The 107,433-nt window shown below is 43.8% G+C and overlaps 5 protein-coding genes across 9 annotated transcripts; 3 read left to right on the top strand and 2 right to left on the bottom strand.

Moving 5' to 3' along the window:
* Positions 1-8,405: 8,405 nt before the first annotated feature.
* Positions 8,406-20,276, bottom strand: plekha1b (pleckstrin homology domain containing, family A (phosphoinositide binding specific) member 1b). 3 transcript variants are annotated; one of them, XM_080516758.1, is made up of 13 exons: positions 20,197-20,276; positions 19,109-19,296; positions 17,994-18,050; positions 17,874-17,919; positions 17,388-17,485; positions 16,901-17,023; positions 15,824-15,961; positions 15,660-15,728; positions 14,583-14,647; positions 14,439-14,502; positions 14,183-14,272; positions 12,898-12,965; positions 10,950-11,318 (listed from the first exon to the last, which is right to left on the bottom strand). In XM_080516758.1, the coding sequence occupies exons 2-13, from the start codon at positions 19,247-19,249 to the stop codon at positions 11,051-11,053; spliced, it is 1,227 nt and encodes a 408-aa protein (XP_080372884.1). In that variant the 5' UTR covers positions 19,250-19,296; positions 20,197-20,276; the 3' UTR covers positions 10,950-11,050. The 3 variants fall into 3 exon arrangements, with proteins under 3 accessions (XP_080372883.1, XP_080372884.1, XP_080372885.1); XM_080516759.1 differs by having other exon boundaries at positions 12,925-12,965; XM_080516757.1 differs by lacking the exon at positions 12,898-12,965 and having other exon boundaries at positions 8,406-11,318.
* A 4,450-nt stretch (positions 20,277-24,726) lies between these two features.
* On the top strand, positions 24,727-26,518 carry LOC308145232 (E3 ubiquitin-protein ligase TRIM35-like). The gene has a single exon (XM_080516599.1). It carries the CDS (start codon positions 24,859-24,861, stop codon positions 26,302-26,304), a length of 1,446 nt encoding a protein of 481 aa, XP_080372725.1. The 5' UTR covers positions 24,727-24,858; the 3' UTR covers positions 26,305-26,518.
* Positions 26,519-27,965: 1,447 nt separating this feature from the next.
* Positions 27,966-50,687, top strand: LOC308146148 (wings apart-like protein homolog). The gene is made up of 20 exons (XM_080517828.1): positions 27,966-28,188; positions 29,022-29,516; positions 34,224-34,968; positions 36,067-36,473; positions 37,591-37,721; positions 41,937-42,032; positions 42,110-42,280; positions 42,372-42,508; positions 42,645-42,756; positions 43,236-43,481; positions 43,592-43,703; positions 43,802-43,899; positions 44,592-44,668; positions 46,674-46,810; positions 46,975-47,090; positions 47,208-47,390; positions 47,636-47,864; positions 47,948-48,036; positions 48,185-48,280; positions 48,675-50,687. Exons 2-20 carry the CDS (start codon positions 29,042-29,044, stop codon positions 48,738-48,740), a joined length of 3,723 nt encoding a protein of 1,240 aa, XP_080373954.1. The 5' UTR covers positions 27,966-28,188; positions 29,022-29,041; the 3' UTR covers positions 48,741-50,687.
* A 25,742-nt stretch (positions 50,688-76,429) lies between these two features.
* On the bottom strand, positions 76,430-83,857 carry LOC308145722 (neoverrucotoxin subunit alpha-like). 3 transcript variants are annotated; one of them, XM_080517246.1, is made up of 6 exons: positions 81,460-83,857; positions 80,916-81,271; positions 80,635-80,682; positions 80,263-80,359; positions 78,017-79,483; positions 76,430-77,917 (listed from the first exon to the last, which is right to left on the bottom strand). In XM_080517246.1, exons 4-6 carry the CDS (start codon positions 80,348-80,350, stop codon positions 77,367-77,369), a joined length of 2,106 nt encoding a protein of 701 aa, XP_080373372.1. In that variant the 5' UTR covers positions 80,351-80,359; positions 80,635-80,682; positions 80,916-81,271; positions 81,460-83,857; the 3' UTR covers positions 76,430-77,366. The 3 variants fall into 3 exon arrangements, with proteins under 3 accessions (XP_080373372.1, XP_080373371.1, XP_080373373.1); XM_080517245.1 differs by lacking the exon at positions 80,635-80,682 and having other exon boundaries at positions 80,263-80,362; XM_080517247.1 differs by lacking the exon at positions 80,635-80,682.
* Positions 83,858-84,080: 223 nt separating this feature from the next.
* Positions 84,081-101,316, top strand: LOC308145551 (uncharacterized protein; the record flags this gene model as incomplete). Its single annotated transcript, XM_080517017.1, has 11 exons — positions 84,081-85,299; positions 86,453-86,552; positions 86,931-88,373; positions 88,450-88,529; positions 91,749-91,805; positions 91,925-92,024; positions 93,436-94,887; positions 95,222-95,712; positions 98,498-98,594; positions 99,629-101,092; positions 101,180-101,316. The coding sequence occupies exons 2-11, from the start codon at positions 86,462-86,464 to the stop codon at positions 101,314-101,316; spliced, it is 5,412 nt and encodes a 1,803-aa protein (XP_080373143.1). The 5' UTR covers positions 84,081-85,299; positions 86,453-86,461.
* Between the last annotated feature and the right edge of the window lie 6,117 nt (positions 101,317-107,433).

Raw genomic sequence — 107,433 nt, 5'->3', positions numbered from 1 at the left:
GCTACAAAACTAAAAAACATCTGAACGATGAGGCCGAGGCGAACCAAATACTGATTTAAAATGTTTTCCTCCAATTTTGGACACCCAAATGTTTTTTGAATTACGTAATTGTATTTCAAGGCAGCTGCGAGGCATGATGGTACCTGATGGGGTTTTATTGTATAATTTAAACACGGAAATTATTAAACTGAGAATGAATAAACATAAACGTGTGCATTTTTTGTTTGATTCTGATCTGCTCCAAATGGACAGAGTGAATCCCTCCTTCTTCATCCTGTAGAGTCCTTTGTTTCGAGGTAATAAAGTGAACTCTGAACTTGTGGCTGCTCGCTCTCATCGACCTGCTTCCAGCTAATAGCTGATGTGCAACAATAGATTTTTCCAGAAAGTAAAAGAAAGATCAATAGATTAGTGGCAGAAAGATCAGCTCGCTGTCCGCTTGCTTGAAGAGACTGGATGTTCTGTTTTGGCTAAAATTATGCTAACTAGTTGTAGGAACTCAAAAAGTCATGAACTGGTGAAACCTTTCAGTTCGACTACTGTTTTTTATCGTCTTATTTTGGTTGTTTTGCATCAATATTTGGTTGTTTTGTATCTTTATTTGTATGTTTTGCATTTTTATTTTATTGTTTTGATCCTATGTTGAGTAGTTTTGCTTCTTTATTTGATTGGCTTATATGCATATTTGATTATTTTGTATTTTTATTTGGTTGTTTTTGAATATTTGCGTTGTTGTTTAGTGTTTTCTGTAGTTTTTTTTAAAATATTCTTTATTAAGTTTTATATATATTTGGTTGTTTTGTGTCCTTGGTTATGTTTCTGGTTTTTTTTCCCATCTTTTTGTTGCAATTTGATGTCATTTCTGGTTATTTAATGGACCAGGAAGGTAATGAAATTTGCTTTAGATGTAGCATTATAATTTCTCAACATTCCCTGCTTTACAACACAGGAATAGAGTCAACATTTCTCTCCAGGCCTGAAGTCCGTGGCTTATTCAGCCACCAGGAATCAAAACACAGGATTTGAGGAGCAATTTTTGTTTGTGATGATCCCTGGATGCTCTTTATGCTGCTGCACACACTCCAAACAGGTGCAGATATATTTTTTTAACTATAATTAGTCTATTACTATCAATTTTTTTTAAAATTATAAATGATATTTATGTTATTTACTAAGGACGGGGAGCTCTTTCGTCAATAAACCAAGTCCAATCTGTCATTGGTGGGCGATTAATAATCAGGATTTGAATGTTGCCATTAGCAGCGCCAGACTAAACAACTGCTCAGTATCGTTCATGGCACACAAGCATACGTTAGCATTCTCTGTTATCCTCATTAAATTGTTTGTGCTTCAGAGCCAAGCTGATACGTCACAGCTGCAGCTCGGATTTGGATGCAATCAATTGTTCTGAACCGTCAACGTTCAGCCACGACGGTTTCTGTCACTGATGTGACGTAACGTGATTGTTATGTCATTGTTTGACTTTCATGGGTAAAGTAATGGATCCTTGATGCAGTGCAGCCGGCTGTGTTGGAGTAATTCATCTGTTTCTTTGTTGTGGAAACGCTTGTTATAGAACATAAGGGGAAAGTTACTGCAGAGGTTAACTCATATCCGAGTTCATCCTGCATCCAGATGTTCTGCTCAACAATAAACCTCCATACACAGAGAAAACTGTGCCAGTGAATCAAAACCCATGTTGGAGGTATGCCGTTGTAGAGAAACTCTTTACTGTCATGCCCATAGTTTTGGTAGAAATTCGCCAGTAACTGATCAATGTCATGATTTCAGTTAGTCAATCACAGTACCTACAGTTTCAAGTCAAGCCAAGACCACAACCTTGGTCTTGACTCGCAATAGGACCCTTAAAGTCTTGGTCTTGGGATGCTCTATGCTTTGTCTTTATTCAGTCTTGGTTTTGAATGGTCTGATATTGGTCTTGAGTTGGTCTTGGTCCTTTAAATTCTTGGTCTTGGGATGCCCTTGACCTGGTCTTGCTTTGGTCTTGATCCCCTAAAGTTTTGCTTTAGGAATAGTCTGATATTGGTCTTGGCACTTTGAAAGCTTTGGTCTTGACTTGGTCTCGCCCCCTTTACATCACGGTCTTGATTTGGCGTTGGTCCCCTGAAGTCTTAAGGCTTGTCATGGTATCTGGAATGTTCTGGTCTTGGTTTTGGCTTACCCTTGCCCCCTTCATGTCTTGGTCTTGCCTGGGTCTTGGGATGCTCTGGTTTAGGTCTTAGCTCGGTCTCGGGTTAGGTGGTCTTGACTACGGCACTATTATTGTTTTCTCAACAGCACCATTAAATGTTTCCCTCCGTATGTAGCATTAGCATTAGCTTGTATCCATAGGAGCTGTGACTAGCATTTGCTTACTGGCTTCAATTTCTCATAGTTGTCTGCATCTGTTTGCATGTTGGTAGTTTTATTTACGTATTTACACGTAGTAAACAAACAATAAGCTCTTGCTGTGACTCCTCCAGCACAGAGCCGCTGCTGTTGTGTTTGGGTCAGACTTCTCTTGAATTACTGAGGCAGGACGAAGCCAAATAAACCCACCCAGAATCTGATCCCTGAAGGGTGTGTGCGTGTTTCTGTGGAATAAAGGTGGCGACACTTAAATCCGAATGATGAAGGACGTGAGAGACCGAGGCCAAAAGCAAGGGTCATTTGTCATTCCTACAAATGTGACTAAAAGATTGAAATTAATGTTTCTGAGACTGACTTCAAAGTGTTTTCTCTCATCAATTCTGATTTCCTGTCTGTGGAGTGACCTTGTTTGGCCAAAAAAAAAAATCATCTGCATATGTATTTGTGTGATAAATTACAAATTTGGTAAGCCTGGAAACCTAAAAAAACACAATCTTATTCATACAGTGAGTAGTTGATAAATGTGGTGAGAAAAGGAGGGTATGACGTACAACTCTGTCCCTGCAATGAAGTAACAATGTAAACCTGTTTAACCTTTCAAGATAGCAATTGACAAAAATCAGTTATATATCAAAAATCTATAAAAAAGAAGGCAACTATAGGCATAAATATTGGAGATAAGTCATGACGCGTGATGTCATGAGCTCCTGCACCTCTGGAGGCCACCAGGGAGGCTTCATCCTGGTCTTCTGTTCCAGATCTCCTGATTTTAACCCTCAGGGCTGAAATCCATCGGGCCCAGACAAAAAGCTGCAGCGCTGAGGAAATCTCCATTCCTCTTCCTGTCTCTGTGTTTGTGTGTGTTGCCGTTGCCACCCTCGTCACTATAGAGACGTTCTTACACGGTTAAATGCGATAAAGATGTGTGTGTGTTTGGCCGCTCTATGGGATGCTTAGGAGGTTACATGAATTTTTGATGGGAGCCACGAGGTATCTGATGAGATTGAAGTGGTCCCTTTGGTCCTGCTAACCCCCGCGGGAGGATTACCAACAAATCATAGATGATGTCTTTCAATTCTGAACCTATGTTCCCGTCAAACCCGGATTTGGGGGATTTTTGTATGGTTCTACTGGATTTGGCCTCAGTTTCACTCATCGGAGAAATGGTTCCATTGATGCATGCATGAAAATTCCTCTCAAAGTGGTCCTTGGTGTACATTGTCGTGTCGGGTGAATTTCATGGCCATTAAAAGGCTTGGAGGTGGTTTTGAAGTCGTCGTTGACGATGTTCTTCAGTCTTGAAAGAGTGATGTTGAAATGAGGCTTTCTGGACAGTTTTGAATAGATTAGAGCAATTTGTATACATTTTTAAAAAGTTCAATGAAGTTATACTTCAGGCAGCTTCCCCGGACTCTGAAGAAGCTTCGATAAATGGAATGAAATTTTCACGATCCATGAGGAATGATCCTTGATGGCATCTCAGTGAGAGCTCAGGTTTTTTGAAGGTGAACCAATAATCAGTTTCAGAGATTTGGTTTGTATTTTATTTTGACATGTATTCCACCAAATCCTAGATCAAGAACAGACATTTATTCTGGAAAGGCAAGTTATTCAGTGTTATGGCAGGTTTTCCATGTGAAAATGACAATCAGCGGCAAGTTTAGTCCATCTCCACAACATCCCAACACCACAGTGAAGTGGGATTTCTCATGACCACATGTCACTATATTCACATTTATTTGCACCTTGGTGCTAACAGCTAACGGCTAAGAGAACAACTGAATAATGGCGATGCCGATACTGATGCCGATGCCGATGGCTATGCTAATGGCTGACTGATGAAGTTGGTTAAAGACATTAACTCATTGTTCGTCCAGAACAGGACGAGTGCTACCGTAATACCGGCTGTTATACGTTGACTATAAGTCGCAGCAGCCAAGCTATGAAATAACGTGCGACTTATAGTCCTGAGAAATCCTTCAGTAATACTTCAAAGAGTGTCTTTGAGAAAGTTCTTTCTGGGTTGACGAACCACTTGTTTACTTTCCAGTCCTTGAATTGGTCAAAATATTATTTTGGGAGCTTGAAGTTGTTTCTAGGAGGTCGATCAATCTTTGAAAGAGTCGTCTCTTAGACGTTGACAGGAGTTTTTTAGAAATCTTTGATCTTCCAGCAGTCTTTGACGATGTCCACATGTCCAACTTTCCCTAGCAGGACTGTTTTAGTGGTTCTTTAAGGGCTCGGTAGCTTTTTAAGGGGTTACAGAGAAGTGACGTCAAGTTTCACTGCTCCACATTTTCACAGTCATTGATGCTCCAAGACATTCAGAGGAGTTGAAGAAGCCCTACAAATGATTGCAAAAAGCTTCCAGCAACACTTTTAGGTGATTCATTGATTTGTAAAAGGGTCCTGGTTTCCCTGTAGGTTTGCTAAATGGTGTGCTTTTAAATCCGGGGATCAGTGACTGATTTGAACTGATCCTTCGGGGGATGAGAGGGATCACGTTCATGATTTCAGTGGTCGCTGGAGTGTTTTCGCGGCTCTGTAATGGAGTGACACGGGTCAGTGAAGTGGTTCAAAAGGTCTTAAAGGATTTTCTGTAGATTCTTGCTGAAGTCTCAGTGGTGCTACGGTGTACTCTTAATTTGTTTTGTCACTCATGGTGGAGTTACAAAAGAAATCTGCTACCTCTCAAAGGATTTTGACCTGTTTTCTTTTTCTTTTTTTTTTAGGAGATCAAGGGGTCTCTGAGTCTCATAAATCCTTAAAGAGATCCCCAGCAACATGAGGAAGAAGTTAACAGCCTCAGGCTCAGCCAAGAGTGGATGTGGAGTTTCAAAAATCCTGATTAATCTCAGTTATGTAACCGTTAATGCACTGGGGGAGCAGGCAGGGTGAGCTTGTTCTGTTCGCGCACTGATTTTTAATTAGCCGTTACATGAGGCTGCGGAGAGCGTTTGGCTCCGTGCTGCAAAACTTTTCCACTGTGTTTAATTAGATTTATGTATTTGTGATGATTCCATAGTTCTGGTTATTTGTAATAACTTTGTCTTCAGCTCGCTCAAGATTATATTGGTTCTTTTGGCCATGTTTCTGACCCCTGACATCTTGTAGATCTCACCGGGTTGTATCGGGGAGCTTTCACGAGTATGAGTACTCTGCGCAGTATCGGACCCGATTCCTGGTACTGGTATTGACATCGGTGCATCTCTAATCGTGACCTTTACATTCTTGAGATGAAACCCTGTTAAAAAGAATTGAAATATGTAAACACTGTGGAATATTGTATTAAATCCAAATAAAACTCAAATAAAATTTAATTTACCAAATAAAAAAAAAAAGATAATATTAAATGAAATAGCCAATAAATCAAACAAGCTGAATATACAAGAATAAAATAAGGAATGAAATCTGTTTCTAATCATGTTCAGTGAATGAATTCAAATGTTTCCAACTTTCATTCATCATGTATTTGAACATTAAAATCCATAAACTGATTGAAAAACAATATCTGTTTCTAATTATATTTAATGAATAAATTAGGTTTCAGCTTTTTTAATGTTTGTTTTGATGACAACCCTCTGTCCACCTTGTCCCAAAAGCTCAGGCTAAAACGTCTGAAGGGTTTACTGTGAGTCACGGACACAAAATGAGTCACAAAGAACCTGAAACAGATTTAAAAGCTGCAGCGAAAGCCGAAAAGCTCCGGTGTCGGTGAACGTGTCGTCCATTTGGACGGCTCACAGTCCTGTTTATGATGTGAAGAGCGCTGGAGGCCGTTCAAACGCTCGGCTCTTCCCAGAAACCCGGAGCGTGTGTGTGTGTGTGTGTGTGTGTGTGTGTGTGTGTGTGTGTGTGTGTGTTGGACAGCGTGGCGTTGGCCTGCGTGAGTCTGCAGCTGTCGGGCCTGGACACAGTGTGCTCATGTGGACGTCCCAGTGTGTTTGCGTAGGAGTGTGTTGTCAGTCTCTCAGATGACTCACACCGCCCCTCCCTCCCCATCCGTCCATCCCAAACGCCTCGGTGAAGCCCTGCCGTGTCCGAGCCGCGCCGCTGTTTTCGGTTTCCTCCGTGTCTGCGGTTTCTTCATCTTGGCTCTGAATGAATGAGCGCCGAGAGCTTCGGAGCCGTGAGGCTGATTTCAGCTGAGAGCTTCGCAAACAATGAGGATTCTGCCGTTTCAGATCAGGACGAGATGAAACAGATGGACCAGGAGGTGGACCACCCCGTGTTAGGGCCCCGTGCACACGACCACCTCCATACTCATCCAGTGACGTCACGCCCTGGCCAATCAGCAGCCTGCCGCCTGGCGACGTCACATTCTCGTCTGGACTCAGTTCGTTTCAGGAGATTATCGAAAAGTACCTGGCATCAGGTGCTAACACACAATGGAAAAGCCCCATTTAAGATTTGATGGAGTCTGGTTGTTAAGAGCTCTGCAAGTTAATTTCTATTCTATATTAATCAGGAAGCCGACAAAGAGAAGCTAATATTGGAGCGAGGTGATCTCTCCAGAACTCCCACTGCAGCGTTTTGAATCAATTGGAGGCTTCTTGAGCAGCAATTCTGATATTTTCTCGTTCGTTATTAAGCTTCTTTATTGTGTTGGCATACTGCTTCAAACTGCACCATGTTTACAGATCGGGGAGTAAATAACACAAATAAAGTCATTAAAAGCAAAAATCCCCAAATCAGTAAGACATCTGTAATTTTCTGGGGGTTTTTTTTCTTTTCTTTTCGTACAGAGAAAGCGAGACAAGCTGACAGGAACTGAAGCATCTCGCTCCAAACGGCTCCTGGATGCCGCTGCTCTGTGGTTTCTGGACGGATCCGAGTCGACCTGAGCTGAACTCATTAACCTTTGGCGCTTTGTCGATCCCTGTAGGGGGCGCTACTGTCAGACGACCAAGGACAGAGAAGGAGCAGTGAACCCTACAGTGGAGCAGATGGAGGCACATTTCGTGAGAATATTTCCCGAGACGTGAACAATAGCTTTACATCTGCTCAGTCCCTCTCGTCGTGTGCGAGTTTCTCTCGGGAAATAAATCAGCAAGGGTCTTCCAGGGGAGTGCCTCCACTTGATAAAGTGATTTGGAAATATTGTTGCGGCTTTTTTCTACCGGAGCTGAAGGCAACAGCTGGAGGAGAGCAGATGTTACGCAACGAGGAAGCCGGTGTTTAAATTCAGGCATCCTGTGCATCTCCACTCGCATCCAATGAATGTCTTCTGATGTTTATATTCGTCTTGTTCGGCCTTTGTATGTTTAAACCTAAATTATGCACTTTCAAAATGACCACGTTTCAGTATGAGCAGTTTTGAGTGCAGGCTCTCACAAAAAGTGAGAAGGAAAGTTTTAAATCCTCTCACAGAATGTCATTTGTTAAAACAGTTGGATTAAAATGTTATAACTGATGAAACTTTCCGAACTTGTGCAAAAGTTAAGATAATAAGTACCGTGTGCCAGAATTTGCACTAAAGATTATTTTGCTCATAAACTTGGATAATTGTAACCTTTGGTTTCATTCAGCTGGCAGAAATCCATACATTTTAAAGTTGTTTATAAAAACAGAACATAATTCAGTTAGATGTCTTATCGTTCGGCGACAGTCCACAGGTTGTTTCAGTCGGCTCAGCCGTCTTCAGGCTCTGATGAGCTGCAGCAGGGATCCAGAGAAGAGTTCACCTGGAGCGCCTCCGCCTGGTGAGACCACAGCATGAAGAATGAAGGGAACTTCTTCCAACCATCAGTAAAGGAGGGAAGTGAAAAGGGAAACAAAAGCACGCTACATATGCACAGAGAACAATGTGCTGGACAAACAAAACTGCACTGAAGGTTTCTATTTTTGAAAACAGGGTTTTCGTTACTTCTTAGTTAATAGTGTAGAAACTTTTCAACTGGCTATCATTTTCCACCGATATCCAGCCAGAAGGAAACCAGAGCTTTAAGTGTCCACAGCTTTTCTATAAATAATATCATTATATCGTTGCAGCTTCCAATGATAGGCCTGAATCCAGAAACATTATTGTTAAATTTCCTTTAATAAATAGAGCACATGGTCTTTGATATACACTATAAAGGGTCAAAACAGATCTTTTTTCTTCTTCTTAAAACTCTTTAAAAACAACAATGCAGGCACTTTACCCGGCTTGTGTTTCACAGGGATCAACAGGAATGAGAGTGTTTGTGTGTGTCTGTATGTGTGTGTGTTTCTAAAAGTCAGTAAAACAACATTTATACATGTAACTTGCTCAGCACTGTAAATAATATCAAAACTAGAAGAAGCACATGAGAGAAAACACCCACAACTAGAATCCAGGAGAGTGCAATAAAAAGAACAGCAAAAAACAAAAACATTTTACACATCAAGGGTTTGGCATCACGAGTCCCCGAAACGTACAAATAAAAAAAAAACAACAACAAAACAAACACGGTCACTTGGAGTAATTTGTCATCCCATAAAGACGCGTGTGAAGCACTGAAGCGCAGAATCTCTGCAGGCTCGCACAGTGAAGGCGTCTTTTAAAGGTACAGAATGTGTCGTCGTTTCATTATCGCAAAGAAACTGACGACGAGTTTGCTATCGTCACTTTTTCCCTGAGGTGGCCATTAGAATTAGCGTTAGCCAGCGCGGTTGTCCTGATGATCCGTATTCCACTGAATACACGCTTACGGCCTTTTAATAACAAATTCAATAAACATTTCTGAAACTATAAATGGCGTTAGCCTGTATCCACACCGGCTGTGATTAGCATTAGCATTAGCATGGTTAAATAACGGTTAGATTCTCTGTCTCGACTGTTCCGAGACCATTTAGAGGAAAGCGGGTGGAAGAAATTTTCTTAAGTAGTTAACAGTAATCAGGTATTAAATCTCAGTCATAAGCTGGAAACGCAATGTAAGTGTGTTTACTAAACCCTCAATCGACCTCGTTTACACGATGTTTAAAGTGAGAAAAAAAAGCATCATTTTTGCGTTTCCGTTTCAGAAAACATCCATGTTTCCCACAGCAAAGTTTTGAAAAACATGCCCATTTCCACGGAAGTAGTAGAAACACAGAACAATGGTGTGAGCATGCCAGGTCACGACTTGGCGCCGTTAGATTGGGAGTAATATTTCTGAAAAGTTGCGTTTTCGAAAAGTACCTCCCCCTCCCATTAATCCCGAACTCCGTTCTCCTGACGCGTAGCCTTAGCGTCAACCTTCAAAACTACTGACCGCTCCTCTCTCAATTAACTCGTTTATTTAAAATATAAAGTAACTCCACGACTTTTTAACTCAGTAACTAGTAAATATATTCAAGTATTACTTTTTTGTAACAGTCCCAACACTCACTCAAGCAAACCAAATGCTATTTTAATGCATTTCAAAGTGAGATTTTTCTCGGAAACGCTTCAAAAAAAGTGACATTTCCAACCACGAGTGACAAAACTGCATTTGAATCCCGAGTGAAGCAACTCCCAAATGATTTTAAAGTGAGTCTGAGTGAATCTGGGCTTCAGTGCTCCGCAAAAACCTTCCCCGACGGGACCGTCCTTGAAACTACGGGGATCCGTCGGTCCTCGTTCGCCACGGAACCGCCAAGTATAAACTTTGGTTTGTTTCCCCACACAGATCATGAACACCTACGTTTCTCTGACAGATCAAAATGTCTAGAAAACAAACACAAGAGGGAGACAAAAAGCGAAGGAGGGAGAAGATCCGAGGAGGGGAAATGTTCCCGGGATGGGTTCAAGAAGTCCGGATCCCTTCAGGAAGGACAGCAGAGGGGGTCCCAGGATCCAGATGTTAAAACCACTAAGACCTGGACTGATGCTGGTTAGTTTGAAACACGTTGAAAAGTCTTTCTATACAGCTTGTGACTGTTGCACAATGTAATGACTTTTATAGCTTAGAATGTATTATAAAAAAGTTTTAAAAAAAATGTGCATTTTATTAGTTTTTCTCCCATCATTTATTTATTTAATTATTTTCATTATTATTTCCCACCCAAATTATTATCCTGCTAACATTCTGCCGGACATTTTCAAAGATATTTCTGCATTTTGTGTGTGTGTGACGTGTGTGATGTGTTTTACGCGACAACGTTTCAAGTGAAAACGCACCGTTTTAGCGTTTCCTTTAAAAAAAAAAAAAAAAGGTTTCGCGTTTACACAATAAGGTTTTGAAGACGATGTGCATTCTGCACAGAAAAGGCAGAAACGTAGAAAACTATGTGGTTTTCTTGCAGCGCCAGTGGCAGCTGCGTTTTCCCAGGGACGGAACGCTTTCAAAAAGTTCCACCTTGAGAGCTGTTCTTTTTCTAAACGTTTTCAGTTACTCTGAGCACCGTTGTCATGGAAACAGACCCCCAAAACAATGACTGTTTTGCGTTTTCACTTGAAAATGTCATGTAAAAAGGGCTTGAATTACTTTTTTTATAATCTGCAGGAGAGCTGGTGCTTGAAGGTTTTACGCTTGCGTTATAATGATGGAAGTGGGAGTGGCCAGCAGTTTGCGTTGGCCAATCAGAGATCGGAGAGGGACTGCAAGGTCAGGATGTGTGTGTGTGTGTGTGTGTGTCTTCCCTCCCCTCGCTCCTCACATCAGGGTCATCTGCACATCTGGCTTATTGGTGGGACGACTCGTCTCCCCCTGCTGGTGGAGTCCCCTCCACGCCTCCTCCTCCTCCTCCTCCTCCGTCACTTTGAAGGCTGCAGCGTCTCCTGCAGCGACAGGCGGGAGCGTGCCGAGGGGAGGGGCACCATCACAGACTGCACGCCGCTCAGCCTCCACGGGAGGAGGCCCAGGAAGTCGTCCTGATGGCGGCGCGAGTCCAGCGTCAGGCTGAGCAGCCGCTGAGCCGCAGGAGGAGGAGGAGGAGCAGGAGGAGGAAGGGGCCTCCGGGTCGAGGGGGTAGTAGAAGATGGAGGAGGAAGTTGGGGAAGGGGAGGAGTTGTCACTGTGCTCCTGGAGAGACGGAGAGAAGGAGAGGGAGTGAGAGGCTGAGGGGGACTGGTGGGTGATGGATGGGCGAACGATGGATGGATGAAGATGGATAAAGAGGGAAACGCTCCCGTTTCACTCCGGCCGGGCAGAAGCAACTTGTTAAGTTTGACGTCGCTTTCATTCAAAGAAGATCAAAGAAGTTTACTTGAAAGAGCTGAAAAAAGTCTACGAGTTTGAAGAAATGTCCATAAATAAAAATAAAAAAAAACTCAGTGTGAAGAAACCGGCCTGGGATTTCTGCTGGAACTGTTCGTCACATCCTGAAGAAAACCGCAACTGAAAGTTTAAAGTTTCTGAACATGCAGTCGACACGTACCAAAAAAGCGACGCTGCACCGCTGCGGAACAGGAAGCAGCCGCAGGAAACAGGAAGCAGCAGCAGGAAACAGGAAGCACCAGCAGCAAAGGAAAGGAAGCAAGGACAAGGAAGCACCAGCGGCAAAGGAAAGGAAAGGAAGCACCAGCAGGAGAACAGGAAGAAGCAACAGGAAACAACGGGACTGGTGATTGGACGATAAGGCAGTAGTGGGAGGGGCAGGAAGGTGGGCTCATTGAAGGAAGGTCTCACTCGCTGGAACACACACACACACACACACACACACACACACACACACACACACACACACACACACACACACACACACACACACACACACACACACACACACACACACACACACACACACACACACACACACACACACACACACACAAAAGCAGGTCAGAGATGATGAACAAGAGCCGAAGGAGATGTTTGATGCAGAGAGGAGGGTCTGAGTATCAACCTGTGGCTTAAATTATGAAATGAACCAAATAATAAATAATAAAAAAAATCAAGAAAAATAGCAAAAAGTAACAAATAAACAGAAAAAGAAAACTAATAAAAAAGAGAATTAATAAATATGTGAAAAATGTATGAAGAAAGTTTTGTACACCAAAAATAATCAACACATACACAAAGAAATGAACCCCAAAAATCTGAACGTTCTAATAAATGAAGGAAAAAGGAAATTAACAATAAAGATTTTAAAGATTCATAAAGAAATGAATACAAATCAAATAATTACTTTCAAAAACTGATAGAGAAAGCAAATAAATTAAGAAAAGAAAGTTGAAAAGAAATGCAATATAGGAATTAATGCAATGAAGAATGAATAAAAAAGGCAATTGAGTAAATAAGAAAGTAAGAAAGAAATGCTTTTTGTGCATCTGTTTTTTTTTTTATAGGCCCTCTATGAATTATAATCTTCAGAGTTGTTGTGGTCGGCAGCTTTTGGAGTCGAGATTTCAACTAGCAACTCATTAAAAGCGTGAAAAATTGAACAGAGCGACGTTGAGACGGCAGGGCGGTCAGTGAAGGATGGGATGACTGATGGAGATTATGAAGGACAAGTAGGTTGAGAGGAGTCGTCTGGACTCGGACCTCCCCTCACTTCTACAAGCTCTGAATCCACAGGGCTGTTCAGGGGCTGGGTGGAGGGGGGCTACATGGAATGGGATGGGATGGGATGGGATGGGATTTGGGGGCTGTGACAACATACATGCTGCATTGACCAGGGCAGAAGTACCTCTGTATACACGGGCTGGACAACCTTCTGGCCTGACGGATCTGAAAATAAGTTTATACCTCAGTTACACACTGCAGAGGAAGAACACACACACACACACACACACACACACACACACACACACACACACACACACACACACACACACACACACACACACACACACACACACACACACACACACACACACACACACACACACACACACACACACACACACACACACACGCCCGCACACAGTTGCTGATTACATCCTCAAATTAAATGAATAAATCCTAGTTATTGAAGAAAGAAAGAAGTACATAGATGAATTGAAAAAGTAAGAAATCAATCAATAAAAAAGGAAAAATTATAAATGTGTCAGACATGAATCAAGATCCAAGTGAAACGATAAAGAAGCTGAGAAAAGAATGAAATTATACTGAAAAATCAAAGAAATGGAAATAAAATTAAATACACTGACAGAATAAAAAGTAAAAAAATTAATTAATAATCAAATTGATAAATTACGTTACAATCACATTTTCTATCTTTAATGTTCACAAACAGAAACCGAGACATTTGAACAGGTCAGACTTTTCTTTGCAGGAACCTCCACAAACTCTTCAAACTGAGAAAATAGGAACAATGTGTGTGAGAGAGTGATGAAGCAACCATCACCACCATCCTGGTAGAAAAAAGCGATGATACATAGAAGAAATAGGCAATTTCTACATTCAGACAATTAATTTATTTTACATGAGTAAATAAATGGATCATGAATAAATAATACAAACATTTTTTTTTTTTATTATTGGTAATGTTTTTTTTTTTTTTTAAACCAAACTGTTTACTATTTAGGTTATTTTTCACTGTTTTGTAGTTTTGAACCTGATCAAAGTGCACTGCAGTCTTCCTGCCACCAGGTGGCGACTCTAAACCAACAGCATCAATTCTGCTCAGCGACTGACGTGCATCAGAAGAGGGACATATTATAAAAGTCATATCTCATTCAATTATATTCATTCAGAATAACATACAGACTTAATCTCTGCAGAAATATCCACAAACAAACTAATCATAAATTCTACATTTGGTGAAGCTACTAATTAAAAAACACCTTTTGTTTCACATGTTTGAATATAAAGTCCAAAATGGTCTAAAGCGGAACCTTTTGCATGTGGTTTCTGCGCACAGTGACATTATTGAGGCAGAAATCTGAGGGGAGTCCCGCGTGATTTAATGTAACGACGTGTCTGGCAGTGGTCAGAATACCTACAGTGTTAGCGGAGCGTCCGGGGCCACGCTGGGCCACGATGGCCCCCGAGATGGCTTTAATCCAGCTGTGCATGTCCTCTGGACTGTCAGTCTGGAAGAGAGAGAGAGAGAGAGAGAGAGAGAGACAGAGTGAGAGAGAGAGAGAGAGTGTTGGATCCTTTTAAACTCAATTAAAGCTATAATGCTAAATAAAAGTAGCCAGGTTTGATCCCCGTGGAACGCCAAATATAGAAATAAGTGTATTTAAAGCGGTGTACCTGTACGTAGAAGGTTCTGGAGCTGGTCACCACCTCGAACAGGTTGTCTCTCATCATCAAGTCGCTGCAGAAAAAACACACAATCGGAGCGGTTTGTGACGCTGGAATCGCGCGCGGCTCGCGAAGCAGCTTTCTGACGCTCACCTCTGTTTGCACTCCTGAACTTTATGGATCTCCTTCAGCGGCACCACTCGCAGCGCCTCCCTGTCCTGAGGGTGAGGAGAAACACGCGTTCAGGATGATAACCCGGAGGTTCACATGATCACGAGGAACAAAGAGAAGAAAGCAAAAGTGGAGCTGCAACAACTACAACAAGGTGGTGACGTCAACTTCGGGTTAAAGCTTAGCTGGGTGGAAAGAGGGCCTATAAAATCACATTAAAATTAAGTAAACGAGCAGAAACATAAAAAAAAAAAAGAAAGAAAGAAAGAAAAAAGGCCAAAATAATCTTAAATGACCACAGAAATTCCAAAATCACCACAAAAAGATGGAAAAAGTAAAGAAGCGTCAACGGAAAGAAGTAAACTCAACGAGAAGAGATGCCTTATGACAGTAAACAGATTATATCACAAAATCATGCAAAATTACAATAACAAAGAAATACTGAAAAATGGCCGCCCGAGCTGTAAAAGCTACATAATGAGACAGTTATGTACATTTTTTTTTTAATCTACAATTACCATAAGTAGATGGAAAGAATAACAAAAAAATAAATAAAAGGTAAACTGCAACAAGATTTGCAAACTGAAACACACACATGCACGCACGCACGCACGCACGCACGCACGCACGCACGCACGCACGCACGCACGCACGCACGCACGCACGCACGCACGCACGCACGCACGCACGCACGCACGCACACACACACACACACACACACACACACACACACACACACACACACACACACACACACACACACACACACACACACACACACACACACACACACACACACACACACACACACACGAGTTCCCTCGCTAATCTCTCAGGCATTTGGGATATTCGCTGCTGCAAGTTCAGACACACACACACACCCTGCAGGGTTACTGTTCCATTGGGGTAGAGTGTGTCATTCTTTTCAGTGTTTTGCACTGTCACATACCCACATGTGTCACAGGAACCTGCTGTGACATGTGGTTTTTAAATTTTTTTTGTTGTTTTTTTTTTAAGGACCATATCTCTTAAATACCGACAGAAATCAAAGTGCCTCACCAGGTCTGATTTATAGTAGCTGACAGCGTTTTCATCCAACATGAAGTATCTCCGCTTCCAGTTCCTCATCTGAGAACAAAGTTCACACATGAGAGTGTGTGTGAGTGTGTGTGTGTGTGTGTGTGTGTGTGTGTGTGTGTGTGTGTGTGTGTGTGTTCTCTGACCACAGCTCCTTGTTTCACACAGTATCCGGCCTTGATGACCGTCTGGTCCTGAACTCCTCTGGACAGGAAGAAGGGCACCTGGTTCTGACCTCGCTTCAGCCCTCCTCGTTCTGCCCCGTTCTGCCCCTCCCCCTGCTCCTGCAACACACACACACACACACACACCATAACCTATTCATTCTCAGGGCTGGTGCCTACAATACCCACAATGCATTAGATGTCTGTGACTCTCCAGCCAGTGTTGTGTGAGCAGGAAACGTAGCCTGGAGCTTCGAGAAAATGAGTTTGAACAAGAAACAAAAGAGCTTAAGCACTATCATAATTCTCTTTTTGTGTTGCCCGGAGGTGTTTTACTCTCCCTTTTACTCTTCAGCTTGTAGCAGCTAAATGGAAACGTTTGTTTTCATCTGGTGCCAGTTTGAAAATTGTTCCTCTTCTGTTGCTTCATACCAGCTGCATACCATCGCAGACAGGACGAGACCTGCTGAGCAACATGCAGCACTGAGAGGCACCTGTGTGAGTTACCTGTGTGTGAGAGTTACCTGTGTGTGTTATTTGTGAGAAAGTTACCTGTGTGAGTTACTTGTGTGAGTTACTTGTATGAGAGTTACCTGTGTGTGTGAGTCACCTGTGTGTGTGAGTCACCTGTGTGAGTTACCTGTGTGTGAGAGTTACCCGTGTGTGTTATTTGTGAGAAAGTTACCTGTGTGTGTGAGTCACCTGTGTGAGTAACCTGTGTGAGAGTTACCTGTGTGAGTTACCTGTGTGTGAGAGTTACCTGTGTGAGTTACCTGTGTGTGAGAGTTACCTGTGTGTGTGAGTCACCTGTGTGAGTTACCTGTGTGAGTTACCTGTGTGTGAGTAACCTGTGTGTGAGAGTTACCTGTGAGAGTTACCTGTGAGAGTTACCTGTGAGAGTCACCTGTGAGAGTTACCTGTGTGTGTGAGTCACCTGTGTGAGTTACCTGTGTGAGTTACCTGTGTGTGAGTAACCTGTGTGTGAGAGTTACCTGTGAGAGTTACCTGTGAGAGTCACCTGTGAGAGTCACCTGTGTGAGTTACCTGTGTGTGAGTTACCTGTGTGGCAGTGATGATGGGAACTCCTCCAATGATCTCCGTCTTGTAGGAAACCTGCTTCATGGCTCCCAGAACTTCCTGAGGAGTTTCAGCGTGAGCCGCGCTCTCCCCGGGCTTCGGCACCTGCAAACACAAACCACAGTTAAACTGCCAGTCCAAAGACTTTATGATTGTAATGACTTACTAACGTGTTAACGACAAAAGCAGTCAGTAACGCACCATTTCACACAGTGACAATAAATGGAAAATCTGGAGGTTTTGAATAAGACAAGTGTGTAAAATCTCAGTCCCACTCTATTGTGTGGGACTTTAAAGTGTGACAGGAGTGTGGGCAGAATAAATGGAACTTCAAGGATGTGCTGCCTTCACAATGTGCTCCGGCCGAACTCTCATTTTCCATGTAACGACGCCCCCCCCCCGGGGGGGGGTGCACAGCAGAAACCGGGTCACTTATTGACCCGCGCGTCTGTCTCTCTGCGCGGCTCACTGTTATCTTGGTGGCGTTGTTGAGCACGCTGATCCACTCCACTAAATCCTGCTGGTCGTTGGCCTGCAGGTAAAACTTCCTCATGCCGGCGTTGATGACTGCAGAGGAAGCAAACACACGTCGGTTTTACAAAACCAAAAGTCACCGCAGGGAGGAGAGGAACGCTATAAATATCTGTCACACACACACACACGCACACACACACACAGGTCATTGTACAGTTTCCTCCCATTGAGTGACACAGAGCTTCTGTTGGAACAAAAGGGAGGAAACAAAGTGAGCAGAGCAGGAAGAAATGGAGGAAGAAAGAGGTGAAGAAGAGGAAGGAAGGAAGGAAACCGCACTGTTAACAACACTGTGTGTGTGTGTGTGTGTGTGTGTGTGTGTGTGTGTGTGTGTGTGTGTGTGTGTGTGTGTGTGTGTGTGTGTGTGTGTGTGTGTGTGTGTGTGTGTGTGTGTGTGTGTGTGTGTGAGCGATGAACTCACCAAAGCAGAACTCTGCCTTGGGCCTGAGTTTGGTGGCATCGCTGACCTGAGAGAGAAGATTCAGAATGAAGATGAAGACGAAGAGGAAACTGTCCCGTCTGGAGACGGCGAAGGACTCACCTTGGAGATGTAGGCCAGACTGAGGGAGCCGACGTTATCGGCTCCTTTAGGAAGGTTCTGAGCAGGAAACACACACAGACAAACACACACATATCGGACCTTTAATAAGAAGGAAAGGCGTTGGAGGAGAAGAATTACCCCGCTGTGGGATTTCCCATTGTTACTTCTGCTAATGATTTTTATTTCATTTTCTGTTCAGGTTCCAGTTTGTCTCCGTAACACCTTCTGAACGTGTCAGTAAAAAAACACACAGCCACTTTCATTTGACAACATTTTAGGAGCTATTACGGAAGCAGAATTGTGTGTGTGTGTGTGTGTGTGTGTGAGTGTGTTTGTGTGTGTGTAATCAATCAATCTAATTAGATGTTTATTTGTGTAATCAGATGTGTGTGTGTTTACATTTATCTGTGCGTGCGTGTCTAATGAAGTGTGTATTTTCATTTGTGTGCGTAATCATATTGTATTGTGAGATGTGTGTATTGTGTATTATTAGAACCCCCCCCCCCCACACACACACACACACACACGTATCAGATTAGATCAGGATGCGATCACATTTAATCCTGACCACTGCAGGAGAAAATGTTTCTTCTAAACCCGCACACCCATCTGTTTCGATCAAGTTGGACACGACAGAATTGTAAATATGAAAGAAAGCACACGCGTACAAATTTGCACATATAGATTTGTACGTGTGTGTGTGTGTGTGTGTGTGTGTGTGTGTGTGTGTGTGTGTGTGTGTGTGTGTGTGTGTGTGTTGAACCATCCCCCACAGGCCTCATGCTCCCCTGCCATGGCACAGATTTATGTGTATTTGCCCTCAGTCTACACTCGCAGGCTCGGCACTAAACAGGTCTCGTGATGTTATTTTAGCACGGCCGCGGTGAAGCTCGGTGGTGTGGAAGCGAACAAGCAGCCACATGAGAGTGAGCCTGAAAGCTTTAACGAGGGCAAAGGAACCCAAGAGTCGGCTTGAGAGCAGGGATCAACATTCTGACAAGGCGAGAGGTGGAGGTGAAGACATTTACGTACAAGATCTCGTCAGTTTTTCGCCTGTGGACAGTTGTCCTCGCTTGTGGGCCGGCTAGCCTCACCTGAGAAATTGTCCACCTCACCTGTGGGTTGTCCATGTACCACAGCAGGTTCCCCTGCTGCGTGTCCAGGATGAAGTATCTCCGCTGGAAGCGCCCGCTGCCCTCATTCTCCTCGATGTCCAGGAAGCCGCAGATGCGATTCTGTCGGTCCACGTAAGGCATCGCAACCCCGAGCAGCTCTCAGCCCGCCCAGGGGCATCACAGGGGGTCTGCCGTGGGGGGCGGGGCAAGAGGAGGGTTAAAAAAAACTAACCACAGAACACATACCTGTACACATCCTGAAACTCAGATTTATGAAATCCAGCTTCATAAATGTGGATATTTTCTAGTTCATGAGAACCTTCATGACAAAAAAATCAGGATTTGCATCCACTAAACCTGAATAACATTGTGTCATATTAGATTTTAGTGAACATTTTGACCTATTTCAATACAAACTACTGCTGAATAAAAAATAAATGCACTATAAATGGGATTAAACATTAATATCTTCATACTAAATTCAATCGGTATCCCGCAGGGCTCTGTCCTTGGTCCCATCCCCTTATTTTGTCCATCTTCTCCCGCTTGGACTTATTTTCTTCAAATATCATATTAGAATACACAATTCCACTGCTACGCGGACGTCACTCTGCTTCTCTACCATTCGATAAGTTTCTTTTGTTTGACAAAATAAACGCGAGCAAACTGAAGAAAAATAATGTAACTGTTTCGCAATAAATAAACAGGTATTTGCACGTGACAGTTGACAGTGAAGCCACATACAAACACGCGCGCGCACACAGACACACGTATATATATATATATATATATATACACGCACACACCTATGAACCTACACGCAGACATATACAGCCCCCACCCCCCGCGCGCGCACACACACACACACACACACACACATACACCCGAACTGTCCCTCGGGCCGGAGACGTCCTGACGTCGCCCCCCCCCCCCCCCCCCCCCCCTCCTCCCCCTCCTTAGTAATACGTCTCCGACCCGCGGACCCCCCTACCCCCGCGCTCAGGTGAGGTCCGCACGCGGCGCGGAGACGAAGCGACACGCGGCAAACCAGCAACTTCCAGTCTCGTTATTGATTTTTGTTTACTTACACAGTTCTTGCTCAGTCCGAATCCGGAGGGAGGCTGTCCCGGTACCGACAATCACACACACAACACACTTCCGGTCGCTGCTCCACTGAATTCGCGTGAAGCACAGCAGGTCACTTCCGGTGACCCTTCAAAGTTATTGTCAGACCTTCAATTTTACCGCAGACTGTATCGTTAATGAATTAGATGATCTCCATATATTCTTTGGATTTAGTTAAATGACATTTCAGAATGAGAGAAAAATGAAAAATATATATGGGTGAATAAATAACTAGAGTAAGTCACATTACATTTCGTACAGTAAATACATTTTTAAAAGTAAGTAAACATGTATTTTAGTAAAGACTAAATAGTCAATCAACAATTAAATAAATACTTGAATGACATCAATTTAAAATTAAAATTAAAATTAAAAAAATGATTTACTCAGTGTCTAATAACTTACTTTACTCAACTAAATTGAACAATTCATGTAATGTTTAAGTAAGGTATGCACGCATTAAAAAATGTTGATTAAATATAACTATTTGGACTAAGTTGAGGTTTAGGATTGGCAGACTATAAGTAAGTAAATAAGTAATTACTCACTTACTTACTTTAAGTTTGAATCTAAACTACATTAGTACCATGATATATTTATTTATCTGTGTTTTCATTTGACTGATGAATTAAAAAAAAAGGTTAAAGTACAGAAAAGTGTTTTAAACATAAAAGTAATTGGGGGAAGTAAATTACACATAAGACAATTCAGAAAGTTAATTAAAATTTAAGGTCAAAATAAAGAAATACATGTTTTAAATGAAGTAAGCAGCGACGTCAGAAAGGATTAAGTTGTCCATAAACAAATAAAGTATTTAGGTGTTTTGAGTTAAAAGAAAGAAAAATAAGGTAGTAAAAATAATAATATATCTGATTAAAAAATAATACCTGAATTGAATGAATTTAGACTGGAAGAAAATATGGTTGAAAAGGAAAAGTTATATCAGTAAATGGTGCGATGTTTTGTCTTTTATTTTGAAGGCAGATTGCAGAGCAACTGCAAGTGATGCACATTCGACTCTGTTGTACATTTTCAACCAATCCACTGAGCCGAACCCTGTCAGAGGATGCTGGGAGATGGAGTGTCTGAAAGCTGTGGCGGAGAAGGCGTCAGGATGTGAGAGGTCAGAGGTAACGTGAAGGCCAGCTTCTGGTTTTTATCAAAGATCACTGGGATCACACGCTCAGATGATGTGAAAAGTGGCAGGTCCTCCTCTGAATGATCTGTCTTCCTGCTGAGGAGAAGAGCTTAATGTCCTCATGATGAAAAGATTATGACGTCTCTCCATCAGTCCTCGCGGCTGAAACAGAGAGAAGGAAATGGCATCTGTTAGAGAGTTTCAGGGGACTTCCCACAGGTGTGTGTGTGTGTGTGTGTGTGTGTGTGTGTGTGTGTGTGTGTGTGTGTGTGTGTGTGTGTGTGTGTGTGTGTGTGTGTGTGTGTGTGTGTGTGTGTGTGTGTGTGTGTGTGTGTGTGTGTGTGTGAATTAAACTACTCAGAGGCATTTCCTCATGTGGACAGAAGCTCTTTGTGATGAAAACATGGAGGGAAAACAACTAAAAACACAGGACACAACACAATAAACAGAGAGAGAGAGAGAGTGTGTAATTCTTTGTGTTTTTTCATAATTTTCTATGCTCCATGTGTGCAAACACAGTGATTAAACTGGACCAAACTGGAACTGTACTTCACACCATGAGACCTGCAAATTGACTTTTTTTTAACCTCCACATTCAGATTCAACTTCAAACGTAAACAAGCGCCTCGGCCGAACCTTTGCTCACAGATGAAGGGAGACGTAAACTCTCCATTTGTGTCCCCCAAAAATAATGAATGCAGTTCAGGACGCTCACATTAAAGTAAGTAGTTGCTTTATAAACAAAAAGTAACTCGTTCTCGGGTCAATGACACGGTGACTACGAACAACAACAACAACATCAAAACCATCAACAAACGAGACAGACGCAGAAGAGCTGCAGGAAATACACCATGTTCCGAGTCTGACATCTAGTGGTGAAAGGCAAAGATACAGTTTCCCTCCAAGTTGAAAATGAAAAGAATTTCTCTCCCACTTGGAGCAGGAAGCAGTTCTTTCAGCAATCGCCTGATTTCTTGCATTTCTTCAATCTGACCGTGAAACACCGAAGCAGCTTATCGGAGTGTGTGTCTGAGTATCTGAGGAACACAAAATGTTCAACAGCACGAGTGAATCCTGGCATTTTAAACTCAAAGAGGAACAAAGTGAGCAGACGGGGCATGTTTGGTTCCAGAAAAGTGTGAGCGAGTTCCTCCGCTGGTGATTTGGAGTCGATTCAGAAAGTTTTTCTTCTCCTCTGTGTGGGAGTAGAAAAACTCTCCTGGAGCTGAAGCTCAGGTCACAATCCACCCGAGACTCTTCTGCTGGCAACACAAAGGGATTATGTTTTGGTCATTGGTTCATGAATCAGTTTCTTTCGAGGAGAGCGAACGTCCAGATTATAGGGCATCTATTATAGAGTAATATGTAATGAAATGGTTAACAGTGAATAAGTGTGTCGACTCCAGTGAACTTTTTTTTCTTCTTTTTTCTTTTTTTTAACGGTACGATTCCAAAAACAAGTGATTCGATGGACGGGTTGGAAGTCACTTGGCACCTCCTCCTCTTTGTCCCTGCCAGCGTTTACCCTGCGGCTGCTATCTGCTGCATGTCAAAGGCCTAATTGTCTCTGAAGCGGGGCCCTGCCAGCCCTGATGTCCGCACCCGGTGACGCTCCATTCTCCTCACGCTCCAGGTGCCTCCGTGAAGCTCTGCCAGCTCCTCCACAGCCGCCCCCTCCTCCCCCCCTTGCTCCTGCAGGAGCTCCTGGCACCTCCGAGCAGGGCCCCGGGACCCGCTGCTCATTGTGAAGGAGGGCCGCCCCCTCAGCGCTGGCTCTCGGGAGGGATTTCATCCAGGCTTAGTGCCCTGCAGCCGCTCTCAGACGCTGTGAATGCCAGGATGACCTGACTGTCCCCGCACACACACACACACACACACACACACACACACACACACACACACACACACACACACACACACACACACACACACACACACACACACACACACACACACACACACACACACACACACACACACACACACACACACACACACACACACACACACAGACAGTACGGTGCATGTCAACAAGCTCTGGGACAGCTCCTCGCTCCTCGCTCCTCGTGGAGGACAAGCCGAGGATCAGCTGCCCGAGACGTGAAAAGAGAGATGAAGTGAAAGTATTTGTTGTCAAATCGTCAGAGACGGACCTGTTCCACTGGAGCGCCGGTGGAACAGGTCCGACCTGGTCCGATCGAGTCGCCTGCAGGTGTCTTCACTAAATGTCCCTCAGTTTACCTCAGGGTGAGGTTCTGAGGCTTTTAAAGCGCCACCATTCATGCTAAGTTAGGAGTCAAACACATTTCAGTTGAGGAGCCACAAGTTCATCTTGAGTGGGCCGAAATGGTAACATGGTGCCATAATAACCTTTAAATGTATACTTTAAAGTTTTTATTTGTTGTGGTGCAGAGAATACATAATGAAAAAGGGCAGTTTTGGCCCACAGGCCTGATGTTTGACACCCCTGATCTGGGCAGTGTTCTTCTTTACATTAAAAGATTAAATAAATATATTCATTCGCAGGTTTGCTCACGTTTCGTATACTGTGTTAAAAGGAAAAGAAAAATGTTGCTTTCTTCTTTGGGAACTAAAACTAGGACATTTATCTGTTTTTCACATTTTCATTGTGTGAAACATTAATTTTCTTTAATTCATTCATTAGTTGTCTTTGATGGGCCTTGTTTTCAATAAAATTCTTAATAAACACATTGATTCAGATTTTTTTAATTTAATTGTATTTAATTTGTAATTTTTATTGTATTCTTTAGAATTACATGTTTTCATCACTTTCTTAAAATGTCCTTTGTGATCTGAAATCAGTTCTTTATCTTGTTTTAAAAAAATGTTTTACCTTTTAGTTTAAACTGATTTCAACCCACCTCATCTAATTTCAAATCCTAATCCACATTAGGTTATCGTCAATGAAATTGTAAATAAATTGATTTAATACCAAATGAACTAAACTCAATTACATTGTATTTTATTAATCCAATTCAACTAAATTCAATTTAACGGTAAACTTAATTCAATGTACTTTGAATTCAAACATAAATTCAGTCCAATTCCACTTGAAATGAGACTCATACTCTTAAAGGGCCGGTGTATCATCACAGACACTGAGGTGTCTCTATATTCACACACATGGGAACATCTCTCTGTTATTAAAAGATAAATTATTTCAAAAGCCGTCAGCGTTCACATGAAAGTGCTCCTGATTCTTTTAAATCATCTGGGGTTTTTTTTTCTTTCTCACAGCAGGTGAGTCAACATGTGGACAAACTCGTCTGCCGGAGCTCCGCCCGTCCTGCCGCTCACCTGAGACTTCAGCCGGAACAAAGCTGACGACCGTCGGAGGAAAACAGCGTGAAGCGAGATCCTCCGGGGATTATTGGTGGGACCATTTCCAAGCCAGAGAGACTTCTTCTGACCTCCGTGACAGGAAGTGTGGAAACCTTGCGAGAGGGATCGGATCAGGGCTCTCGCCATGGCTTCGTGTTCGGAGGAGGACTTGCTCTGCCCGGCCTGTCAGGACGTCTTCAAAGACCCGCTGCTGCTCTCCTGCTGCCACAGCTTCTGCCGGAGCTGCCTGCAGAGCTGGTGGAGCCTGAAGCGGGTGCAGGAGTGCCCGCTGTGCCGTGCCGTGTGCGTGTGGAGCGACCCGCCTTCCAACCTCGCCCTGAAGAACCTCTGCGAGACCCTCCGAGGCCCCCGGGCCTCCGTCAGGTCCGCAGTCATCTGCCGGCTGCACCACGAAAAGCTCAAGCTCTTCTGCCTGGACCACCAGCAGCCGGCCTGCGTCGTCTGCAGGGACGCCAAGGCCCACGTGGACCACCGCTTCAGACCCGCCGACGAGGTGGCTCAGGAGCGCAGGGCGGAGCTGCGGACCAGCCTGAAGCCCCTGCAGGACCGGTTAAAGGCCTTCACCGAAGCTGGACGGAACTTCCAGTTGGCAGCAGAGCACCTGAAGAAGCAGAGCCGGCAGGTGGAGCGACGGGCGAAGGAGCAGTTCCAGAAGCTGCGCGAGTTCCTGCGGGAGGAGGAGGTGGCGCGGCTGCAGGCCCTGAGGGAGGAGGAGGGGCAGAAGATGGAGCTGCTGAGGGCGAGGACCGAGGAGCTGAGCAGAGACATGGAGGCTCTATCCCACACCGTCAGCGCCACAGAGGAGGAGCTGAGAGCCCAGGACGCCTCTTTCCTCACCAGATTCCAGGTCTCAGAGCTCCGTGTCCGGCAGTGTCCCCTGCCAGACCCCCCACAGCTACCCAAAGGAGCGCTCATCGATGTGGCCAAACATCTGGGCAACCTTGCCTTCAACGTCTGGAACAAGATGAAGGATGCGGTCACCTACACGCCGGTGGTCCTGGACCCCAACACGGCCAACGCGGAGCTGGTCCTGTCCGAGGACCTGAGTAGCGTGAGACACGGGAAGAGACAGCAGCTGCCCGACAACCCCGAGAGGTTTGGGTACTGGGACTCGGTGCTGGGGTCCGAGGGTCTCCGCGGCGGGGCCCACAGCTGGGACGTGGAGGTGGGGGACAGCAGGGAGTGGGAGCTGGGCGTGCTGGCCGAGTCGGTATGCCGGACGGACTTCTCGGGCTCCACGGTGTGGAGTCTGGAGCTCAGCGGCCAGGGCTACCGGGCGTACTCCCCCACTCACAAGTATACTGCGCTGCCGCTCACGCACAAGCCGAGGACGGTCCGGGTCCACCTGGACTGGGAGCGAGGGGAGCTCACCTTCAGCGACGCCGACAGCAACGCACACATACACTCCTTCACGCACACGTTCACGGAGACGCTGAGCCCTCACCTGTGCACCAGGGGGGCTCTTCCCTTGAGGATACTGCCTGTGAGAGTCTTAGTCCAAACTGGGGGGGACAAGTCCCTGAGGTACCACCCCCAAGGTACAAATACACTGATCACATCAGAGGTCTGATCTGAGCTGGTCGTCTCACTTCTGGGTTCAGGCAGTTTCACTAGAAATGCACTTTTAAATCAGATGCGAAATAGAAACAGATCAGTTCTGATTTTGCGATTTTGATTCAGAAAAGTCTTGTGTTTACAAGGCAACGTTTTGAAAACGATGTCCATTTACATGAAAATCGCAAAAACAGTGAAAACAAGATCGTTTTTATGTTGGGCCACGAGAGGGGGCTGTTTATTATTTTGGTAATGAAATCACACATGCGCAGGGAACAATAAACTTTAAGTGGAAATATAGCTATAAATATAATACAAAATACAAGAAAAAAATACAGTGAAACACAAATTACTTATCGTAATGTGAGGATTTGCAATTTCCTACATGGTGTACTCTTTCTGTTGTTGTGGTTGTGTCTTCATGAATAAATATTTACTGTTACTGCTTTGCTTTTTGGTTGTTTTTTTCATACCCACACTTATCACTAATGTTTGTACAAAGTATACACTTAATTAATCTAATTTCCACCCATATTTTTACCACAATAATCACAACATTATTGCAGGATGCTACAATAGTAATGCACAGTGACTTAGATATGTAACTAAAATCTGATTACTTGTTTGGATTACAGAAAAAAGTGGTCATACGAGCGTAAACCGTTACTAATTAAGAACATTGCCAGCATCACCTGTTGCTTCACACAGAAGAGAACATAACAGCTGGAACAGAACGTTAAAGTATCAAATGCACAAGTAAATATTGAATAGTTATATATGCAAGGCTTTATGGTGACTAATATAATATAAGCAATGGAATTGACAGAAATACACACAAAAATACACAATTTACAGGGGAATTTAATTGCATTAATTAGTTTGGAAGTGTGTTTATATAATTATTTAGTGGATTTTTTTATGGGCATTTGCATATGTGTTTCTGAACTGGTTGATACAATGATATATAGATGGTCATGTTACTTTTACTTATTGTTACTTTTTGTCATGGATGATTGAGTAAACATTTGTTGGTATGTAGTCTCAGTGGAATGTAAGCGTTATCAACCAAATAGATTTATTGTTTAATTTACAAGCAACAGTTATTTTTTTCTATTGATCTTTCATACATGTATTATATTTGTATATTTGACTGAATCCTTTACAATATCTATTTATTATGTCACTAATTTTAAGGCGCAATCGCGGCCTGCTGTTAATTAATATTTCCCACTTTTTTTTAAGTTCATGAACACAGCATATGCAATGACAAGATTAATGGAACCACGAAAGTGTTGGTAGAAATGTTAACATCCGGCATTTTTGAACAAAATAAGGGTGTCTACAAACCAAACGCGGTCTATGAAAGATAAAAAAAAGTATATATTGTTGTGACATTGGAGAATTTGATGGAATATTAAACATTTGGAGGTTATTACATGTTTATAAATTATTTCTTATGTGCATTTGAGGGCATATTACATGCATTTTGAGGGGATTTCGCTGTTGTGTGAATAGATTGAGTTACATTTTGAACGGCAGGGCCGGAAGAGGCCGTCCTCAGCTTGAGCTTGACGCAGCAGAGAGTGAGTCCAATGGAAGCCTTCGTCGCAGCCCGGAGTAGACAATTGAGCCGCAATTTAGTCTGAAAACGGAGCCGATTCGTTCGGATGGGGTTCTGACCCGCGTCATTCCCCGTCGCGGTCCGGATCTGAGCTTCTCCCCCCGGAGGTGTTTGCGACGCGCCGGCTCGGCCTGCTCGCGGCGGGCCTTGTTTATACTCCCGAACAGGGCAGCTCGGAGCGGGGGAAGGAGGGGAAGGAGGCCCCGGTCCTGAGCCACTCGTACCGGCCGCTTCGGCTCCGGACGGCGGTTTGTGCGAATAGGCCCTTTAGCTCACCAAGTAAGTGCGGATGGCGTTGGGGTCTCTGCGGGGAGGAAAGCTCCCCCTGAGCGGATGTTTTTTTATTCATTTCGCGGCGCGACGCGGCTCCGGGTTGCAGTTATTGTTAGCGGTTAGCGTGAGGCTAATGCTACATGCTAAGAGTGGAGAAGCTCACGTCAACAGTGAAAGATGCTGTCGAGGAGGCAACTTACATCCTCCACCACACGGTTGGATCCACGTCTCCCCACACACGATCATGTTTACATCCAGCCTCCCTTTAGCGACATCAGTTCAGTTTACTCCCATTAGCACCCGGGGATGCTAATGTTAGCTTTGTTTTGTCACACCAGCTGGTAGAGAGAGTGCTCCATCTCTTACTCTTCTCCAGCTTCATCATAAATTTACCCATATTCATGCATACTACAGACTGCTTGAGGAGACAAATGATATGTGAGCAGTAGGTTTTGAACGGATGCATAATCACTCATTGATTTTTGTTATTATGTAACAAACTGGTTATTAAAAGTCGCTGTGAATAAAAACTAGTGAATGAATTGTAGGTTTGATGAGTTAAGATGTTGAAGAGGCTATTCTTTGGGGATTACGCACATGAATTGATTGAAACCAGAATATTTCAGCTTGAGGTGCTTAACATTGCAAGGTCAAGGCCCATCTGTGTGAAATCCCAGCAGAACGGGGGAAAAAATACCTTTTGTAAGCTAGAAAGTTCAGATTTCACTCTCATAATCTAAAGAAACTTTTCCCCACTGCCCTTTGGGTTGTGTAGTAGCCGCTGGTCTGAATTTCATTGTATATGTGCTCAATAAAGCTCTTTTCTTCTCCTCCTCTAGAATATGACCCAGATGCAACAATGACATCCAGATTTGGTAAAACCTACAGCCGCAAAGGAGGGGAGGGCACGTCCAAGTTCGACGAGGTTCTGTCCACCAAGCGAGGCACCCTCAGCACCAAATGGGGCGACACCACCTACAAGGCCAAGGTGGGCTCCAAGCGGGCCGGCGCCCCCAGGAACGACTCGGTCCTGGAGGTGTACAAGAGGCCCCGCCCCAGCGGGGATGGCTTTGAGGACCCGTTCGGCTTCGACAGCGACGAGGAGTCCAAGCCCGTGTCGTCGCGCAGCGGCACCAAGTCGTCGCCCGCCAAGCCGGCGTCGGCGGAGCCGCCGCGGGCCGAGAGGCCGGGCGTCTCTCTGGGAGCGGGCAGCAGGTCCACCTTACAGGGGGGGTCCAACGCCCGGGGGGCGTCCTGGCTTCCCGTGGCCACGGACCAGGCCAGGGCGGCGGAGAACACGGAGCGGTTCTTCAACAGCAGCGGCGCCAACCTAGGTAATTCACGGCTCCGTGATGAAGGAAGCGATACGTGGCATCGTAGCTTCAACCGAGCATCTCTTTAACTTTGATAATAATGGCAGATGAAAGGGCAGTGGAGATACAGTATACCTCAAAGTTTAGATACTTTGACTTCTTAATATGCAGACCACCGAGTTACTGGGTGTTTTTTTTGTTAAAATCGGGCAAATTAAACTACTTTGGAATTTCCTAACTAGGTACTGCAAATAAAAAAATTACTTGTCACTCCGTAAAGTTCCTTGTAAACTTTGGTGTTAATTCTGGTCACATGTTTGTGTTCATATAGTGTTTCTGTGACATATTAGCTGAGCTGATTCGCTCTTCAAAATCAAGTGAAGTTACAGCAGGCGGTGGGAAGAAAACACTTGGTAATCTGGATGTTAGGTCTTCTTGGAAAAGAAGCAAACTGATTTATGAACTGCTAACTTACTCTTTGGTAGTAATTTACGTGTAACGACTTGGTCGTTATTTCCAGAACTGACAATCGGCAGCCAAGCGGCTAATGCGAGAGGTTTTCACGTATGTGAAAAGTAACAAGCTTATGGAAACCTCAGTAACTGATTCACTGTTTTCATAATAGTAATCAGTTACTCACGTAATGTGTTACTTTGCATCTGGTCATTACCGACACTTTTCCATCCTGTTTGTGTGGTTTGGACTGAAGTCATGAGGGTTCAGAGAGCCGGAAGACATCCACACCAGCCTCACTTTAACACTCAGTTCTCAGTTATAACTGGTTTTTCGGTGGCGTTTACGCGCTGATTTTACTGACATCGCCGTGTGCTGACCCCCCCACCCCCACCCCCCCGCCTCAGCTTTTTGTGGCTGCTGCTGGCCACCTGCCAGAGACGCCGGGCCACTCCAACAACAAGCTGCTCTGCTACGTCGCTACGATAAACCCAAGGCGGCGTGACCGTACGACAGAACGCTTCCGTCTGTGATTTGGACTTCAGTCGGCTGTTCATTTCACAAAACGTATCAACAGTTTGTTTATGTGGCTACACTGCTTCTCCTCATCAAATCACGTTTTCCTGTCCCGCTCCGCCACTTCTTGTTTCTTGGTGCGTTGTGATATCGTCAATGTTTTTTGCAACAGAACGACCGAGGGACTGAGACAGATCCTGTTGATTACGCGGTGTGGTTTCCCGAGAGAGGCACTTGCACGCTTCATTTTTGCCGTGTTTTCTAACGGACTATAGACTACTGTATTTAGGGGAAAATCTGTCCATAGTATTTGCTCATTGTCACATAATTTCGGTATAATTTATCAGTGGGCCAATGGCCTGCCTTGCTCTGCCTCTGCCTGACTGGCTCCTCAGCTCGTCATCCTGCACAGTAAACGAAGACATTAACCAATGAAATCAGTGAATGTGGCGAGTACCAGCCAATCAGAGGCAAAGTAGAGTCGTGGCTTCCATCATTCTTAGTGGGGGAGAGCAAACAGGCTCATAGATAACTGCTGAGTGGAACATCAGGGGGTATTTAGAAGTGGGTGTATGCATTACTGCACTGAAAACCCACGTATATCCTTAATGGCAGCGCTTCAAATCCCTCAGTTTCACCTCCTAATTTTCACATTTGGAAATAGTGTAAAGTCTTGATTTCTGTCGTGCGACAACGGACCATCTGGACAAGGCTCACCAAATATCAAGAAGTTGTTCTTTTTGTCAAAAGATTAAGCAGAAACTCCATGATGATAGCAGGAAGTCGTACTGATTTGGCGTCTTCTACCCAAAGTAGCTCCACTGTCGTGAACTACTTCTTGCAGCGTCACTCTTTTTTTTTTTCCTCTCTCTCTCATACATTAAGAATGTGACTGATCTTGAGAAGTTCTTGCAGGTTCGCATGGGAGTGAACTCCCCACTTGACTCAGACGAACCTCGAAAGAGTTTCTAAAGCCGATGCTTCTAATATCGGCCTCGCCTCGGCTCGGTACTCGGAGGCTGTTTGTAGCAGCCCAGAGTTCAGATCCTGTGTCGTTTTCTTCAGCTGGTCTCTTAAATAACACACCCGGGATGTCACCTGGCAAAGCGGTAGATAGAATTCCAGTTTAATTAAAAAAATGTTTCCTTCCAAAACCTTCTTTCCGAAAGTCATGAACATGTAGCAAAGAAATTCCCCAAAGCTAACATTTTTTTTGTGTGGGGGAAGAAAAAAAAAAAAGCCTGCTCTTGTGTAATCATGGTGTGATGCTAACGTGCTAATTCAAATGGTATTACCGGCACATTTGGAACCTCTCTGGGAAGCAGAGAGAAGCCAGAGCGACACTTGAGGTGAGATTGCTGGTCCGATGGTGCGTGTGACGTTCCCGCTGGTCCACCTGAGCCTCGTGTGGGGCGGATTTGGGGCGAGGCTCAGTTTCGAAGAAGAAAGCGTGGAAGCTCTTCGGTCAGTTTGTATCCAGCGATACGTGCAGGTTATTGTTGAGCCTGGATTCAGTTGCTTGTAATTTGTGGTGACAAGACGACAGAAATTGAGCTTGACGCCAATTGAGAAGTAAAGGCTCTTCCATACTTTCTGCATCAGTTCCATACGTACTACATTTCAGGGTTCTTGTCGGCAAGCGTTCCGTTACCGTCTGGCTATCTTAATACTTTTTAGATTGGGATTGCGGCTCCTCAAAGTAAGCGTCCTTTGTTGTTCATCTCTCTGGTGCAGGCGCGGACAGTGCCTTCTCTTGTATTCGTAAAGGTTATCCCCCCCCCAATTCTGTGTTTAGGGTCGTTACATGACCTTTGTACAGTTTTGTAGCCACCTGCTGGTATGAAATGGAACTTCTTATACGTTTTCGAACCGCTCTGCACATGCATGAGACGTAATGAACACAGATGTTTGTATAAAATGGCGGTAATGCATTCAGTAATGGTTCCACATTATACCAGCTTATGGAGCTGCCAACTTCAAATGTCGTCTCCTAAAATGCTTCCCATTGCTCTTCCAAAGATGCTGCAGTGCTGAACTCGCTATCGTGAACGGGAAGGTTTGTTGATGTGCTTCCGAGTTAATAGAGTAGAAAACATCAAGTGTCACATTGGCCGATTTTTGCTGGAATTTTGGGTTCGATGATGGCAAGCAGAAAGATTTTGTTCGCAGCTTTTCCCGAGATACAGAGAGCAGAAACGGATGAAAACAGGAAAGCTTGTAGGAGTGAGTGTGAAAAAATAACCTGATGTATAAATGGAGAACCACATGAAGTCAACACTTTGACTACTTGACTCGAGATTTAACCTTGAGTTTCAATTCTTTCTTTTATTTCGCAGACGTCACACCTGTAACACTGAATGGATTTGCTGTAAAGCTAATTTTATTTTTTGAATTTCTTTTTTTTTACCTGACACGCAGTTCTTCAAAAAAAAAAAGTGAAGGGACAAGCCTTGAGGAGGGAGCAGTTTTTCTTTTCTTTTTTTTTTTTAATCCTTTGTAAGCTTGTATTTTTCATTTGTAAAATGAGGTGCGAGTCAGAAAACGTAGCGCCGAAGCGGCCTACTTCTCATTTCTTGCTCCGACAGCTGGGCCGTTTCAAACAGAAACCACAGCACCCGTTCAGAGCAGAAACAGATATTCTTTGATGTTAAACTCCCAAGCAATTTCCTGTCTTTGCTCCGAGTCGTCCGACGCTGTCACCCATTACTTTATCTGTCGGAGGCAGACGTGGCTAGCGGCTGCTAATAACCACTTAGCGAGTGTGTGTGTGCGTGCGTGTGTTGTAGTGGAAAAAGTCCATCCAGACCCTTTGATTTTCCTCCCAAGAATTACCTCTGAAACTGCCTTTCTTTCAGCTGCACTCGTGACTGCGTGTGACCTGTTTTTCGGGGTGACGCGGCGCAGTCGTCAGGTACCCGCTCGCTCTGCTCGGCTTCCTTTGAAGCCGCGGCGTTGAGTCATTCGCGTACCGGAGAAATAACAGAAACCAGAGGGCGTCATGCCGGCTGCAAAGTGCTTCTATTTGCTTTCTGCATATTTATGTGTGAATTTTTTTTTGTTTTGGGGGGGGATAAAGCTCGAGAGCAACTTGTGGCTCTTTACCTCCTGTTCAGTAGCTCCCTGTAAATTTAATAAAGCAAGGAATAAACTGTTGGAATGTCTGAAACATGGCAGGAAGTTGAACAGCTAACACAGTAAAAATGACAAAAATGACTATAGAAACTGCAACAGTGTGAACAAGTGGTTTGTACCGGTACATCTTTGAAAATCTTTGCAACTTTAGGTTCCGAGAACCCGATAATAATCATCTTCATGGTGTGGTTTTAATGCTACTTCGTTAGCATTAGCTAGATTCTTCTCCTACGATATGACGTAAAGTGCAGTTTGTTGACTCGACGGCATCATGGACCATTTGAATTATCTGAATCAAAGTTGAAGGCGCCACCAAGCGATTCTCCACCTTAACACTAGGTGGCGTTGAGATTCTGACGGAAATATCGTAGAATCCTACTGAACTCGTTGGTAGAGTTACTTTCTGGTAGGAGATGACGTGTGAGGATTGAAGCATTGGTGGCTTGTTTCCAAACAATCGGAACAAATTTTTTGGGGTTGCGTTGCGACAGCGTCGATGTGATGCGTTTCCACAAATTGGCCTTTGGTTTGAATTTACTTCCTGAACCGTTGGAATTTCGTGACACACGAGACTTGTTGGTTGTTTTTTTCCCTCAGAGCTCATTCCGCATCTGCTCTCGGTTTCAGGAAAGTCCAAGCAGAGCTCCTCCTCCAACTCCCCGCTGCCGTCGGCGGAGAACCAGCACAGCTACTCGTGGTACCGGAAGGTCTCCGAAAGTGACAAGCAGCCGCTGGCTCAGACCACCACCCTGAAGACGGGGGCCAAAGCCGAGTCCACGTACGACACCTGGGACGTTATCATGGGCCTCCGCTCGCCCTCGCCCACGCAGGAACCTCGTAACCCCGCCCCCACGCTCTCGTGGGCCTCGGCGGGAGTCACCGCCGCCGGCTTCGACCCGACGCGGAGCCGACACGAGAAACCCCCGTCCCCCCCGCGGCTCGACCACGGCGAGGAATTCTGGGGCAACGTCGACCTGACGGAGCCGTCCGATTTCTCCCAGACGTCCGCGTCCTTGTCACTCGAAAGAAACTCTAACTGTCGGACATACAGACGGCCGAACAAACAGGGCAAAACCTCGGACTCGAGCAGCCTCGCCAGCGCCGTTTTTGGCTCTGACCCTCCCAAACCCTCCTCCGACGGCAGTAACAAAAGCGCAGGCGGAGGGGGGAGCCGAGGCCGGACGAGGGACTACACGGTGCTGCAGCCCTCCTCTATGTCCATGTGTAACGTCACCTTCCAGGACCGGGCGGCGGAGGAGTTCAGTACGGACGCGGCGCCCTCTAGTGGCAGCAACAGTGCGGGTTCGGGCAGCACGACTCAGATCGGAGAGGCGGGATGGCAGCGGAAGAAGACGGAGCAACAGAGTACGAGGTACGGTCGCAAAAACAAGACATTGCTGGATTGTGCTTTTAAACAACTGAGTTCCCTTCTCAGCGGCGGGTTTTTTTAGTGGAAAAAAATGAACAGAACTGAAGGTCTCGTGTCGTATTTGTCCCGGGAGGAGACATCTCGATGTAATCGAACTTGGGTCATTTATCTTGGGAGATGTTTGGTCCATCATCCCGTAAATACAGAATCAGAGGCGATCGATCGTCTTGATGTATAATTCGGTCCCACGTCGTCTCTCGTCCCTCTGAATACCAATAAGGTTTTCTTTACTTGTGCAGTATTTGATTATTTATCATTCCATCCCGTAAGAGGAATTCCTAACAAGATGAATTTTTGGTCCACGGACATTTTATGTGCTGCATGCGTCAACATGCCCCTGTTGCCCTTGATGCCCCACAGAGCACATGTAAACGAGCGGCCGTGGCCATAAAGCAAGACGGACTGAAGGTTCCACACGAAAGGCTCCGCCAATCAGTTCATTTCCAAAATGAAGCATCGGCTTGAGATCCAATCGCGTTTCACTCCATTACTTCAACATTACATCAGACCTGGTGGCTGCAGGCGAGGAAACACAAAAGCCAAATAGAAATGACCAGAAGTAGACAAAGTCAACAAACGGCTCCTTTTTTGAAACGCTGCAGGTGGAAGCACGGCGGAGAAAATGTCAAAGAAACCTGTTGCCCAGTTACAGTTGGTGTCATTTACGGTCAAGAGAAAGAGCATTATTATTTGTGAGAACAAAGACAGCTTTACAAATACATAAGAAATGTATTCATAAAATAAATACATCAATGATCTTTACCCTTTCTGGGACTCCAGTCAAAGCAGAAAACGGACGTCTCTGCTTCCAATCCTTCATCGGGGTACAAGGAAAATAAAACCCCGTAATTAAAACTTGGAATTTAGTGGATTTTGGCAGTAGTGGTTTTCTTGAGGTTCCAGTCTCTTTAATTTTCCTGACCGTTAGAAGCCAAACGTGCCTCTTTTCATGTCTCCTCTCCATTCTCGATCAAACTGCGCGGTTGACTGGACCACAGGAGGTCTGTGCCGCCACCTGACCCGTGTCCTTCCTCTCTGCAGGGCCAGACAGACACCGACCAAGTCGTCCAAGAAGGACAGTAAGCTGGAACTGTTCGGCTTCGAGGACGCAGACCGCAACCAGGACGAGGACAGCGTTGACGGCGTCGACGGCCAGTCCAGCTACAAGATCAAATACTTCGGCTTCGACGACATGAGCGACAGCGACGGCGCCGGGGACGACGAAGAGGACTATGGCCGCCACAAAGAGCACAGGCGGCGGAGGGCCAAGATGGCCGCCGCCGTCATGGAGATCCCCGAGGAGGAGGAGGAGGCGGAGGCGGAGGAGGAGGAGGAGACGCTGACGGAAGAGCCGCCTGATCCCTTCGAGAGGTTGGAGATACTGGAACAGCCGATGATGAACGAGAACAGGAAGAACTCTGAGAGGCAGGAGAGCAAGACTAGAACAGGTACACACACACACACACACACACACACACACACACACACACACACACACACACACACACACACACACACACACACACACTCCAAAGGTGGTCCTGTCCAGATAGGAGTGTGGGATAATGCGTCCTCGGGGAGATTTCGACGCGCCCGTAGAGCGTAGCTCAACCCAGCGGAGAATTTATGCTTAAGCTGCCGGTTGTGTTGTCAATTAAATGATGAGGGCATTAACAGGAAGTATTTTAATTCCTCCCGAGACCAACATCTCCACTTTTAGTGGCACTTTTTTTATCACTGCAGGTGGACCGAATACGTCTGTGGGTCAACGAGCCCGGCGGAGTGAAGCCGTCGCTTTAATCGCCGCGATAAACTCTTCATTTAAAAAACGGGCGCGATGGACTCCTCCGCGCCGAGGCCCCTCGGGGACCATCAGCCTCAGAGCACCGCCGGTGTCTCTTAAAAACTCATCCAGCGGTGTTTTCATGAGCAAGAACAATTTTAGATGAATGACAATTTGTAAATGCTGCATACTGCTCCTTTAACATTTTAAGTCCAGGTGACGTTACATGACGTTTGTATACGGTCCCTTTTTACACTGATCTTGGTAAGAGTTTAAAAGTAATTCAGTAAACAGTAGTCAAATTATTCTTTTTTTTTAATCGAGGATACTTCTTTAAGAGTTCTCAAACTTTGTGAAGAACTTATAAAGTGCCCAGTGAATGAGCTAAACGGTGTAGAATAGTGGAGTGTCACTGGAATCATGGGGAAAAAATGAACTTTTCAGTTGTATTTTCTTAAGCGTACTATTTAGTACGGTTACTCGCAAAGTCAAAGACTCTTTCACACGCCGCTCAGCATTAAAACTGCTCGCAGGACCAGCTGTGTTACTGGTGTCCTCGGAACTGTGTGTACATGTAAACAACACGCACACACACACAGTCTTATCAGTTAAAAACTATATACAATATAATGTGCTTAAGCGGTTTCAGCACATTTCCATGTGAACCTCAGGAGCTCACAGCGCCACCTGGTGGAGACCTTTTCTCTCCAAGTGGAGCCAGAACTGCACCTGAAGCTGTGAGTCAGAGCTTTTATTCATACCGCCTTGTGCTCTTTCTGAAGCCTTGGACGTCCTGGACTTCTCGGAGGAAGGCCTCAGGGTGCTGGCGAGCGGGCCCAGGAGGCTGCCTCAGGGCAAGACCGTGGACAAGAACCCAGACACCTTGCGGAGGATCTTCAGCGCCCAGAAGAAGGTCAGACGGGAAAAGCATCTCACACACACACACACACGCACATGCACGATTGTCACATCTGTTTCTGAAATAAGTTAGTTTTCGTACACGTATTTATACATTCATACACTCATGCATACATACTTTGTTGTCATATAAGTTCAAAACAATGTACTTACTGTCATTATCTGGTAATAACCAGCTTTCTGTCAATAATGCATCATATTAATTCATATACACCTGTTTACTTGGTCATGTTTTAAAAAAAATTTATTTAATATAATACTCCACAAAGCATTCATGAATGCTTGCACAATATTGCATATTATCTAGAGAGGTCCGTTTATATGTTTAATTTGAAAAGTTAATCCTAAACAAAGTAGGATTTTTAAAATTCTTCATAGTTAAAAATGCATTTTTTTGTGCATGGCTGTGTGAGTGGAAACATTTGACGCTGCACAATAAGTTTTGATACATAAAAATCCATGTTGCTTCGAGTCATAGACGTAGAATAAAAGTAAAAAATAAAGTACCTTATATCGTTACTGAAATACAAAGTTTAAAGATTTAAGATTGGATAATTTAATGTCAGGTGTATCTGCAAACATACAAACGAGATTGCTGGCACGACTGTAAATCCGTAAGCAACCCGAGTTTTCTCTCGTGCTCTTGAAATAGTCGAAAGCTTTTCGCACAGCCAGGATTTTCTGTCAGCGGCACCGTTCCGTCTTTTTCCAGCGCCTGCGATAAACCCTTGACATCAGGTGAATTGGTAAATTGAAGAGATAATTAGATTGAGTGTGTTTTCGCCGTGGGAGGCTTCTTAATTAGACCTCGCTGCTCTCTGCGCGGTGAGCGCAGTTTGTTTGGCAGAGCGCTGGAAGGCCGCTCCTCATTACTGCCGCCGGATGATCTGCGGCGTCTGTGGCGGCGACGGTCGTCATAATCGGCCCCACAAGTTTCCTGCATCCAGATGAGACGAGATGAGATCAGGAATTGAATTTGACACTGAGGACTAGTTCCCATTGAGGCACATTTCGAAGCTTTAACTTGTCAAATTTAAGACGTTTTCAAGAAGTCTCTGGCGCAGTTGGCTTATACAGGTGATCGCAGTGTAGTTTGTTTATTATGCTAACTCCCTCTTAGAAAATGGGATTTTTTAAAGTTTTTTTTCACCTGATAATTTCCCCGAGTTCCCAGCCGCACCGCAGTAACTTTGTTGTTTGTAGTTTTCCTGTCTGCACCTGCGAGCAGATTTAATTCCTCCTGAAGTGTCCATCTCACAGAGCGGTCAGAGCGCCCCGAGGAGCAGAATAATGTACTTAATGTACTCTCTCTCTCTCCAGTTTCATGGCCTGACTCTCAAAGTAACCTTCCTCCCCATCTTGAATAATGTGCTCTCCATCACTTTGGTTTTAGTGCTCCCCTCCCGGTACACCCCCACCACCACCACCCCCCCACCACCACACCCCCCCCCCCCCCCGACTCCTCGCTTTAATACACTTTCTTTCCCAGCGCCTATTTACATAATGGAGAGCCGGAGCTGAGCTCATTACAGAAACAATAGCCCGTGGAAGTGTCCGTCCTACGGAGGAGTCGTCAAAACTCTGCCTCAATTACAGTAAACTGTGCATCTGTGGCGCACCGGGCCCCGCAGTTGTTAGCTCATCGAGCCGAGGACGCGGGGAGATATGAGATGTTAGCATAATGACAACACGCGGAGCGACTCATCCATATTTAGGAGGCGGCGGCGGCAGCGGCGGCGGCTGTGTTTTTATGGAGCGAGTAGTTATTACATCAATAACAATGACCTTCTCCGGCGGTCCAGAGGGCCTCCCCCTTCGCTGCTGCGCCATAAAGTGTGTTGTTGGTCTGACCATCAGGTCCACATGGTCAACTCAGGATAATTGTAGTTTCTTCAAAAACTCCCAAATACCTTTTGAAAGTTGACGATTCCTGCAGAGTCTGGATGATCGGAGCCTATTGCTTGCAGCAGTTTTTAGTCTACCTAACCCCAAACCCTACTAACTTCCCAGTCATCATGAGTTTAGTGAAATGATGACAAATTCATCCTAAATGAGTTTAGACTAAGTCTTATCCTGAATTAGACCTCGAATCTTTATTGCTGACACCCATATGAAACAAGAAAATACAAGAACACAGAGAAAGTGGCAAATAAATAAAAAATTATGAAAAATACAATGAACTAAGGATTAGCCTTTGCCTGTGTCCACGTTAGCTGTGATTAGCATTAGCCTGCATCCACGGTTCATACATCTGTTCCTTTCAAGCACTAACATCCAGACTATAGTTATATAACTACTATTAATAATACTACTTTACACTAATTGAGCGTCATTATGACAGGCCACGCTGAGGGATACTGTTGATATAAGCACAAATTATTTCCACACCTGCTAAGTTACAGCAGTAACTTTTAAAGTAACTTCTGTTCCTATTAAGAATATGATATTCAGTCGGCGACTTGTAAAGCGAGAAGAAGTGATTCCACTGCTTGTTGGAGGCGTCCTGTGTGCAGTGAAGTGTGCAGCAGGCCTCATGTCGCTGCGGTCTGAATGACTTTGGCGCAGGCGTCTAGCTTCCCTCTTTTCTCCGGCCCGCGCTCGCCCACCGTCCTCCCTCGCTCTCATCTCTCCCATGCTGCTCGGCGGCGGGTGGGCGGGGCGGGGGTGGGGTAGGTGTCCGTCTGTGTCATTCAGATTACTGTCGGGGGGGGGGGGGGCTTTAATTCGGTGTGTTGATGTTCCAGCACAGCCGAGCTCATCCCCGAACCCCCCCGCTTTTGTCTTTGCTTATTAACCCTGTGGAGCCACCGCACACACATACGCACTTACACACACACATACACACACACACACACACACACACACACACACACACACAAGGCCAACTCTGTACTCTCTCTTTTCTTTCTCGCTGTTCCCTTCTTTTGTTTTTCTTTATGGAGCCCCGGCAACCACCAACCACAGGTTTGGCAAAAAGTACACAAAGAAGAGGGGCGTTGAGCCAAGGATGAGAGCTGGTGTGTGTCCGTGTGTGTGTGTGTGTTTTTGTTAAGTGTGTGTGTTTGTTTCCTGCTGTTTGATCAGTGCTGGCGGACTCTCACCTCTTCCTCCTCCCTTCACCCCACTGTATCCCCTCTTCTTCCTCCTTTGTTATTTTTTTTAACTTTTTCTACTATAAAGTCGGGATGAATTCAGAAAGAAAAAAAGTTCTAATAGAGTTCTACAATGTCCAGGACTTGTTTTTTGAATATTTTTCGACATTCTATTTACCACGTGCCCGTATATGCACATATTTGTTCCCACATTCTCTGGACAGAGTCTTGACTGTGGTTGGCCTGTTCATTGTGGTAGATGTCTATCTTGACTGTTTGAGCCTTTTACTAATCCTGACAAAACCTCCTAAATATGTCCACTGAGCCCTGGTGACCTCTGCCTTCTGGTGATTTGATCTTTCCTGCGGTCGTCTTGGCTTCACTTTTGCGTCTCGTGGGTTGGAACAAGCAGATAACGATCTAAGAGATGGTATCTTGACAAGTTGACCATGACCTTTTCCTGAAAGTTAATGGGCGTGTGGATATCTTGTCTGTTGAACGCCGCTCTGATAGGATCGTAGAAATACACATCTGGAAAATTAGTTATCCGTTGACTCCTGCTCATTGAAACTGTCACGCCGATATCTTGACTTATGGGCCTTTGCATGGTCCAAATTCAAACTGAAATATAGACCTATCTTGACTTTTGCCGGTCCTTCTCAAGTCTTTAAAACTGTAACGTCGTGACAATTGTTGGCCTCTGCCTGGTCTTTATTCATACTGGCATGTACTGTAAATGTATTGGTTTTCATTGAACAACCAGACAGGAACAAATTGGAGCCTCTCATTAATCGAAGTGAAAGCCAACAAATCTTAAAATTGTTTATTTATTGTCTGAGGTCTGCTTAAAAAAAATATCAGTTTCTCTTGTTTTGAAAATGCTGTCGGGAGGGTTGAATAGTCCGAAGTTTACCATCGACCAAGACAAAACGACAAGCTCTGAAACCACATTATCAGGTGGAATCAAAGTTACAACTGAACTAATGAAGTCATTATGATCTCATAAAGCTGTGACGGCAGTATAATGTATCTTCTCAAAATGCCGCCAGGAAATGAAATCTCCATCCTGAGAGAAGAGTGTTTCAGACGTTCGCCTCTTGTGTTCGTCTTGATTTCAGTCTCCCACCAAAGCTGTGTACAACGCCAGACACTGGACGGTGGGCAGCGAGGAGGAGCCGCCTCCGCCTTTCTTCTCGCGGACTCACTTGGCACCCGTAAGTACGCCACGCGCCTCCGCCAGCCTCCGATCGCCCCCTCCGGCGCACTCACCCGCGCTCCTGCGTCCCTGCAGGCATCCGTCTCCTCCGGAGGACCCAGCAAGGAGCCCCCGGTGTCCCACAAGGACGACGGTGTCTTCAAGGCCCCGCCGCCTCCGCCGAAGGTCACGAAGTGTGTGACTGTGCCCACGGACCCCTACCAGGACACAGTGACGACGCTCAAGTGTCGCAAGGAACACAAAGAGGTAAGCGGCATCGACGCAGGGTGGCGCCGCCGTTCAGATCTGCTCAGCGTGAACACGTCTGGGTCATGACCCCGCGTCTCTCGTCTTCCAGCTGTACACGGTCGTCCAGCACGTGAAACACTTCAACGACGTGGTGGAGTTCGGAGAGAACCAGGAGTTCACGGACGACTTCGAGTACCTGGCGACTGGTCTGAAGAGCGGACAGCCTCTCAACACCCGCTGCCTCAGGTGAGGACAGGAAGAGGGACGCTGCCGTGTAAAAGCGGCACTTCTGTGAAACGGCGACGACGGCGCGTTGTCACTCGAGCGCGTCCCAAGATGAGTGGCGAGTTGTTTTCCATCACGCCGTCATGTGTTTCCGCAGCGTGATCAGCCTGGCCACGCGCTGCGCCATGCCCAGCTTCAGGATGCACCTCCGGGCCAGAGGGAAGGTGGCTCAGGTCTTCAAAACGCTCAACGACGCCCCACAACACCCGGTAAGGAATGAAGTTTGAGGCACACACACACACAGTGTACTAAGTTCATGATAATTACAAAACGAATGAATATTGTAAAAAAAAAAAAACACATTATTTTCAGAAGACAAAATGATCCAGATATTTTTTCTTTAAACTTTTGTTTCAGTTTTGCACTAGTTTTTTCTCATGTTTCTGTGTTAGACCCACAATACAAGAACAGCTACTTTTTTATTTTTTTTATTTCGCAAAAATGTTAGATAAAGTAAAGAGGGAACATTAGAATGATTAAGATAAAAGCTACAACCACTTATGTCATGATAATTGCCATAATGGATGGATAAAGGTTTTTATTCAAGCTTGAAAGTGTTTTATTTTTTTTTATTTTTGGTTTCATTGGCGCTTTAGCTGAGTCCTTTTGGACGTTGATCTGGAATTAGAGGACGTTCTGTATGTGAAAAGCCAGACGTTCAGAGAGTCGGTCTGTCTTCTCCCTGCAGAACTTGGCTCTGTGCACGGCGTCTCTCATGTACATCCTGAGCCGAGACCGTCTCAACATGGACCTGGACCGGTCCTGCCTGGACCTGATGATCCGCCTGCTGGAGCTGGACCTGGACCAGGGCGCCGGCACCGGCGTCGACGCCACGCTCCAGTTCAGCGCGCGGGAGATCGCCAAGATCAAGGAGAAGATCCGGAAGCTGTGCGACACCGTGCACAACAAGCACCTGGACCTGCAGAACATCACGGTACACCGACGGTTCCTCAGTGCGAGTCACCGGCTCAGATGACTGGCGGCGTTACGGCGATGTTTGGTCTGTGGCTTGTTGGTTGACCTGGTCCTCTTGTGTCTTTGCAGACGGGTCATTTGGCCATGGAGACGTTACTGTCTCTGACCTCCAAGCGAGCAGGAGACTGGTTCAAAGAGGAGCTGCGGCTGCTGGGAGGCCTGGACCACATCGTGGATAAAGGTCAGCTATCATAAAGACGGCACTTCATCGAATCCTTTTTTAAAAAAAAAATATATATATATATATCTAAATATGCCACATGTGGCTCCCCTCCACAGTGAAGGAATGCGTGCACAACTTGAACCGCGAGGACGATAAAGAGAAGCTGGTGTCGTCTCTCTGGGGAGCGGAGAGGTGTTTACGGGTGCTGGAGAGCGTAAGTAGAGATCAAGATCAAAACGCCGGGCTGAAATAGAAGTCTTTGATCCCAGTGGGACTCACCTGGGAGAATAAAAAAAAACAAAAAACAAAAAAACCTGAGGAAGTGCAGCGCGGATGAGACGCGTCCAAGCCACACTTTGATGTGTGTCAGGTCAACGGGACGCAAAGTTTTCCTCAAAGTTTTGATCTTCATCTAAAACTAATCGTCTTTACGCTTCAATGCATTTCTCTGGACTCATTATTATTGTTGATATTATTTTATTCAGTTACATGAGAGTCCACTGGATCTACACAACCTTGGTGTTTTGTTTAATCTAATATAAATCAAAGTTATTAGCCCTTTTTTTCTGGTCTTTTTTTTTAACAGTTTCTACAATATGTTCAATATTTTTTAGGAAACGAGCTCCAATAAAATTCCTCCAATTGTTCATTTGGCAAGCTGACTTTACTTGATAAGTCAGCTCGCTAAATATGCTTTACTGGCTGATCGTGGTACTTTTATAGTTCATTCCGTGGGTCACTGAGCCGGTGGGGATGTACAGTACGCTGAAAAGAAAAAAACTCCCAACATTCTTCCGAAATGAAATCAGAATCAATGCAGTTCTACTAAGTAAACCTTTAATATGTCGTGTTTTTAAACCTCAATCTCTGTAAATATTCGAATAAAGACACTGCGTGTTGGTACAGGTGACGGTTCATAACCCGGAGAACCAGAGCTACCTGATCGCCTACAAAGACTCGTCGCTCATCGTCTCCTCTGCAAAGTAAGTCCAGCTCCTCCTCTGTTCGAGGCCGTGTCGGTCCACTTCACCTGAACTGAGAAATCAACTGTGGAGACATTAAACCTTTGAGTCTTTGATATTTCGGGCTCTGTTGTCCAAATATCCACAGCAGGGACGGTGGAGTCCCTCTCTTACTGAATGTCACAGTTTTTTGAAGATAGAGATGGTAAAATGTGTCCCTTTTAGTCATATTATCATCAAAACTCTGCTTTCCAAGGTTTTTAAAGTAATACTCTGAAATAACACAGCGACACCCCCCCAAAAAAAAGCTTAAAACTGCTTCATCCAACTGACATTCATTTCTGTAGTACAAACACTGCTACCACCACACACACACACACAGCTGTTAGCAGTCAGTTAGTAGAGAGAGAGCAATTGATTGATCGATCAGGGTTTTGTCCTGGCTGTGACTCGCTGTCAGTCATCGATGTGACCTTTGAGCTTAAGAAACGACTCCACCTTCTAATTTCACTTTTTTTTTGTCCTTTTGTTTTCAAATCTTTGAAATCAAGTCGATAAAAATACTTGACTTTTGATGGATTTGCTGTTTAAAAAAGAATTAAAGAGGCGGAAAGCACGCAGGATTTGCTTGAGGACATCTGGTTGAGTTAGATCACCTTCCTCCTCCTCCTCCTCCTCTTCCTCTTTGTCCGTCCTCTGTTTGACCGGACCGTCGGCCTCAGTGTGATGAGGAGGAGGAGGAGGAGGACGAAGGGCCAAATGGGTCGACAAAGAGCTGCTGTCTGAGCGAGTCGCAGGCCTCAGTCTGAGCCTTCAGCTGCCCGCTCACTTTAACTTGATTAACCCCCGAACACACACACACACACAGACACACACACACACACACACACACACACACACACACACACACACACACACACACACACACACACACACACACACACACACACACACCTTTCTCCTTGCTTGCTGCCACACACGCTGCTCTGATTGTTTCAGTCGAAACGGCCTCCTCGGGTGTTTCAGCTGTCTGCAGGGCTAATCTAATAACCCCCAAACACCAAGCCCCCCCCCCCCCCACACACACACACACACACACACACACACAGAAACATACACGCACACACGTCCTTTAGCGGGCAGCAGCATCATGAAGCCTGTTCGTGTAACTAAAACTGTCCACAGAGGAGTGATTGTGGCGATAAAACATCTTCTGCCCGCTCTGACAGAACGTCTGCGAGAATGAAAGTCAATCTGCCCCCCGTCGGGGTAAATTAGCTCCGACTTTCACCCTCTCGGGTTCCAGTGATCAAACCAGGAGCGTTTCACACATAGAATTCAGGACTAAAGATGCGGATGTGAGCTCCGGATGGCGTCTACTCGACCGTCCTTGTTGCTCTGAGATTTCTTTCCTCATTTTTAATTTGAATAGCGTGAACGGAGACGGCGTTTTCAGCCGGGGGATGGTACATTCTGCGTGAACTCATTGTAAGACTCGCGTTAGCTGTGAGCTCCAGTTCCTTTGTGATTAAATCTGCACGTTTGCTCTGTCGTCCTCACTTCCTGGACATGCATCGTCCTCTGAAGCAGACATTCATCCCTCTCCGATCCTCCTCTCCTCTCCTCTCCTGATGTGGAGCCTCTGGTTTCTGCCCTGGTGTCATTAGATATAATCTCATTATTTACATCAGGCTGCTGACCTGCTTTGACCCGCCTGCTGCGGCTGCTGCTCTTGACCTTATGCGTGTGTGTCCGTTTGCTGAATGCTGCTCTGTTTTATGAGCGAGGAGGAGAGTGATTCTCAGACGTCTGGATGAGACTCCAGCTGCTGTGGCTGATGTGTGAGTGACTGTAAATCCACAGGAGCGTCAGGGGAAGTCACTGGAAGTTTATTTGCAGCGGACTATGTGTGTTTTCTGCTCAGAATATGTGGATGACGTGTGTTTGAGCTCTCTGAGACGGACTCTGAGGTATTTACTAAGCATTGATGAGTCTCCCCCCCCCCACCCCCACCCCGTCTCCTCAGGGCTCTGGGGAGGTGCGAGGCCATGATCCAGCGTTACAGCCGGGAGGTGAACACCGACAGCCCCGTGGTGGGGAAGGCGGTGGAGGACTGCATGAGGGCCATCATCGGAGTCCTGCTCAACTTGACACATGACAACGGTGAGCCAGCAGGAAACACAGAACGCAACTTCAGATGATTCTAAAGCAGTAACTTTAGTAACAGTGAATAGTTCCAGAACCAGAATCTTGTTATTGGCTCGGTGTCGGTAAAAGTTCTCGGCGTGGGGGAAAGTGCTTATGCGTATGTGTGTGTGTGTTTGCAGAGTGGGGCAGTACAAAGACGGGCGAGCAGGAGGATTTAATCGTGACGGCGCTGAACTGCGTCCTCAAAGTCCCGCAGTATCTTCCTCAGGAGCAGCGGTTTGACATCCGGGTGCTGGTGAGTGAAACGGCACCAAACCCGAACGGTCCCGCTTGGTTCCCTCTTAAAGGCCCGCGGGACCGACCCCCCCCCCCCCCCGGGAGCAGAACCTGAGCGAGCGTGTCGTCCCCTCAGGGTCTGGGCTTGCTGATTAACCTGGTGGAGTACAGCGCCAGGAACCGGTACTGCCTGATGGAGATGGAAATGGAGGGAGGTCAGGGTCCCTGCGACTCCACCGTCCTGCTCAACCCCCCAGATCTGAACCAGGACGTCACCTGCAGCACCGGACCGCTGAGCGCCATCGCCGCACTCGTACAGGTACACAGAGTAGAAAAAGAACAAGTAGGTGTCGATCAAATGGGAATCAGGAAAAAGAACGGCTATTAAAGCTAGAATAAGAAGTAGAACCAGAAGAACTAGAACTAATATCAGAAGAGGAACTTGAACCGGACAAACCAGAACTACAGCAAGAGTCAAGATCCACCAGAGCCTAGAACCAGGAACTTCAGATTCTAAACGGAACGGTCTGCTGTCACAACGCCGCTCCTCTCCGTCCTCCTCAGCTCTTCCTCCAGCGCGAGCGAGCCGCCGTGCTGGCCGAGGCGCAGACCGACGACCTCATCAAGGAGGCGCCCAAGCCAGCGCCGGACCAGAGCGGCCAGTGGCAGGAGACGAGCGGCGAGATCCAGTGGGTCGCCAACGACAACCAGGCCGACAACCAGCCGGACAAGCAGGACGAGGGCAAGAAGAAGCCGCCGGACGAGGAGGAGGAGGAGCTGGATCTGAACAAAGGTGCGCATAAACACTTACGCACGTTTGTTTATATTGTTTGTTTGTTTGTTTACTTACTCGTACCCCGTCGCCGTGTGTCTCAGCTCTGCAGCACGCAGGGAAGCACATGGAGGACAGCATCGTGGCCTCGTACACTGCACTGCTGCTGGGATGCCTCTGTCAGGGGAGCCCTGTGAGTGTGACACACACACACACACACACACACACACACACACACACACACACACACACACACACATACACACACACACACACACACACACACAGTTTCCACATGTGTGTATTTTTGATTGACTGCGTGTGTCTCTTCCCACCGCCAGTTGAATGTGACTACCGTGAGAGAGAACCTGCCCAAGGGAGATTTCTCCATCATGACGGAAATGCTGAAAAAGTTCCTAAACTTCATGAACCTCACTGTGAGTCCCTGCTTCTTTTAGAAAACACACACACACACACACACTCGCTGTGATTGGCTGCGAGAAACGCCAGTCAAATGTGAGACACTGTCCCTTCCCATGAGAACGCATGAGAAAGTGGGCGTGTCCAGGCGTTCTTGGAAGTCTCGATCCACCTCAGCTAGAACCATAAGATCCAGAACTTCTTGAGCCGAGAACTCAAAAGATTTAAAACCGGAAGTTGAAAGTCCGAAACCGACAGCAGCTCGACTTAGACAAGGATGGGCTTTAAGTTCAGAGTGGAACTAACTTGTCCAAGAGATTTTCTTGAGACTTTAATGAGTTTTTTTTTTGTTTTTGTTTTTTTAATGTAAAGGTGAATCTGTTTGAGTCTCTATTCCGTCTCTCTCTGCAGTGTGACGTCGGCACCACCGGACAGAAGTCCATCTCCCGCATCATCGACTATCTGGAGCACTGCTAGGACACACACACACACACACACACACACACACACACACACACACACACACACACACACACACACACACACACACACACACACACACACACACACACACACACACACACACACACACACACACACACACACACACACACACACACACACACACACACACACACACACATACGTTTTTCATGTCTTTATAAGTTCTGTCTTCAGAGAATTCCCTTAAAATTGAACAAGAACTCTCCCGAGTGAGAATTTTGCAGCTTTCTTTTCTTTTTCTTTTTTTTTTTTTCTTTTGCCATTGGTTTCGCCATCCCTCCTCCCAAACGCCGTTTCTTTTTTCATGACCTGCCCTCCGTCTCTCTGCTTGTTCACATCGATCCTCCTCAGATTGGACTGGAGCTGCCGTTTATTCCCCCCCCCTCCCCCGGAGTAAGAAAACTACTGACCACAATAAAGCGCTCCCGCTCCCCGCTTTGAAGGCGGCGACCCCGAGTCGTCGTCCGCCGCCTCGTTTCTCCCACGCTGCGTCCCTCTTCTCCTCCGGTCCCGCGCCGACCTCTCGATACCGCGGCCTCGTCCCCCACCCCCCCCGCTCGCTCACCTGACTCCCGACATGCCGCCGCTCTGCTGGGCCTCTCAAAACTTCTTTCTCCGAAAGTTTTCCACACGATCGATCGCTCCACATCAAAGCCGCCGAGTCGCCGCGGGGCACGAGCCCTCCCAGACCCCGGACCTGTCCTCCTCCAGCTCCTTTCAATTACGCCGCCTTCAGCCGCGGCACAAAAGACGGCGGGACGCTCGGGTCCGAGAGGTGAACACGCTTTAATGGTCGGCCGCCAGTGGAGCGGCTTTCAAAGCCCCCGAGCCACAAACTCAAAAGTCCTACGAGATTATTTCTCTCTTCATCAAGCGAGAAGAGGAAAATAATCCAAAACAGATTTTTTTTTTTTTTTGTCTTTTTGTGGTTTTAAGCTGCCTCTTTGTGTTTTAGCTTGAGCTGTAACTTCCTCCTTCATTCCAGCTGAGAACCCGGGACTACCTTTCCCATGATGCCTCAGGGTGACACGTGTTTCACTATTTCCATCTAAATTTGACCTTTTTAAAAGTGAAGCCCCCCCCCCCAAACATCTGAGCTGTCAAATCATCACATCCCGCCTCACTTTTATTAATTTAATCCTTGATATATTTCTAAGTAAAATAATAAATAAACAGGTTTGATGGTTGAGCTCTCACACACGTGTCACTTTCTGTTTAAAACGACCCATAATTCCCTCCGATCTGGGCCTTATGATTTCACACCTGTGACTTATTAATGTTTATATATTTATGCATCAGTGCAACATGAAGTTAAAGTTCATCAACCTTTTCCAAAAGAGGCAACCCTGCTGTTTATGTCCTTCTGAAAATGATCCCGCGTGTAAAATTTAGGATGAACTCCCCCCCCCCGAAAAAAAAGAAAAATTTAATTAAAATGTAATATTTGTTAAGAAAACGGTTTGATCTGAGTTCAAGTTTAATTAGGAGGAGAAAAAATATGTTCGTTTGTCGTCGGTCACTCCCAGTCTTGACGTCGTCGGGTTATTTTTTATGTTTTTCACGTTCATCAGCTGTTAACGTCGGGAGTAATGACCCCCCCCCCCCAACAGGTGGCATCAGTGAGCCAATGTTCCTCAGAGTCTCTCTTTTCCATTTCGGTTTCTGTTACTTTTAGTGGGAAAATCTTCTGTTCTTGGACTAAGTGACTCACTGCACCACCTGGTGGCACAAAGTGTTATTGCAGGGATGATCTGGCCGTGGCTGGCTTCGTGGCACACTGTTTTGTATTTGTTCTTCATGTGGACACACACACACACACACACGCACACACTCCTTTTTTTTTTTTCTTAAAAGAAAAAAGTTTACAAGAGCTTTATTCACAGACGTCTGCGAGAATGAATGGAAGAGCTTTCTGTACATATTTCCTGTAAATAGACGTTGGGGGGAGGGGGGGCAAGGTCAGGGGAGGGGAGGGGTGAGGGGGAAGGGGGGGAGGGGTTCAGGTCAGGAGCAGAAGGAGGGGGGGGGGGTTAATTGAAATCTAGAGGGTAGACTCTACTTTTGTGAATGGGACTCTATTTTTTTCCTTTTCTAAAGGCTTTCTCTCCCCATGGTGTTGTTGTGTGGACAGACGGAGCTTCTTAACGAGCCACTGCAGGAAAAACTTGATCTTTGTACCGATTTGCAGACCCCGCGTCTTTGGTTACCTGTAAATACTTTGAAAAGAATAAAAGTTGCTACTTTCAGTAACTCCAGCGTCGCCTTGTTTCATCCCCCCTCCGATCACACTTCAGTCATTTATGACTTTACAACATCGAATTATCTCATCAAATCTTAACTTCCAAGGATTTTAAGTTAATTTAGGATAATGAAAGCTTTGATTGTTGTTGTTTTTTTTTAAATGTGTATAAAAGTAAATCTGGAAAACAGTTCAGTTGTAAAGCGTAGAAATCTCAAATTAACTAATAAAATAATATAAAATATCATGTGTTTATATAACTAAGCCATAGCTATCAAAATCACCTGTGTGAAAATGTGAAAATTAACACTTAATTCAGTTTATTAGATCAGTTGAAGTAAAATTTGGATTTGTAATAAGATAAGATTGTTTCTGAGATGTAGTAAGAGTTTTATTCTACTTTTACACTAAAACATATAAACTACGTCCATGAAACTTGTTTTAATATGTTTGTTCCAAACGCTCTCCGGATTTATGACAAAACCAGTAATTGATGAAATAACTTCCACATGTTTAACATTTATTTACACATAAACTTCCATAGTTTTCTTTTTCTATTGTTTGTTTTGTCAGTTTAGCTTAAAATAGACCAAATGTACTAAAACAGTAGAAATTGTATATATATATAACAACTTTTGTTAATATTCGTATTCCTCACAAGCTAATAATGAGTTTGTTGAACTTAGTTTCACAATATTTAATAAGTAATTTTTTAAAATTAATTCACTAAAGTAATCTTTAAAGCATAAAACACGGAAATCATTCCCAAAAATATTTTTGGGACAATAAAGCTGAATAGAATGTTACATTTTCGACACGTTTTTCTCTTATTTTCTGTGAATTTGTACATTTTAACAACATGAGGCAAAGTTTATTCTCAAAGAAGCTGATTTTTTTATTTGCCATTAATTTCTGTAAATTTGAGTAAAATACATTTCAAATTTCTGAAACTTCTCCAGTAATTTTGTGATTTCATCCGACTAAGCTGTTTCGACGAAATGTGAATGTATGAACAAATTACAAGCATTTACTGTAAAAACTTCTCAGTCATTTCATGCAAAAAAGTTTCTAACCATTTGAATAATATTTATTATATCCAGAGGACATAATCAAAATTAAAATGGACAAAATTTTCTAAAAAGAGTAGAAATAATGAAACTTTCAACGGATATTCCCATTCATCACTGCCAATAATAATATTTATTCAACTTCATTCGACTTAACTTTGTTCATTTATCCTCCAACTGAACAATTAACTAAGTTTTCCGGTGAACTTCAGAACAAATCCGTTTGTATCGGAAGCATCTTTATATGACAAAATATTTAACAGTTGACATCAAAAACATACAATTTGGGTGTTTTTACAAATAATAATAAGGTCTTGGAGAGAGTTTTTTTTTTTTTTTTTTTAAAGAGAGTCACAGTCCTGCTCTTCCTCCTCTTCCTCCTCCTCCTCCTCCTCCTCACTCCTCCCCGGTGCTCCGCGGCTCCTCTCCGGTGCTCCGCTCCTCCTCCCCGGGGTCCGCGGGCCCCGCTGCGGCGCCTCCTGCAGCAGCTCGCTCAGGGTGGAGATGTAGATCTGCGCCATCTGCAGCGTCTCGGACTTGGAGAGCTTCTTGTCGCTCTCCAGGTTCGGGATGACGCTGCGCAGCCGGTCGAAGGCCACGTTGAGTCCGAGCATCCGCCTCCTCTCCCGGGCGTTGGCGGCGAGGCGCCGCCGCCGCTGCGCGCGCTCCAGGGCGCACCTGTCCGGCTGCAGGTAGCGCAGCGCGCCGCCGGGGCTCAGCCGGAGCCCCACGAGGGCGCGCGGAGGCTCCGCCGCCGGACGCCGGTCGTGCGCGAGACTCCGCTGCAGCAGAGCCTGGATGTCGGCGTGCAGAGCCGCGGGGCCCGCGGGTTCCAGCCTCGCCTCGGGGGCCACGGGCAGGAGCGGAGCGAACAGGCTTTTACGCGGCGGCATGGATCCTCTTCTTCTTCCTCTTCGTCGTCGTCGCCTGTTGCAGTAAAAACTTCTCCAAAGTTTGACGTTTCTGCACTTTTAGGGGGCATTTATGAAGAGGGGGAGGAGGTGGGGGGTGGGGGGGTGCAGCCACGGGGACGCGCGTGCGTGCTCCGGGGGCGTGGAGAAGGTCGTGTGCTGCGTAATGAACAGAGCCAAAGTCCAGCAGGAGGTCCATTAACCAAGTTCATCAAAAGAGGATTAGAAGCGTCTGAGTGGACAGAGGCAGGAGGAGGAGGAGGAGGAAGGATGGAGAGGATGAGGAGAGAGGAGGAGAATGGAGGATGAGGAAGGATGGCGAGAAGAAAAGGAGAGGGAGGAAGAAAGGGAAGGAGGAGAGATGGAAGAGGGAGGAAAGGAGGAGGAAGGATGGAGAGTCACTGAAGAAAGAAAAAGGGTTCAAAGATGACAAAGGAGGAGGAAGAATGAAGTTTGAGAGTTTCTTCTTTATCGTTCAGACTCAAAACATGAAAATCGCTCATAAAGATCTCTTTAAAAGCTTGTCTGAGGCAGTGAAGCTGAATAAATAAATCACTTTTCTATACATTTCAACATGAAGCAAAGTTTATTCTCCAAGAAGTTGAAACAAAAATGTTGATTTTCAACTAATTTTGTCAATTTGAGTAAAATACACAAAAAAAGAAACACAAAAGTCATAACTTTTTCCTTTTCACAGATCTGAAACCTGTCCAGTTAAAAGATTTCATCTCCCTTCTTTACCTGTTAAACATGAATTTCTGAACACATTTGAAAAATTTACTGTTCAGAAATAAATGTTTTCAGCTTTTGAGTGGATTCTTTTGAAAGTAAAATACCTAAAAAGTCATTTAAAGATGTTTAATGTAATTCAAGCTGCAAAAAAATGTACATACTGTATGTCAATTTTCACAATTGTTGGAACAACATATTGTAAATTGAAGTTAAAAAAAAGTAATTTTCACTCACTTTTGCTTTCTGAAATGTTTTAAAATGTAAACCAATTCAATTCTCTTTTTAGTTCTCAAAGAAATGTGTGCTCCTCCTTTTACTAAACCTTCCTATTTTAGTAACTTAATGGAGAGTTTAAATGCATAAAAACATACATTTAAGAACTTTTTTTTTTGTATTTGGGCCCAAATAAATATTTCATAAAATTGAAATAAAGCTTTAAATTAGCCCAATAGCTGGAGCGACAACCTGCACCATAAACCTACTGTTCCTCTTTTAAGTTGATTTTGACTATTAAACATTAGAAATATGTTTACTGTTGAGATAATTATATGTTTTGAGCCATTTACTTCCACAAAAATGTCAACAACCCAGACTAAAACTGTTATGTGACAGAAAAGTCTTTGATATTGTTCAATAAAACCGCAAAAACAAAGAAAAGAATGAATTGCCTCTTTTTGCAACCGGGGCTCATTTCTGCAACAAACACTATATTTTTATTTACCTTTTTCAAAATGACATTTCCAGTGAGAAAACTTTTTACTGAGCAGAAAGTGACATAGAACAAAACTATTGCACTGGACTTTGTCGCGTATATTTAAAATCTTGTTTGGTTCAACAAGTGGTTTTAAAGCGGTCGCGTTTCTTTCAAGCTGCACTTTAAAGCTGGAAAGCTTTGCCAACCAGTGACCTGGCAAAACTTACCAAAATGATGTGCATTGTAAATGTTCAGATTTCACTGAAATTACGTTCATAAAGTGAAAAAAAAAAAAAAAAAGAAGTTCATTTGAAAAGTGACAAAGTTTAAACCCTCAAAAACACCCAACAATCACAAAATGTCCTAAAATGACACAAAAGTTTTAAACACTAATTCACGATTATTACTTTCCTCCTGTTTGTTGATTACTGTCATTGGATGGGTGGAAGTGTGTGGTGGGCCGCGGCTCGGAGCGCCACAGGTTGTGGGTTTGAAGCCCTCCCCCACCCCTCCCCCCACCCCCCCCTCCCCTCAGTGATCTGCTGATGACTGACAGTCGTCCACTGAGGGGATGGAGCAGTGTGTCCGGACGCCGTGTGCCAGCTCCTTCTGGTGGAGGGGCCGGCCCCTCGAAACACCGCCCCCCCACCTTCTCCCCCCCCACCCCCCGCCCTCTGTCCGGTCCGGAGCGCGTGGGGAGGTTTGGCTCCGCGCCTCAGCTGACAGTTGTTGGCACGCTCCGCTTTATTAAACCCAATGAAACGGCTCATTGCAGCCAGCGGACAGTCGCAGGCCGCAGATCAAACAGAGGACACCCACCGCACGGCTCAAAACCCTGGGGAAGGAGGGGTGGGGGGGTGGGGGGGGGATTCACAGGCCCACCCTCTTGGGGAGGGGGACCACAGGCCCGCCCTCCGCCCTGTGCGACGAGGAAGTGGGAACATTTGTACCTACAAGTGGGAAAAGTCCATCTGGGAAGACGTTCTAGCGTTTAGTTAAATGAAAACGGCTCCCAAGGTGGAACTTTTCAAAAAAAAAATGTTCAGACTCAAGAGCACAAACCAAAAACAGAGGCCCTCTTGTCTCCGTGAATATGAGAAAGCCCAACTTTTTCGAAAACACTCCGACTCAGTCTCCATGGGTGGAAAACGCAACTTTTTTGAAACGCTGCCACTGGGTTTGCGCGCCACCATCGTAGCAAATAGCCCTTCTGAGGTCAAAGTTCAAGATGGTTATTTAACGTTGTTTTCCGTGTTGTCGCCGCTGCCTGTCAGACTCGTTAGCGGCGAAGAGCAGCCTGTATTCAGCTTGTTAACACGCCGCGCTTTGCTAAACCCAATGAAACGGCTCGTTGGAGCCAGCGCGTCGACACGGCCCGCGGATCAAACCACTGCCCCACCGAGCCAGTGGAGCCTTCAGCCCATTCAGGCCCTGCAGACCTGCTGCTATCACTCCCACCTCAAACATCTGGCTTCACACCGGAGAGGAAACTGTTCATACGGCAATAATCAAGAATGGTTTTTAGTCCGTTCTTTTCATTTAAAGGGACAGAATCAAATATTTTAGCCTCATTTCAAAGAGTCGGATCAGTTTAAAGTGTCTATGTCGTGCTTCAGTCAGCCTCCGTTATAACGTCGTGGCAACGTTTGACCAGTAGGTGTCACTACATCAACGTATGTTCGATTAAAGCGGCAAAAATCAGGTCAGTGTGTGTGGAAAGAAACACTTCCTTAAACCGCATGGACCGTTCACAGGAATGAACTTAACTTATTTCAATACGAAGAAAATAAAACTGTACAAGTCTTTAATGTGCAGCACTTTGACGAAAAGAGACTTTCACTGATGGTTTCTACAAAAAAGAAATAAGAGAGAGAAGAAGAGGTTGGTACTCAACGTCGGTTCTGTGGGAGATGAAAAGCTTCAAACTGTCTTCAGGCTTCAGTCTGAGTTGATGGTAAACGTCTGAGGGTCATTTCAATGTCTTACATCATCAACACGCGCCAATAAAAGCTTCAAAATCTGTTTTTCTCTCTCTCTGCGTGACGCAAAATAATCTGCAGGCCGGCTGTTCGAGCTCATCACGGATAAATATTCAAAATGTAATGTAACTTTTACAAAAAGACCCCCAAAGTGAAGTGAAGTGAAGAGCTACGACTTTTAATTGCAAGCAAATGTATTGATTGTTAAAAGAAGATCAATCGCGCCAGTGGAAACAATAAATTATGAAATGGCTTCACAGCTGTTCTGCACATATTAGGAGTTAGATAAACCGATCAAAGACGTGGCCATGCGGACACTTTCTCACCGCCGGGTCCCGTCTGTCTGCAGGAAGACCATCCAGCAGCCAATCAGAGAGCTGCAATTCAACTGACGTGACCTGTCAGCATGGCGGCGACTGACTACAACACTTTGATGTGGTGCAGCAGGAATGACACACACACACACACACACACACACACACACACACACACACACACACACACACACACACACACACACACACACACACTGAAAAGGCCACAGGGGCCGATAGAGGAGGCCGAACTTTAATTGGTGATGCAACTTGCCTGATTAATCCTCCCATGGCCACACACACACACACACACACACACACACACACACACACACACACACACACACACACACACACACACACACACACACACACACACACACACACACACCTGGCCTGATCGATGCTCAGTAATTGGAGCGCCGGTGAAGTGTGTGTGTCTAAGTAGAGACAAACAATGAGGGAGGAAGGAAGGATCAGTGGTGTGAAATGGGACAAATGAGTGTGTGTGTGTGGGTGGGTGTGTGTGTGTGTGTGTGTGTGTGGGGGGGGGGGGGGGGGGGGTTGTTGTCATCCTTTACCTTTCATTGCTTGGAGATTGATCGCTGGGCGCTTTCCTTGTGTGTATCTGTCTGTTCTGCTCAGTGTGTCTGTGTTTGTGTAAACCTTACTTACTTCTGTAAAAAGGACTTTCTTTATTTCTTACTCTATCAACTCTGTGCACGAGTGCATGTGTGTGTGTGTGTATGTGTGTGTGTGTGTGTGTGTGTGTGTGTGTGTGTGTGTGTGTGTGTGTGTGTGTGTGTGTGTGTGTGTGTGTGTGTGTGTGTGTGTGTGTGTGTGTTGCTGTTACACTCCAGCAGACTGACCACATGTCAGCGCCCAAGAACATAGGGATCAATAACATTATTAAACAATGTCTGCCTGCAGGTCAAGAAACTGCAGGATGTGTGTGTGTGTGTGTGTGAGAGAGAGAGAGAGAGAGAGAAAGAGTGTTTTGGTTTAAATCTCTGGTAAACAGATCTATGGAGGTTCCATCGAGACATTTTTGCTAAAAACGCAGATTTTCAGAAGCTGGCAGGCAATCAGAAGTCAATGTATTTACATCTGCTATGTGAGGAATACGTATATACAGTGTGTGTGTGTGTATATATATATATATATTTTTGTTTTTTTACAATGATTTAGAAATAGCTAAAAACAAAAAAAGAGGTGCTCACAAGAGTAAAAAAAACAAATCCAGAACTGTTAGCCAATCAGAAAAGAATAAAACGTAATTGCAAAACTTTAGGAAAAATAATAACAAAAAAATAAATGTGTCAGCCAATCAGACTTCAGTTGTTTCTGTAGCTTCTTTTTTTTTTCATATGTATTTATGTATTTCTTTTTTTTAGAACATAAAACAAAACAAAACACTGAAACATTAAATATTAAACGCGTTCTATGTGCAGGTGGCATCAGACGAGGGTTCGGTGTCTGTGGAGCTTCTTCCTCTATCATCTCATTGCATCACATCTCTCCTGCTTTCATCCAGACTTCACTCTCCCCCCCCCCCCCCCGGTACTCCCCCGCCCTCCCGCCCGCCCCTCCTGCAGCTCGGCTGTTGGCTGGTCTGACAGGCGCTGTGGGCGGCCATGTTTTTTCCTCGCTGTGATAAATTGACCCCATGGCCTCTACCTGGCCCCCCCCAATCTCACACCTCACCCACCGCCATTAATTATAGAAGCACGAGGCAGGAGGGAGACGAGACGTCAGAAACGTCAGGTCGGATTATGAAGTAGAGGGAGCGGGCAGGGGAGGGGGGGGATCATTTACAACACTCTACACACACATGCATGTGTTTCTGTGTGTGTTAATGTGCCTCTGCAGCACTCTGATTGGACGTGAGCAGTGGAGACAGGCCGAGGTCGGGGGTTTCAGACGCTCACCTGAAGCAGCTCCAGTCAGACACGCACTCCATCGCAATCGTTAACCGGCGAACACACGGCTTCGTCTCTCCGACGCTGTTCCCCCGCGTCGTATTTCCAAGTGGTCGTTGGAGTCGATCATAACCTCCCGTCGTTGATGAATCCCGATCCAAGAGTCCAGGTTGAGGAGAGATCTTAGTGAATCAGGTCTGCAGTGCTGTTTGTATGAACCACATTCTGTGTCATGGAGTTCCTCAGGGATCCGTGCTGGGGCATGTTGACAGTGTATCTGACCGTCGCTATGCCGATGATATTCTGCAATACATTTATAAACCTGCTGATGCCAACGTTCCTCTGTAACTGACTGTTAAATAGTAAATTAACTGGAGAGCATTATAGATATGAATCCATTCATCCATCACACAAGATTTAAAAACGTGTTTTTTGTTTAAGATTGAACCATGTAACAAAAAACACATAGTAGTTTGAATGGCAGGTCACCGGCGGATGGCGTTTGAAAAAATTTAATTAATTTAAAAAGTAGAATACAACCAAAACACAACAAAGGTTTTCAATTATCACTTTGGAATTTTGTCATGTGAATTTGATTTCGGAGCCAAGATGACATCCCATAATAGTCGGCCTGCATTATCCACCACGCTTTGTTTCGTCTCACATTTCTGCAGCGTTCTCCACCCTTCATGACCACTCCTCATCACTCCTGCACCTCTTTATCCAGCTCAGAGTCTCAGGGTCAGATTCCTGTTGTCAATTATATGGCAAGAAAAACAAATTGTGGTATTCTGAAAATGCAATCACATAAAATCATACACCTGTACAAATATTTTGCAGTGTAGGAGGCGGAGTTTCTTGGGTTTCAGTGAGGATTCCGGTGGACAGAAGTAGATTATAGAGTCTGATGGTACTGAAGGAACGTTTTCCTTGGAGCTGCTCTTCAAGTTGTCCAGTGTTTCATTAGGTTGTTTTTTTTGTTTTGTTTAAAGTTGATAATGTTTTTTGGTAGAAAAAGGAAACGAAATGTAACACTTTTTAATAGAATTTTTTAGGAATATAACATTTTAGAATTCGATTATAGGAATTTTTTTTTTTTTTTTACCAATGCAAAAAAAAAATCAACAAAATTTTTTTTAAGCAAATTTGCAGCAACTTTTAAAAAGGGAATAAATAAACACCAACAAAAAAGGAATATAAAGTGAATTTTTTCTGTGGCTTAATAACATAAAGAGAAAAACAAGACTCCTTTGCAGTTCCTCCTGTGTGTCTGCTGCTCTGATGTGTTTCACCTGTGTGAGTGTGTGATCGTCTTCACCTGCTGGCTGTGGTATATATTGGCCGTCTCCTGTGTGTGTTGTGGTTTGTTTGTCCGTGTTTCTGTGTGGGTGAACTCTTCAGTGCCTCAGGCAGTGTTTACGCTACATTTTCAAGTGAAAACATAAAGCTTGGGTTCTGTTTTGGACGTCTATTTACATGACAATGGTGCTCGGAAAATATCAACACTAAATCTGAGAAGAAAAATTGCTTAAAACTTGGGGAAATTCTGTCCATGCGGCAAATCAATTTGCCTTGATAAGAGATCTTGAATTAAGATTTTTGAATCTGAGTTTCAACATTATATCGTAAAATCAAGGGCTTAAAATAAGTAAACAACTTTTCAAACAAGCAAGTTCATGTCATGTGTAAAAATTATTTTTTTTTTGGCTTGAACACATTTAGGCCATGTAACAAGGAGCAGTTTCGGTTGTAAAAGAGCAATATAGTATTATAATAATAATAATTCCTTGCGTTACAATAGGGTCTCTCTTTGCTCAGGCTAAAAAAGAAAACACTCCTCGATGAAAGACTGAATCTGAGAGTCTGAAACAATAACTCCATGAAAACCTAAAGTCATCTGTTCAATTCTAAAATCAATTCTTCAGACTGAAGTAGAGGGAACTCTGTGGCATCTTTTCTGTTGTCTGGCTGCTTCACGTTGTTCAATTTGTGTCGAGTGATGGATCTCTGATGTCTTGCTGTCAGGACGCTTGGCTCTAATAAAAGCATGTATTTCTTTATAACTGCACTCTAAACCAGCTCAGATCTTTTCTCTGCATGAAGCTGTGGTGTCCTCTCAGCGTCTGTCTTAGCTTCTCTCAGTATTCATACAAGGATGTGGCCTTTGTTTGGTCTTTCTGGTCTTTTTCCTGACTGCTGAACCCTAAAAATAGCTAAAATACACTGGATGTCTTAAATGTGTCTTTACTCTCAGCAGAACTCACCTTTTATGTTTCTTCAAAGTAAAAATGAGCGGAGTAGGTTGTTTTTTTTTTTTTTTTTTTTTAAGAATGTGAAGAGCAGCAAATAAGTGTGAAAAAATAAAAGCTAAATAAAATAGTGAGAATAATCATTTAAAAAATCAATTAAGACTTTTCATTCTGAATGTCGTTGAAAGTTTTAAAATGGAAAAGGTCCCTGCAGCTCTACACTGAGAATTATTGCACACATACACACCTCCATGCTGCCAATCCACAACACACTTTAATGAGTACATGCTATATAATTTAACAGGTGTGTGTGTGTGTGTGTGTGTCAGGTTGGAGGTTGGAGGTTGGAGGTTGGATAGCCTGGATGATTATTCAGGCCATCTCTCTGTTCGAGCACCTGTTTGTATTTGAGGTGTGTGTGTGTGTGTGTGTGTGTGTGTGTGTGTGTGTGTGTGTGTGTGTGTGTGTGTGTGTGTGTGTGTGTGTGTGTGTGTGTGTGTGTGTGTGTGTGTGTGTGTGTGTGTGTGTGTGTGTGTGTTGGATTGTAGCTGCAGGCGGATGAAAGGTAAAGCGTCTCCCCAGTGAGCTGAGACTCGGACAGGAGGGGTGCAGAGCCTCAGAATATCCAAAAAGTGATGCGAAGTCCCCTTTCTTGTCAGGTTGAATCTTGACCTGTTGGGGAAACTGATTCGAATCCCGGTTGCGCATAAAAATTATATACAAGCTTCATTTTCATTCACTTTATCTCCTCAACTGTTTTTTTTTCATTGTGTGTATGGATGGCTGGCACCGGGATGCAAGAGATGATTGATTATTGAAAACAAACTCCAGGAATAATAAAGTTGACCTTTGGCTTCGTTCCTGAGGCAGCTGACACAATGAACCAGCCTTTAAATGGGGGTCATCTGGTTTTCAGGCTGGTTTATTTGTAGGTAATTAATTTGTTTGCACATTCTGAGTAGTTTCAGGCGCAACTCTGTTCTCAGAACTGTCACTGAGAAGTTGTTGTGGACCGAATGGAGCTGCCAGTGTCGGCGTATTTTCTGAATAATTTGAAGAAGACAGATTATTTCTGAGGCCCGGGAGCAACATTTCAGGGTGAAGCGATCGCCTGTATGAGGAATATTAATTTCTGTATGGAGCATTATTGGTGTACAGAAGGCTTGAGGTGCCGGTTTCCAGGAGTCCGGAGCTCAGACGCTCTGACTGACAGCTGCTCGGCCGCCTCGGCAGGTTTCCTGTCCGTCAAGGTGGCGATGAAGGAAGCGCAGCAAGTCGGCTCTCGGTGAATTGAAAATGACATGTTTTGACGTGCTGTCAATGCCGTCTCCACATCGCTGCATTATTCATGACGCCAGGAACTCCTCCAGCTTCGGTCCTGCAGCTCCACCTCCATCATTTACATCTCACAATTTAAAGATTGAACGGTCTGAAGCCGTAGCGAGGAACAACCCATTAGCTCGGCACTCTGTGTCCCAGTTGTCCGAGGAACAATTGGAACTGGAGCCCCGCCCCCTTGAGTTTGGAATTTGATACAAGTTTTAAAGTCAAAGTTGTTTATAGATTTTAGTGACAATGCATTTAAAGCTGGAATTCCAAGTTGGGATGTCGAAATGAGGAACAGAAAGTCTCAAAAAGCCCAACATGTCAAGGTTGGACTGCAAGTTGTAGAAGCCCCGCCCACTTAAGGCCAGAGGACTGAGTTGTTTCCAGCGTTGAAGGGCATTGCCCCCTTGAGGATAGGAGGACACGAGAGTTCTAAAAGTTCCACCCACCGAAGGTCGGAATTTCCAGTCTGATTTTACAACTGAAGAGCAGATTCCCCACAAGCCTTCTCCCCTTAAACCATTACCCCTTCGGCTTGAGGTCCGGACTCTTTGTCATTCCAGGGTTTCAGGAACTTACTAAGATATTGAATTCCCAGTTTGACATCTGATTAAAGGGTGGAAGAGGTCAGAATTCCCAGTTGTTTTAGGAGTTCAGTAGGTATAGCTGGGATTTGGAAATAGCAAATGTGTTCAAAGTTGAGGAGAAAAACTTGAAAGCCCAAAGACTTTAAGGCACCAGGACCAAGTCAAGACCAAAGTCAAAGTAACTTTATCGATGCCTGTAGGTAGATATTTTTGTGCAGCAGAGAGGGCATCCGACCGTGCATACATAAATGAAGGACAGGGAAAGACAGGAGGGACACAGTCATAGATGGGCACCAAGACTTTAAGGCACCAGGACCAAGTCAAGACCAAAGTCAAAGTAACTTTATCGATGCCTGTAGGTAGATATTTTTGTGCAGCAGAGAGGGCATCCGACCGTGCATACATAAACGAAGGACAGGGAAAGACAGGAGGGACACAGTCATAGATGGGCACCAAGACTTTAAGGCACCAGGACCAAGTCAAGACCAAAGTCAAAGTAACTTTATCGATGCCTGTAGGTAGATATTTTTGTGCAGCAGAGAGGGCATCCGGCCGTGCATACATAAACGAAGGACAGGGAAAGACAGGAGGGACACAGTCATAGATGGGCACCAAGACTTTAAGGCACCAAGACCAAATCAAGAGCAAGACTTTGAGGAACCCAGACCAAGTCAAGACCAAGACCAGAGCATCCCAAAATTAAGAGTTAAGGCTATGAAAATGTAGTACCAAGGCCACGACTGCTCTCGGTACTCCAACATCAAGTTATGAATTCCAAGCTGTACTCGGGGGTGAGAACATTAAAGCGCCAGTTCATTTAACAATATTTCCAGCAATGAAAAAATTGGATATTTAAAGCTCCTTCCCCTGAAGGTTAGAATCAGAATTAAGAATTTCAAGTATTTTTCTCACTTGTAAAACAATTCCCAATAAACAAGGCCCGATTAGAACTATATTTTTGGGCCTTTTCTCCCGCAGGAAAAATTCATATGAGTTGAGACATGTTAATAGATGAAATACTAATATTTGAATAGTCTCTTCTTTCTTTTTTTTTTAATTACGGTAATATATAATTAGCTGAATCAATTTTTGTTTTCTCTGGGGGAATTTTCATATTTTTGCAAATTTATTGCTCCGTCTCTCTAAGAATGCTACGCTATGAATGATTCATGACTCCACTGAGTGATTCTCGCAGTCAAATCGACATTTAGCTACAAATTGCACGTAATATGTCAAACTGTGCTGAGAGTCCATCGAGAAGATCATGAAGGAGGAGACACAAATCCCACCTGTCAACATAATTAGCTCCGGTGTTTCGCAGCACGTCAACCAGACAGCTCTTCCTCCTGCTCCTCTTCCTCTCACATCAGCATGCACCCCACCACCCGTACCCCCCCCCCCACCGCCACCCCCTGCTGAGGACGCCGTCAGCGGCCGCTCGGCAAGAAGCAGCCTCGCCGTGATCCCTCAGGGGGATACACCGAAGAAAACACAGTGTGGAGCCGCACAGCCCAGGAAAACAAGACATTTCTGTCAAAACTTTGAGAGGTATCCCTCCCATGTCTCATTTTTAGCTGCGAGGAGCAAAAGGGCGGAGAAAAACTTTCTCCGTTGAGATCTCCAAGTCAACTTCTCGCTTTAGCGTCACACGAGGTGCGCTAACGGCCTCGGTATGTTACTGTGTTTACACTGTGCGTGGAGCTCTTTAGCCCCTCTGTAGCAGCTCTATGAAACCTCCAGAACATTCTGTGTAAATAAACATTTTGCTTTCATTTTTGTTTCGTATGCATATCACACTGTTTCTCCAAAAGGGTCAACTTTCCTGGCGAGAAATGGCTAAAGAATAACTGAAAATAGAATTAGAACTATTAAAACTAATAAAACAGAAATAGAACTGTCTCCAGGTCAGAATAAGATCAGCTTGTTCGTGTGTGTGTGTGTGTGTGTGTGTGTGTGTGTGTGTGTGTGTGTGTTCCCTTGCTGCAATACGACTTGCATGTTTTCTAATAACTGAACTAACAGACTGAGTGTCGCTTAAACCAGCTGCTGTTCCACTTTTAAAACCCAGCTGGGACACACACACACACACACACACACACACACACACACACACACACACACACACACACACACACACACACACACACACACACACACACACACACACACACACACACACACACGCACGCACAGGTTTTTTTTTTTGTTCCAGACTGAATTGGAGCCTAAAATAGGGCTCCGATCAGACCAATAAGATGTAAAAATGCCAATTTAATTTCGAACTTCTTATCTTCTTATGTATCATATCGACCTGGTTATGAAGTTTAAAATGTACTAAAATTACGTCTGATTTCAATATACATCGATGTCAGAACCAAGCAAAATGTGCAAAACTGGTTTAAAGTGAAGCTCAAAACTGCTTTGAAATGGGTGTAAAACCAACTGAAATCTATTCAAATGTTAAGTTAAACTCTTCTGAAATTAGTGGAAAACAATTGTAAAATTAAGAGGAAAAAAGTGGCTTCAATCTAAATCTAAAACTGCTTATTTGAATCAGTTCCGGAATGAGTGTTACTATCGAAATTTAAGGTTGAAACCTGGATTAAATGAGTATAAAATTAAGCAAAAAACGTGTATAGAATAAATCCAAAACTACTCATCCAACACTTCAACTACAAATTAAATCTAAATATACTCCAAAACTCAAATAGCCTCAACATTCCTCCTCGAACTGACAAAACTTCAACCAACATCCGGTTTAAAGAGCATCTTCCACTTCTAATGTCTAGATTATAGAGCATCTTTCTCTTGTAAAATCTAGATGTTAGAGCATCTTCCTCCCAATTGCATAACTTCTACTTATTCATTCATTGAGGATACCCGCTGTGTAGAAATATATCTAGGGTTATGGTTGTTTTTTTGCCACAGTTTTATTAGACCATCAACTTTATTATATTAAAGATGGCCAAGTTTATTTCATCATTGGCCTTTGCGTTATTATAAATTGCTACAAACTACATCTGAAAACAGTAACCAGGGACTCGCTTTCAGTAAATTGCTCAACATTCGAAGCATTTCAGGCTATTTTTTACGATATTACGAGCGGCGTGATCCGTGACTAACAAAACAAAACGATGCTGGCTCTTTGTGCAGAGGAGGACTGAACATAAAAAAAACAACAAATGGAGCCCCTGTTCCCGGGAAGTTTTTTATGGCGAGGTGTGGAGAGCTGGAAGCCTCACGGGGACGTTGCTGCAACTCATCCTGTCCACCAGCTCTCTCTCTCTCTCTCTCTCTCTCTCTGTGTGTGTGGGTGTGTGTGTGTGTGTGTGTGTGTGTGTGTGTGTGTGTGTGTGTGTGTGTGCGTGTGGGTGGGTGTGGGTGCGTGCGTGCGTGCATGCGTGTGAGAGATGCTTTTCTACCAGCTTCTGTTGAAAGATTTGAATTAATTCCCTAAATATCATTTATACTGAGCTCTGCAGCACCTGAACTGAAACCTGCTGAGCTGCATGTGTGTAAATATCTGTGCAGGCTGTCGTGTAAAACCCAGATAAGCTTATCTGCGTGTGTGCGTGTGTGTGTATGTGTGTGTGTGTGTGTGTGTGTGTGTGTGTGTGTGTGTGTGTGTGTGTGTGTGTGTGTGTGTGTGTGTGTGTGTGTGTGTGTGTGTGTGTGTGTGTGTGCGTGTGTGTTGCGATGCAGAGGGAGTCCTCTGAGATTTGAGCTTTCTCTCAGCGTCCCTCAGCTTCAAACCTCGAGGGTGAAGCAGAATAGAGGAGCAGAGGGACGCTGCATCAATAATTTAAAATGCACTGCTGGAATGTGTCCCCTGTGGGGAGGGAGTACTGGGGGGGGGGGGGTTTCCATGCCTGGTTTGGAGTCCAGACAGAGTCACAGACTGACGGAGGGACAGACGGACGGACGGATGAAGGCAAGAGAAGAGGACGAGAGGAGTCGAGGGAATTCTCAAACTTTTTCCAGTGCGGAGTGGGAAAGTTTTGTGGAGGGGGGGGGAGACGAGCAGGTCGCACAAAATATGGACAAGCTCCACATCACAGCCGATCTGTTTCTCACGTCACAACAATGTGCCGCGAGCAGACACTTAAATAACTGAATGGTTACCTGGACCTGCTTGGAGGGGCCGAGGACAACATCGTTGTTGAAATTAGACTCAGGGCCCATTAAATGGAGCAAAAACTGGGTCCGGGTCTTTTGTTTACACGTACATCACACTATGAAACGCGTCATCACATGTCTGCGACCCGTGTTTGCAGTTTAGCGACTGCAATGACAATGGATTCTGGCTTGTTTGCGTCCAAACAAACCATCCTTGTGCCATTATCGCTGAAAGAACCGGAATTAATTCTTGTCGTGCATTTTCCAAGGTTCTGATTGGCTGGCATTGGCTTTGTACTTCTCGGTACACTGCCCCCTATAGGTTTGGCTTCCTCATACGAGCTGTTAACCACTTCTTTAATGCAGTTTTCAAAACGTTCACAAATGCTGTTGTGTCAACAGAGCCAAACACATATGGAAAGCAGCTAGAAAAAGAAGTCGCAAGGTTTTGACATCGGCATTTGCAAGGTCTTGGGTTTCTTTTACAAAACTGCAGTCATCCCATCTCCCATCCATCCACCGAACCAGATGCCCTCTTTTGCTCTCGTCATACTATCGTCAGCCACCAGGGGGCACCGTCAGAGTGAAATAAGCTCCAGGACAGCTTGTTCTGCCAGCTCCGGCATGTGTTTTTGTTGGTGGGTGTCTGGCTATTCAGCAGTTTGAGTTGGTTTATTTTTCTTTGGGGGTTGTGGTGAACTTGTCCATCTCTCAACTCTACAGGTGAAATAAAGTGAAGGCGAGCAGCATGCATGGTGGCGTGTCCGTTGTTCCGGACAGAGGTGAAGCTCTGAATTTATCCGGCAATCTCTGCTCCCTCGCCGGTGGTCTGAGCCCGGAGAGTGAGATTTCTGATACGAGCCATCAGATAAGGTTTCCCTGGCACGGTGTTTGGCTTCAGACGTCCAGGAGGAGCTCAGAGCGCTTACTCATCTGATCGGGACGCCGTCTGTGAGATTCTATCCTGAGTAGGGAGGGAGGGAGGGAGGGAGCCCTGCAGCAGGTCCTGAAACCACCGCAGGGATTGTGCTGTCGACCTGAAACCACCCCGAGAACCAAGCCACTTGAATATAAATACACAAAGTCTGAAATATTGTAGTGCTGCTGTGTTGCAGTAGATGAGCTGTCGACACTGTGTGGGCGAGTTTAATGATGAATAACTGCAAGTAGGTGGAATCCAACAAACATGGCGGTCTCCTGATTGCCATGACTCCCAGTCCAGATTCTCCCGGGACTTAAGAGTTTTAGAGTTGACAGTCAACGTAATAATCCATGAATGTCGTTGTACTCCCATTGTAAACGTTTGTAGCGTAGCGCATGTACATTGCATACATTTATGTATGTATACATTTATGTATGTATGCATATATATATATATATATACACGCTGCTTCATGTTGCTGTTAGGAAAATAGTGTTGCTTTCAAAACTAATGAGGTATCTCCTCCTGTCAACAGCAGTTTAGCAATATAGCAACGAAAAAACCAATCGATTCAACTAATGCGAATGCTCCCAGTGGACTTTGAGGAGAATCTGCAAATGTTTCCACCTGTTTCCACTTCAGCAACCGTAATCACTTCTTCATCATTGACAAAAGTAACTCATAAGGAGTTGCTAAATGTAACTGAGCTTCCACGTTGTTTGGCAAAGCAGCGGATGAACCACAACCTTCGAAAAAGAAATGGAAAAAGGATATTTTTCTCCCTATAAAAAAAAATACTTTTCAGGCATAAAACAAAATAATCCACCGTCTGGCAGCTTGTACTTAAATTACTCTGCGTTATCGAACAAAAATTAGAGTTTTAAATGCAGTTTCAAAGAAGAGTAGTGGCGAAATCACAGCTGGGTGACTGGAGCCAGATGCAGCTCTCCCTCCTCTGCCCTGTGGCAGCTTCAAACACCCGGCTTTTCTTCCCCACCGTTTATTCGCACTGCTTGCAGAGACTCATGATGGTTTTGACTTTTACGGCTATTTAACAGCAGACCCGATGCACTTAACCGTAAACTTTTGTCCGTCCGCAGCATCTCCGGGAGCCTGATTCGATCGATAATTCAAGCGGTTTTTAAAATGCTTTCACGACCCCGACAGGAATCGCAAAAAGTATTATTCCGAAACATGGAAGCAGAAGGTCGTCTGATGGACTAGCGGTCTGAAGGAGCTAACTGAAGCCGCTAACTTCTGCAGTTACTTTTCATTATGGAGGCTACAGGAAGACGTTTCCGCCATTTAATTGGGAGGAAGTTTAAGCAAGGGCTGCTGGCGTTCGTCCTCAGTGCAAGAGAGACGAGTGCGAAGTGGAGGAAGACAAACGGAGTGTGAAAATGAGACTCGCGTCATCCAGACAGTGTGCCGATCGGTTACGGCTCAAAAAATCGAGTTACAATTAACAAGTTATATAATAAAGTTCCTTTGTTAAGAAGGGTGATGAAGCTGTTATATAGGAAGCGATGGCATTGGCGGAGATGTCAGGGTTAAAGACTTACCGACACCAGAGAGAGGATGACACTCTGTAATCTGGCTGATCAAAATGTGCTAGAATCTTACACGAGAAAGTTACATTAGTTCGTTGGAGGAAGATATTCTGTAAACCGACAGCAATGAGATGAAGCAGTGTTGTGTTACGGAACCCCCCCCCCCCCCCCCCCCCCCCACACACACACACACACACATTTGTCTCAGCGTGTGGTGTCGCTGTGACACCACAAAACTCCTGTTCTGAAAGTCATACTTGAGAGGCTTTACAGTTCGTTTGTGTGTGTGTGTGTGTGTGTGTGTGTGTGTGTGTGTGTGTGTGTGTGTGTGTGTGTGTGTGTGTGTTGTTGCCTCTGTTGGAAACCCTCCTGGAGGACATAGAGCAGCAGCCTGTGGATGTGATGTCGGTGTTATCGGGTGTTTTTGTTAAGGTGAAGTCAGGCCGGACGCACAGAGGAACCAGCTGAACTTCAGCAGTCTGCCAACGTCTGCGCCTGATTGGCCGAGCAGAACACCACCACCTCATCGACGGTACAGAATGAAAGAGACAGACCCAGAATATTAAATGTGACTTCACACCACCCTCAGCTTTCAGTCTGTATCAGTTATCAGTTCTAGTTCTCAAACATGCAAAGACATTCTAGCGATTTTCCATCCATCCATCCATCCATCCATCCATCCATCCATCCACCAAACAGCTTTTGTTTCTTTCTGGAAGGGCGAACATCCAGATTATAGAGCATAATAAGAATAAGAACAAGAATAAGAATAAGACTAATTATCTTCATCATAATAATAATAATAATCATAATAATCTCTCTAAAATAATGTATTTGATTGTATGGCGCTCAGATGGTCCGGGAGCATATTAAACATGCCAGGTTTCACTGAGCATATATTAGTTATTAGATGTTTACAGAGATATTTTCAAGGTTGCACACTGAGCAGCTTCAACAACAGCTGAGTCATGACTTCCAGAGACGCTGCCCCGCAGAGCTGTCAGGCCAGCATAAGCCGTCCTAATACTGAAAGACAAATTAGATTTCTCATTGCATTTTCACTCGTCTTCCACCTCAAAAGTTTTAAAGCTCACGGCTCACTTTCACGAAGGGGAAGAAATATAGAAAAGTTTCCATCTCTGGCAGCCATTAACTTCTCTGCTGTTCCCCCACTCGATGCATCTGTTGCTTTGCTCTGGAGAAACCGGCCGCTGAGTGAGGAAAACACCTCCTTATAATTTTATTTGAGGGTATTTGTCAGGGAAACGTACAAGAAACAAAAACCCGGACTCTGAAATGATACAAAACGTCAACGTGTCATGTTTGCCGGAGGATTAGTGGCCCACAGAGGAGGTAAACACAGCCAGTGTAGGGATCAATAATTCATTTTCTGGATTTGTTCTGCACTGTGAGGCTGACTATATCCTGAAAACTCCGCGATTAATCTGTTTACATGACTGTAGCGGCCCGAGGGGACGCTCAGAGGGCCCCACGGCGGCCCAAATCAAACCCACACTCCCATATTTAATGGAAAAAGGTTTTGCGGTTGAAGAAGGGGATATATTTCTTTTTCTGAAGCTATATAGTTCCACGTGTTCCGTGGCCCACACCAGGATGAAATATGCAACAGATTGACTCTGAATAAAAGTTGTGGGGTTGGTGAGACGTGCATTGATGCAGTTGAGTTCGCAGGTCATTGAACTCCTGAAGGTCTTGACTCCGTGGATCAGACTTGTTCACTCTGCACATCCCACAAATGCTCAATTACCCTGTGGCTAAGCCCCGCCCCTGAATGCAAACAAACCAATAGCACTCAACTGCAGACTGCCCGGATGCAGATGAATATCCTCAGCTCTGTAACGAAGCATCAGCGACGCTCTTATTGTCAAAATGGTCAAACGACGTGTGACAGCGGTACAAGGTATCTCGAATGTCCGCGTACTCGCCATTGTTAATATTTTCTGGTGTCGACCGCAACGTTTTTGATTCAGAGCATCCCGACACAGGTCAGTTTGACCCTCCTGCCGCTTTCGGCTCCCGGTGATCACAGTGAATAACCCAACACTCTCATCTAATGCAACGTCTTGTTATCCCCCATTTCCGTTCTTCTGTTGTCTGACTCCTTTTTTGCTGTTGCCAGGCAACATCCTTTGTTAGCTCATTTCAGCACTTCAGAGTCAAACACCTTGACGACCGACAGCGGCTCGGCGCAGAAAATCAAAAGCACTGTCGCAAAACAACACGGAACCTACTTATTTTCTAGTCCTGCAGGCGGACGCTGGGATCAAAACTCTTCCACGGCAGCTTCACTCGGACGGAGTTTTTGTTTGAACTAGATCGGAGGATTCTCGGCGCTCCAATCAGCAGAGGAGGGGGGGTCCAGAAGGTTTCAGTGCAGAGCTGCAGGTGCTGCCAAATCCTTTAACCACCAAATCAATTCTTCAATATGTCATTTTTGTTTTTACATAGGAGAGACAACACACACACACACACACACACACACACCCACACACAAACCGTGATTAATTGTGAGCCGCAATAACAAGACTCATGTTTCTTGACCTCGTCCTTCCAGTCCGACTGCAAAACATTTTCTCATCCACAGATTTGTTTCCATGACAGTTTCTTTAGTTTAGAGGACTTCATTCCTGTCCCCACACTGTGAATGTGTGAACAGATTTTAGTCCTCACAACTGTACTACGCACACACACACACACACACACACACACACACACACTGCATGTATATATAAAACACACAAACACACACACACACATACACACTAATCCTTTATCACCGGGGCAACCAGGCGGCACAAAGCCAAGTAACCAGCTGGGCACATAAACACATCCGACCAATCGGCCGAGGCCTCGGAGCAACGGGGAGTCGTGGAGGGAAACCAAAATATCTTTTTTTTTTACAGCATTTCGCTCATCTCTTTTCATCCCCGCACTGTTTTTTCTTTTTTTTTTTTTTTGCTGCTGTCCACTTCAGGGACGGTTCAGTCACCCCTCGCTTTGGAAAACAGCTTGAAAGACCCTGGGGGTGGGTGGGTGGGTGCGTGGGTGGAGGGGGCTGTATGTCAAGAGCCTGCATGGAAGGCAGTTTGGACGTTCTTCTGGTGCACTTAGCTTCACGGGGACGCTTGCATGCTTACCGGTGCTGTTTCTCACAGTTTTGATTTTGTTATTGTTGCACAGGGTTGGTCCACATTGCACCAGCTCAGTTTCTCCTCTTTTCTGTCAGATTCCTCGGACTGTACCGAAGCTCCACTAAGAGTTGCTGTTTGTGTGTGTCAGTGTGAGTTTGTGTGGGAAAGGTTGACTGGGAGGAAAAGATGAGCTGAAAACTGCAGAGCACCATGTTTGTATGTATTTGTATGTATTCTGTTCCATTAATTGTACGAAGTGCACAGTTGTAGGCATCAAGCCATCCAGCCGTCATTTGGACGGTTAGTTTTCGGAAAAGTCGGCCAGAAAATAACGGCCGTGTTGCTCAAAGCCGTTTAAAATATGTGTATAATGACCATCACTATTTGTCACCGTCTAATTTAGCTTAAATTAATATTTTTTCACCAAAATATAGTGAATATTCGGCTTGAGTACACAACTCGCAACTGACTTCCTGTTTGTATTACGCTCAATAACAAGCAATGTGATTGGTCAATTATTACCATGTGGTAATAACAAGGACACTTCAGCATGTAGACTTAAAAAACTGTAAAAAAAAAAAAATCTATTTACAAATTTATCAGCGTATCTTTTTTTGTTCGCTGCTGTTTTATTCAGGTCCTTTGCAAAAAAAAGAAAAAAACACCTTAACATCTGTGTGTGTGTGTGTGTGTGTGTGTGTGTGTGTGTGTGTGTGTGTGTGTGTGTGTGTGTGTGTGTGTGTGTGTGTGTGTGTGTGTGTGTGTGTGTCCAGGCAGTTGGTATAATATAGTTCTCTGTACATGCCAATACTGTCTGTATTTGCGAGGAGCCACTGAGGTGGAAAATGGGCAGAATATATATTGAGAGACGGGGAGAGGAGGCAGCGAAAGATGCATGTGAGGTGAATGAAAATGAGAGAGAAAGAGAAAACTAGAGGGGGTGAGAGAGTGAGGAAAGGCTGTGTGAGTTTATAGCCCAATAATAATAGTCTATTGTTCAGCAGGAGGTGGGTACTCGTCAGGGACGGTAATCTGCTCTATTTATCCTCTCACATTGAGCTGCATTGTCATAAACATCGACTCTGTCTATTTTTGTTTTTTTTTAAGAACCTGTATTTTTCTTTAACTCAAGGTGGCACCATTTCAGCACAGTCTTAGACTACAATGTTCCACTGTGCGGATTGTGGCTGTAAAGTTCAGTCTGAAAGGAAACAAACAGAGATTCAAGTGTTCACAGTTTTTCTACAGATATCTGGAGGTGAAATTGACGTTGTTCAAATCATCTGGTTGTGCCTGTGCTGTTGATTATGAGAGGGAGGAATACAGAGGCTCTTCTATTTTTGGAGTATATTTAAACTCATTTTGTAGTTGAATCAGTATTAGTGTTGGATGAGTAGTGGACTTCTTTTGGATGAATCTTATACTAGTTTTTCACTCATTTTATACTTATTTAATTTAAGCTTATATCTTAAATTTGGACAGTAATACTCATTTCTGAGCTGTTTTAATTAAGCAGTTTAGATTTAGGCTACTTTTTTAAAACTTCATTTTTGTGGTTTTTAGATTTGTTTTGCATTGATTTCAAAAGAGTTTAAACTTAACTTTTGGATAGTAAACTGACTGGTTGTTGATTTTGTGGTGTAACTTGAATAAAAGCTTTTATTTGAACAGCTGCAGCTCATTACAGAAAGAAACATGCTCAATTTCCACCTGGAACTCATGGATTTCAGGAAACCAAAACTCACAAACTGAGATTTGCTCTATAATCTGGAAGTTATTCGCTCTTCTTGCAAGGAACAGCTGGGGATGAACTCTGAGCATGCCGACAGCTAATGCTAATCAAAGATGCTGTTTACACAGGATAATGCAACATGTAATATATCAGACATGGTGCTTTTAGGAGGGTTTTTTTTAAGTGCTCCTCCTATAGTAAACATTAATTTAATGAACTATTAGGAAAACAGCTTTTTTACTCTGAAGGGCTTCAGAGGATGCTAATGGTAATTGCCGCAAACCCTGAAGCTAACAGTCGGCTCGTGAGTGAGACAAAGAGACAGTGACTCTGAAGCTCGTCAGGTTTTCACTCCAAACTTTCATGAACGCAACAGAGTTACTAATTTATTCATGGCGTTCAGTCACTGCTACTATCTTCCTATTCCACGAGCGGTGTGTCTACAGTAGTGTGAGTACTTTATCTAGTGTTGGCGGCTGGTGTTTTACAATGCGGCGTTCGTGTCGAGCTCTTGTGCGAGAGCGGCAGAGCAGAGGGCAGTGTTTCAGAGAGCTGAGGAAGAATGAGGCAATAAGCAACTGCAGTGTTATCAATATCTGTCTGGTTGTCTGCTGCGTCGCGCGTGAATCTCTGTGTGTTTGCAGAATAACTCTTCCATCCCTCCAACTCCCCCCCCCCCACCCACCTCCACCTCCACCACCCCCACCTCCACCTCCACCTCCACCTCCACCACCCTCACCTCCTCCCCGAGAAGTTTAAGCCCTGCAGCTCCTTTACAAGCTCCCACAGAATCCACAGGGTGTCCAGCTCCACTTCAATATCAGCCAGTCTCAGCTTGAGGACAGACGAGTTTCACGTTGGATTCTACTGCTTGGATCTTCCACTCATTAACCCTCTGTCAAGAATGAAAAACTTAACTTGAACGTGAATGGCTGCACCCGCAGCGGGTTTGCATGCAGACGCCTTTTGGGAGGAGGAGGCTGTTTGATGGTCGTTGTGTGAATGGAGGCTTAAAAAAGTCTGACTTCAAAGTTGCGTGTTTACCTGGCAAAGTTCTGAACATGACATCAGTTTACACAGAAACTGCAGAAACCCTGGAATCGATGCAGTTTTCATGCCAGTCCTCAAATTGGTGCTGTTGGTTGTTTTCGTAATAAAACCATACACACATGCGTTATAATTATGGATGTACCGATACCACTTTTTTAAGGGACAAGTATGAGTACTAATCTTTAGCTACTTGCTGATACCAGTACTTATTGATTGCCTTAAAGCCTAATTCATACTCCATACAGGAACGGTACGCAAAGGCTATGTGTTAGTGAGTGCACGGATAATCTTTTGGACTGATGATTGCTCTTGCAGATCATTTAGGCAACTAAAACTCATGTTTCTGAGCTTCCCTTCTGTTTTTTGTTTTTTTGAAGAACATCATACATCAGCGTCATGCCACAGCAAATTCAAAGTTCCTGTATAACCAATGAAGCCACTTCAGTAATGGAACACCTTCCCCATATTGACATGACCAGATTTTCCTCTCATAGCAAGATAAAAGAAAAAGGTTGTGCAAACTCCTACGCCACATTTTTCAAATCAGCCGGACAGTTTGTTTCCGCTGTTCAGTCAGGCTGAAAGTACGAGTTGAGACTCGGTCCTGAGTCATCAGCCACAGTCGATGAGCAGCAGGTCAATAGAATTCATTATCAAGGTTACTGAACCAAACATGTGCTACATGGGGGCAGGCTGCACAGCCGCTATCAGCACTTACAAACGAGACTCATGTTCCATATCGATTGGCTGAACTAAGAAGGCTTGTGCTTGATAATGCCGGATTACGAGTCTCGGGTGCAAATCAGGATCAAAGTAAACATCGTGAAGCTTTCACAGCCGACTTTTATACATTAGATACACCCCGAGGTCCTATCAAACATTAATAAACACAATGACTTTATTGACTCTCTCACGACAGTAGTCTTGTTATTTTGGTCATGATGGGTAGTATTCTTCCCCGAAGAACAAAAAGGTAAGGTAATCTTACACCTGTTTGGGACAGAGGAACTGTGAACTCAACACACACCACAGCAGCTTCATAAAGAGCTCAATAACAATGTCTTGTTCGTTTCTGCGAGATAGAAGACAAACAACTTCTCTCTTTTGACTATTTATTGGAGTTCTGCCAAAGGTTGTACAAAGACCATTTCTGTTCTGAAAATCGCAGTCAGCAAGCTGTTAATCTGCAACCAACGTCCCAGAACTAGATTGTGTTTAACAGGTTTGACAGGTGACAATGAACAAAGAACTTGCACATGGTTGGTGAAACCGATGGGGAGAGACTGTGGTTTTTAACTTGGCCTTCCCTTGTTGGTCGTTCTTCTCCTTCTCTTCTTGTTTACATCACTTTTTCTCCAGTGGCATGACGTGACAACATCCCTCTTCAGTTCTCATGTTTCTCCCCGGTGTGTGTGTGTGTGTGTGTGTGTGTGTGTGTGTGTGTGTGTGTGTGCGCACAGTGCTAAAAACATATTTAATAAAGAACAAGCATAAAAAAACATAACCTAGCAACAAGCTCTTCCAGACTTAATTTCTCAAGTATTTGTTCTTGAAAAGTTTTACATCAGAGTTGGTACTGTACATACGCGATGACACCATCTTGTTTTTGGATCACCGTCTCTCGACACAACACCTCATCACATAACAACGTAATAATTCCCATTATCTTCTGATCACAAATACATTGTTTGAACCTTCAGCTGACCCTGAGTCACTCGTCCCATCAGAAATAAACAGGCTCTCCTGCAGTGTGACATTGATTATCAAGAAGCATGACTACCACCAGTAGAAAAGTATCAAACACAAACTTCTATTTTCTATTTTTATGTCCAACATGTGTCTGCTAGCAAATATAGATCACAGGTAGTTCACTATAATCATGGCTAACATCTCACACACACACACACACACACACACACACACACACACACACACACACACACACACACACACACACACACACACACACACACACACACACACACACACACACACACACACACACACACACACACACACACACACGATTCAGGATTCAGGATTCAGAACTCTTTGACTTCTCACTCAGGTTTGGGCAGCCGGATGTGAGTGAGCATGTTCGCCAAATAGAAGGCAGGATATAGAGGCTCAGTGAATTTGGTGTGGAAGGTGTAGAAGTGAGTCAGGGTGTCTGAGGAGACTCTGTAAAAGGACAGTGTACCAGCAGGCCAGTCCAAAAACACACCAATCCGGGTGCAACCTTTGGGAAAAGCAAATTGCTGTACCCGATTACCGGAATGGCAGGCGTATAAAAACTGACCAAACATGCCATTTATCTGAACAAAGCCCCAAGCTTTGTCACTCTTATTAATATCTGTTCCTTTTCTTTCTATACTTCCATATGCAACAGCTACGTTGACCCACGTCCACAGGGTATCGGTCCAATCAACCTCCCAGTAATGACGTCCAGTCAGACTTTCTCTGCACATCACCTGTGGATAATCAACAAACCTCTTTGGGTTGTCAGGATATGGACTCATGTAGTCGGAATTATGTCTGACTGCTTTGTCATTACGACTAACATAGAGGTAGTAGTTCAACGTGTCAGTGTCCACAGTGAGGTCACAGGCATCTGAAGGAGAAACCAGAACATTAGAAACATTTTGACAATGGATGGGATTCTGAAAACAGTGTGTTTTTGATCGAAAACAAAATTTAAAACTTGACTTACACCACAATAACTCTGATTTGTCTTTGATTGTCTCCACTGGAGGAACGTCAAATTTAGTAAAATCATCATTGGCCAGGACGCCGTGCTTGTAGTAGTAGATTGCTGCACCTGTGTGATTCTTATTTTCAATGGCTGCCACAACAAAGTTAACCCACTTGTCACTCTTGTACTTTTGAGCGAGATCATGGAAGGTTCTGGCTTTTTCTCTCATTCTGGTCAAGACTTCGTCTGAGGAGAACCACGGGACTTCTTCACTGTTGCATCCAGATTGAAGTGAATCCAAGTATTGAGCCATTGCATCCAGGCAGGGGTCGGCAGTGTCCAACGAGGTGAAAACAAAGCAGAGAGTATGTTGTACCCCTGGACTGAGAACTTCTCGGTCCAGTTCGGACTGATTGCGGACGATCTTCACTCCCTCCATTATTTCTACACAAGACCTGATGACGTTGATTTCTCTCTCTTTACACTCCAGCCACTTGAGCAGTTTTTCATGACTGAACGGAGACGTGGCTCTGCTGTCAAACACTTGTCTCAACGAGCTCTCGTCTTCTTTGCCCTCACGGATGGAGGGAAGCTTCTTTTCCAGGGCCTGTTGGAGATTAGATGTGTAGTAGGTACACAGCTTCTGGTAGCGACGTAAGTCTTCTTGAATCTGTGGGAAATCCTCTCCCACTCCATCGACCAGAGCATCGTTACATCTGGTTCCCATCTGCTTCACGTCTTCCAGAGCTTCTTCAACTTTCCTCACCAGACCAACGCTGAGATCTGCCAGAAGATCAGGAGCTTTTGGAGATAAGTTCTTCAGCGGCATCAGCCAGACCTTCACCGGGACGGTTTTGTCTCCATGTTCTCCCAGCAGCGTCGGCAGCGTTGCAAAGCTCTTCACTGCATCCACAAATGTCGCGGGGTTGCTTTCAAGAATGAAGTCGCCGTAAAATTTGCAGGAGAACTTCTGAATGAGAGACTTTTCTTCCTCAGTCAGCTCGATCTTGACTTTTCCCTCTACAGTGAAGGTGGGGATCTTATTGATCACAGCCTCCATGCTGCCCTCCATTTGTGTCACACTGCTCGCGTCCAACTTCTCGCTGTCAAACACAAAGAAAGCATTTGCCCCGTAAAGGATCTTGGTGACAATGTGTGTTGCAAAGCCCTTCTCAATCACACTCATCTGTTGTGGGTCCAAGTTGCCCAGATTAGACAGAGACAACTGTTTGAAGTTGGTGGTGGCTTTGTACTGGAAGCTCACTCTGCTCTGGTTGATGAATTTCTTCTGGTCATTCAGGTATTTGGCAGATCCATTAACTTCTACCAGACCACCCAGGAAACTGGCTTTCAGAGAGGCACTGACATCCAGGAGAGACGTCTTGGATTCAGTGGAGTCGGATGTAGAAATGTGGAATTCACTGCCGTGGTGAGGCGTCACCTCTGTGTTGTCTTGAATGGTTTTTTTATCCCACAGCATGAACCCTGCACAAGTAGGAAAACAGCAGTCATGTGGCCGAAAACTATTGTCTTTGAACATTCATTAAAAGCAATGAATAGCTAATACTCACAAACACCATTGCCTGCAGACATTCTTAAAAGTCACATTCTGTGGACACTTCTGAAAGCCTTCATCTACGAACACTTCTGAAAACCATTGTCTGGCAACACTAATGAAAACCATTGTTGGCAAACCATTCTGAAAACCTGCCTCTGAACAGTTATAAATACCATTGTCTCTTAACATTCATCAAAACCATTGTCTGTAAACACTTATAAATACAATTATCTGGTGACACTAATGAAAACCATTGTGAACACTGGTACATATGAGTGTTTAGTAACACTCATGAAAACCCTTCTCTGGTGACACTCACAAAAACAAATGTCTGCAAACTCTTCTGAAAACCTGTCTTTGAATGCTGATTAATACCATTGTCTGTTAACACTGATCAAACGCGGTGTCTTTAAACCATTCTGATTAAACATTTCTAATTACCAGAGCCTCATGACACTTGTGAAAAGTCTGTGAACAACTATAAATACCATTGACAGTAACAGTCGTGAAAATCATTGGCTGCAGACTATTCTCAAAACCATTGTTTGTGAACGCTTATATATCCCATAATCCAATAACACTTATGAAAACATTGTCTGCAAACACTAACAAATATCTGGTAATACTCATTAAAGCTATTGTCTGTAAACCACTCAACAACCATTGTCTGTGGACGCTTCTTGTGGTCTTGTGGGTGCAGACTTACCTGGAGCCAGGCGATCCTTGCGAGCGTCAACAAGCATCCCAAGAGTGAAAGGTTGACTGAGAGCAGCCGTCGCTATGTCTGAGGCCATTTCTCCACCCTGCTGAGAAACAAACACTGACTTAAAATCAATTATAAAAACACTGTTAAAAAATAATAATTTACTGTGTAAATTAGCACAGTCATTCATTTTTGAATCATCAATGTTTTATTTTATTTTTTTAATTACTATTGTGAAAAAGTATTAGTAGTAGTATGAATACTCATTTTCTATGAAAGATTTAACAGAGTTTCTTCATAGTTGGCATAATAAACACTGCAACATGTAATGTCAAAAGACACAGTAATGACATTGCTGTAAACAAAATAAATTACCGGTACAGATTAAATTGGTGCTCTGTTTCTGTTCAGGAGGACACGTTTCTTCATTGCCAAACAAAAGAGGAAAGACAGTTTTACAGTGCACAACCTAGAAAAACAAGCCATATTTGGTAACTCTGTGTTTCTGTGCTGATAATTATTATTATTATAATTATTACAATTATTTTCCATTGTGTTCCTGTGAAGTTTTGACTAAAAACACAACATTTTAAGATTTAGAGCTATATATACCCTGAGAAAGACATGAAATGCTTTGAATTGAGACAGGTTCTTACTTTCTGCGCTCTTCAGGTGAAGCGGAATCCTCGAGTATTGTTGACTTCCGCCCTGGCTGCAGCAGACAGTCTGCCTGCAGACCTGGGACCGTCACATAAAGCTCCTCAGCCGACTCCTCCCACCACAAACCTGTGACCTCATGTTGAAGAGAACTCCTTCCTCGACATGGATGTTGAACCTGATATGCGCGCTGGCTTTTTTCCCAAATCCTGCACTTTGGAGGTTTGGAGAGATAAAAACGATCTTGTTCCAGCGTCCTGTTTACAGGGACAGACTTGTTCTTGATCTTGTTCTGATTGTGATGGTTGGCCGAGTTTGCATGATGAGCTGTTGCACAATGGAAAAAAAACAATTCCTGCAAAAATAATAAGAATCAAAACTAGGAACTAGAAAGTGTGAATGCTCGAGTTGAAAAAAGCTAAAGTGTAATGTTGAAGAAGCTGAAGAAATTAAAAGACTTGTATTTAAATAAACGTTACACCATGTGCAAAAAATAGAAATGGGAAGAACCAATCGGTGGATTTTAACTCTGGTCATGCTCACCATGATGGCACCAGAACAGTAGAGGATTCTGCCTTTTCTGTGACATCAGGTCCATTCAGACCTGTTGCTAGCATGTTTTCGGGTGATCCAATCATGAATGGCGAGCCCTAAAAACAAGTTTGAGCAGACCCCAAAACCAGGTGGTCAGGAATGCGTCTCACCTCATAGTCTTTGTCGTGTGAACAAAAACACGTAAAAGTCATCATGACTCATCGCTAACCCGACCAAGGGGTTAACTCGAAATCCACGATGCAAGTGTAAACAGTCAGGGCTCGCCGCATGTTTGGTGCCATTTTCCTTTCAATTCAATCACAACAGCAACTCATCACCCTTTTACGGTAAAATAAAGTGATAACATAATGGACGACCCGTTCAAGGACCCGCGTTAAAATTCAGACAGTGTCAGATATTTGCGATGATTGCGAGGTTTAGTTGGAAAATGAAAGACCACAACAATAAATGCTAACATAAAATGCTAGTAGACTCTAATAAGTTCGTACTTCAAGCTCCCTTTGCAAATTTGGCATGACTTCATTGTGCAGTTTGCACAAGGCAAACTTCACACCGTGGTCCAAAGTATATTAGATTAATGATAAACAGCGTGGCTAGCTATCAACTTAATAGTAGATTCAAATCGCAGAGTCTGCAGGAACCCGAATGTCACAGGAACCCTTGTGACTCGAGGTTCAAGGAGTGCACAATGTTGAAACTGGAAGGTCTCATTTTTGAAACTGATGTGAAACCAGATGTTTTTCTACAGAAAGAGGAAGTAATTCAGGTAACTGACTGGAGGTGCAGGCTGGCAGAGGGGTCACACAGGTCATATGGAGCTCACTCAGCAACAGTGTTCCAAGAACACATAAGGTTTGATCAAAAATACAGAACTAATAACTCAGAATGTTCCCTCAAAGCTGCAAGGTTGCGCAATCACGCACAGCAAATCTATGCAATGCATCACTCATACTATGTAACTTTTTGCATGAGAATATTAGTTGTAAAAGTTACTGTGATTCCCTATTGCTACTGCTAAAAGTCAAGGTTGAAAGAGACAGAAGCTTTTGATAATGCTAAACTCAGCAGTTGGCTCAGTGTGGTTTATATGCAAATGCTAAAGCTATCAGTTGCTCAATCACATAGAGACACTTTGCCTAATGCAAATTGGGACGGGATCAGAAAAGAGTCCGAAGCTTCATGCAACTCTGTTGCTAACAGGCGGCTTAATGAGCATAATGAAGAGAAACAAATAATACTAATGCTCGAGCAAACCGTCATCCGGACGGACAGGAAGAACATTGCAATTAAATGTCATGCTAATGTTAAAATATTACTTCATAAGCAGAACACGGACTTCGGATATTGCTAAAGCTAATAATTGGGATGAATACAGGGTGAAAAGAGAGAGTAAATAAAAGAACTGTCATTTTAAACTTAGTCGGTTCAGTGGACACAATGAAAAGGGGGTGATTGTTGTGTATAATCCTAATGCTCAACCAAAAGTTTAACGTAAAAACAGACTGCATCATTGGATAATGCTCGCATCAGAAGTTGGTTCGGTGTGCGGGATGAAAAGAGAGCAGCTTTGCAATAGTAATGCTAATGCTACAGTCAACAATTGACTTTACGGACAGAATGAAGAAAACAGGCGAAAGATCATCACCATTATTGTGACGTCTTGGGTTACTGCTAATGCGGAAAGTGGGTTTGTAGCTGCACGGATAGAACGGCAGTATTAGACACAATGACAAATACAGTTTTTTTTAATACATTGATTAAATAAAGTTTCTGTCGTACATATTAATTTAATTGATGGGTGGATTAAAAAAAGAGATTTTATTCACTGGAAATAGTCTTTCCTTCCACCTGTTGAGCCTGAGATACTGCTGAACAGAGGGAGGACGGGTGGGGGAAGTGGGGAAGTGATAAGGCTAATTGCAGAGACGCTCCCTCTGCCTGCATACAGCCATCTAACACGGAGCCATGACTGAGGAATTTAATTAATTTCATGAGACGCACTGCTATTCTTCGATACCACTCCGTGATTCTGACGGAGCCGTTTGGACTGGATGAGCCAACAAACGGGGGGAAAAGCACATAATGCAGTGACGCTGGTCTTGACTCCGTCGTCGTGGCAAAACACCAAGTCTTGATCTGAGTCTGAAGTCGAACCTCGATTTTGATATGAAGTCAAAGTGGTGTAAAGATGGTTATAAAAAAACAAAAACCCTCAGGGGATGAGCAGAGCTTGATGTAACAGAGTTATGTTCATACAGAAAGTAGAACCTGAGTCAGATCTAGATGCAGACTACTGACCATGTGCTGGACATCTTCTTTAAAACCATTTTGAATTGCTCCCAACACGTGAGGTGGGGTGACCATTTGCACCCCATCTTTGGCTAAAAGGACAGATTTCTTGGCCCAAAAACAACAGTGTCATCATTTTTGAAAAAAACAAAAAACAACCCTCAGAGTTGCTCAAACCTAATTTCTATTTGAGTCACCTGGGTTTCTCGTTTCTCCATTTGAGTTCCACATGTTAGTTCTGTTTTGGTGACATGCTGACACAATTATTTTCCAAGACTGACCTTAAAAAAAACCCCAAACTAACTTACATAACGCTCAGGTTGAACTCGGGTCATGGAAAATCCTCATTTTACACTCTAAAGGCATGCACACAATATATTAATTGTATTTGAATTTCGTTAATTCCGCCAAATCTTTAAATGCATGCAACACAGTCTGGCCGGCTACGGAAATGGTAATCAAAGTCAAATTTGATCAGAAGTCATCAAACAGACGTTTTTAAACCAATCTCTCAAAGTACTTTTGTGTGCGTTTTTCTCTTGAAATGTGGTGTAATCTGTACCTCAGTTGTCAACAAAAACATGAAGCAAATGCATTACCATACTCCTAGTTAAAATGTTTACGTCACAGAATCTGGAGTCGGACCTGGTTTTATGGCAACAATCAGCTTCTCTTTACATTTTAGTTGATGTTTTTTAAAAATGGACTCCTTTGTTTCATTCTTTACTGCCTTTACACCTTGACACACAACAATAGAATGCAGACTTCCATGTGAACGCTGTTCAGTCCTAAAGATGGCGCTACATATGCTGTGTGATGAAAGCCACAAATAAAGTTTGTGAACATGCAAAAGAAGCCAACAATTTTTTTTTTATTTGGAATGTTCGGTAAATAACTGGATCAATCCAGAATGAATGAAACATTTGGGATACTACTTTCTGAAGAAGCAACTGGTCAATCTGAGTTTCCAGCGACTTGCACGACTGTGGTGAGCTAGCGAGAAGAAAAAGAGAGAACGAGTGGCGAGTGATGAGATGTGATCAGAGCTGTGTGATGCTGTGCTGGCTGCCGGGCTGCCAGAGGGCTGCCGCGGGTAGAAGGCAGCACCATTCTCATGTTGTCTTACTCAGTGACTGACATTTTTTTTTTTTTTTTAAGAATTTTACTGAAATATAAATGTTGTGGCTTCAATTTATTTGGACTCCATTCACTGATAACAACAAACAAAACAATTCCCTACCGAGCAGAAGGAAGAATGAACCTATGTAATCTGCCCCCAAACAAATCAATTTACAATGAGATAAAAATATACAACTAAGAAAGAGACCCAGAGTCTGAGAGGCTTCACAGTTTGGCTCTCAGGCGGAGCTACTGTCCTGCAAAAACAATGACCATGTATGGAGTGTGGAGGTGTGTGGTGGGCGTAGTCAGCAGAGGAAACACACAGAGAAGGTGAAGGTGCCACAGCCCCAACGGTCAGACCGACGACAGCACCGTGGACGTCAACAACAACTCTGAACATCTGAGCAGCGCCATCAGGTGAGGACACACTGACCTGCACTCATCCTAAAAGTACTCACATTGACGAAGAATAGGAACACACACACACACACACACACACACACACACACACACCCACACCATATACTTGCAGGATTGGTGTATTGCCAAACATTATGAGCTCTATCGGAAGTTAAGAATAGAACCTCGATCTATTGAACATATTTTTGTATTGAGAAATAAATGGATTTATTCATCAGAACAAAAAAAGTTCAACCTATAACATAAAATGAGCGAAAGAAAAAAACTGAGTGAGTTGTAACTGTGTTATTCTCTGGAGAGAAAGAGAGAGAGAGAGAGAGAGAGAGAGAGAGAGAGAGAGAGAGGCAGGCTTCTGAATGTTCATGCTTTGAAGTTAAGCTCATGAAAATACATCTGCACATGTAAATACAATTTCGAGACGACTATATAAGAATATGTATGTATGTATGGATGTATGTGCGTGTAAGGAAGCTCAATTTAAAATTTAAAACACACACCTGTGCCGAGTGTACAGACATATACTATATTGCTATTACTATATTTATAAAGTAATACAAAATATACAATTATATTTTTTGGTGAGAAGCTCATAAAAAGAGAGGCTTTGGTCTGACGAATTGTCAGGGTTCCCTTGTGTCTTAATGTCATGTCTGCATTACTTATCTGTTGTCTTTTCCTGTCACATTTCTACTCGCCTGTCCTGTCCGTGGCACCTTGCACCCTTTCTGCCTTCCTGGTGTCGAATTACTGTGTCTTACTCCAGTGTATAAATAATCTTTTCCCCGGTGTTCCTATGCCAGATCGTCTTGTACCGCACCTGCTCCTCCTCAGCCGATACCTCTGCTCGGATTTGGAGAATAAACTCATTGAACTGCTTCACTGTGTCCAGTTGTCTTTTGGGTCCTGCCTCGAGTCGTGGCACAGATTAGTTTCACTTTACCCATGATTTCAGTAAAAAAAAAACCCCCAAAAAAACATTTTAAGAAATATTCCCAGCATTCACTCAGAGATTAAGTTTAAGATAGTTTAGGATTAGTAAGGCAAGTGTTGCTGTTGCCTGAGTTCAGATTAGGGTATAAATATGAACCAATGTTAATATCCCTGTTGTATTTTACACATTGACTCTCGCTCAGGTGTTGTTTGTCTGCAGGTTGCAGAAATGTCCTCAGAGGTTCTCCAGGTTGCTGCTCTGGGTCAGCCGTTCACTCTTGGGATGCTCTACAACGCCCGCAAAGACATTCTGGTTTCAGGTACATTGAGTGTGTTTGTGTCTATGTGTGTTATAAGTAATTACAATCCAGTAGTGAATGTGTTTTGGTGCATAATAATTAAAAGCAATTATATTATACTACGATTTCTGGCGGCTTTTCGAATTAGGTGGATATAAGAAACAGTTTCAGAGAAATGGTGTTTGGAATGTGTTTGAAATCTTGCTGGTGGCGACAGGATGAACTCAGTTATTGTCAGTCATGAATCAGGCAATTATAATAATAGCTGTTAATGTGGCCATAAGCTTCAAGTCCAACACAAAATAAAAACAACAATTAAAATGCTTTGTATCGACAATCTTCATGGTTAATCTACAGTTTATTCTTGTATCACGTCACTGATGTTGTCTCCTTTTGTAGCACCCCCATTGTGGGATAGAAGCACGGTAGAAGCAAACACAACTGAGAGCCTTCAGGGCAGCAGTGCCTTCGAGATCTCTGCGTCCGACTCCACCCAGTCCAAGTCGTCCCTCCTGGATGTCGAAGCGTCGGTGAAAGCCAGTTTCCTCGGAGGTCTGATCGAAGTCTCAGGATCTGCCAAGTACCTGACGGACCGGAAGAAGTTCGTGAACCAGAGCAGAGTGACGTTTCAGTACAAGGCCACCACCAACTTCAAACAGCTGTCAATGACTGCTCTCAGTGCAGATGAAGGTTTGATTGAGAGAGGTTCTGCTACTCACGTGGTCACTGGCATCCTGTATGGGGCAAATGCTTTCTTTGTGTTTGACAGTGAGAAGTTAGACTCCAAAAATGTCCAAAAAATCCAAGGCAGCATGGAGGCTGTGATCAAGAAGATCCCGACCTTCGACGTGGAGGGCAAAGCTGACGTCCAGCTGACCGATGAAGAAAAAGCCCTGGTTGAGAAGTTCTCCTGTACATTTCATGGAGACTTCATTCTTGAGAGCAACCCGACAACATTTGTAGATGCAGTGAAGACCTACGTAGAGCTGCCGAGGCTGCTGAAGTCACAGGAGAACAGTTTTGTTGTCCTGAAGGTTTGGCTGATGCCTCTGACGACACTGGCTCCATCAGCTCCGAAGCTCCTGAGTGGGATCAGCGTTGGTCTGGTGAGGAAAGTTGAAGAAGCTCTGGAAGACGTGAAGCAGATGGGAACCAGATGTAACGATGCTCTGGTCGATGTAGTGGGAGAGGATTTCCCACAAATTAAAGAAGACTTACACCGCTACCAGAAGCTGTGTAACGACTACACATCTAATCTCAAGAAGGCCGTGGAGACGAGGCTTCCCTCCATCCGTGATGGCAAAGAAGACGAGAGTTTGTTGAGACAAATGTTTGACAGCAGAGCCACGTCTCCGTTCAGTCATGAAGAACTGCTCAAGTGGCTGGAAGGTAAAGAGAGAGAAATCAACGTCATCAGGTGTTGTGTAGAAATAATGGCGGGAGTGAAGATCGTCCGCAATCAGTCCGAACTGGATCGAGAAGTTCTCCGTCCAGATATTAAACAAGCTTTGTGCTTCATTTTCACCTTGTTAGAAAGTACTGACCCCTGCCTGGATGCAATGGCTCAATACTTGGATTCACTTTCATCTCTCAAGGATAATAAAGATCCTTGGTACTACTCAGAGACGGTGTTCAACCGAATTAGAGAAAAAGCCCAAACATTCCACAAGCTCGCCGAGACACACAAGAGCGACAACACGTTCCTTTTCCTCGTGGGTTCTATTCAGAATGAGAACCACACGGGAGCCACGATTTACTACTACAAAGACGGCATCCTGGTCACCGATGACTTCTCCAAACTGGAAGCCGAGACAGTCGTCGACGGCGGTGATCTGGTGCAGTGTAAGTCATGTTCCCGTTGAATGAATAGCAGAAATAATCTGATTGTCTGTTCGACTAACAGTCAAATTTGTTTCAGTCCCTCCAATAGAAGTCAGCGATGAAGCTGTGGACCCCATCATGTTCAAGAACCTGCCGCCTGAGGAAATGGAGAAGGCGGCACATGGAGACAAGCCGCCGTCATAACTTGGAAGTAGTTCGATGCAGGATTAGGACCGTCCTGGACGTGGCCAGCAAAACAAATCCCAATCATATCAAATATAAAGGGTCTTGTAAAACAATTCTTAAACACTTACAATATAGTCATAGCCTGGTTGTACAAATTTCTAAACATTCTCTTTACTGTTGAACATGTTCCCTACTATATAGATATAAAACAGACTGATTAGCACCTTTACACGTAAGAAAATAGAGCTACTCCCCAGCATGTCTGTTAGTTTTTTAATGAGACAACAGATTTAGATGTTACACTTTAAATTGTTTTCACAGAATTAAAGGTGGAAAGAATTTGCAATGAATTATGATCAACTGGTTAGGTGGTTAATAATTTGCAATTTTGCACAAAATATAATAAAGGGAATCATGAAATACACTGTTATTAAACAAAACAATGTCTAAAATGCATTGTCTGAGTGAGTTACCGGCTAAATGCAAAACTCTTACAAATAATTTCAATTTTCTGCTGGAAAGTGTTCTGATTCTCAATGTGAGCAACTGTCACACATTCATGTTAAGCTAAGTAGCAGATTTCTCATTTCTAATATGGTGTTGACTTCATTCATTCTTATAGGTATTTCTATAATTCTTTAGGATATTTCATTCTTCTGCTGATTTTCTCTTTTTAGGATGTTTGCCCTTGTTAATTTTATACACGTGTCCAAATGGTTTTTGGATCACTCATATACCATTAAATAAACCTCCTCATCTCTGATCTCTGACACTGTACACAGTGTGTTTACCGTCACGTCAGAGGCTACTTTTCAACCACTAATTCTCAATGTATCATAGCTTAAAATTGCATCAATAGCTCATTTTAAAAGATGCAGCATGTCAGATTTAAGTCATGCCCGAAAATGTATGTGTGACATTGATTGTATGATGTCAAATTTGGTCCAATATTGTTCCTCAGTGTATTTAACACAATAAAGCTTATTTGCTTTAATTTGAGGTTTTTCTTTGTCTTTGGTGTCACAACTACCTGAAACAATTAAAAACCATTTCAGAAAGCAGCACAAGTCCTACTGATTTTTTTTTTTTAAACCCGTTAAACCCATTTTATTCTTCTTCTTCTTCTTCTCCTTCTTCTTCCAAAAGACCTTAAGTTGTTAAAAAATCTAGTAATCTTAAATTCCATTCATGCAACACAAACATATTTATATTACCATTTTTTTTAAAGGTTTTGCAGAATACAGCCACTGGAGGGCCTCTGGTTGTGAAAAACTGCAACGTCCTCTGTGTTTGTTGTTGGTGATGCCTATTCAATATGGCCGACACGTGTCGCTCCGAGAAGTGTGAAAAGTGTGTGTGTGTGTGTGTGTGTGTGTGTCTGTCTTTCACTTCCTCTCTTTCACAAAAAACTTTCACTTTCCGCGAAACCAAGTTTATCTGGAGCCTCAAAACACGTTGACTCTTTAAAATGACACTAATGCAGCTCTTAAAGTTTTGTATACAGTTTTGACATATGAATATTTAACTGTGTCTTATGTTGCACTTAAGAAGTTACAATTGAGGATGATAAACATTTCATTACATGTTCAGCTATTTTTTTGTACTTGATTCTATAGATTTCCACTTTTTTATCAGTATTATTTTTAATACGATTTTGGCATTTCATTTGTTTTAACCATCTATTTCAAGCAGTTTTGTGTTCCCCCCCCAAGGCATTTAATAAAAATCTTTTAGATATTCTAGTCATTTTAAGTTTTTTTTGTCTGAGCTGTTTAAACAGTTTTTTCCCCTCCAATTTTGTTTTTTTTTTAATCTATTTTGACCCAATTTAGTTTTGCTTTTTAAAAGCCCTATTTAGGCAAGAGTAAAAAGCCCTTTCTTCAATGACTGTTGCGTAAAACAAACGTGGAGGGGTCTTATTCACGAGTGATGGGAAGAGGGATCGTGAGATCAGCCACGAGTTCAGACAGGAGGCTGCAGTAATGCAGACACTGTATGGGACCGTTGTGGTGAAGAGGAGCTGAGCAATAAAGCAATAAAGCAAAGCTCTCCATTTTCTGGTCGATCTGCATCCTTACCCTCACTTATGGGCAAGAAGTTTGGGCCATCACGGAAAGAACAAGATGGCCCAAAGGTTGGTGGGCGTCAGTCTTCGTGATAGAGTGAGGAGCTCAGCCATTCGACAGAGGCTCAATGTCGAGTCACAACTCTGCCACATTGAGAGGAGCCAGTTGAAGTAGTTTGGGCATCTGATCAGGATGCCTGAACCCCCGGGCCTGGGAGCAGCCCGGGGGTCCCCCCCAGAAGAGCTGGAGGAAATTGCTGAGGACAAGAAGGCCTGGGCTTCTCTGCTCTCTATACTGTCACTTCAACCCCAAACGGATTTAGTGGGAAAGAAGATGGATGGTTAGATAATGGAGCCACGACAAAAGGGCCAGAGAGCCACAGGTTGCTGACACCTGGTATAGACGATATCATCTCTGAGAGGCCTCCTTTTGCTTCTGACACTATACAACACATACAGGAGGGCTTCTCAATGTTGTTGCAGACAGCTATAGAGCCTCCTTGCTGGTCTGGGTTCTCTGCATTGACCCGTTTTGGCTACTTTCTGTATTTGATAGGTGTTACCCGGCCCAATATGGCCGACATGTTGATGTGTTGCTTGAGGAAGTGCCCTTTGTGTGTGTGTGTCTACAATGAGGTGAGACCTCAGAGGCCCTCAGAAATAATGGTCAAGCTTCCAGCTGCATGTTGCCACACTTTTATCTCCTCTTTTTCACAAGAACAGAGTTCGCAGACTCTTTTACAAGTTTTCCAAGAATTCCTAAAAAGTCCTGCAGATTGATTCAAATAAGATTCAGCAGTCATACTTTAGTTTGTCTGCCTCTGCTGAGGTCAGAACTGTTCAATGTTTAGCATTAATCTTTTACTGTGTGTAAACATCGTGTCGCTTCAGTGAACACACATGAAGGCCACCTCATTTCAGCCAACAAAAAGGTTGAGGACGAGTTCACGGTCACTGATTCAGACATGACTTTAGTTCCTGCAGTCCGATTCCAGCTAAGACTTCAAGAAACTATCCTTTCACTGTTGAGGTCAGAGTCTAGTCAAGTTGTGAAATATCTGCTGCGTGAAAGGAGGAGTCAGCTGAGGCGAGGAAGTGACTGTAAGTAAAGAGCCCACAGCTCCCACTATCACTGACTGCTGCAGCTCCAGATCCACGAGACTCAGACTCACACTCAGGACTCATCCAAACCTGCTCACCAGGTGACAACTGACTTGGGGCTTTCGTCCGTATCAAACTGTCTCTGGGTAGAAGTTTTGAACACAACAGTAGTTCCTGAACCTCGGGCCTTGGTGTTCATTTGGTTGTTGCTTGGCTGCAGGTTGCCGACATGTCTTCGGAAATCCTACAGGTTGCTGCTCTCGGCCAGTCCTTCACTCTCGGGATGCTCTATGACGCTCGCAAAGACAATCTGGTTTCAGGTACTTAATTACTTTCCTTCCTCTCAATATTGTACTTTTGTTTATTTACTTACTTCATATGATAATGCAGTTTTGGCGTATTTGCTTCATATATGTTGACATGTTGGTGTTCCTGAGTGCATTAAATCTGGGATGATTTCTAAATGTTATCTGGCTCATTTAGTGTACTTAATCCATCTATCTATCTATCTATCTATCTATCTATCTATCTATCTATCTATCTATCTATCTATCTATCTATCTATCTATCTATCTATCTATCTATCTATCTATCTATCTATCTATCTATCTATCTATCTATCTATCTATCTATCTATCTATATGCAAATATGTTCATCTATGTATATATTTGTAAATGTGCTATTTTGTATAATTAACCTGTATTTATTGGTAACAAGCTGACATTCTTACTGTTATTCAATCTGTATCAATTGCTAAATTTGTTGTAGCTGGTTTAGTGTATCTATTCAGAATGTATTTGGAAATGTGTTGACATATACTGAGCATGTTTAGTCTGGATATGCTGCTGATTGTGTTGTTGTTCTTTGGTGTTAGTATTCAGAATATATTCAGAAATATATTTCAGCCAGTTTAATATATATATTGCTGGATATTTTCAACTCCTGTATTTAATCAGCATTTTATTGGTGAATGTGCTGATTTATTTGTAAATTGTTTTTTTGTAATGTTTTTAATCTCCATGTACTGAGAAATAATTCTTATGCACGAGTTAGTCTTAAGATGTAGGTAAAGTTGTTTTACTTTAGTGTACACAGTTTTAGTATATTTACCAGAATGTTTTGGCTCTTTAACTGAGATTTTGATAAATATATTGTTGATGTATTTATATGTGTATATTGGTCGATTTAGTCAGACTATTATGTATAATGGTGATATTGTCAGACGAGTTGAGTCTACTTAATCTGGACATACAAACAGATTCATTGGTGTTTTGTAGTGTATGTATTCTGATGAGCTGATATATTGGAAAATGTTGTTGTTTCTTGGTGTGTTTATTTTCCATATATAGTGGAAAACATACTTGTGCTACTTTTGTGTATTTAACACAATTGTATGTATAGATTGAATCTAGTCAAAGGTCAAATATATAGAAGTTGTGTTGATTGAATTTGTTTTTAAAATGTAGAAGAATCACAAAAAAAGTGGTTTGAAGTAACATTCATGATAAATGTCTTAAACTTTGGTTAGAATTACATTTTCTTTATATATTTCTCTTCAACATGGCCTTAATTTGTTAGCAATTCTGTTGCGTGATTGACACAAGTTTTGTTCATGCTGAATACATATTACAGCACTCGAGACAGCAATGTTTTTCCGAACTTGCTTGAAAAGTTGATTTATGCGACGTTGCAGAAATCTGCTTTGCAAGACTAACATGTGCTTTCAACAGGTTTCTCACTGTGGGATCACCAAACCGTGCAGGCGAACACAGTGGAGAGCCTTCAGGGCAGCAGTGCCTTCGAGATCTCTGCGTCCGACTCCACCCAGTCCAAGTCATCCCTCCTGGATGTCGAAGCGTCGCTGAAAGCCAGTTTCCTCGGAGGTTTGATCGAAGTCTCAGGATCTGCCAAGTACCTGACGGACCAGAAGAAGTTCGTGAACCAGAGCAGAGTGACGTTTCAGTACAAAGTAACCACCAACTTCAAACAGCTGACAGTGACTCATCTCAGTGCAGATGAAGATTTGATTGAGAGAGGTTCTGCTACTCACGTGGTCACTGGCATCCTGTACGGGGCAAATGCTTTCTTTGTGTTTGACAGCGAGAAGTTAGACTCCAGAAATGTCCAAGAAATCCAAGGAGGCATGGAGGCTGTGATCAAGAAGATCCCGACCTTCGACGTGGAGGGCAAAGCTGAGATCAAGCTGACCGATGAAGAAAAAGCCCTGGTTGAGAAGTTCTCCTGCAAGTTTTATGGCGATCTCACTCTTCCAAGTAACCCGACAACATTTGAAGAAGCAGTGAAGACCTATGTAGAGCTGCCGAAGCTACTGGGAGAAAAGGGGGAAAAAACCGTCCCGGTGAAGGTCTGGTTGATGCCGCTGAAGAACTTATCTCCAAAAGCTCCTGATCTTCTGGCAGAGCTCAGCGTTGGTCTGGTGAGGGAAGTTGAAGAAGCTCTGGAAGACGTGAAGCAGATGGGAACCAGATGTAACGATGCTCTGGTCGATGGAGTGGGAGAGGATTTCCCACAGATTCAAGAAAACTTACGTCTCTACCAGAAGCTGTGTACCTACTACACATCTAATCTCCAAAAAAATGTGGAGAACAAGCTTCCCTCCATCCGTGAGGGCAAAGAAGACGAGAGCTCGTTGAGACAAGTGTTTGACAGCAGAGCCACGTCTCCGTTCAGTCATGAAAAACTGCTCAAGTGGCTGGAGTGTAAAGAGAGAGAAATCAACGTCATCAGGTCTTGTGTAGAAATAATGGAGGGAGTGAAGATCGTCCGCAATCAGTCCGAACTGGATCGAGAAGTTCTCCGTCCAGGGGCACAACCAACTCTTTGCTTTGTTTTCACCTCGTTGGAAAGTGCCGACCCCTGCCTGGATGCAATGGCTCAATACTTGGATTCACTTGAATCTGGAAGCTCCCGTGAAGAAGTCCCATGGTTCTACTCAGACGAAGTGTTTTCCAGGATCAGAGGAAAAGCAAAAACCTTGCATGATCTCTCAGAGAAATCCAAGAAAACCAAGAGGTTTAACGTTCTTGTGGCGGCCATCAAAAATGACAAATACATCGGAGCAACGATCTACCAATACCAAGATGGCATCATGGTCACTGATGATTTTACTTTGAAGGATGTACCTGTGGAGGAAATCACAAATAGAGATGATCTGATCTTGTGTAAGTTGTGTTTTCATGTTATATTATTGAGGAGACCACAGAAAGTTGAAATAACTTTGTCAATTTCTGCAAATATCTCAGACCTCTTTTACTGCCTCCAAAATGTGAGACAAACTTGTTCCAAGTGTGTTGAAATCACTCCCGCAAAAGCAGGAAAAACTGTATTTAGCCTGTTAGTATGAATCTACCTGCTACAACTAATGCAGATATGTGCAATAAGAACTGCACATGTGCAGAATAGAGCAGATGAAATCTAAGTTTGATGAACTGTCTCTGGTCTCCACTATCTGTCACCAGAAACCGACGGTAACAAATGTTCTGGTCTCTCCATCAGACTCCTGCAACCTCACTGTGGACCAAGACACTGTGGGCAACGACCTCAGTCTGTCTGAGGGAAACAAGAAGGTAACAAACGACGGGGAACACATCTACCCTTCTAACCCAAGACAGTTTCCAATACCGCAGTTCATGTGCCGAGAAGCCTTGACGGGACGCAGCTACTGGGAGGTCGAGTGGAGCAACGGCTCCAGTGAAGCGGTCATTGTGGGCGTCGCCTACGAGAGCATTCAAAGAAAGGATTTACTGAGTAGATTGGGAAGTAATCCTGATTCGTATGGTCTTGGTCACGCTCTTCATCCACCTGGGATTCCATCACCCAAACTTCTCGCATTGTGTATGGGGAAGAGGTGGGAGGGGCCTTGTCCCTCTGGCTGCACCCGTATTGGAATGTTTCTGGACTGGATTGCTGGAACTCTTTCGTTCTACATGGTGTCCTCAAACCAGCTGACCCACCTCTACACCTTCTACACTCGTTTCTACTATCCGGTATATCCAGCCTGCTGGGTTAGGGGAACGTCCAACTATGTAGATCTGCGTCAAAATTAATAAAAGACCTGTGATCATGAGCAGGATGCGATCTGTTGGGAGTTTGAGAGGGATTTGCGCTTAATCTATTCTATGTTACTCAATCACTTTTAAATGAATTACCTTTGTAATGAGGGGCAATAAAACTTACATTTCTCTCAACATTTAAATCTCCACGTTTCATCAGATGTGTCAATTGTTTTGTAAATGTTTTTTTTATGTATTTGACATAAGTTGTGCAAATTTGCCTGATGTAAAAATCATCGTACCGATCACAAATCCAATATACTATCTGCAAGGAGATATCACAGTTTACTGTTGCTTTTTTCCACATTTGAAACTCATTCATTCGTACATTCATTATGCTTCAAAAGTGAAATCAAACTACATTTATATACATTTGCTGTTAAATTGATTTTGTTGAAAATTGTTTGTTATTGAATATGTATATCCAATAAATATCATGAAGTGATTCATTGATTGATTCATTGATTGATTGATATGCCTTTATTTTTCTCACAGTGGGGAAATTCAGTGTTGTCAACAGCAGCACACAAAGAAAGATACATACTAGATAAAATAATTTGCATACGTATAAAAAAAAAGTGCCACACACACCAGTCATGCTACATGCTACATGCAAAAGAGTTTTGGGGCTCACATCCCAGCGATGCTACATGCTCAACATGATAGAACTGGAACATGTGGTGGCACACAGCGAACTTTGTCCCTCGGTCTGCAGTCGGCAGTACGTGTGGTGCAGTGTGGAGATAGACGAGAAGATTTCGGAGAAACAGAAGAAATTCCTTTTTTAAATGAGTAAATTTTTAAAATTAAAATAAAGACAAAAAGAAACAGGTGGAGGGGAAAAAGTAGAATAACAAGCACAGACTGAACAGAAAGACTTTAGAATGAACAGTTTAGCTTTTTATTGCCCGAGTTTCAAGGCTGGTTAACCATTCTATCATATAAAAAAAAAGATAACAAATTCCGGGAATCACATTCAATGATAAATTATGATTGTGACAAAACATGCAGGAGCATTTGGAAGCTCAGAGAGCTCGTTGAAATACTTTGACCTTTGATTGATTTAATGACTTCCACCATTCATGCTTCTCTCTTAAAAAACAAACCTGTGCACATTCAGTTTTCAGTCAATAGTCAGGTCAATAAAGTAAGCAGATCTCAATTCGAGTGTCAGTTTTCAAAAAACATGGCTAAAGTTTTCTGGAGACCCATTGAGGAGACATTTCTTAAAAAATAAGTGTGTGTGTGTGTGTGTGTGTGTGTGTGTGTGTGTGTGTGTGTGTGTGTGTGTGTGTGTGTGTGTGTGTGTGTGTGTGTGTGTGTGTGTGTGTGTGTGTGTGACCATGGTGTGGTAACGCCTCAGGGGTCAGGCCTTTCATTACTTCCTGCTGATCAAGCTTCCAGCTGCATGTCGCCACATTAAATGACATTATCAGCTCTTTTTATACCTGATTTTAGAGAGTTCTATCTTTTTTCAAAAATAATTTCACACAATTCTGATATTTTATCTGTTTTTAACCATCTTTTTCAAGCAATTTTGTGTGGTTTTACAACCCATTTTAACCTTTTTTCTTTGAGAATTTCGACTAATTTTAGTTTTTTTTTGTTTTCCTTTCCAAAAGCTGTTTTAGCAGGGTTTGTTTTACATATTATTATTAATATGGAGCCACCTTGCTGGCAGAGGCTCTCTGGCTCCGTTTACATAATAATGAATGGGGGGGGGGGGGGGTCGTCGTTTACATGGCACAGGTGTTCAGTTCCACTGCATCTGTGACTTTTTTTTTTATACCAAATCACAAGGTGGCACTTTTCTTTCATGGGCAAAATTCCACCCTGCAGAGGCTGCCGGAGGCTATGGCGCGTTCTTACTGTGCATACGCATCTCACACCCGTGATAAATAATTCCTTCTGCCCATGTGTGTGTGAGCAAGCAGCCCCCGAAGTGGTATGACTGAGTAATATCTGTGTATTTTATTTGAGACTCACCCCTGATGGCATCCGATTCATTGTCTGTCCACACGAATGTCAGGTACTCTCGATTTTGTTCACGTTCATAGCGTGTTGTTCTCCGTTCACATGCATGTGCGGTTTCATTACAAAAACAAGTAACAGCGCCCTCCAGCTGTATCTGAATCCACCACATTCTCGCTGTGACGCCAGAGCGCTAACCACTGCGCCACTGGGCTCTGTATTTGTGCATCTCCAATGAGGTGAGACCAAGAATTCCTGGAAGTCCTGCAGATTGATTCAAATAAGATTCAGCGGCCATACTTTAGTTTGTCCACCTCTGCTGAGGTCAGAACTGTTCAATGTTTAGCATTAATCTTTTACTGTGTGTAAACATCGTGTCGCTTCAGTGAACACACATGAAGGCCACCTCATTTCAGCCAACAAAAAGGTTGAGGACGAGTTCACGGTCACTGATTCAGACATGACTTTAGTTCCTGCAGTCCGATTCCAGCTAAGACATCCGGAAACAATCCTTTCACTGTTGAGGTCAGAGTCTAGTCGAGTTGTGAAATATCTGCAGTGTGAAAGGAGGAGTCAGCTGAAGCGAGGAAGTGACTGTAAGTAAAGAGTCCACAGCTCCCATTATCAGCTCCAAGATCCACGGGACTCAGACTCACACTCGGGATTCATCAAAAACCTGGTGAGAATTGAATCCTAGAAATACTGCATCTCCTCTTACAGCGTCGGTAAACCCGCTGTGTCTCGTCAGCTTGCAGAAATGTCGGCAGATATCCTGCTCTCCGCTCTGGGTCAACCCTTCAGGCTTGGGATGCTCTACGACGCTCGCAAACACCAGCTGATCCCAGGTGGGTTTCATTTATTCAACACGTCCTCAGGATATGGAATGACGAAGGACAACATGTATTTATATGACACACTTGTCCCGGACTTGAAGTTATAAGTCCTTCTACAAAAGAAGACAATGCAAGAAGTCAAAACTGAGACTAACCTTGGAATCAGTGACAGAGTTCTGTCGATACCAGCGGTCTGCAACATTTGTGACCAAAATTTGTCTGGAGCTGCAAAATGTGATGATTATTAAGATTGCAATCATGAAGTATTATATTTTGAAATATTTTTTCTCAATGACTTTCCCACTTTAGCTATTTTATGCATCAAGACTATTTTAGCTTGTGCTATTTAGCTGTTTATAGCCACTGTGTTTTTCTCATACTTAGAGCAGTTTATCAGCTTTTTACAACCCTTTTCTTTATTGTTTCCTATTTCCCATTTTATCCTTTATTTTCCTTTTGTCATTTATATTTAATTATTTCTATTTTTTTTCTATTATTTCCATTTTTTCTTAATTTGACCCCTTTTCTCTTTCATAATATGTTTCTTTTATTGTACTTTTTCCCTTTATTCTCTTTTTCTGGATTGTTTTCCCTTGTGTCCTTTGTTTTCTTTTTTCAATGTTTTATAATCTAGTTTTTGCTTCACTTTTTCACATTTTGTTCTTTATTTCAACATAGTGAAAGCATGGGTGGTTGGCGTACAGAAACACAGATATAAACAGGCCATTAAAACGTTAAGGTGACGGCGATTCTGGCGTTCGAGATGTCCAGAGAATGAGTCACGGGATCAATTTAAGGATTTGACAGTAACATCAAAGCATTTCAATCGCATTCTGGTGGCCGGTTACAGTTTATCAAGTCCCCTCCCCTGCAAGAGCATGTAATTTGCCACTAGCCTCACTCTTTTGCCTGATGAGAGTGGAAGGAAGTCGTCTCCGGTCCTCCAAAGTAAATGACGGTATTTGATGTGTTGACTTTACTTATTGTCAAGAGACAGAGTCCTGGAACATTTTTGAGGTGTGTCTGATGTTCTTCCTTCTCTTCAGGCTCGATTCTGTGGGACGATAAAACCGTACAAGCAGAGACAGTGGAGATCCCTCAGCCCAGCACAAACCTCAACATTTCTACGTCCGACTCCACTGAATCCAAGACGTCTCTCCTGGATGTCAATGCCTCTCTGAAAGCCAGTTTCCTGGGTGGTCTGGTAGAAGTTAATGGATCTGCCAAATACCTGAATGACCAGAAGAAATTCATCAACCAGAGCAGAGTGACCTTCCAGTACAAAGCCACCACTCACGTAAAACAGTTGTCTTTGTCTCATGTTGGCAGCTTGGATCCACAACAGATGAGTGTGATTGAGAAGGGCTTTGCAACACACATTGTCACCAAGATCCTTTACGGGGCAAATGCTTTCTTTGTGTTTGACAGCGAGAAGTTGGACGCGAGCAGCATGACACAAATGGAGGGCAGCATGGAGGCTGTGATCAATAAGATCCCCCTCTTCACTGTAGAGGGAAAAGTCAAGATCGAGCTGACTGAGGAAGAAAAATCTCTCATTCAGAAGTTCTCCTGCAAATTTTACGGAGACTTCATTCTTGAAAGCAACCCCGCGACATTTGTGGATGCAGTGAAGAGCTTTGCAACGCTGCCGACGCTGCTAGGAGAAAAGGGGGAAAAAACCGTCCCGGTGAAGGTCTGGCTGATGCCGCTGAAGAACTTATCTCCAAAAGCTCCTGATCTTCTGGCAGATCTCAGCGTAGGTCTGGTGAGGAAAGTTGAAGAAGCTCTGGAAGACGTGAAGCAGATGGGAACCAGATGTAATGATGCTCTGGTCGATGGAGTGGGAGAGGGTTTCCCACAGATTCAAGAAGACTTACGTCGCTACCAGAAGCTGTGTTACTACTACACATGTACTCTCAAGAAGACTGTGGAGAAGAAGATTCCCTCCATCCGCCAAGACAAAGAAGACGAGAGCTCGTTGAGACAAGTGTTTGACAGCAGAGCCACGTCTCCGTTCAGTCATGAAAAACTGCTCAAGTGGCTGGAGTGTAAAGAGAGAGAAATCAACGTCATCAGGTCTTGTGTAGAAATAATGGAGGGAGTGAAGATCGTCCGCAATCAGTCCGAACTGGACCGAGAAGTTCTCAGTCCAGGGGTACAACATACTCTCTGCTTTGTTTTCACCTCGTTGGACACTGCCGACCCCTGCCTGGATACAATGGCTCAATACTTGGATTCACTGCAATGTGGAAGCAACAGTGAAGAAGTCCCGTGGTTCTACTCAGACGAAGTCTTTACCAGAATAAGAGAAAAAGCCACAACCTTCCATGATCTCGCCAACGAGCACAAGGCCGACTTAAAGTTTTGCTTCCTGGTGGCAGCCATTGAAAATGCGAAATACACGGGGGGGAGCGTCTACTACTTCAAGGACGGCCTCCTGGTCACTGACGATTTTACCAAACCCGACATTCCTCCAGCGGAAGTCAGGCACGGAGACGATCTGATCTGGTGTAAGTGATTTCTTCCGTGAATCTATAGAGTCGAAACTAACAGGATCTGTCCTGAGTGTAACTGTAACTGTTGTGTTCGTCTATCAGATACCAGCGAAGAGCGACTCTCCTTCTACGACAGTCTGACGTCGTCTGAGAGGGACAGGGAGGTCTCGCATGGAGAGGAACAGTCGCATCCTGATGACCCGAACGCCTTCGATCCATTCTCACTGTTCATGTGCTGAGACAGCGATTTGTGTGATCTCAACAACACGCATCAGTTTGGTTTGATTAGATTTCAGATTGGATGGGTACGAGAATTGCCTGTTATTCACAATAGGCGTCAGATTGTTGGCGAATCGTTTGTCAATTCTTGATATGAAATGGTATTGAAGGTTAATTTGCTACAAGTAGAATAATTCTCTGATTTCTAGAATAACTATTAGATTAGAATAATTTTCTTGTGATTATTCATCAAATATCAGTCCCGTAAAACAATTTTCCTTTCTGTACAGTAATGTTTCAACATTCAAATTCACAATGTTTTGTATCAATGTGTTCAATAACTGGCAGGTTTGTACGACAATAACTACGTTAAAACAACTCGAAATTGTGTTACAACTACAGGAAATCAAGTGTAAACTCCCCCAAATCCTACAAAGAATGCAACAAATCATGTAAAAACTAAACTTCAGTTAACAGATTGCACATTTTCAATAGGAACTGACTGATAATGAAGGTTAGATTGTGTCAAGAACAACAATTCTCTGAATTCTACAACAATCATTTTAAATTATCTTAAGCTTCTTCATTATGTATGACAAATATTTGCAATCAAGGTGTACGGCAATTATCAGGATGGTAGAACATTAATTCTGCAATTCAAGATGGCGACAGGATCAATAAGAAAGAAAATGGATTTAAAGTTATTTCAATGATCCCGGGTTCATCCCATATTGGTCAGTAATGAGTTTTGGTCGAATACAGCCCTGGGTATAAGAGTTGCAACTGTCGCACTTTGAAAAAGTAAACATTGATTCAAAAGACTGGAATGGTAATGTGAGACGACGGCCTGCTCTGATCTCACTTCCTGTTTAGTTTTGTACCCAGACACGGTGCACAGGGTGTCATGCTTCACTTCCTCTCTCAGTCTGCTCACACAGACACTCACTCGTCTTTTGTTTGAAGTCATTCCAGCAGTTTCTCTCGTGGATTCTTGGGTTTGTGATTTTGTCTTGTGGGTTTTTGTACCTCTGCCCCCCGATACGCATAAATAAAAATGAACTTTTTGGGGACTGTGAACTGTCTGATCTCTGCCAGTCAGTCTGAGCTATCGCAGTACGAGCCATACAGGGGGAAATCACAAGATTCACCATAGTTTTTTTTAAGTATATAAACGTTTAATTCATAAGTGACAGGTATTTTTTTTTATTTTGGTCTACTTATTCATTTGTAATCTCTTTTTGAATTTCGAGTATTTGCACCTATAGCTGCACACCAATATCAGTCCAAAATAATCTGCGACACCAGAGTATTCACAGTGAATTTCCACGTTTTTAATCTTCAACACAACAGTGGCTCACAAACCTTTCAGAGTAAATTAAAACCGGCGATTATGTGCCTGAGGACGTGAATATCTGTTGGAACAAAAAGGCTTTTTTTTTCAAACAGAAGAACAATCCACTGGCCTTTGATTCTCGCCTTTCCAAAAAAAGACCAGCGCTGCAAACTCTGCTGACATGACAGCAGAAGAATTTATTTTAGTTCTCATTTGAAAACAAAAGCAGAGGGAAAACAACAAACAAACAAACAGCCTGCGGGTGCAGCGGGAGGAGTATTTATAGTTACTTCTCAGCTGCCGCGCTCCGTCAGACTGGAAGGCATTAATGTTACGCTAACTGTCGCCTCGCATTCAAACGCACACTTACACACATGCACCTGCAGGCGGCGCCATCGCACACACACTGAGTGAATGCATTTCGACTGGTTTTAAGTGAAAGCGCATAATTCTTTACGTTTCTGAAAGGTTTCACGTTTACACAGCGATGTTTTGAAAGCGATGTAGTGAGCATGCCGGGCCACTAGTAGGCACTGATGGTTGTTTTTGTCATGAAACCACACACGGACATTAATGCGGATTGTTACTACGGTGACGGTAAACTATAAAACTGCCAAGTCCCAGGGGGACATGACACTCTGGAGCCAAAACGTTGCGGTCACAATTTCCCGTTTCCACGGAGACCGAGTCGGAGTATTTTCGAAAGGTGGGAGTCATTTTTCGGACACCCAAAGCTGAATGAAAGCTTTCGGTTTCTGTGCAAAGACAAAAACCTACGCGCTTTCACTTGAAAACGTTGTTGCGTAACCTCAAGGCCGCTATGTACGGTGAGATTTTCGGCCATCCCATACAAATAATAGCAATTGTGACAGAATCGTTGCGACATCTTGGTGGTCCTGCGTTGCACCGAGAGAACGGTTCAAGGACGGCTGTTGTGATGGTCTGGCGAACAAAGACAACCTACGTCATTAAATCAACTGGTCCACATCCGTACGGAGAAAATCAAACGATATCACAAACAGACGTTTACTACATTGACTTAAGTCTTTCTGGCGAGACACAGTCCATCTTAAAGCACGGCCATCGTCGTCACACTCGTTTTGTTGGTTTTCATGTAGTGTGTTTTGTCGGACAATGAAAGACGGCAAGAGTAAATGCTAACGTGAAACGCTAATAGATGCTAACACGTACTTACTTCAAGCTGCCTTTGCGAAGTTGGCTTTGCCACGACCGCAGCCATATTCTCCTCCTTCTCCCTCTTTTTTTTGTTTGGGGGGGGGGTTTCGTCTCCACACATAATTGCCACGACGGCGAGGGCTCCGTTCATGTTTATCACGTGTTTGTCTTGTTTGATCACACATTGCTCTGCGATGGAAATGTCGTACACTGGCGCGCGCTCGCGTTTTCATTGTGCGCATAGTAAATTTCATGTCGTCGCCCAAGGGTTGTTCGATTAGCGTCGTACCGTGAGGCTAGCTGGGAATTCACAACATTGTTAAAATCATGATGAGGGTGTCATTCTGTGAAAACACACGCACACACACACACACACACACTTACACAGATCTCCGGGGTGACTGCGGATGTGAGAGTTTGACGGCGAAGCAATGAAAGTGTGTAATGATGCTACCTGACAGCCCATTAAACCGCAGAGAGATGAGGATGCAATTAGATTGTCATCCGCACTGGAAACAGATGGAGGGAGCCAAAAGAAGAGCGGCTTCTATTTCTGGAGCCTTTGCGGGGTGAGCGGATGATTTTCTGCCCAGACGTGATATCAAATGATTGAGAGCTGATGATTATCGAGCGTGATCAGCTGTGTTGTGCCCCGACGAGACTCATAGAAACTCTTCTCCTCCTCCTCCTCCTCAGTCTCTTCATCCTGGAGAACAAAAGAGAGACTTCACTTGGAGTGGAGCTTCCAGATTTACTGCAGGCACTTGTCGCCAGGTCTCAGAGGCAAATTCAGTCGGCAGCCCGACGAGAGCTGAAAGGCAGAGAGCGTATATCAGACACGGGAGGCGGGGAGAGCGAGGAGGAAGCATGTTGGTGCAGACACGATAAATATTATGGAGACAGATTAGTTCGGAGGAGGAGCCGGCAAAACAAGAGCAGCAGGTAAACGTGACACGCCGGCATCCGCTGCACCGTGAGGAACTTCTCGTCTGAACCGGGGAGGGGCGGGATGGCCCAGGGAGAAATGTGCTGTGTTGTGAAATCATTGTGACATCAAACAAACAAACAAACAAATAAAAAAAACTAACAAAAATCCAGAAATATCATAAAATGACTAAAGACATTTTTAATAAAAAAAAAAGAGTAAGACAAAAAATTCAATTAAAATCCATTCAATTGAAAGAGGAACATTTTGTTAAATTAAATAAAATCTAAAAAACATAGAAACAATATCACCCACATTTATTGACGAATAAATTAACAATAAATAAGCAAATAAACAAATAAATACATAAATAAATAAATAAATAAATAAATAAATAAATAAATAAATAAATAAATAAATAAATAAATAAATAAATAAATAAATAAATAAATAAATAAATAAATCTAACTAAACTTGCAGGGGAAGCAACAAAAAAGAAGAAGAAAACACACGACAGAATGCAAACCAACCAACCAACAATCCCACCAACCAACCAACCAACCAACCAACCAAACAAACAAACAAACAAACAAACACTGTCTTTTTGAAAACTTATGAAAACAAAACAAAGAGTCGGAAAATAAGTTTCCTGCTTCTTCGTGGTGACAGAATGACATTTCACATGTGGAGTTCTGCTGTTTCTTATGAAGGTTTATCTGTGAACGTGGGTTTAATTTTCCCTCAGTGTGGATATGCAGGCTCACTTTTTTGTCTTTTTTTTTTTTTATTACGAGAGACTTACATACAAAATCTTCACGTTGTCCAAGACCAAAAAAGATGAAACGAGATGCAGAAACGTCCTTGAGTGTCTGCAGCCGTGCAAATCAAAAACACACCAATATTGACACACGCATGCAAATCTGTGTGTGCACAAATGGCTGTAACAAGTAACAAATCTCAATACAGAAGCAAAATCCTGCTACAAACAATCGAGTCACTTTGCCAAGATGTGAACTGATTCTGCCAATTTTTCCTCTTTCCATCTGGGTAACTTTCATTTGTTTGTTCTCGTGCAGAAACACTGAATTAAATGAGCACCATGAAAGACGCACCAGCACTTTTATTTAATGAGAACAAAATAAAGAAGAAAAACAGAATTTCCTGAGTGGGGAATTGTTTTTGGGGTTTTTTTTTTCCAAACATTTTAATGGTACGTTATTAACACATTTTCATGAAGGAAAAATAACTTTTTTTACAATATTTTATTAAAATTGTTTCCGTGAAACAGAACCAGCGTAACACAACACTGTTACCTGAGGTGGGGTATCAGTGATTCTGCCATGAACAATATCAAAGTCTCATCAGCCTCAGGGCCAGGCTGTCAAGGGGGGGGGGGGGGGGGGGTTGTAAAAACACCCATAATGCAACAGCTACGGAAATATTTTGTGAATGTGACCATATTTTGTGCCAGAAGGTTCAAGTGCAGTTTATGCTGGGATTGGAGTCATTTTCAGAAATAATTGTTTGGGCTTGTGAAAATAGGAAGATTTTTCCATCACGTTCCCTCTGCAGCTCAGCAAAGAAAACCTTCAAAGCTTCAACTTAAAAGTTTCCAGTTTGATCCAGTCAAGATGAAATTGGGACCAAAATGTGTTTGAACTAAAATCCTGCTTGTATTTACTAGCTTTTATATTGTGATTGTTAACTGACGTGAGTTTAACTGTATGTGGCGGCTGAGCTAAAAATAAGTTTTATTCGAGTCTCGATTTGTTCGTATTAATCTTTAAAAACACGCCGCAGCTTTGTTTTGTAGTTGGAGTCTTCTTTGTTTCTTCCTCTCTTCCTTGTTTATCTTCTTGTGCCTTCTGACTTTGACACTTCTTGATGGATTCTGGCCAGAAAAAAATAAATTGAAGAAAGTCGAAAAATGTGACATGAAAAGTGATGAAAGTGTCAGATCATGTTTGATACCTGCAGTTACCGCCTGCTGCCAGTAGGAGGTGTAATGTTCCACTGACGGAGGAGGGAGAAAAAGAGAGGCGTGTGTGTGTGTGTGTGTGTGTGTGTGTGTGTGTGTGTGTGTGTGTGTGTGTGTGTGTGTGTGTGTGTGTGTGTGTGTGTGTGTGTGTGTGTGTGTGTGTGTGTGTGTGTGTGTGTGTGTGTGTGTGTGTGGCCCTCTATAGACTCAATCAGGCAATAAAACGTAATATTATACATATTCATAATTAAGTGGAGAACTCCTGTTTCCTTTTGGTTCTGATGGATTTGTTTTTAATTTCACTGCGTTTATCTGCAGAAATGATTACACTTTTAGACCATTTTTTTCAATTGTAATTTCAAACAACATTCATTTCCAAAAGGACTATGATTCCCTGGCTAAAATAAGGATAAATAGATCTTTATTATCATTGTGCTGAAATAATTATGAAGTTATGTACTGTTCCATTAGGTGCTACATAAATAAGACATAGAATTAAGGAAAAATTGAAATTAAGATTATTATTATTCATATGAAAGTACAAGTTTTGTTTTAATGAGTTTTGTTGGGAATATGTGAGGAAATCTGTAAGTAAAGGGTTGATTTAGTGAGTTTGTGTTTCTGTGTGGATCAGGGTGAAGTAGTGGATCTTCGGGAAGAGTTGAATGGATACAACTCAACATCTTCGTCCATCTTTCATGATTTCAATCCCAATATTCCATTTT

This window comes from Blennius ocellaris (assembly GCF_963422515.1).
Source record: "Blennius ocellaris genome assembly, chromosome: 21".
Lineage (NCBI taxonomy): Eukaryota > Metazoa > Chordata > Actinopteri > Blenniiformes > Blenniidae > Blennius > Blennius ocellaris.
Note: the sequence above shows the minus strand (reverse complement) of the source record. Positions and strands in the feature narration are given on the sequence as shown.

Bases quoted from the DNA above. Each gene is read 5' to 3' on its own strand.
- plekha1b (XM_080516757.1), bottom strand. From the start codon at position 19,249: ATGCCTTACGTGGACCGACAGAATCGCATCTGCGGCTTCCTGGACATC. The intron at 17,024-17,387 runs GTGAGCCGCGCA...TTGTGTTTGCAG, and splicing joins ACAACGCCACCAAGATAACA to GTGCCGAAGCCCGGGGAGAG. The intron at 14,273-14,438 runs GTACACCGCTTT...TCTCTCTTCCAG, and splicing joins CCAGAACCTTCTACGTACAG to ACTGACAGTCCAGAGGACAT.
- LOC308145232 (XM_080516599.1), top strand. From the start codon at position 24,859: ATGGCTTCGTGTTCGGAGGAGGACTTGCTCTGCCCGGCCTGTCAGGAC.
- LOC308146148 (XM_080517828.1), top strand. From the start codon at position 29,042: ATGACATCCAGATTTGGTAAAACCTACAGCCGCAAAGGAGGGGAGGGC. The intron at 42,509-42,644 runs GTGAGGACAGGA...GTGTTTCCGCAG, and splicing joins CTCAACACCCGCTGCCTCAG to CGTGATCAGCCTGGCCACGC. The intron at 48,037-48,184 runs GTGAGTGTGACA...TCCCACCGCCAG, and splicing joins GCCTCTGTCAGGGGAGCCCT to TTGAATGTGACTACCGTGAG.
- LOC308145722 (XM_080517246.1), bottom strand. From the start codon at position 80,350: ATGGCCTCAGACATAGCGACGGCTGCTCTCAGTCAACCTTTCACTCTT. The intron at 79,484-80,262 runs GTAAGTCTGCAC...CTACTTGTGCAG, and splicing joins CAAGGATCGCCTGGCTCCAG to GGTTCATGCTGTGGGATAAA. The intron at 77,918-78,016 runs GTAAGTCAAGTT...TTTCTCCTTCAG, and splicing joins CAAATCAGAGTTATTGTGGT to ATGCCTGTGACCTCACTGTG.